Below are 144,179 nucleotides of genomic sequence, written 5' to 3'. Positions count from 1 at the left end.
ACATAAAAACACTGGGCTCAGTGGAGAACTGGTTGATTTCAGAATTAGAGCATGAAAAATACAGGATGGTCTTACAGCATCTTGTGGTAACAGAATATAAGGAAGTAATTAAAAATGGAGGCATATTAACAGTGCCCCGACACTAATCATGCAAAACTCTCAATTGCCAAAGCTAGAACAATTTAAGCAACAAAATAAGTATAGCAATGCAGTATAAATCAAAGAATAAAATAAATATACATGACTTTATACAAGGTCTGTCTGGAAAATGTCCCGCCACTGTTAATATAACAAGAATAGTTTACGCAACATCGATGTAACCCAGCAGCCAAGGAGAGTGGGCTGGAATGCACATGCACAAACAGCGACTTCACTGTACTAGTCAGCAGGGATGGTAGGTGCTGTTGAGTGAGCATGTGTACTTGTGTGGCCATCACATTCAAAATGACTGAGCTAATAGAGCAAAAAATCTGCATCAAATTTTACGCTAAGCTTGAACGTTCCTCCACTGAAACTGTTGGGATGATTCAGAAGGCTGCAGCTATGGGCAACTGGTGATTGGCAGCTTCATAACAACACACCTGCTCATGTGTAAAGTCTTGTGAAGAGTTTTTTTGTGAAACATCAAATCACCCAGGTGACTTAGTCCCCATACAGCCCCGATTTGGCGTCCTGAGACTTCTGGCTTTTCTCAAAACTAAAATCACCTTGACCAAATGATCAAAATTAACACCCCCAATAATATATATCAATATCGTGTATCTCTTGATTTGATGCTCTGAGAAAGGCACATTTTCTCTGTGCTATCCTGCTAAAAATTGCAACATTTCATGAGAAAACGTCAGACAAACCCAAATGGGACATTTGGGACATTCTCCAAAGTAATGGCCCTGTGCTCTTTAAAAGTGTTAATAACATGAAAGGTTGAGGGACTGTTACAAGTTGGAAATTATGGAGACATGACAAGTAAGTGAAATGTGGGACCTTGGATTAGAAAAAGGATTTTAATAGAAAAAGTGTTGAAATCTTAATAAGTTCTATACTTTTATTAAGAGTATTCTACCAAGGTTAATTTATTAGTTTTGGTAATTGTACAATAGTGTTGCAATTTTTCTCCATATCTAAAACTCTCTCTCTCCACATAAACATGCATGCATGTGTACACACATGTGTACACATACGGCTCCTAGAGCCAAGATGATAAATGAGAATAACTGGGTCCAGAGAGAAAGAGGAGAGGTATTCAGTAGGTAGTATTATATTAGTAGCTAATGGCAGCTAACATTTCAGAGCACTTCACCAAACGCCAGGTGCTTTGAACACTTTTACTTCATTTAGCCCTCGTAACAACCTTGCGAGGTAGATACCATTCTTTTCCTGATCTAAAAATGGGAAACTAATGATGAGCAATTTAAAATTATTCCTCTAAGATCACATAACTGTATTCAGACTCACTTTATATGACTGGTTACCTGAATTAACAGCGACTTGGAAGCAATCCACAGAATTCCCCTTTTAGGGTTCATAGAGATGTCTTGGTCTGTGCATTCTCTCAAAGTGCGATTTCTGTAGATTATTTATCCCCATCAGCTGTTTTGATTCTTGTTAGCTACAACACCAATTCATAGCTTATTTATGTTTTATCTGTTGCATCAAAAGATGCTGAAACTCTTCATGAGATTTTTTTTATAGTGGTATGCTCAGCACAATATATAATATTATGGACCTATAATATTGATTGCGATCATCAAACACAGTTAATACAATTCCGCAATCAATATGCCAAATTTCAGAGGACTTCTAAAATACAGGGCATTATGAAGCAAAACATTGTAAACACTGCAGAACTTAGTCACTGAAGAACTATGTACGTCCTGCAGCCTTCTCTATAAAAGTAAATACGAAAGATAAAATTTGTGAAATCAGTACTTTTTTTTTCTTGGACATAATTTTTCTAAACCAAGCTTAAATAATATATTTTAATGTTTGTACTCTTTGAGGTTCTTTTTGGCTCTCCTAGATAGCTTAATGTGTGTTGTTTTTGCTTTGGGTCCTTATTAACCAGTCTCATTCCTTGTGTGAACATTTGCTCAGAGTACAGATTTTTAGATTTTTAGTATTGATTATTTTCCAAGTGATTTCTCTTAAAGCTTTTGCTTCCCTCCATTAACTATGTCCGCTGGCATTTTAACTCAGGATATTAGTTTTAATCATTAAATGTCCCCAAAGTAATGGGATACTTATGCTTTGCAAAATGTTTGTTGCAATTCTTGAAATAGCTTTTTCTTTTCATTTATTAAGTTATTAGGCATTAGGAAATGTCTTTAGATCACCTTGGCTTTGGTATGAAAAAGACAAAACTGCTTGTATGATTTAAAAAAAAGGGCTGATTTCTATTTTATTTCTCATACTACAGTAGTAATCTGACTTCTCAGTATTTCAGAACATAAATTTTTGTATTTAACTTGTCATACTAGATGTGTGTTCAGTTTACTCTAGCATGGTCTGGAGCAGCAATTGCAAATGAAGTTCCTCTATAGAATTACTATTAGCTGTTAGGAAGTGACAGCTTTGTCCAGGTTCAAGACAAAGAGTAGCAATATCATTGTGATGTATGTCATGGCCAGGAGGTCCAAGTGGCAACTTGCATGCATTAACTATTTATGAAAGCATCCAGAAAATTTACACATTCTTATTAACTCTCACGTCTATATTATTTAATAGGACTTGAATGCTATAGTCAAACTATGTCAATTTGATAATATTGTTTGAGATTTGAATTGTTTAATAACAACAGAAATTTCTACTGTGTTGGGGAAAATGTAAGTCAAAGAAATGCTGACTTTGTAGTCTGGGTCAGTCTTTGAAACTTGTTTGCTGCTGTTAATAGAAAGAAACTTTAGAAGAAATGAACTCTGCTGACACTGTGACCTCTGACTTTTAGCCTCCAGAGTTGTGAGAAGACAAATTTATGTTGTTTAAACTACTTGGTCCACATTACTTTGTTATGGCTTCCCTAGCAACCTAAATATATCTATTGGCAGGACAATCTATTAATTCATATTCATATTTATGACTGCTTCATTAGAATAAAAATCAAGTTATAACTGTAAAATATATTGAACATTTATATTTTACCAAAAAGAGAAAAGGACACATGTACTCACAACCTTTGGGGATTTTTGATTTTTAATCAGTTTATAGTGTGTTGGGTGTGACTAGGCAAAGTGAAAAAATACTGCTCCCTCAATTCCACTTTGTAATTTGAATGTCCTTTAATGAAGTACCCCTGAATATCAAACAACATTTAAAATTTACTTCCAAACAAAAAGCAATAATGTAAATAGCTTTCAGTGTTAGACTGATTGCAACTCTTTTGTGGTTATAGCATTTGGTTCCTAGTTTCAGGCAAAATTTAATATAATTATTATTCTGGGCATATATACATTGTAATAGAAGACTAAATTTCTGAAAGCTGTGACATTATTAGATCTTAAAAAGAAAGTAATTTTTAAACCAATAAGAATGTAGCTTCTGTATTTTATGCTCACAAGCTAGTCTGTATTACACATTGTAGGATCAAATAAAATGTAGGGAGGTATAGTCTCAATCTTTCTCAACCAATCACATTGAATATATACTAGATTGTAGTATTCTATTTCTCATTATTGAGTTAGGATAAATCTGACACCACTGGCTACTCTGCCATTGACCTTTAACTTTAGTGAATTTCTGAAGGCTTTCTATAATTTAGTAGCATTTATTCTGTCACAATTTGCTAACCTTGTTTCATTGAAAGCAAGAATGTAGAGAAATGAGCACTCTGTCTCTGATAGGAAAATTATGATATTATAGAGCAATTTAATAATATCCAATTTAGAAAAGCTGATCTTTTTGATATAACATTTCTAACACTAGTAAAAAGTTTCATGGAAAAGATCTATAATGATAAATATGTAAAATAAGCATGGTATTTACAGCATTGTTTGCAATAGTGAAATACTGAAAATAATTTTCATGTCCATTGATAAGGGAGGAGTTAAATATATATTGCCATTATGTAAGTAATTAAATACATAAGTGGATTATAATGGAGATAAAGTACATTTTTATGTACCATCATGAAAGGTTTTCACTGATAAAATATACTGTGTATCTCCATTAAATATAAGGGTAGTTTTTGTGGATATTTTTCTGTTAGTAGAAAGAGTGATATTTACATCCTTCTGCAACTTGCTTTTATTTAACATGTCTTAGAGAGACCTGTATTTCAACGTATATGTGCATTCTTTATTACTTAACTTCTCTATAGTTTTCCAAAACTTCTTCCACATGGAATTATTTGGAATTTGGCTTAGTTTCACTTATTCAATTTAGAATAATTTTTAAATATTACAATTGATGTATTTATAAGACAAGTATGTTTGCACATGTCTATTTATATATTTCCTTACTAGGTGCTATAGACTGAATATTTGACCCCCCCCCAAAAACATTCATATGTTGAAAATTAACTCCCAATGTGATGTTATTAGGATATGGAGTCTTTGGGAAATCATTAGGTCACTAATCATTAACTAATCATGAGTGGAATTAGTACCCTTATAAAAGATCCCAGAGAGCTCTTTTTTCCCTTCCTGCCATGTTGGGGATATAGTGAAAAGATGGTGAGCTGTCTGTGAACTAGAAAGCAGGCTCTCTCCAGAAACTGAATCTGCCAGCACCCTGATCTGAGACTTCCCAGCCTCTAGAACTGTGAGAAATGAATTTATGTTGTTTATAAGTCACCCAGTATAAGATATTCTGTTATAGCAGCCAGAATAAGTAAAACACTAAGAATCATTTATATGGTTTTGCGCCAGCTAAAAATGGAATTTTTGTAAAATAAAGCTCGATAGTATTATATTGGTATATATCTCAAGAGAAATATAAATATGGAGAAAAATGACCAAAGCCATTAGCAGTGGTTACTTTATTGGTGGATTGTAGAAATTTCACTTTCTATATGATATATATCTATATTATGTAGTATGTCAGTTATGTGTAATAATCATGACTTCTGCAATCATTAAAAACACAAGATAGAAGAGAGAGATTCTGACTTAACATAGATTTTAAAGGTTAGACTTACATTTTTAAAATGGTTCTTCCTGACTTTAGAGCTCATTCCCCACCCCCATTCTTTCTACAATTTCCAACTTGCCTAAGAATAGATTTAAATATTTAGAACCCCCAAATTCTTTATAAAATAAGAAGCTACTACTCTCCTCTATTATTTATTCTTCTCTTTATAATGTTTACCAATGAAATAAGTAGACTACTAGCTAGATGCATGATTACACATTACTGACTATATTTCTAAGTGTCCTGTAGCTAGTTCTGGCTGTTCAAAACATTCTGTACAATTTAAAATAAAGCAAATTCAATGTAAAGCAAAGGAAGTAAAGATGATGTGTCTCAGGTCATCGTCCGGAGTAATGATTCTTGCCTTGGACTTCCTTCATGACAACTGGGAATAATAACAATAGGAGTGGCCATCTTGGATAAAGGAAAAGAAGCTACTTCTTGGGTGTAGCAAACTTGATTTTCTAGCCTGGGTCTGGATGATATAATGGAGCACAATTTCCTATCTATCCTAGACTTCCCACCTACCACTGCATTTTAGATAATCTTTTGTTAAACCATTGTATATTGTCTTTTTTTAAAACAGCATCTCAGTTTCTACACTATACATTAATGAAGGAGAACCTACACAGGAGAGCATAGGAATATGCATTGACTTTTGGAAAAACTCTTAGTTGATTTTAATGGTTAGTCAAAAAGAATACTGCAGTTTTTAGGAGCATTCACCCATCACTGAATAAGTGCATAGCTATAGTAACAGTCAAGGGTAGCTTATTCTTTTCTTAATCATTATAATACTTCCAATTCTAAAGTAAGATATTTCAACAGCACACCAAGTTAAAGAATTAAATACACATGTATACATATACTGTAAAAATCTACTTTAATAATGAATTCAAAATTCACTTCTCTCCAGACTATTATGATCACTGTTAAGAAAACATCCAATCATAATATATTTCACTTTTTAAAAATGTGTAATTTAAATGATAAGACCATAATGAAATAACAGAAAAAGATGATGCATTATTTACTCAGATTCCTATATTTTAGGGACTCTAGCCTCTTGGAATAGGGTGCTAATTATAACAAAATGTTAAGCATTTGTTTCAACATCAATGCCAAGAACTGGTGAGCGTATGCCTGCTGCCCTCAAGCACGAGACACTATAGCTTACACTGCAAATGCATTTCTTATAGGAAAAAAGGTGGGACTGAATCCCCAATAGTACATTAATGCACTCAGCTGCCAAGAAGGCTGAAAAGTGTCCCCTGCAATATTATTTTGACATAATTATATAGTGGTAAACTATAGTGGATTAGAATAGAAGGGATGATAAAAGTGATATTAAGGGCTTCTATATGAGAAGGGCTTTGCTTTATATTTTCTATATTATTGCTTAATACATGTAATCGGCCCTGTGTGAAGGATTGCATCTCTATTTTTACATATGGAAATTTTGAGGCTTATCATGGGTATAAAAGTAGCCCTGAATATGTTAGGATAGGGATTCCAAGCCAGTGCTGTTTGATTCCATGTTTCATTTGCTTCCATGTTGAAAACAATTTATACACATAATACCAAGATATCAACTTTAAAAATTTACAATAAAGGGCAACATATTTTGCTATATTTAATCTGAGGTTTCTGAGAAACTTTAATGCCATTTCAGAAGCTATTTGCTAGTGATTTTTGTCCCATAGATGTCTGTTGGTACCACTACACTGAAGAGTAATGTTTATAAATAAGGGCATTATGTTTCTTTTTTTTTTAATTTTATTTTTTGTTTTTTTAATTACAGTTGTCCCATTTTTTCCCCATTGCTCCCCCCTTACCCAGCCCACCCATTCTCCCACAATCATATCCCTCCCCGTTGTCCATGTCCATGAGTCATTTATACACATTTCTTGACTAAACCCTTCCCTTACTTATCCCCTTTCCCTCCCTCCCTCCACCCCGCTATTGACTGTTATTCTGCTCCTTGTCCTATTTAGTTTGTTTGTTTTGCTTTAGTTTCCTGTATTAGGTGATATCATATGGTATTTTTCTCTCTTTGCCTGGCTTATTTCACTAAGCATAATTCTCTCTAGTTCCATCCATGTTGTTTCAAATGGCAGGAGTTCCTTCTTTCTCTCTGCTACATAGTATTCCACTGTGTAAATGTACCACAGTTTTTGATCCACTCATCTACAGATGAGCACTTAGGCTGTTTCCAGCACTTAGCTATTGGCATTACTTTTCAATTCTTAAAAGAAGAAAAATCACTAGAAACTAAAATTAAGCCAATATTTATCATGGATGTTAAGATAAAACAGAAACTGAGTAATGCATTTGCATGAAAATCATTCCAGAACAATCAACTCTTCCGAAAGCAATGAGAAACAGTGTGTCCAACTGTCAACCAGGGGTGACTAATAAATGTTTTCTAAGGATGATGAACCTTTTGGTCAATTTTTATTCAAATTTTTACCTCTGGACATGTTGTCAATAATTTAGTACTGTTGAGTTGTGTGGCTTATAATTTACTTGTTTATCAAGTTATGTAAAATCAACCACGAGTAGTTACTATGACACCTTGCTTCTCATAACAACATGGTTAGGTTGACCTGCCAAATGGCCCAAAAGCAACATTGTACTAATTACTGACTTGGTGATAGTAATCTCTATAGTTTGAAATCATGTGTGTGTGTATATATATATATATATATATATATATATATATATAGTATGGAAAAAGTCCAGCCATTGCTAATATAATGAGAATGTTTTGTGCAACCTTGATGTAACCTGGCAGCAAAGGAGAATGGACTGGAATGCGTGTGCATGAACAATGACTACTTCACTGTACTAGTCAGTAGGAGTGGTATATGCCGTTGAGTGAGCATGTGTATTGTGTGGCCATCGCATTCAAAATGAGTGAACAAGTAGAGCAACAAATCTGCATCAAATTTTTGCATTAAGCTTGAACATTCCTCCATGGAAACTATTTGGATGATTAAAGGCCACAGCTATGGGCAACTGGTAATTGGCAGCTTCATCACAACGATGTGCCCACTCATGCATCTCATCTCGTGAATATTTGTTTGGCAAAACAGCAAATAACCCAGGTGACTCAGCCCCCCTACAGCCCAGATTTCACACTCTGCAACTTCTGGCTTTTCCCAAAGCTAAAATCACCTTTGAAAGGGAAGAGATTTCAGATGGCCAGTGAGATTCAGGAAAATACAGCAAGGCAACTGATGGCAATTGGGAGAACTGTGTGAGGTCCCAAGGTGCCTGCTTTGAAGGAGACTCAGGAATCATTATCCTATGAACAGTGTTTCTTGTATCTTCTTCTATAAATGTCTCTATTTTTCATAATACACAGCTGGATACTTTCTGGACAGACCTCATATATATAACTTATATGATTATATAAATATATATGTATGTCATTATATGATATATAACTCATCAATATCAATTATATTTACTTCATTTTTTATATATATATATATATATAGTTATATATTATATATTCTAGTATTCTAGTATTTATTTCTTTCCAAATTTACAGAGTGGTTTGTGGTGAAGTCATGTTCATTTCCCTCAATAACTATTGTTATTATTAAACAGCAATTATTCTTCCCCATCCCAAATATATTATCTGCTTAAATCACCTTCCAAATTCCTAATTAAACTGATAATTACTCATCCAAACAAAACAACATAGCTTCCTCAAATTTCAAGTGACTGAAGCATGAAAGAGCTGTGTGTATGTGCTAATTTACACTTTCCACTATCAGAATTGGGTGACTTCTTGGCAGGTGTAGGAAATAATAATAACCCACATTTATTTTTATAATATATGCAAGAACTGTTAAACCCTGTATATGATATTTTAATTTAATCTTTATCACATACCATTACATTTTAATGATAAGGAAATAGAGGAATTTTCAGGCATCGTGTTTAAGGTCACATTAACACTGTGTGGCCTTGATGTAGGCACTATGGTAAATTCTACCTTCCAAAAATGGCCAAAGTGATATTTATGGTAGAACACAATCCTCTAAAACTTTGTTATTCCTCATCAAGAGGTAGAGTATCTACCCACCTACACCCATACTGGGAACATTGATGGGCTTGTGATTGCTCTGTACACTAGTGCGTGACCAACAGATATACTGTTTTGTAACCCCTGAGGTTAGAGTATACAAAAGGATTCTGTTTCTATTTTCTCTTTTTGTGTCAGGACCATCACCTTAGTATCTCAGCCTCCATGAGGAAATTCAGGCCACCTGGGGAGGCACAGGCGGGTGTTCTGGCTGAGAGCCACAGCTAAGCATTCAGCTGACAGCCAGTGTCTACCTCAAGAGTGAGCAAGTTTAGAGTGAATGAGCAAGGCTTCAAAGGATTCCAGTCTCTTTCCATTAAGTCATCTCTTATCTTTCAGTCTTCCCATAGGAAGCCCCATATTTGATGGATCAAAAATGAGCATCCTTGATATGTCATGTTTGATTTCCCTACTTAAGAACCTATGAACATAATAAATAGTTGATTATGTTTTGGAGTAATTTGTTTAGTAGTCCTAGTAAGTGGAATAATAGGCAATCTAATTTTAAGCTGGCATTTTAAAAAAAGGGAAACCAGTCGCTGTTGAGGAAAATGGCATCATCTATGTTATATCTCCATTTTTAAAAAATTCAGAATATTTCCTCAAGCATAAGAATTACATACATAATTCTAAGCTACAGAAATTGCAATGTTTGAGCATCCTGCTTTCTTCCATAGTCACTATATGAGTTCTAATTCTTCAGGATCAGGAAGGGGAGTAGAGAGGAAAGAAAATGAGGACCAAGACAAAATCATTTAACACAGCTGAATATTAATTTTTTTTTTTTTGCCTGTCACACCATCTAACTAGGAGATTTCCAAACACTAACTCTTTCTCATTAGAAGGTTTAATAAATTCTTTAGTGACCTCAATGCTCCTGACCCAAGCAATGGAATCTTTTGCATTATGCAATCATATCTGATGTAGGTGACGCATTTTCTGGCTGATTTCTTATAACCCCTTGAACTTTTCTTTGCCTGTTGACACAACACAGACTCTTCTGGAGTCACATTACCCCACCACATTTCATGGACAGATTTTTTTTTATAGATCACACATAAAGCATAACTTTATTTATAAGGGTAAAACCACAGAGTAGATTGAAAAATAACCCCCTGGAAATGGTGGAAATAAATGGCATGTGCCATGCACTGCTCAGAGGGAGTGCTATGACACATCTCAGTCATTGGGCAAGGAAAGGCTGAACAGGTAAGGTTCACAAGGGAATACCACTTGAGTTATCTGTGCTGATCCATTTAAAATATACTTTTTTTTTTTTTGGTCTCATTTCCCTTAAAGTTTAGGCTGCTCCAATTTTTTAAATTGATAAAATTAGGAACATTGAGTAGTCCTAGTCTCTGTATGACTTTTTATGTATCAATAATCATCCAGTCAGATGTTGAGGTGTCAACCTTCCTTCTTCAGACAATTCCCTCCCTGAGGCCACCCTTTCTCAAAGGAAGGTGGGAGGAGCATCCCCTCCTTTCATGAAAAACAGAATATATTTAGTCACAAGAGGGAAAGGGACAAATGCAGAACATTTTATACAGCAGGAGGCTGTGTTTAAAGAAACTTCCTAATGAAGCTCAAGCTTTTTCTCTTTTAGCCTACAGAAGGATTAACAGGCTGTGTTGAGATGCTGGGTTTTCCTACATCTGAGCAAGTCCTTTATTTGGAGCAGAAGAATGCTTTGAACTCAATCAGTTGACCTGATGATATAGGTATTATCCTGGTGGGTCTTACATAGCTGTGTGAGACTTTTAAAGTCAGAAGTCAGAGAGATATGGTAGAAGAGGAAATCAGATTCAAAGTGTAAAGGTTGCATGTACCATTGTGGGCCTGAAGCTGAGTCTTGACAAAGGAATGTAAGTGGCTTTAAAGAACTGAGTTTCCTAGCTGACAGGGAAAAGTGAGATCTCAGTCCTACAACTATGAGAAACTTGATATACTTTTCTATTATCTTTTTTTTTGAATAATTTTAGAAAAATCTATAAATGTTACTTCCCTGAGAATATGTCATTGGGTAATTCTTAAGAATAAGATTATTCCTTACATAAGAACATAGTTATCAAGTTAAGCAAATTCATCTTTGATATAATATCTTTATCAAATTTGTTATCCATATTTTAATTTTTGACCTATAATCATGTCTTTGGTTGCATATTTTTTTTATATCCGTAAAGACTGAGCCTCATTCAGATTTACATTTAGTTATCATATCTCTAAATCTAGAGTATATGCTAAGGCTTTTCTTGCGTTTTCTTAGATTATTATCTTTGAATAATATATTCACCTTTTAAAATAAAGTGTTCTTCATTTTGGGTTTGATGTTTCCTCATGGTTAGATTCAAATTTTGCATTATTGGCTAGAACAAAACAATGCATATAAATGATACTGTGCATATTTTAGGGTATCACACTGAAGATACACAATACCAATCTGCCCCTCAATGGTGATATTAATTATGATAGTCTTATCAAGGTGTTTTTCTTGACAAAGCATAATTACTCATTTTCCCTTGTAACTAATAAAAAATCTACCAGGAGATAATTTAGAACAATGCAAATATCCTGTTGACTTCCAAAATTTCCCTAGTTTTGTCATCTGTTGATGATGTGTATGTGATGATTACAAAGTGTTGATTTTCAACCTCAGCTCGTTCTCCATTGTTACTGAAAGGTGTAGCTATGTCTCCCTTCTACCCTAGTTATTTTGTATCTATTAATTTTGGTACAAACTTTTGTTTGTCTACCTTTTCTTCTATATTTTATAATTTATCATGCTCCTTATTTGGGGGGGACACAGTTGTCTCAGATTTGGACAGTGGGAGCCTTTTTGAGCTGGTTGCAATGTCTATGGGGCATGCCCCATCATTTTTTTTTTTGAGATGTTCTTTACTTTTTGACCTCATAAGGTAACCAGACTCATCTTGTGTATACCGTGGCTCAGCCTTTTCTCCAAGAATATTTTTGGAACCTTAGATATTTTAACTTGAGGAATTACACCAATGAAATGAGGTGTAATGACACCTAAGACTATGAGGGAGGACCCCCCCAAAGAAAAACAAACCCAGGAATTTATTTATAAAATATTGTGTACTTATTCTTACATGTGTAAACTTCATTCACCTTCAGCATGCTCTCCATCTGATGCCATACACTTATAGAAACCTTTTTTTTCCCCACTGCTAGGCTTTTGAACTCATCAATTTTGATGCCTTTTAGTGCTTCTGCTGTTTTTTGTTTCACCTCTTCCACACTGGCAAAATGGGGAAACAAAAAAAAGTTGCTTGAGGTGTCATTGATGAATAGGGAGGATGGGGCACAGGGGTCATACTGTTTTTGGTAAAAAAACTGCTGAACACTCAGCATGGTGTGGACAGGTGCACTCATAAATCACCCATCAACAATGCCAGCTGGTACACTGATACAGATGGGTTTCTAGAACACTCACCAAGCAGGGGAAGCCTGTACTACAAGGGGTCTACCTTCCAGAAGATAATTCTAGTTTTCTTTGGGTCCCCCTTGTATTAGTCTTGACATAGAGGATGGAATGGGAATACAGGTTAAGAGACTTTTATTACTATTTTTTTTTCCTGTTGGTCTTGGTAAAATGCAGAGGTGAATTTTATTTCAGAAGGTATGAACAAACTATTTCTCTCTTTTATTTCATCAAAGAAAGACCACTTGTGGATTTAGTGATTTCTTACAAAAAAAATTGATATCTGTACTTATCTTTGACATCCCTGTTTAGCTATACACATAGTCAAAATACAGATTCAAAAATGAATCTTCCTAAATAATCAGAGTTAACAGTTTTCCCAGAAGAGCTTTTTGAAAGCAGTAAGTTCCCACTAGATCAGAGGTGAAAAGGCAATAAAATATTGCATATTAAAAACCAGCAAGTTGCACTATATTCTGGAAACTGAAACATGGTTTCATATGGAAGTATTGGTGTTCATTCGGCAATATCAAAAATTTTATGCTATCCATTTTAAAGCAAAGCCATCAGGATTTGAGGTGTTTCTTTTACTTTGAAATTAGACCTTGAGGCTGGATTTGAGACATACTGGTACCATTTTAGGCCAACTTATGCTTTTGATGACTAATGTAAAGTTCTTGCCTCCCCTCCCCTCCCGCCCCACATTCATACTTTTAAAGATGATACCTATTTCTAAACTCTTAGGGCTTTTCCCACTGTTGGAAGGAAGGCTAATACAAAGTCTATAACGTAAGTATCACTTAGTATTGATTCTCAAGTCTAGAAGGGACTGGAGAAGAATAAATTGAGGGGTATCTAATCTATGAGCATGGAAGGAGTTATTTTACAGACATTGGAATTTACAGGCACCCTTTCCACAAAACAGACTAATATTGAATTAGGATTAAATGCAAATGCATGAAGTGAAAATCTTAAAAGATCCATGGGATTAGAGACCTGAATATAGTATCAAGTTTCAAGTCTTAGAAGCCACACATGGAAAATAGAATATTAATAATAGTTGTTATTACTAAATGGTTTAACTGTGTACAGAAAGAACACAAAACATTTAAATTCATATTAAACCATGTAATTCTTAATCTTATGAAGTAGGCACTGTTATTATCCCTACCTCATAGATAAGGAAACAGACCTGGACCGGGCAGGTACCTTCCTCAAGGTCCCATAGCTGAACGGTTGGAATAAAAGTGGAACTCTGGAAGTGTGACTTTGAACTACTCCATAATCTTAACTTATTAAAATATTATACATATTTTAAGCAATGGTTCCCCAGTGAGTCATTTTTTTACTGTAAATAAAGGGTTAAAAACTCAAGATTTAAAATGGATACAAATCTCTAAGACAAAATAAAAATGATAGTTTTGTAGAAGAAAACTGACAGTGGTGGACAGATTGCTTATGTCTTTCTATAGCTGGAAAAAACCAGACAATATACTTAAGTGCATAGCAGAAGGAAAATTCAGATACTAGATTGCTCTCTTTTCTGATTAGTGATAAATCATTCAATGTAGAAAATATAAAAATAGAACCAAAATAAATGGTGAGTGTTAGGAGGAGGATCCAATTCTCAAATGATTCAACAGAATTATGGGTTTGGAATCTGAGATAATACATAATGTGATAGAAACTAGTGTGTGTATGTTTAAAAAATTGGGGCAAGAATGTTCCCTGAAATAAAGAAAATCAGCATGCAAATGAATCTTAGTATCTGAACTTATACAGTGACTTTCTCTTAAGAAAACAAGAAGATGCAGACTCTACAAAATAGCAAATAATTCAAACTTTAGAAAATTATTTTTTCATATATTCATTTAAAAATAACAAGCAAATAAAACACAAAACTTGAGTTCATAGGCAAATCTAAATTATGAGTAACAGTTTAAAACTTCCCAAATTTTGTTTATATTCATATTTATGATTTTTTAAAGAATAAATATCTTTATTACATAAGCTAAGATAGGAGGGAAAGAGGTTTATTTGCCTTTCCAGGCCTTGCCCTCCAACACATAACCATCTGCTTGGTCACGCTGGCCTGATCTTGAAGGCTGCATGCAAGAAGCTTGCCTGCTGGAACTGCTTCTGTAGAAGACTGCTGATTGTGGCCTTCTTTTTCCTTTCATCATAGTTCTTCTAAATTTTGTTTGATCTTTTTTTGTTTAAAATCTCTTTCTGCTCAGGAGTCAGCTTAGCCCCTTCTTGTGGCCCAGGGACAGTGCCTAGTGGGACTCAGACCACTGTTGGTAAGGGGCTGTCAATGAGCACAATGAAGTTCTTACTAGGGGCTTGGTACAGATCGGTTTGTTGTTGGATGCATAACAGACAGCATCAATAATCCTTGTTTTGCACATATAACACTCTGAGCCCCAGAAGTTGCCCACGTCTGGCCTCAAGGCTCAGTGCTTCTTGTTGCCTCCCCGCATGCAGACTGTGTACACATGACCTATGTGTATGCAGTAGGGGCCCATCTTAGTGTTGGCAGAAGGGCGTTTCAGCTCATATTTTTGCTTCTTGTGGTAGATCTTTCTCTTGTCCCTGGTTTTGCGGCACTTGCGCCAGTTGTCCTGAGAGATGCCCATGGCTTGGTGCCAGCTGCAAAGGGCTAGAACTGTTTACTTGGGATTGTAATGCTTACTTCTGAATTGGAGCAAGTTCAGTAACTGGTAATGAGTGAATGTACTAATGATAACAACACCTATCATCTATTGAATATTTTCTCATGCCAAACACTATGCTTAGCGTTTGTGTACTTTATCTCATTAACAGGTCCTCTTCTTGGGAATTACAATTGTGTTATTAAAGCTGGTCTTGGATAAGCTACAAGTTCATGATAACACAGCTAGTTAAGGACAGAACCCAAGCCATACTCCCAACTCCAAAGATCACGTGTTTATCACTACATACTGTGTCACTCTTTTTAGAAGTAATTCATTTTCTAGAAAAAAAATATGTATGCATGTACTGTGTATATGCATAAATATGGGTAGGTAGGTAAGTGTGTGAGAAGGAAGAAAGGAAATAAGGAAGGTAGGAAGAAAGGAAGATAGAATGACCTCTGAAATATATGGATTTAGACATTCACGGGAAACATGTAAACTTTAAAAAGATTACATTTATATTGTCTGAGGTCATGACTAAATGTGTCATAAATAAACACAACTATTCAAACTTCATTTTATCTTGTGTGATAACTAGAGAGACTAAACCTATGCTACTACTTATTGAGAAAAAATATTTCTCTGATCTTGAATTATTTATTTTTTAATCAACCACTAGCAATAGCTCCAACTCAAGTGAGTATTTATCTAGGACTTTCTGAAACTGGGGTTTAATATTGGACACAAATGGATTGATTTTTAATTGCATGTAGTCTTTGAATTTAGTATTTTAAAACTCATTACATAGATTAATAGGAGGATTTATATTCATTTATGCAAGAAAGAATGTCCAGAGTTATCAAGAGCAGTACTATGAAAGGGTAGTCATAGACTGCTATGATTGGTGAACTGTTTGTCACTGGCCCAACAGGTAAGTTCAGATTTACTATACAAGGATAACTGTTTGCAAGATTGTACCCAGCCTTACATCTGCAAGAATTTCTTCTTTGTAATTGTAATCATTACATCTTTCTATAATTTAAAAGTTTTGTATGATGATCAAGTATTGCTTTTATAATAAAAACAATAAGCTTTATATAAAATAAATGAAAAATATAGTAACTGATGCCTAGAAGCTTAGAATGATGCCATAAATTAGTCAGCACTTCTCATCAACATGCCAAGATGCTATTGATTTTTCCATTCTGCCAACTCTCTAACTGAATGTGATATTGCCGGGTGCTTTATGTTCATGCTTTATTCATGAAGGGTGTTGGGGAGATTGATCAATGAAATATGTCCAGCATATCGGGTTAGTTGTGAGTTTTCAGAGCTTTTTCTTCTGTAATTAGGCCTTCTGTTTTTGCTAATTTTCACCCATTGACGTTAGGCTATGACCCTTCTACAGAGACTTGAGGAAGGGGCTCTGTATTCCTTGATGATTACATTCCAAATTATGGCCACCAGGTCCATAAGAAAGACATTACCGGGTTATAAAATTGACCAAAGGCTCTTCAAAAGTTTTATATACATTACAAAAGGGCAGAGAAAGAACTTATAAGTTTTCTTAAGTAAATGGTCTAAAAAAAGGGAGGTCAGAGACCTAGACAGACATAGGAAGAAGCCTGTCTAATGTTTAGTTAAGCAAAGAGCAACGTGAAGGTCATTTTGGTCAAAATTAAACATTCCTTGGATAGGCTTGTTAAACACTGCTCCTGTAAGACCTTGAAATGACATGCTGTACTCCTTTTTGATTTATAAATTTCAGGTAAGTTTTCTTAGCCATTGGTATTTCAACAATCACATAGGTGAGAGGCGATAACTTCTTTGGCCAGGGTAGTGGCAGTCATGGTGGTGGTAAAAAATTGTCAAATTAGGACTGGTGAGGAATTAGCAGCTCCTTGACTGCTTCAAGCATCATTCCTCAGGATGGCACCATCAACATAACACAGGACTTCCAGCCAAGATGGAGGCTTAGACTAACACGCTCAGTCTCCCTCTACAACTAGAAAGGAATACAACTACTTCAAAACAAAAGATAACTAGAAATTCCAGAAAATAAAACTACACGGAAGCCCAACATATGAAGTTATAAACCAGCAGTGCTCGTCAGACAGTTAGGAAGGGCAGAAATAGGGCAGTGCTGTTTGTAGTAGCATCAGGGACAGTGGCAGGGAGAGCAATACTGGCTACAGTTAAGCCCTGGCAGCTCGTGACCCAAACGCTGGGAAGGGCAGCCACCACATAGCCTCGGACGGTGAGGTCCAGAGGGTGGGGGGATGGATCCTAGTCTCCCAGAGGAGAATAATGGCAGGAATCCATCTTGGACCCCTGCCCCCATACAAAGCGCCACATCACGTGAAAAAGGTTGTGGATCGCCGCCGGTCGCCGGATAGTCATGACAAAGCACAACAGTGTGGCGAAAAAGATAGCGGATCGCTGCCGGCCGCCAGGTTGTGATGAGTACACGGGCTTAGCCCCCTATAGCCTGCCTAAGAAGCAAAGCAAAACACAAATCTGTCAAAATGAGGCAGACAGCTATAGAAATCCCGGTGATGCAGCTCACCCAGCAGCAGATGAAGAATCTGACAAACAAATAAGAAACCTTTCAGAGGCTCAATTCAGAGCTATAGTCATTAGGTGGCTTACAGAATTAACAAATATTTGGAACAAGATGAGAAAGGATTGAAAGCCACTCATACTGAAAAGAAAAAAAAAAAAACACATACGAGACAAGTGGTGAGGAAATAAAATTCAGAGATCAAATCAACAAGCCGGAACATAGGCAAGGAACAAACAGTCGACCAGTGTGGAAAGAGGAAACAGAAAACAAGGAAAGTTAGGAGAGGATCAGAAACCTCTGGGACAGCTATAAAAGATCAAACATACGGATTATAGGATTGCCAGAGAGAGGGTGAAGAAGAAGAACTAGAAATTGAAAAATTATGTGAAAAAGTAATGAACCAGAACTTCCCGAACTTGTGGAAGGAAATAGACTTACAGGTCCAGGAAGCATAGAGAGTTCCAGATAAACTGGCCCCAGGGAGAAACACTCCAAGACACAATATAATCAAATTGTCAAAAATTAAAGATAAAGAGAGAAGCTTAAAAGCAGCAAAAGAGAAGAAAAGAATCATTTACAAAGGGGTCCCAACTAGACTATCAGCTGACTTCTCAAGGGAGACCCCTGCAGAGAAGAAGGGACTGGCAAGAAATATTCAAAGTAATGAAAATCCAAAACCTACAGCCACAAATACTCTATCCAGCGAAATTGTCATTCAGAATAGAAGGGCAGAGAAAATGCTTCCAGGACAAAATAAAACTGAAAGAGTTCATTAGATCCAAACCACTATTATATGAGATGTTAAAGGGACTGGTTTAGAAAAAGGAGGATCAAAACTATGAATATTAAAATGAAAACTGCATCACAAGAACCAACAACAGAAGCTAGGGAATCGAAACAAAGGCAAGCTAAATAGGCAATGAGAGTGGAAAAAGAACTATAGGTATGGGGAACATACTGGGGGGAGGTCAGCAGGGAGGGGGAAGGGGGAGAGGGAGGGAGATGGTATAGGAATTAAGAAGCATAGTAGGAGGGAATGGAATAGACAGGAAGAGGTTGGGAAGAACTATATGCACAACCAATAGACATGGACTAAAAGCGGGGGACAACTGGAGGGAGGGGGGCCGCCAGGTGGAGGGGAGCAGAGTGAAGGGAAATTGAGACAACTGTAACAGTATAATCAATAAAACATATTTAAAAAGAAAAAAATTTCAAATTAAAATTTAAAAAAATTAATCAATTATTTTTTAAAAAGATAAGATAACATGATGATTGAACAAATGTGGGATATTGGAGAAAGACAGGCATCAATAATGACAACATTTTTTAAAATCTGTGTATGGGAAAAGTGGAGTTTTCATTAATTTTGCTTTTATAGAATTGGTCATCAATTAGCAATCAAACTATATAGACAGTTTCACATACTATCTATTAGGTTTTTTTTTTCTTCTCCATAGTATGTTGGTCCCTTGGAATATTCTCTTTTCACCATCATTTCATATCTAATGCTTAGCCTTTCTTCAAAAATCTGCTTTTATGGTATCTTTTTATGAAATCATTCCTTTTATGCCCAGCCTGATATATGATGGCAATACTATTACTGATGTTGCTACTGTTGATAAAATTTTTAGTGGTTATACTCTGTGATTGGTACCATACTAAGGCCTGTACATTAATTGCCTGATATAATCCTTTCAGCAACTCAGTGAAGTCTATTATTACTATTCATTTGTTTTTACAAATGAGAAGCCTAAGGCTTAGAGATGTTGTCACTCCTAGAGATGAGGACACAATGCCAGAAGTGGTGGCACCAGTATAATTATTCAGTTCTGTTTAACCCAGAGGAGCAATTTCTTAAACTTCTAGAATGACTAATTAAGTGCAATTATTGATGAATGACTGTTTGTTTTGTTGCCTGTGTTTAGTTTCCCGAGGTGAATGAATTTGTAATTTAATTAATCCTGTGCATCCATCCTTTCTTTCTCTCAGTTACCCCTGTGGTTACTGTTGCTATACACTTTATAGTTCTCTACTAATTTATTTTTGTTTTAAGTTCTCTACTTAATTATTTTTAAAAGTAACATTGTTTCTTTATTTCAAATAATGTAGCAAGATCCCCTGGCAAATTATTTATATAAAGCAAGTGGGTTTTATTAAAGTTCATATTTACCTAACTGACAATTTTTCTATCCACTCATATTGTTCATTACCTGATTATGTTTTCATAATGTGAATAATACATAGTGTATTGGGGAATTAGAGCTAGGAGGGACTTGAACATCACTGGGTGCATCTTTCTACTGAAAGAAAAATTGCATAGTTTCCCTGACAAAGTACTGTTCTTTTTCTGATTAATACGTCAGTGAAATGAATAATAGATGATCTCAATGCATTCAGTTTTATTGTTGAGTAAATACGTGTTTAACATTATCCACAAGAGTTAGCTGAAATCTTCCTCTTTGTAACTTTTCAACCATTGCTTCTAGTTCTGACCTCTCAAGAAATAAAAATAAATTTAAGATACACACTGGGTCACATGCTCAAAAACTTCAAGATGCCTTTCATGTACCTCCCAAGGATTCTTTCCCAAGACCAACTGTATAAAGTAACCTCAAATACTCTGTTGACACCCATCTTACACCTTCTCAATGGGCTTAATTATTTTATTTCCCAGCAAGAAGTATTCACTGCTTTTAGCTGCCATACTGATTATAAACAGGACAATTCACAAGTGCCACTAAGATAAGGAGCTACTTCCAATTCACTGATCCTTCTATGATTTTTTTCTATGAAAGTTGACATAGTTGAGATATTTTAATATAGAGCCAGAGCAGCCACCAGAGGAACTGCTTTGCACATCTTGCTCCTTGAAACTTTAGGCTGTTTGGATGTCACCAGACCTTTGGACTGGGTGAAACCAATGTTGTGTTACAAATAATTGTTTGTAAAAGCAGCAGGAGACTGCACATCTTGACCACAAAGATTGATGATTATGAAGTCCCTATCTGAAGATAGAATTAATGTCCAGTCATTTATAGCTAAAGGTTAACCCAGCTTGTCAACACCAATAGGAAACAGTAATTACTCCTTTCTTTTTCTTATAAAAACTTTTTGCCTTCCTCCTGTATTGGGACACTGGATTTTTGCCTGAGTCTGTGCTCCCAGATTCTGCAATTCTTTGATCACAAATAAACAACTGTTGCCTTTCATTTCAGATTTTTAATTTTAGGTCAACAATTCCAATTAGTAGCTTATGTATTCATGAACACTTAGTTTATTGACACAAATGACTGTACAGACAATATCACTGAACTACACAAATATTTGTTGACATCATAGGCCCTCTAGTCTATGATAGACAAGTTCTGTCCATCCCCTTCGATCTCTTTTTCTTCTTCACAACTGGCTTTAAATCTGACAGTATTTTCCTAAATTAGAGCTAGTAAAGATCTCTTCTACCCATCTAAATAGTCTTTATTTCTTTTGTTGTTTTTTAAAAAATATCATTAGCATGAGATGATAATCTTAGTCAAACTGGAAGGGGAACTGTATTGAAGTTTAGTTTGAGCTGGAATTTCTGCTACACATACATTTGATTCTTAATATTTGCCATGTTCTAGAAAGTTATCATTGACACTGAATTAGAGAATACTGAACATTTGTTCCTAAAGGAAATATGAGGTTAGGTTCTGGCAAGTCTCTGGTCACAATATTTTTATCAACTAATTCACCATTTATGTTATGTAGGCTTGCTTCCCAACAACATCCAAGTAAAACAAGCCAGTCTCTTTATCGTAGAAAATCTGCTCTTTCCTAAAACACGTTTTTTTTCTGAATAATATTGAACAAGTGTTTTTCTGATTCTTCCATATTCCCTTGGTTTGAATAACCTGCCTCACATGCAAGTTTTTCATTCTGTATTACTTTTTCAAATGTCCAAGCCAGCCAGCACTAGCTGAGAAGGGTTAACATTTCCCTGATTCTGGAAACATGACCATAAATTTTGGTGGCTTTCAGCCTTACAACAATGCCATCCACTATGCTTTTTTTTTTTTTTTTAAATGGGGCCATCACATAATGAATCCACAAATTGAACCAATCCACAAGTTGGGAAGAATTATTAAAAAATGACAATTTTCTCAACTCACAAATTTCTTAAGTCAATACTGAGGTATGAAATCTAAACATGGAGTCCAAAAAAAAAAAAATAGTATTTTCAATATCCTAGAATTGTTTCCTTCTTAACTTTAGAAATATATCTTCAGAAACTACCATATTTTTGTGAAAAAAATATTCAGAAAAGTTTTAATCTCCTTTGTTGTATTCAAATAATTAAATTTTAATACTTTAAAAACAGAAATGTTTATTTTGTGACTGTATTACATAAAAATGATTTAGATATCTATGTATGTGTAGAAAGAGGCCTAAAATGATGACTTCCCGAGGCAGTGAAGTTGTTCTTAATAATAGTTTTGCAGTGGCCTTTTTTTCTCTCTCTTGTTTTTGTATTTTTCAATAGGGTATTAAAAATGAATTCTCGTCGTCGGCAGCCGTCCGTCTCGAGAGACGATGGTGTAGCTTCTTAAGAGTCTATCTGCACCGCCGAGAATGGCTGTGCAGTCCGACTCGGGAGTGACATGGTATCTGTCTCCTCCCGTGTTGAATCGACATCTTGCGATGACGCTGGAGTGTCCTCTCCAGTGAAGCTGAAGCTACAGAGCCTGGGCAGGGTGATATGGAGGGTCTGCTGTTGCCCATGCAGCAGACCCCCCCTCTCTTCGCAGCTGAAGGGTCCAAGGGAAAGACGGAGTCGATACAGCTTGGGTTCAGGTGCGCCGCAGGAGTTGCCGGTGTTGACTACAACGTCAAACCGCCTTAGGGACTCCGGCTCCGGATTTTCTGTCGGGGTTTACTCCCTTAGCCTTTCCCCTGAAGAGGTATGCCGCAAGGCAGCGGAGGTTTTTTAGAGTCAGAGTTTTCCTTCTCTGATGTGCCCTGACTGGAAGATCGAACCAGCGACACTTAGCTCGCAGGCCGACGCTCAATCCACTGAGCTAAACCAGCCAGGGCGACTCTAAAAATGAATTAATATTTAATAAAGTTTGACATCTACCAAAACAACATAAAATTTTAAAGATTACTCTTTTAAATAAAACATAAATATCTGTGCTTGTGTATGTATGTACATACATATCTATATGTTTATTTACATGTTATATATAGAAAACTTTTAGCAGTAGCAGCCCCTTTTACAAGGATTAGAAAACTAAGAACTGCAAAACTTAATGAATTAAGTGGAGTAAGTGGAGGATAAGACTTCAAGTTCAATAGATCACACACACACACACACACACACACACTTCAATATTGGCATTTCCTCTGTGATATACCCAATTAATTTGCCTTCAATGTTTGCACATTGCAAACAGTCCATTGTTATAAAATGTCTAAAATTTCATTAATTTATAAAAATATTTACTTCTACAAAAGCACATGCTAGATATATATTTGCATATAGCATGTGCTTTTATATGTAGAATATATATTTGTGTATATATAATACTTTTAGTAGTAAAATGCTTAATGATATGGTTTTATGGTGTATTTGGTATACAGTATCTATTCAGTTAATATAAATTAAGGTATATCATGGATTAAAAAATGCACAATTTCAGTCACAAAATGTTGAGAAAAACAGAAAAGAGGATGAGGATGCTATTTACAGCTGGATGAGAAGTGAGCCGAGATCACAGCTGGAAATCAACTATCGTGTTTCTCGGATTATCTCCATTGTTTTCTTGTAAAATGCCTATACTTACATTGGACTTCTTGGTTAGATCACCTCTTTTATATTTATTGCTCTCATTTTCACATTTTTGTCAAAATTAATTTCTATCCCTTTTAAAATAATATTTATTTCAGCATTTCTGTAAGTTTTCAGGAGGTAGTTTTCTGTTCCCTTTTTATCAACATGCTATTCTTGTTCTATAGACTGACTATTTTTTTAAAATTTTGAAGATGCTTCCTAGAATTTCCCTCACAAATTCTCTGTTTGCTGGAAAAATCTGCTTGGGTACTTTCTGTTCTGGGTGTGGCTAGTCTCTAAACTGGATTCAATTTCATGTGATTAGTTGGGAACTAGGGGAGCTAGCCTCTGAGTATGTAGGTGGTTCTCAAAATCCAGAAAGAAGAAGTCTTTGCTTCGGATATAGTACTCTTTTGAGTAGAATCTCCTTTTCACGTTAGTTTGTCTCTGAAGAAATTATATAACTGCTGGGATTTTTGATTTTTTCCTATTTCTTTCTTGTTTTTCTTTTTCTTTTTTTGCATTCTGGATGGAGAGGAGAATGGAGCTGAGGTCAACTTTTCCATGAAATACATCTTCCTCAGGTCTCATCCCAAGCTTTCTGGTTTCTGGCAGACCATTTTTTTTCTTTTCCTTCCACATTATATATCTTCCATCTTACAAGCTCAACGACAATTTTTTTCTAAGGCCCATTTTTCTGGTTACTATAATTCCATCTTTTAAAAATAAATTTATTCATCTATTGATGGTCCTCTTCTCATGCATTTCCTAATTAGAAGTTTATACCTTTATGTGCTTTGTATTATCATTTTAGGGAAATTATAACAGAGAAGAAAAAAAGCACATATGTTCAAATTTCCATGTTTCACTGATAGCTCAGAGACTGAGAAGTTAATGTGCTTTGTCCTAGTAAGCAGAACATGGACAAACCTCTGGAAGTTGGATATGGGAGGGTAGTAATTGAAATGTATGTTTCAAGATGATCAGGTAAATCACCTGAGCTGAGGAAGAAATAACTGACATGCTTTATACTCTAGAGTGTAGGTTTGGAAAAGGTAGGTGAAAGGTTGTGAAGTATAGAAAGTGACTAACTGAATTTGACCCATCTGACAGAATCCTGAAAACACTTAAAAAAAAAAAAATAGGGCGATACAGTGTGAAATCACAATAAATTTTTTTAGTGAGAGACAATGTTTTTGTAAAATGAACCGCATATTTGTACTTGTTGAATTTTAAATGTTAAATTCTTTTACTATTAAAATCTATACATAATATAAACTCTAGATGAAAAAGACCTTCAAAATGTAAGAGCACCCAGCCTTATGATTTAATGCTGGCTGAAACGAGGACATAAATTATCTATTGTATCATTATTTTCCCACCAAGAAAAAATAGAATTAATGTTTTGTACTTTGTCAACTTGTCTCCTGGGTGATGAAAGAAGAGCTGAGCCTGAATAAATGTGAGGGGAGAAATACATTGATTTAGGTTCATACTGAGATGTGACTGTAAGAGAAATTTACACAATTAATATTCAGGAAAGTATGAAAGCCCCTAAAAGGGAAGCCTTAGATAAAATTAATGTCTTTAAAAATTCTGAAAGCAGAAAAAGCTATTATAACTATTATGCTTGAAAACAAAATGACCACCTGCTATAACCTTTCTTATGTTGGCGTGGCAGAATAAATAATGTACCAGGAAAAAAAACCCTGTAAAGGATACTATTTTATTTTTGCTAGAAATCAAACATCATGATTCGCCAAAGACTAATATGACACTTTTGGGAGAAGAAATTTTTAAACAGAACTTGACACTAAATCCATGTGTGTTGTTGAGTATTTAACCAATGAGGTTATGAGGTTTTCCTAAGATGTTACTTTTGTCCTGAATTTATGTGATCCTGGATCACATGGATTACTGACTCATGATATTGTCTCATACAGTAATTCAGCATGTATAATAACCTGCCTTCACAATTTACATATGTAAAATAGGTTGTAGGAAGTTAATAGATAGGTGACAGAAATATGTAGCAAAGAAAATTGTGCGTTAAAGGAGGTGATATGAGTAGTAGGTTTAGGAAGAGAGAAAATTACGAAGTCAAATTAATATTTAAGCAAAACAAAATCTAAAGAGACAAATATATACAAACTCAGGAATCTTAAGAATTTCAAAGAGAGTATGAGCAGAGTGCATAAATAAAGAAGAGTTTTTATTAAAATATGGGTTATACAAAAAGCAAAATAAATTATTTCCTAGTCGAATGAACAATATTACCTGTAGGCATTTCATAAAGAATTCATGCACATTTAAGGTTTTATTGAATGTGGACATTTTGGCTAATTCTTAATTAGGCAAACATTATATTGAGAATAGAGTATGGAAAGATGGTGGATGCTTCAGGTAAATGTGAAGCTAAAAGGAATGAGAGAGAGGAAATAGGGAAGAAGGGAGTAAGGGCGGGGGAGGGAGAGATAAGCAGACATGAGAGCATCCAGCAATCAGAAAAAGGTGTTTATGTTCCTGATTTTTCATTTCACCATCCCCATTAGCCCTTTAAGTCTTGATGATGACATTTCTCTCTCTCTTCAGTAGTCTCATTCCTCAATTACATCATAGATTTTTCCTTTGAAAAACAGAAGAGCAGTATTGCCAACCTCAAAATGTTGTCTTTAGGATTACATGTAATGTTAAAAGTGGAAGCATGAACAGAAGAATATAGTGTTAAATGATGTATCAAATTATACTTACTTGCTTGTAATATAATAAATTATTATGAAAAATGACTGATATTGAATTTGTGTTAATCTCTTCCTCAGTTTTGACAGGGCATCCACAGAGTCTATGAAATGAGGCAGCAGTATGGGGCTCACATGGACCTTCTGGGTCAAATTTTAGCCATTAGAACCATTCATCTTTTTTTACAGGCAGTTATAACTCTTCAAAATCTTTTGCATAACAACATTGACATGTGCAAGTCCTAACCAGTATTACAGATGCTCACACAGGGTGTTTATTCACCAGGGGGAGACAAAGAGTGAAAACTGTTTACACAGTGCAAACCTGGCTAAGGGGAAGGTAAAGATCAATCTTATGGGCTAGAGTGGTTCATTTGAAATGCATTCAGCCATGTAATACGCTCTTCCACCCTGATGAACAAGGTAGATGAGAACCCTTCTCTCAAGTGCTCACGTATTTTTGGAGCGAAAGAGACAATAAATAAGGAAATAAATAAATAATTTAGATATTACTAAGCTCTAAGAAGAAAATAAACCAGAGTAATGAGTAGTAATGGGAAACCCTCTACTTTGTTCAGAATGGTCTGGGAATGGGTGTGCAAGCTTAGCTATTCAGGGGAGGAATTTCTCAGGAGGCAGATACATTTGAGCTGAGACAGAATAACAAGAGGAGGCAGGCATACAAAGGTCTGGCAGAGAGTGCAGAGACCCGGAGACAGAAGGAAGTTGGCATAGCCCAGCGGAAACAAGAGGAAGTGGAAGTTGAGGGTATATTTCTCAGGTGCATGTTGCTAGATAATGGGTTGTAATCCAAAAGAAATTCTTAAATTTCTTGCCAAAGAGGACAAACTCAGGTGATAATTTAATAAAATTTATAGTTTTAAGATAACAATTTTGATTTTTCTCTAAAATGCATTGCTTTCCCATAGTTTTTTCCTGACATGTTTTGTCTTGGTTTTATGGTCACTGTGCATATTAAAATTCTTGTGGTATTGCATTGAAGGATATTATAATTATCTTGATCAACTGTAAAAAAAAAAACTATATTATATTCTTAATTGTTGTAATACATATCCAGGACTGATATCTTCTGGCAACTTATCATCTCAATTTTGAATAGTAATAGAATTGTGTTGGAAATTAGAAAGAAGTAGCACAAAAATCACAATGATAATTTTCTGAATGGATATTTAAATTTTTCTTTTGGCAGTGAGTGTGTGTGTGTGTGTGTGTGTGTGTGTGTGTGAGTAGATACTAGAAGACTTTTTTTTTTTTCAAAGGAAATTATTATTGTTTTGACTTTAAACTACCTTTTCTGGTCTTAGATTTTGCTGCCTTCTGCCTTCAGCAGACTTACGCCACTATTACAAACAGATATAGTGTCAAACCACAAATATATATATTTGTATGAGACACAGAAAATCAAGGAGCATCATTGAAAAGATTTTAATAGAAGTCTAATGGAAAAAATTGAATAAAGAAATATTTTATAAATATCACTTTCCAAATATTCCTTTCTCATGTGGTCAGCATTAGTTTTGTTTGTTTGTTTGTTTGTTTTTTGATTTGGGAATTGAGAAGCTCTCAGTTTCACATACATACAATAATGCACCCATGAGGTGATATTGATATTCAGCATACAAAGTCGCACATTAAAATTGTAGGTTTTAGCCCTGGTTGCTGTGGCTCAGTGGATTGAGCCTATGAACCAAGTGTCGCTGGTTTGATTCCCAGTCAGGGCACATGACTACGTTGCATGTCAGGTCCCCAGTTAGGGGCGCAAGTGAGAGGCAACCACACAGTGATGTTTCTCTCCCTTTCTTTCTCCTTTCCCCTCTCTCTAAAAATAAATAAGTAAACAAACAAATAACTAAATAAATTATTTTAAAAAATTGTATGTTTTAATTCCAAGCAGATGATAGCCCACAACATTTATATCTTTGATTAAATTTTATTTTTATTTATTTATGGACTCTAAAATTCTCTAATGAAGCATGTTCAGAAAAAACCAAAGCAGAAAAGATTATTAGCTGGGTTTATGTTGCTGAGGTCATAGATATTAACAACTAAATATAGAAAACATAACTCAAATTATTTATGCTTCTCTTTAGCATAAAGAGTTTTAAGGCTGCATATATATATATATATATATATATATATATATATATGTTTGGTAGCAGATGGAGTGAAAAAATTCAATTAGAAAATACAAAAACAGTTCTGCAAGTCACAGATAATTTAGCAATAAATAGTATATCAGGGTGTGCAGGGCAATAAGTATACAGTGTAGACTGTCACTCATAGTGTATTGAGCTGGGGAGAAACGTGGCTATTGGAATTTAGGAATAAGTGAAGATTTGGAGTAAGACCAAAGCTAAAGCTTACATGGTTACCACTTTCTGAAAGAAATAGAACTCACAGAAGTTTGGGGAAAAAAATCCAAGGAAAACAACAATAGGATTTACTAGTTTTAGATATTTTAAACTCCTGGCTTTAGGGTGCTATTTATGGCCTGGTAGAGAAGCTGAATCGATCAGCAACTCAGGTGAGGAAAGGAGATTCTGATCTAGCAGTTCCTCTAATACTTCTTGCAAGCAAAGGCTGGACCTAGTGTTGTGAGATTCCATGGGGCCTAAAAGTGTGAACTGTGTGAAAGAAGAAAGCCTTTTCTAAAAGCTGCAAGGCAGCCATGTGCTAATGTTGACAAGAGAAAAGATGGGAAAGAGGAGACCTGGAGCTACATACAGCTAAGTCTGACTAATAGGTCTGTTTCTCTCTTTCTCAAAAAAAAATAAAAGAAGAAAGAAAAAGGTTTCTATTACTTCCTCAGTTTCCTCCTCTTTTTTTTCCCAAGACAACTTGGTAGTCACAGAGATATAAAGTACAGCATAGAGACTATAGTCAATAATATTGTAATAACTATGTGTGTTGTCAGTTTGCCTCATCACCTCCCTAACTGAGCTTTAGGGCAAGGATGCTCTCTAAATTGACAGAGAGGAAAACCCTCTCAACATGCTTGATTTTTCTGCTCAGTACAGGTGGAGTCATCTCTTCTCTGGCTTGGGCAGTGTTTATTATATTTATTGCCTGTTTATGTACATCTTTGAGCTCTTATTTGATTAAAAGTTTGTTGTTGAGAGTGTAACTCATATTTGATTCATGCTTGTGTCCTTTCACCAGGCACATATGATTATGCCTTTTATGTAGTTGGTATGAGACATTTTTTAAATGGTCAAGCTTGCCTTAATCAATGTGAAGCAGCCTCATGATTTGTACTGAAACTATGAAAGCCTAGAATTCCATGGTGATAGTAGAACACTGAAGTGAATATGATCAGTTCAGTTCTGATGCACTAACAGCAACATATTGGTAGGTAATATTTAATTAAAAATAAACCCTTTCTCTTGGAAATTGCATTGTAGTGCTAAAGCAGTAGTAGGCATCTGAAATGATCCCATAGTCTTTGGATTATTTTAACTTATATGCTAACTACATTTTTTATGATAATAAATTTATACTAGATACCATAAAAGTGCTTTATATTAGTTAAACAATATTTAATCATGGTTTAGTTTAGCTGTCTTTCTTGGAAAGCTTCGTGTGTTTAGCACAGAGTTGAGATCATTCCTTTTTTTGTTCTTGTTTTTAGTTTATGTCCATTTTCTGAGCCTTATGAGAAAAAAAGGAGTTCTTTTCAGCATGAATGTGAATATTTCTTCGTCAATTTAAGGAGCATTAAAAATATACATCTAATTTTATATGTGATAAAGGTAAATACATGATCTATATTTAAGTACCTAAAATTAATATACATAAATATAATATATTTTCATACGTATATAACTAAATACAGGATGGTTATTAAATTTTTTTTGCACAGTAAATGTTTATGCTGCGATAATATCCATCAATATACCTATGTATCAAAATGGTGATATTTACTTTCCTTTTAAATTTAATAGTGAGTAAATAAATTTACATTATGACTCTCATTTTCTAATGTGATATGTATGTAGGAAACCGGTAAAATATTTGTGAATCACAAAATGTCATTAGACTTGAAAGGATCTTTTCAAGGAACAACTCCTTTGAGAATTTAAGTGTTCTTATATTAAAGTTAAGTTGATAATAAATCAGTGTAATATACTTATTTACTTTCATATACAGCTAAATATGCATATTAACCTGTAAAGATATATACTGTATTTATAATTTTAAAATTGATATAGTTATAAATATAATTTAAATGATTTATTCCAGTGTAGAAGAACATTTATCTATATAATTGAAAGATTTAAAAGCAGAATGAGGGAGATCCAAGATGGCGGAGGAGTAAGTGGAAGCTACACTAACCTCCTCCCAGGACCAGTCTGGATTTACAACTTAATTTTGGAGAAATCATCTGGAATAACCAACGGAACACTAGCTGGAAAGAAGTCTTATAACCACGGAGAGACAGAAAAGGCCGCTACATCACAACGTGACCGGTAGGGAGTGCGGAGACGCGGAAGGGCTGGCTGGGCTCACACGGGTGGCTGCTGAAGGGACTGAGAAACAGCTCAGCAGCCGGGGATTCCCCCTGAGAAGGGCAGGGTCTAAACCCCCAGCTGGGCTTCCCAGCCTACAGCGACAGAGTGGAAAGTAAAATAGTATCAGCTGTGAAAAGCGAAAAGCCACAGGCTTTCTTGCTAGCCGGAGAGAAACAGCAGGAGAAAAAGAGCTCTTAAGTGGATCACATACGAAAATATTTTGGCCACCACTTACCCTGGGCTCAAGCAGAGGGAAGGCAGAGAGGACTGGAGACACTTGGGGAGAATTTGGCACGGTGGCTTTGAGGGGAGAACTGGAGGAGCAGCTGACTGGGTCCCAGTGCTGACTCATCCCCAGTACTGCGGGTAGACCATTCCCCTCCAAGTGGCGTCAGCCTGAGGGGAAGCAAAAGCCCTGCCTACAGGAATTAAGCTGCCACACCCACAGTTCTTAAGCCTGACAGCTAATCACAGATTGAATAGATTAACAATCAAAGAAGACAGACAACAGCAGTAGATCCCTGGAAGTCTCCAACAGGCTGCCTAGGGCCAGACTGGTACATGATCTGACGCCACCAGAGGCAGATCCAGGAAGTGCAGATCATTCCAAGAAGCACCAACAAACAATAGGAGTCAAAAAAATGGGGAGACAGAGAAACAACCTCCCATCAAAAGGAAAGGTAGAATCCCCAGAAAGAGTGCTAAATGAAATAGAGGGGAGCGAACTATCAGATATGGAATTCAAAACATGGATTATGGAGAAGCTGAATGAGCTCAGCGGAAACTTCAAAGAACTCCAGAAAAACTACAAGGAACTCACAGAAAATTACGTGAGCATGAAAAAGGACATAGAAGCTATCAATAAGAGCCAGGAGGAAATGAAAAATACGATCTCTGAATTGAAGAACACAGTAGAAGGAATTAAAAGCAGGCTAGAGGAAGCAGAAGATCGGATCAGCGAGCTGGAGGACAACCTACACAAAAACTCCCAGACAATGCAACAAAATGAAAAAAGACTGAACAAGACTGAAGAGGTTCTAAGACAGCTGCAGGACAACATGAAACATAATAGTATCCGTATCATAGGAATTCCAGAAGGAGAAGAAGAAGAGCAAGGGATAGAAAACCTCTTTGAAAAACTAATGACAGAAAACTTTCCTAACATGACGAGAGAAAGAGTCACGCAAGTCCAGGAAGCACAGAGGGTCCCAATGAAGATGAACCCCAACAGGCCCACCTCAAGACACATCATAATTAAAATGGCAACATTCAAAGACAAAGAGAGGATCCTAAAAGCAGCAAGAGAAAAACAACTAATAACATACAAGGGTACTCCAATAAGGCTATCATCAGATTTCTCAGCAGAAACACTACAAGCCAGAAGGGAATGGCAAAAAGTATTCCAAGCAATGAAAAACAAAGGCCTACAACCTAGAATACTATACCCAGCAAAGCTCTCATTCAAAATGGAGGGTGAAATAAGGAGCTTCCAAGACAAAAGAAGGCTAAAAGAATACATCTCCACCAAACCAGCAATGCAAGAGATGCTAAAAGGTCTGCTCTAAGAAGATAAAGAAACAGAGAGAGACAGAGAAGAACACGAGTACAAAGGGGAAAAATGACAATGAATAAGTACTTATCGGTAATAACCTTAAATGTAAATGGATTAAATGCTCCAATTAAAAGACATAGGGTAGCTGAATGGATTAGAAAGAATGACCCACATATATGCTGTCTACAAGAGACCCACCTTAGAACAAAAGATCTACACAGACTGAAAGTAAAGGGATGGAAAAATGTATTCCAAGCAAATGGACATGAAAAAAAAGCCGGGGTAGCAATACTTATATCAGACAAAACAGATTTCACAGCAAAGTCCATAAAAAGAGACAAAGAAGGGCATTTCATAATACTTAAGGGAAAAATCCATCAAGAAGATATAACCCTTATAAATATATATGCACCAAACTTAGGAGCACCCAAATATGTAAGGAAACTTTTGAAAGACTCCAAGAAAGATATAGACAACAACACACTCATAGTAGGGGACTTTAACACCCCATTGTCAACAATGGACAGATCTTCGAAGCAAAGAAACACCAAAGATATGGAGGCACTGAACAACACTCTAGATCAAATGGACTTAGTCGATATATATAGAAGTTTTCACCCCAAAGAAGCAAAATATACATACTTCTCAAGTGCACATGGAACATTTTCAAAGATAGACCACATGGTAGGACACAAAACAAGCCTCAATAAATTCAAGAAAATTGAAATTATATCAAGCATCTTCTCAGATCACAATGGCTTAAAATTGGAAATCAACCTCAAGGAAAAAACTCAAAAACATTCAAACTCATGGAGAACGAATAACATGTTATTAAATAATGAATGGGTTAACAATGACATCAAGGAAGAAATCAAAAAGTTTCTGGAAACTAATGATAATGAACACACAACAACCCAAAACCTATGGGATACAGCGAAAGCAGTCCTAAGAGGAAAGTTCATAGCAATACAGGCCTACCTAAAAAAGCTAGAGGAATATCTAATAAAAAATTTAACCCTACAGCTACAAGATCTAGAGGAAGAACAACAAGCAAAGCCCAGATCAAGTAGAAGGAAGGAAATCATCAAGATCAGAGCAGAATTAAATGACATAGAGTCTAAACTAACAATTCAAAAGATCAACAAAAGTAGGAGCTGGTTCTTTGAAAAAATAAACAAAATTGACAAGCCTTTAAGCAGGCTCATCAAGAAAAAAAGAGAGAGGACCCAAATAAATAAAATCAGAAATGAAAGAGGAGAAATCACAACTGATACCACAGAAATACAAAGGATTATAAGAAATTATTATGAACAACTGTATGGCAAGAAATTTGACAACCTAGAGGAAATGGACAGATTCCTGGAAACCTATAGTCTTCCCAAACTGAATCAAGAAGAAGCAGAAAGTCTGAATAGACCAATAACAGCTAGTGAAATTGAAGCAGTAATCAAAAAACTCCCAGCACACAAAAGCCCTGGACCGGATGGCTTCACAAGTGAATTCTACAAAACATTTAGGAAAGAACTAACTCCTATCCTTCTCAGACTATTCCAAAAGATACAAGAAGAGGGAAGACTGCCAAACTCATTCTATGAAGCCAGTATAACCCTAATTCCAAAACCAGGTCAAGACACAACAAAGAAAGAAAACTACAGGCCAATATCGCTGATGAACATAGATGCTAAAATCCTCAACAAAATATTGGCAAACCGGATCCAGCAACACATTAGAAAGATCATACACCACGATCAAGTAGGATTCATCCCAGGGATGCAAGGATGGTTTAACATTCGTAAATCAATAAACGTAATACACCACATAAACAAAATGAAAGACAAAAACCACATGATAATATCAATAGATGCAGAAAAAGCATTTGATAAAATACAACACCCATTTATGATAAAAACTCTCAGCAAAATGGGAATAGAGGGAGCATACCTCAACATAATAAAGGCCATATATGAGAAACCTGAAGCCAACATCATACTCAATGGGCAAAAACTGAGAGCATTCCCCCTGAGATCAGGAACAAGACAAGGATGTCCGCTCTCCCCACTCCTATTCAACATAGTCTTGGAAGTTCTAGCCACTGCAATCAGACAAGAAAGAGAAATAAAAGGCATCCAAATTGGAAAAGAGGAAGTAAAACTGTCATTATTTGCAGATGACATGATAGTGTACATAGAAAACCCTATAGACTCCACAAAAAAACTACTCGACCTAATAAGTGAATTCGGCAAAATAGCAGGATACAAAGTCAATATTAAGAAATCAAAGGCATTTTTATACACCAACAATAAAAACTCAGAGATAGAAACTGAAAGAAAAATTCAATTTACCATAGCAACAAGAAAAATAAAATACCTAGGAATAAACTTAACCAAGGAGGTAAAAGACCTGTACTCAGAAAACTACATAACATTGAAGAAAGAAATTAAAGAAGATACAAATAAATGGAAGCATATACCATGCTCATGGATGGGAAGAATCAACATCATTAAAATGTCCATACTACCCAAAGCAATTTATAGATTCAATGCAATCCCTATTAAAATACCAGCAACATATTTCACAGACCTAGAACAAATACTTCAAAAATTTATATGGAACCAAAAAAGAGCCCGAATAGCCACAGCAATTTTGAGGAAGAAGAACACAGTAGGAGGAATCACAATACCTGATATCAAACTATACTACAAGGCCACGGTAATCAAAACAGTCTGGTACTGGCATAAAAACAGACATATAGATCAATGGAACAGAATAGAGAGCCCAGAAATAAACCCAGGTTCATATGGTCAACTAATATTTGACAAAGGGGGAAAGAACATCAAATGGAGTGAAAAGAGCCTCTTCAACAAATGGTGTTGGGAGAACTGGACAGGGACATGCAAAAAAATGAAACTAGACCACCAACTTACACCATACACCAGAATAAACTCAAAATGGATCAAAGACTTAAATGTAAGCCGTGATACCATAAAAGTCCTAGAGGAAAAAATAGGCAGGAAAATTTCAGATATCCCACGTAGCAACATTTTCACTGATATATCTCCTAAGGCAAGGGAAATAAAGGAAAGAATAAACAAATGGGACTACATCAAACTAAAAAGTTTCTGCTCAGCTAAAGAAAACATCAGCAAGATGAAAAGGAAACCAACCATATGGGAAAATATATTCGCCAATGACATCTCAGACAAGGGATTGATCTCCAAAATATATAAAGAACTCATACGACTCAACACCAAGAAGACAGACAACCCAATTAAAAAATGGGCAAAGGACCTGAACAAACACTTCTCCAAAGAAGACATACAGAGGGCCCATAGACATATGAAAATATGCTCAACATCACTAGCCATCAGAGAGATGCAAATAAAAACCACAATGAGATACCACCTCACACCAGTCAGAATGGCCATAATCAACAAATCAACAAACAACTTGTGCTGGAGAGGATGCGGAGAAACGGGAACCCTGGTGCATTGCTGGTGGGAATGCAGACTGGTGCAGCCACTATGGAAAACAGTTTGGAATTTCCTCAAAAAACTAAAAATGGAACTGCCTTTTGAACCAGCAATTCCATTACTGGGATTATATCCGAAAAATCCTGAAACACCAATTCAAAAGAACCTATGCACTCCAATGTTCATAGCAGCACTATTTACAATAGCCAAGTGCTGGAAACAACCTAAATGCCCATCTGTAGATGAGTGGATCAAAAAACTGTGGTACATTTACACAATGGAGTTCTATGTAGCAGAAAGAAAGAAGGAACTTCTACCATTTGCAACAACATGGATGGAACTAGAGAGAATTATGCTTAGCAAAATAAGCCAGGCAACGAAAGAAAAATACGTTATGCTGTCACCTATTACAGGAAACTAATGAACAACACAAACAAATGAGCAAAATTGAACCAGAGGGCATAAGCCTATGACCGCATTACCTGAGTGATTGTCTGTACGCATAAGCCTCACTTAATCCTCTCTGCAGCGCTGCCTCCGGAGACTCAACAGTTTGGCTGAACTAAATGGCTGAGTTGGTGAAGAATGGGGTGGTCTGTGGGCTTCACTTTAAAACTGAATTCTCTTTTCTATCCTAATGGCTTGGACAGAAAGGGCCCAGAGGTCTGAGAGGGGGGAAACATAAACTATTTCCCTCAGCCCAAACTAAATAAAATGGGCAAAAGGGTTTTGGACAGGAGAGATGTGCCTAGCACACCTTCCTCCAAAGAAGCCCTTTTTTTTTTTTTTTTCTCCTAATGTGGAACATTGAAAAATTAATCCCTGCCTTTTGCCACCTAGTAGTTATGGATTGAATGATGCTTTTTAACCCTTTTTGCCAAATCTGTTGCCCCCAGAACACAACAAGGATGCCAGCCTGCTAAACCAAGCACGCCGTTGTCCGGAGACAGCCAACTGACCTGGAGTCTGCATGATCCTTCCCCATGTGGGAAGGCCACCCTCCCCTCCACACCCCCACTCTTATTAGGGATTTCTGGACCCAAGGGTAGGTAGGACGATGACCATGTCCAGCTTGAAGCAGCTAGAGGAGCTTGAGACCTTCGCCCATTGTCCTTTACAAGATTACAAAGGGTCTTAATATCTGAGAGGGAGGGATAGTTATTTTTTACGAACCATGGGTATGGACTTGGGGGGGGATGCTGGGGGAGGGAGATACTGGGTGGAGGGGAGTAAAGGGGAAAAAATTGGAACTACTGTAACAGCATAATCAATAAAATATATTAAAAAAAAAAAAAGAATAAAAGCAGAATGAGTACATGAATGAATAATAACACATTTTTTATTTGGTTTGACCCCATGACCACATGTATAGATGGCTGTTGATAAGCCATAGAAAAACAGATAGATTACAAGTTTTAACCCAGTATCAGTCAATGAAATTATGATTAGTTTTACATTATATACTAAAATATTTCCAACTGCATTTTTAGATTTTTGCTTGTAAATAGAACAAGCCCATTTTGGAGCAGTTTAATTAAAATTTGAAATTTATTATGAGGACCTTGGTTGGCATATTAAACCCATAGACTGGAATGTGTCTGGGCTATAGAAACAGTTATACTGAAAGACTTGTCATCATTAGAAATGTCTCCATTTTTCCTCCATCCTCTGCATATTAGCTTCATATTTTTATCTTCTAAAATTCTGTCACTTTCAATTCTCAGTTTTGTATGATAGAATATATAGTAGCTGGTACATCCTAAGGCTAATATTTTATATAACATTAGCCACTAGGAAGTGAGTAACTATCTTATTACCCTTAGGGATGAATTGATTGGTCCAGCTAGGCCTGATACTCACCTTTAACCAATTTGTTATGGTCTGAAGTAGGATCATATTGAATGATGACTGTTTCAGCTGCCGTACAACAATGTTATGACTGTGGAGGGGACAGTTCCCAAATGAAGTAGGAATGCTGGTCAGATAATAAAACCAATTCCTTGGAATGTCAGCACACATGCATATCTTTAATTTAAAATAAAAAATATCACATAATACACCCATGTGTTGCTGGTTGAGATAGTGATTATTGCACAAAAGTTTTAACTGGAAATTCCCTTGAGGTAAAAATCAATAGAAGGAATGGGAGGAATAGAAGCAAGTTTGGTTTGAGATTTTGTTTTATCAATGGCTCTGCTGACCCTATGGGGTGTTCCATAGCTGGACTGGGTGAGAAGCTTGGACCTTTATAAACCTGCATGAATGAGTCAGTTTCTGCTAGTTGACCTAGGAAGGAAGCATGTCTTTGAGCTGAGCAGTTTGTTGTAACTGAGACAATTCCTGAAGCAGGTCCACAGCAGAAGTCTGACTGCTGGTAGCACTTTCAAAAACTGGGGGAATACATTGTTTATCCCTAGAAGTGGGATGTAGGCAGGCATATATTATACTTCTCCCTTGTGTTTCCAGGATACATTTTCTCAGGTAAATCCAGAGAATAGCTCCTCTGGCATTCCAGGGAGTTTTCATTCATGCATAAACTTAGTAAAGGGAGGGCAGTGGGATGAATGGTAGCCATCCCTGGTGAATATAGACTTGGGATTGCAATTAGTGCTCCTTTTCCTCCTCTACTATCGATTCATAAGTGCTCTTATTCTCAACTAGTATCTCTGCTGTTCTTAATGGCGTAAGTGGTACTGTGACCCAGACCTGATCCTCCAGGGGCTTGAGCCCCTAGTCAATATTTTCTTCTCAAGCTGTGGCCGCTGTGCTTGTTATTTACCAACAAAATTGGGTAGGGGCTACCAATAGGCACCGAAGTGGGTCATTTTGTATCAAAATATTCTCCCTTCCCCCATTATTGATGATCATGTTTATAAAACCTACCAAGATAACAACTCCTTACTTGCTTGGTTAGTACAAACAGCCAGAAAAGCCCAGGCAGAACTCATTTCTTACAGTTTGGTGAAACTTTTGCTGTGTATTCTGGTTTTGCGATACAAGCCCTCAAAGCTGCAGAGCTCACAAGTGTGAGGATGGGAAGCACATGTTTTCCTACTGGACAATGAAAATGACAATAAGCAAGACAACTTCTCCTTCCACCCCTTCCTTCCCAGACCCATGCATTCTTCCCATAGGATTTAACTATATATAAAAATCTTGACTAAGTGAAAATTGCATCCTAGAAGAAGGCACCCCAGCCTCACAATGTATCACCTCTGACCTGGCAACAAGCTGTGCCTACATCACTCTGTCCATTAGGCTGGCAGTTTCTGAGTGATGTGATATATGACATGACCATGTAATCTTATGGTTGGGTACCTACCCACTCCTGAACATCCTTTGCTAAATACAGTAAGTCTAATGTGATATTTTGTGGCATCCCATGCTCAAGAAATACAAACCACTGAAGCTTAACAATAGTAGGGCTTACTCTAGTCAAGTGGGCAGCAAAGCAAAGCTAGACCTCAGATTTATTTTTAATCTTATAAGAATGATTTGCTGTCCCTTCCAGGCTGCAGCACAAATCTGGCCTGGTTCCACTGTTACTTTAATCTTTGCGGTTATTTTAGTGTGTAGGAGAGTACGTAGAAGCAGATCCTGAAGGGGACACCTGTTGTCCTACGGGGTGTTGTTATGTCTACATAGTCTTCAAATAAATTCTTTTAGATCTCAGAGGGGTCACAGAAACCTGTGCATCAACCCAGATGTTTACAGCTTCTGTTTCAGGATCCTATTCTTTTCCAAGAATGACCTTGACCTTGGCATCTACCTCCTTTCATGGTTTGTTACTCTACTGATTAAGTCTTGTGGCTGGACCTGGACTTTTCTGCTCTCACATAGAAGGGGATAAGAACCTCTTCATATGCTGCTACTTAGGAGACTTTGAATTTCATATTTGGTTTTTAATTTGGGTTTCCAGTTTTTTTGTTTTCTTTTTCTAAGATGTCAGTTGTGCTTAACAACAGTTCTCCTTTTCACTGTCCTTATAGTTACTATTTTTTCTGAAACTTCCTAAATATTTGATACATTTTCCACAAGAATAGACAACAGTTTTACCCCTAATGAGTTTTAATAATTATGCTCTACCTTATGCCACGCTTGGTTGCAACTTAGTCTCATGGAAGGACTTAGCCAGCCACATGGCAATTGGGTACATATAATCCATTTTGATTTTTTATGAAACTAACATATCTGAAATTATTTTTACCATTTTGTATTTTCTATTTATTGTGCTTTTTCTTCATTTTTGTGTTTTGCTTTGATTTTCCCTTTTCTGTGCTTATTGAAATAATTACTTGTTATTGTGTGTATGTTGGCTCCTCTACTTGTTTCAAAGCTATATATTTTATTTACATTATTTTGGAAGTTACTTTTAAATCTTTAAATGTGTACTTTATTTAACACAATGTAAAATTAATCATTGTCTTTATCCTTTTCTAAGACAATACCTTTATTTTGAGTACCATATATTTATGGTGTTCAATCTCTTGGCCTTTATCTTTGTGTCTCTCATCTATCTATATATTATATGTATACCATATTACATATTTTGGAATACACACACACACACACACACACTAGATGTATACTATACACACAAACATATATAGGTCAATTTCCTTCCTTTTGAAAGAATATGTATTAGATATATGTATTAGCTTACTGTTGCTGCTGTAACAAATTACCATGAATTTAGTGGCTTAAAAGCAACTCAAATTGATTATCTTACAGTTCTGTAGGCAGGAGTCTGGAATGTGTTTCTGTGTGATAAAATCAAATTGTTGGCAGGGTTGTGCTCATTCTGGAGAGTTTAGGGTAGAACTTGTTTCTTCCCTTTTCTACCTTCTAGAGTTCACTTGCATTCCTTGCCTTGTGAATTCCCTTTCTATCTTTGAAGACACCAATGGAATCATTCTGACCTCTGCTACCATTGTCACGTTTTCTTCTTTGGCTCTTTTAAAGACTCTTGTGTTTACATGGGGCCCTTCAAATAACTCAGGATAATCTCTCCATCTCAAGATCCCTTAACTCAGTCACATCTCCTCAGTCCTTTTATTGTATAAGTGAACATATTCACAGGTTTGGGTGATTAGGGTGTGGATATCTTTGGGGGAACATTATTCTGCTTACTACCACAATATTCTTTCAGTGAAGGTCTGTGAGTGACACAGACTTTTAGTCATTTTCTAAAATTATTTTTCCTGAAGTCTTAAAATATACTAGTATGCTGGGACTCTATTGATTCTAGTGTTCTGGCAGCACTTCTGGTATCTGCTGCTGCAGAAGAGAAGTTCACTGTCAGACTAATTATTGTCCTTTATTGGAAATTTACCTTTTCTCTCTAGTTGAATCTAAGGGTTTCCCTTTTCTTCAATATTCAGCATTTTGCCACACTGTGTTCAGGGGTAGAATTATTTAACTATATGTTTTTGTCTTTTTTTGCTCTTTAAAATTTGGATTCATATTTTAGGTTAAAAAAGAATTTATTCACAATTTCTTCAAATATAGACTACCACTAATTCTCTACATTCTCTTTTTCTGGAGCTACTTTTAAGCATACATTGATCCTTTACATTCTATTCTTCACCACACCTCTGGCCCAAACACTTTCAACTCTCTTAGGGCTTTGAGTTTTTAAACTATCTTCAAATTTACTAATTTTCTTTCCAACTATGTTTAACCAGTCACTTGATTTATTATTGGAATTTTAAATTTTAATAGCTATGTTTTTAGAAATTTTGTCTCAAACTATTATTTTATATTTAAAAAGTTCTGTTGTTTTATGGTGTTTATTTCTTCTTCTCTTGCTTTAATTAGTTTTTCCTTTCTCATCTCCTTTTTTATAATTGCTGTAAAATGGTTTTAGTTTTTCTTTAGGTTCTTGTCAGTGATAATTCTAATTCTCTTCTTTGTTTTATCAGTTAACTATAATGTTAGGCTGCTTTGTTCATGCTGTATAATTATATGTTTTCAACATTTTAACATTTCTTCTCTACATGTTGCCCATTGACTCCCTACTAATGCTCTCTGAAATGTATATTCTTCACCATTCTGAGAAGTGCTATGTTTTATTCAAGAGCTCAAATCCATTCCCTTATCTGCTTCAGCCTAAGGCCACATCTGTTTCAGTCTTGGCTTTAACACTCACTCCTTAATCTTATTTTAGGTTCTACTGACCTGACAGATGACATGATTTTGGCTGCTACTTATTATTCTTACTTTCATTTTTCTTTTTGGTTCTGATGCTTTGAAATTATTTTTGAGGTTATTTCTTTTGAACAGGATGATGTATTTATTGTTGATAATTCATATTTTATTCAGTGCTTTTATTTACTAGCATGATTATCCTTTTTATACCAACTTATTCTGGCATATTGTTGGGCATGTGTTTCCTTGAGTATCTTGTGTAGCTTTTTTATAAGTGTATATATTTTCTTTGTTAATAACAAAGGAGCAGTGGGGCATAAGGGTGATTACTATGCACTTATGGTGATATCGTGACTATTGTCAAAGGCTATTATGTTTTGGATTTATCTGTTGGAGTGGCCATCCATTGTATGAAAAAAACAAAATATGTAAAAAATTAAATTTTAGTTGAAAATTTGTAAAATGGCTATGTAACTTAAAATGCTGAGTTCCTAGCTCTTGACTTTGTATATTGGGTATTTAATTCTATGACTAATAATGCAAAAATGACCCTAACTATACTTCATATTTTGTTAGCTAGGAGGGAGCTACAGTAAAAATTAGGAAGTGTCTATTACATTATAAATGGAAGGTATTGTGATGTTGTGTAACTTCTTTCATTCATTCAAATATGATTTAAAAATATTAATGAAATATCTTTTCCAATAACTTAGACCAGTTTCTAATTATTTTACTCTGCTCAGAAATTTTGATCAGATGCTTTTATGTCTTTATATCTCTTTTTTCCCCATTTGTCCTCAGTAGTTGAAATTCTTCTAAATGGACATTTGACAATGAAACAAGTCTGAATTTTATTTTCTAGCTAGGAGTTAATCAAAACAACTTGATGCTAAATTGGTAGTTTAATAGATTTGTAAAATATCCAGTTTTAAAAAGAGAGAAAATATTTTTCCGCTGATAAAGTTGAGCAAGACTAGGAGTTCAGTTTTCTCACATATATACAGACTTGTGAACTGATGTAACACCAAGCACATACAGTTTTGTAAAGACAAGCTAGATGTACTCTTCTTCTTAATTTGTCTGTTTTAGTTGGAAAAGTTGTTGCAGTTACATCTCATCTCTTCAGGTAATCAATGTATTTGAAAGATGTATTTGAGCAGGAGGAATACCACTCTGCATAAACTTGAGCTTGTGCAGAATTATCCTTTAATCTTCAAGCTGCATTGACTGCCTGAGCTGCTGAAAAATGTGAGGTGACTACAGGACTGAAACAACTTGGTAGGTCTTATCATTATGTATTGAGGTTATAGTTGTTTGTTACACATTGTATAGAAAGTGCCACTACTGATAGATTTTTATTTGTATAAGTAAAGTGTAATAATACAGCATTCTTGGTTGTGTACCCCTAAAGTCAAAACAAATACAAATAAAAAATTATCAACTTTATAAGTAATTTTGAACAATTCTGGACTGGCAGTTTGGGGGTATATATTAAATATGGATTTCTGGGCCTTAAACTCAGAGATTCTGATTCAGGTGTTATGGAATGATGTCTAAGCATTTATCGACATTGTTTAAAAGCTCCATCAACTACACAACTAAACACCAAATGTAACACTGTTTCTAATTCAAGACATAAATTTTGGATTAGCATGCAGGAATGAGGACTATTATTATTCACCACAATAGAGTGACCTCCAGAATATATTATGAACTGTAAAATAGTATGTTACCAGTTATCCGAAGGAATGTGTGTGTGTGTGCACAAATATATTTACCTATATTTTTGAAAATAGAAGAAAAAAACTAAAACTAAAAACAATGGTTACCATTAGTTATAGGAATAGAACAAGTTGGAAAAGATAGAGTAACTGCACATTTTAGAATATATCTTTTTTTCTAGCCTTGACTCTGGAACCAACATTTTTAAATAATATTATAGCAACACCTAAAATTGAAAGCAAGATGAAATGAATGATTTATGTTATCACATCAGACTGTTTATTACACAGGGAGAGATTACTTGCAATGATTTTAAACCCAATAATTTGTCTGTGCTTGCCTAGTGAAGTATTCATTGAGGACATAAGAAGACAAAAATAAACTGCTTCAGCAATTTAATGTTAGTTGAAGTGTTGCATTATTTTATTCTGAGACAGTTGTGTATGCATTTCCAATATATATATTATATACACTATGTGAGGGTGTCTGTGTAATAAGTCAAATATATACAAGTATGTTGATCTTGTTGAGAATAGGATTTTAAGCCTGGAAAAAAGATTATACACTTGTAAAATTGAGAGGATTATGTAGAAATATTGTAGTCCTTATTTTAACTGGGAGTATCAGTATGAACTCATGATGTATTTTATCAATTAAAATAAGTATTTATTCATCTCTGTTCACTTAAAAAAAACCTAGAAAAAAGTGACCAATTACTACAATCCTTAGCCAACTGTTATAGTATTTAAATAATCTTTTCCAAAAAAAGGAATAGGTCTCTGTGGATAAATGGCTTTTTCAATTCTAGGTTAGGACATAGAAAAGTAAATATGTTATCATATCAGATAGCAATAAAATTATCAAAGACATTTGCTAGGGTCATGGCAAATTATTCAGGGACAAACTTGAAGAAAATATCCCTTGTCAAAGAGAGGACAATTCAAGCATCAATAAGAATATAATTGTAATGATTTGGAACTTATTAAATTTATTCATAATGATTTTGTAGTGATACATAAACCAGCTATGGATCATGATAGAAAATTAATGTATTTTATTAAAAAAAAATTTAGCTTTATTGAGGTATAATTGACAAATAAACTTGTAACATATTTAAAGTGTACAATGTGGTTATTTGTGATCATTTGATTGGTACGTACACTGTGAAATGATTACCACAAACAAATGAACACATCCATCACCTTACATAGTTACCTTTTTTATTTTCTAGGTGAGAACACTTAATATCTACTCCCAGCAAATTTCAAGTGTATAATATAGTATTATTAACTAGTCACCATGCTCTACCTTAGATCTTTAGAACTTATTCATCTCTAACTCAGTCTTTTAAAAAATGGAAGATAAAGATGAAGAACCAAACATTTATTTTTCTTTTCTTGTAAAAACTGTACCTTACTCAAATAACTGACAAGTGAATTAGCTCTTTTTTTCTTTTCTTTCCTTTTTAAGTATATTTTATTGATTATATTGTTATGATAGTTCCAAATTTTTTCCTTTGCTCCCCTCCACCAAGCGCCCCCACTCCCCCAGCTATCCCCCCGCCCCAAGTCCATGCCCATGGGTTGTACATACAAGCTCTCCTGCTTCACCCTTTCATATATCTTCTTCTTATTTTTAAAAAATTAATTAATTAATTAATTGATTATTTTAGCAATAAAAAATAACAATCCCTCCCTCTTAGACTTAAGGCCCTTTATAATCTTATAAAGGACAATGGACGAAGGTCTCGAGCTCCTCTAGTTGCTTCAAGCTGTACATGGTCATCGTCCTACCTACCCTTGGGTCCAGAAATCCCTAATAAGAGTGGGGGTGTGGAGGGGAGGGTGGCCTTCCCACATGGGGAAGGATCGTGCCGACTCCAGGTCGGTTGGCTGTCCCCGGACAATGGCATGCTTGGTTTAACAGGCTGGCATCCTTGTTGTATTCTGGGGGCAACAGATTTGGCAACAGGGTTAAAAGGCATCATTCAATCCATAACCGCTAGATGAAAAAAGGCAGGTATTAATTTTTCAATGTCCTACATTAGGGAAAAGAAGGGCTTCTTTGGAGAAAGGTATGCCAGGCACATCTCACCTGTCCAGAACCCTTTTGCCCATTATACTTAGTTTGGGCTGAGGGAAATATTTTAGGTTTCCCCCCTCTCAGACCTCTGGGCTCTTTCTGTCCAAGCCATTAGGACAGAAAAGAGAAACCAGTATTAAACTGAAGCCTACAGACCACCCCATTCTTCACCAAACCAGCCACTTAGTTCAGCCAAACCATTGAGTCTCAGGAGACAACAATGCAGACAGGATTAAGTGAGGCCTATTATGTACAATATCTCAGGTAATGAGATCATTGGCTTATGCTCTATGAAAACAGAAAACACACATTAATTTATGTAACATAACCCACAAACAAGTCTCTAAATCTGTAGGACTGTCTTATTGGATAGACATCCAGTTGCAAGGCATTTGACATTCTTCTTGCCTGTAAATTAAACATCTTTGATGATACCACAGACATAGTCTAACTTTCAAATGAAAACAAATTTTAAATGGAAAGAAACTTTAAAGACAGTTAGCTGCACTACTTTATAGTCTACCACTGAGCATTGTGATTTTCCTTGAATCACAATTTTTCTCCCTAAGATTACTCTCCTTGTCATTAAAGGGACTGCATTAAGTCCATTTTTAATTTATCCTGTTCATTTGCATAAACACAACAAGAGCAGCAAATGATCACTTATGATCTTTAGTTATGCTTTGCTGGAACTTACACAAGGAACATTTAGGGTGACCTTCAATTTGCCCTTCAGGGCACAGAAGCTGGGCCACATACCTGGCATTCAGCCTTGCCTGTTCACACCTGTATTTTCCAAGTCTTTCTGGTTTTCCATTGTGCCTTAAGGTCCCTTCTAGGCATCTTTCAAGAAAACAACCTTCATTCCTTCCCTGGAAAGATTGCTGTGGACCGCACAACAAATCAAGGTACCAGGCCTTTTATCTTGTGGGCTTTTATTACCTTTGAAAGTCATTCCCAGTTCCTCAGGGCTTTTTGGTAACAACCAGAACCCAAGTATGTCTCCTTTAGGCATGACATTCCAGTCATAGTTTTGGTCAAAAAAACCTATTAATGACTGGTCTTATTAGTTTTATGCAAAGAAACTTATGTCATTACTTTCTTCTTTAGAATGCCAAACTCTGGAGGGATTGAATTAGCTCTTGATAAAAAGTATCTAGTTAATCATTAAAGGAGATACAGTAGAATTGGAATATTACTACTGTCCAGTCCGAATGACATAGTGGATCTTGGTGATGATATCAATGACAGTTAACTTTAGAAAAAAAATAGAGAATCAGAGCTTATGTGTATCCTTAGGGGAACTATACAATACATAGAATCTATGAAGTATTCCTGTGAAAAACTTGATCAAGTTTTTGGCTATAACTACAAATGTACAGGAAATACAGTGGCAGAGAAGCATTACAATGCTAGATATTCTCAGAAAAATCCATACTATGGAAAACTTTATAGGGAAAATTACTTGGTTCATCAGCAAATAAATTACAAAGAAAAGTATAACAAGGGAGATAATATAAGTTAGAATAGGTATAAAAGATACAACAATAAGTTAAAACCTATGGTACCATATTTGAGTTCTGATATAAGCAAACTTTTAAAAATGATACATTCAGATAAATTTGAACATGAACTGGTATTTGATGAAGTTAGGGGATTATTATTAATTTTACTTTAGGTGTGATAATAGAATTATATTTATGATTACAAAAGCATTATTATCTTTAAAAGTAAATACTGAAATATCTCTAAGTGGAATGATATGAGTTATATTTGTTTCAAAATAATCCACAGAGTAGAGAAAATGGTTTGGTTGGAGATATCAATGAAATAATATTAGTTTTGAATTGATAATTGTTGAAATTGCATAAAGCAACTTCTTCATATTTTTGAAGATTTCATAGTAAAAATTCAAAGTTTTTGATAATATTTTAAAGTCTTGGGAGGATGTAATTTTATAACAGAGAAACATGCGCAAATATACAGTATTAATGTATGATTTTATTATTTAGGCACTATATTTAAACAACACATATGTTGTTCTAGTGATAGCTTGGGAAAATAAATTCACATAGCACATACTTATATGACAATGCTCATACCTTGAAAATATTGAAACTGTAAATTCTGTTATTTAATGCCAATCTTATTGGACATAATCTCAATGTGACCTATTAAAGGGGTGTGATTTGTTTGTTTCTTCCAGTGTTTCAAAAAGGCAATTTATGAATCAGCACCAGATCTTATTATAATTATATTTGCATGAAGAGAAATAGAGCAGATGTATTTCTTCTTAGAAAAAAAGTGAATGAATTCAGCTGATATGGGAAATCTTGAAGTTTTATTATCTGAATTTTGGATACTTCTATAAGTAGACTGACTGCTTTAAGCCAGATGACAAAATTTACCATGTGGAAATCAGAAAACTGCTATCATAGTTCATTCTCTGCAGTGCTTAGAGACTTCTAATTTAGTCCTTTTCCAGCACTTTTGCTGTAGCAGGGCCCCTTGGTTTGGATTTAATATTGTTCATCATTATGCTTTTCTTTCAAGTACATAATACAGTGCTTGGAATGGAGTGTTTGATCAGGAATTATTTACCTGATTTTATCATTCCCTTGGTATTAATATCTCTATGTTTGTTAATGGGAAGTGATTGAATGAGTCATGGTACAGCAAGCTGATAAATTCAGGTATCAAACATTTTAGTGCAACTAATTAAAAATAACAAATGGCATATGTTGGAATTTGGCTAGTTGAGGGAAAATTTGGAAGGAGACTTTTGGTAATTTCCAGAAATCCTAAGATTATATGGATGGCTGTCCACATAGCATTCTTAATGTTAAAACCAATCTCTGGTAAAGAATCATCTAGATCCCTTGGATTACTGAGAAAATAATGAGGTAGGAGTCCTCTGGGTAGAGCTAACTTACTTGCATACATATCAAGGTATAAATATACATTCACAAGACTTCCCTCTGTACTCCATGTATGCTGTGGGGTAGATATACCTGAGAAGTAAAAGTTAGCTAGTTGAGGTAGTTTTTGAATATGATTTCTTCAAAATGGGTTAAGTAATTGTTTTCTTGATAATGGCATACACTATATTTATTAAAGCAATTGAAGTATACATTACCTATGGTTTTTATTAAGCATTAGACAGAAAGATCTTCTTAGTTTGAGTCACCAGAAAATTGCTTCAGAGACATTAACCAAAGACACTGCATTTCTTTATTTTTTTCCCTCTAGGCAATGAACTTGTGGGCAACACAAAGCAAGATGAATGACAGAGCTACAGAATATAGCTGAGGTAAGAATTACATAAATGCAATTCACATGGAAAACATTTTTCTGAACTGCCATTACCTCCCACAATTCATACCCACAATTTCTGAAATTACCCTACAGTTTTGTAGCATACCAATGAGTTATGATCAAATTCAGAGAAACGTATTGCTGAAAGTTGAAAAGATATTTTAAAAAATGAATCAGTTTTCCTTTGACTTGTAATTCTACCGTAGAAAGTCAATAATCTAACTAAGTCTCTGTCCCTCTATTCTCTATCACTGGCTATATTAATAAAGGGAAGTTTCAAAGAAATTGTTTTTATTACACAATATTCTTTCAAGACATATGAATAATATCAGGGTCTGGAGTCATGACACCTGGGAAAAGATGCTGGATGTGAATTATTAAACACTAGAAATATTGAGTTGGCTGCAACTTCCTTGAGCCACAGTTCCTTTTAAAAGGACACCTGAGCTTTTGACCATCTGCTGTTACGGAGATAGGAGACCCACAAGAGAAAAGCCAGGGAGGGGGTAAAACTTGGCTAATTCAGTCCAAGCAAGCTTCCAATCATAATTACCTACTTAATGATCTTAATAGGTAATTGACTGTTTATGAATAATTACATGTACTATTTTGTAGGTGGAAATAATAATCTTTCCATTGCCTATAGTAAATGTTCTTCTGTGCTATTGAAATCAATGACTCTAATCTTTTCTGTAAAGTGATTTAAAAACTAGTTCAATGGGGGACAATCCTTGGAAACTAATGCAAGATTTTATTTTTATTTACTTTTCTTTGAGAACTTTAGTGAGGTATTTACCTAAGACTTGATAAACATTATATTAATAATTTAAAAGAGTAATATTGTAATAGTCTTTTTCTTCCACTGTGTTCTCTTCCCTCCATTCTGCTCTTTTTTCTCTTCCCTCCTTCTCTCTTCCTTCTCTACATTTCCACTTCTCTCCTTTCTCTTCTCCCACTTGGTCTTCATCTCAGTCTCCTTCTCCCGCTCCCTCTCTTTTTTCTTTCCTAGCTCTTTCCTTCTTCCAGTAGTTTTTCTCCACACAAATATTTCATCTGGAAATTTTGATGATACTGATGAACTTTTTAAAAAAAAATTATTTCTTTAAAAATCATTAGAAAGTCTCAATTGCCATTCTTTCTGTATCTTCATTATGAGAATCAGTTTGATATACATTTTTAATGGATTATAATTTTTTATCATCAAGCTAGTAACATCTTTTCTCACTGGGAGTTTCAGTCATTCAAACACATTTTACAATTTGGAATAGTTAACTTTGAAAAATCATTGAGCAAAGCATGTTATGGGCTATCATACTTGGATTATGTTTTTAGTATAAAAATGAATATGCTTGCCAGATGCCAATCTTATTGAAAACTGTGGCTTCAGTACAGCTCATGAGTTGTGCATGTGCATGTCAGGTATTTTAGTTGTGAAGAATGAGTTATGGGGATACACTGATCTAAGAGATTTATTTATTATTTTGTACTGTTACCTCGTTTAGCTTGGTATGAGGTCCTGCTTAGTTTTTAAAACAAGTACATACTACTTGGTGAGTCTGTAACCATCACTTAGCAAACCCAAGGTTGGAGAGATTTAAATTAGTTTCTTGGTTGCTCAGATGGAATTATTTTTCTTATTTTTTTAATTTATAATATGTAGTCTTCAGGTTTCTAGTCTCCATCTTAGCCAGTGAGGTGTTTTACTTTTTCAGTCCCTCAATGGGAGAAAAAAACAAACTGCAAGAGAAAAATATTACCATTCATCCTGATTGCTTATCTTTTTAAAAGTTGTATTTAAAGTATTATTTGTACTTATTTAAATGTTTTTATTCAATGATATGAGGAAAGATTGTCATAAAATAAAAAGCAATGATTATAAGCATGCAGTTTGATGAGTTTGACAAATATACACAGACATGAAACTACCACCAAAGTCAAGATATGGAACATTTTCATCATCTCAAAATATTCCCTCAGGCTCCTTTGCAGCCACTCCCCCAGGCAACCACTGCTCTGGTTTCTGTTATAAAATTACCTCTGCCAAAATGAAATCAGTGTATACTCCTCATTCATAAAGTTGCATCAGTGTAAATTATTCTTTTAAATTTATAAATATTATTTTATTGCATGAATATAGTTTGTTGATTAACTTATGGATGAAAATTGGGGTGGGTTCCTTCCAACTTGCAACTATTAAAATTAAAACATCTATAAACATTCTTATAGACGTTTTTACATGGGCACATTTTTATTTCCCTTGTGTAGATGCCTAAAAGTAGAATTGTACAATTTTACACTTCCACCTACAATGAATGACAGTTGTGGAAGTTCCATATCACTGAGACATGGTCTGTTCTTCTAATTCTGGCTATTCTAGTGGTTTGTGGTGATAATTCATGGTTTTATTTTCCATTTACTTGATAATTGATATTGTTGAAATTTTCATATTCCACTTGTTAATTTGAACGTCTTTTATATAGTGCCTGCTCATACCTTTTATTAACAGATATAAAGTTATTTATATTTTCTATTTTATCTTATTTGTCAATTTTGGTAAGTTGTTTTCAAGAACTTGGTCAGTTTTATCTAACTTGTTTAATTTACTGGTATAAACATGTTCATAATAATCTCTTAACCTTTTTAATGTTGTTAAAATGCATAGTGATTTCTATCATTTCTGATAATAATTTGTTTCTTTTTTATTTTCATGACTATTATTATTTTTAGGAGTTCATTAATTTTGTTAGTATTTTATAGAACTAATATTTATTTATTTTTCTCTGTTTATGTTGTAAATCATTGATTTAATCTCTTATTTTTATTACTTGCTATTTGATACTTACCTTGCTTTGATTTGCTCTTCTTTAACTAAGCACATAATGAAAAAAGCTTAGATTACTACGACTTTTTTCTTTTTTTCTGTTATAAGCACTTAATACAATGAAGTCCCCTCTACACATTGCATCAGCTACAACCCATATATTTTGATATGTTGTGTTTTCATTATCATTATTTTTTTCACTTCAAATTAGTTCCACAGTTATTTTTTCTCTTTGTTTTGTGGTATTTGCAAATGCTGCTCACTTGAGAAATATTTGTTTTTTTTGGATATATTTTCAATTTGATTTGTAATTTAACTCCAAATGCACAGAAATAAGGCTTTTTTTTTGTATTTTATTGAGACTTCCTTTGTGCCTTGGACTATGGCTTATCACACACATGGTTCTACTGAAAGGAATTTTCATTAAACAATTATTGATACAGTGTTCTAGAATATCAACTAGGTCAATTTGGTTGATGCTGTTATTAAAATGCTTCCTATTCCCACTTATTTTTGCCTTTTTCATCAACTTCTAAGCACGAATTGCTAAATTATCCATCTATGATTGTAGATTTGTTATTTCTTCCTTTAGTTCTATGAATTTTTACTGCTATTCAATATGTAATCATTAAGGATTGATACATCTCATTGATGATTTGCTGCTTGATTTTAATTTGAAGTGACCTTTTATCTCTTTTAACATTCTTTTTCTTGGAACTTATTGATATTAACACAGTTAGGACAACTTTTTTCTGTTAATAATTTGCTTAGAATGTTTTTTCTTTCTATTCTTGATTTAGTTTTCTGGCATTTTACTTGTCTGTGTCTTTGTATTCAAAGTGTTTTTCTTGTAAATAATATATTGATGTAGTTGGATCTCTTTTTTTAAAATTGTCAGTGCCGCTTTTTAGCTGGACTTTTTGTGGCATTGAGAACAGACTGACAGCTGTCAGAGGGGAGGCAGGTTGAGGGACTCGGTGAAAAAGGTGAAGGGATTAAGTAAAAACGAAACAACTCATAGACACAGACAACAGTATGGCAATCCAGAGTGAAAGGGCATTGGGGGGGATATGGAGGATACATGGTGATGGAAGGAGACTGGAGTTGGGGTGTTAAACCCACAATACAATATTCAGATCATATATGAGTATTATGGAATTGTACACATGAAACCAATATAATTTTATTAATAAATGGCAAGTAAAAAATAAAATAAAATAAAAAATAATTAAAACAATAAGAGTAGTATAATTATTGATAGACCTGTTGTAAGTCTACCACTTTGCTCTTTGTTTCCTGTTTGTTTTATAATCCCATTTTTAACTTTAATTCCTTTTTCTATTGTTGTCATACATTTTACTTAGACATATGTTATAGATCTACAAACACATAATTATAACTCTTGCTTGAAATAATTGATTTTCTTTATAATATTTAAGAAAAGAAAGCAAAGTAGTCATTTATATTTATTCACATATTTAACATTTCATTATTCCTTCTTCTAGATGTAAATGTCCATCTGATATTATTTCCCTTTTCTCTGTAGATTGTCATTGGTGGCATGATTCTGCTGGAATTTTGTTTCTCAGTTTCAATGATCTTAGGAGTTTCTTAAATCTCTGTTTTGATTTTTCAGACTTCCAATTGCTTATTTCTGATGCACTAAGAATTCTGACAAAGGATTTAAGAAAAAATTCTATGTAAATCTTGGGGTTCTCCTACTATGGTTTTCTATTTACAGGGATTCTTTTTATTTTCCAGCTGTTCTGGTATCCCAAATTCTGACCTCTAGCTTCTTAAATAAGTAAGACTGCTGCTGTCTTAAAATGCATGCTTGTGCTCTCTAGGGTACTTTCTTTAGTAAGTGACTAACCATTTGAACTTTGGGGCCAGCTGGATGTAGCTTGAATCTCAAATCTGACACCTACTTGTTAGTAGGGCTGTCTCAGGCAAGTCACTTAAAACTTCTGAATCTTATTCTCTGTTTTGTTAATTAAACAGAATCTACCAGGATGAGTTTATTGCAGGACTCAAGATTTCTAGAAATGCATGTATATATTTACACAATGCATGCACATGCACTCACACACATCAATATATGTGTGTGTGTGCATATATAAATACACACATATTTAAAAGTATTTACATATATATTTACTTCTTTGCCCTAGGATATTCATTAATTGGTGTTCATAGTGACTAGAATATTACTACTGGGAATATCAGGACTCAACTGTATACTTAGAATTTATACTGGCTACTGTACTGGTTACTGACAGGATGTTAATATTATGTAAACTATGTTGCCATTAACAAAAGAAGAAATCTGTTGATGCTTCTTATTTTTAAGGGCATTTTTTGGTAGTAACACATTCTATTTTTCTATACATCTTATAGCCTGGTGCATAATCACATCATTTCACCTAACTGTGAGTGATGCTTGGAAATATATCCATTTACCTAGCTAAAAAAATGTAGGCTATTTGTTTTCATAAGGAAAAAGAGGAGACGGGATAATAAGAAGCAACATACAATCTATTCCTATAAGCAGTAATAAGAATAATTTAAAAGAAGTGGATGACATAGCACTTATCTTTATACAAGAACTCAAAGCTAATTTAGAGCTAAAGATTATCTGTAGAGATCAACCAGAATATTTAAAATATAACCTAATGATATGGATTTTGAGCAGCAAACAAACAAAATGAGAAAGGAGGCAGTTGGTCACAGTGAAGAAATAGAAACCAGGCACTGAATTAGTATTTATTGAGTAATGTAATAGAATAAATGTGTAATTAAATATTCAGTTCAAGTGATCATCAAAATGTCACTGCCAAAAGTAAGATATTTTTACAGCTGACATCATAAGATCAACAATGCCACCTAAATCTCTGACAAATCTGGGAAACACTGGATATCTTGATATGCAATCTTCATTGAATGATAGTCTATATTCTAAACTAATCAAAACCTTAATAGTTTATCTTGTCCTTTCATTTTAGCCTGATAAATAATTGCCATCCCCATTTCATACCAAGGCTTATTATTTTACCTATGGAAAATCTCTTAATAAGTCATCACTCAGAATCTAGAAAGAAGACTGCTTTCTTGCAGTGGGTAACTTCTCCATTTTACTGCTTATAAACATGTTTTAACACTTTTGGGGCTTTGGGTAATAATTTATGTATGGAAAAAAGCAAATTTTTAAAGTTTTTATTTTAGCCTTTCTCAAAAGGAATAAAGTGTTTCAAGCATTTCAGAGAATTCTCAGGCATAAATTAGTGAGTAATATCCCAAGTGCAATTACCTTTCTTTTCCCCAACAGTATTCTTCCTTACAGTTTGTAGGTATGGCATCTCTAGAAACAAGGCCAATCTTTCCCCATGTAAGAAGATAATAGAAGAGTCACTTTCAAAGCAGAATATTTAAATCTTCGTGCTCTGTCTATGAGGGAGGTAACTACTGGCATAGGTGGCAGACACTGTGAGAGCTTTGGGCAAAAAAAGGATATAAAAGGCAAAATTAGAACTTAATTTCTTTTTGTGTCTCTATTCTTTAGGAATAGGGGAAAACAGTAGACTAAGAGAAACTTGCAGATATTACACTTGATCTTAGCTTAAAGACTGAGAAGTGATGAGAGAGCAACTTGCAGAGAGGCAAAATGTTATATATTGGATCTAGTGTTTTTATTTTTGACAGTGTTCCCATTTGCTTATGAATTCCCCTGTGTAGTCAGGTCATTTATGAAAGTGTTCCTTTGTTCTGATGATATTATTTTTAAAAGGTGACTAATGATTGCAATCGAAGTGCCAAGAATTGGTTTATTGTCTGGACTTTCAAACAATTTAGTAGGAACAATTTCTTTTAAGTACAGAAAACAAAATTGCTTTTGCAAGGAGGTGAAAATTAGGCATACTGATAAATCTATTTGATATTACATTACTAGAGGGGAGGCTTTTTAGCTCACTACTTTGTGCTATTTGGCTAAGAGTTCTACAACAAATCCACTAGAGAGTTTCTACTGTGTTTTTCATTGCATTTTCTATGTAGCATTCTGAACTTACAAAGGAGAAGCTCTGGCAGAGTGGAAGGAAAATGAAGAATAACAGGCTTGTAAGTTGTTAGAGCCCAAGTATTTTCTTTTAAAGGTCATTGAACCACTTTCTTTCATTTTACAGTTGAAACTTCATCATCATCCAAAATCATGTGGCCAGGTGGAGGCAGAAGGTAGATTCAGGACTTCCAAGGTGTTTCATTTAAAGAGTGCCAAGGCCAAAAATCTATTCAAATGAAGAGAGTACTGACAACATTAAGGGCATTAGAAGCATTGCCCTCTCATTTTTAAGGAGCAAATTTTGATTGAGCTAGAAATAGATAGGTTTCTTTGTTGATTAAATTCTAAAATACTTTGCCTTTTTTTTTTTTCCCCCTCTTTGCTCTTTCAGCTTACTACTTTCCTTATTGGCTTTAGAGTACCTGAGAAACCTACATCTAAAGCAGAATTAGAGTGAGGATGAGATTATATGTAAAGTAATATGGATAATCAAAAACAATTAAAATTATAGAACCAACTGTATTTTCTCTTTGATTTTTCCACTTAGATTTTTAGCTTCTAATTTATATAGAACTCATTCATAATGGTCTTTTAAAATACCATAAATCTGAGTAGCACTTTTAAAAAATGTCTTTGGTATTATCATTTCAAGTTCTTGCCTACCTCCTGCCACTTGTTCTTAATGTTGTATTCTAATTTACATATAATATGTATTAAATCTTATTTTATTAAAATCTGCTTAAATATTTTGTTGAAAACTGCATAAAATATATGTAGCTATTAAGAATGTGAATTTCTTAAGCTCAAAGTATTTTTTAACATTCATCTTTGTATTCCTTGCAACTATTTTATGACAAATAGATGCTTAATAGATAGCTAGGTTTTCCTATATATTTGCATATTGTTTTTATGCTCTCATTTTAGATTCATATGCATTAAAAATATAGAGACTCATTTATAGTTCTATATAAACTATATAATTTAACATGTGATATCAGTTTCAAAAATTGATAAACACATAATTACATTAGTAAACAATTTAACTAGCTCTCATGAACTTTAATATATACACATTTTCTTCCAGGGATTAAACATATCTTCATCCTATTTCTTGATTCATATTGGGATAATGCATGCATTCATTTTTTAAAAAAATAGTTTATTTATTTTTTGTTTGTTTATTTTTAGAGAGAGGGGAAAGGAGAAAGAAAGGGAGAGAACATCACTGTGTGGTTGCTTCTCACTCGTGCCCCCAACTGGATACCTGACGTGCAACCTAGTCATGTGCCCTGACTGGGAATCGAACCAGCGACACTTGGCTCTCAGGCTAATGCTCAATCCACTAAGCCACAGCAGCCAGGGCCCATGCATTCATTTTTAAACCTAAATTGTTTTTTTCTGAAGAGATATATTAAATGCTTTACTCACTTAACTTTTAAATTTGCAATTTAGAACAAGCTTTATTATTTATAATTGCTATTTTGAGGAAGTAAGTGCCACACATGAATGCACACACCACATTTACACAAACATATACACTTGTATCCTCCTCTGTAAAACTGAATATTTCATTTAATTTTTTTGTAAAACAAGGTGATGGACAAAGTAGTGAAAAACTGTTAATGGAAATTATGGCCCTCCTGACCCAGTGCTAATACAAATGACTAGCTATTTTAATGTTCTTGTATATTTTATCTTTCCAGACAGAGCCGTAAGAAAAACATTCTATTTCTCTATAATGGGAAACTAAATTATGTGTATTCCCTAAGACCTAAAAAATGGCAATATAATGTTTATAGAAGAATCAAAAATCAAATTGCCAATTACTAAACAAATGAAAAATAATGTGATCTCTAGGAATTAGATAATGGTTGGTAACAATAATCCAAATGGATAAAGTATGGACTTAAAAATTGTAAACTACTTACTGTTTTTACTATTATAATTCAATAACAGAGATTATGATGTGCAAGTGGGGTCATTGATCTTAGATATATATGAATTGTACATATTGTGTTTATTTTGTCCACTTGCGTGGCTTGTGCCCACCTATTTATGCCGATTGCCATGGGATGCTTTCGAATGCAAATAGCATAATGTGAAAAAACTGAATATTTTTGTTCTTTTCTTTTTTTAATTTTGTTCCATGTAATTGATATGCTGACAATACCAACAGTATTTAACATTAAGGTTTTTACTATATCAGGTAGAGTGCTTATCAATTTATAGTCAACACTTCATTAGACCCTTACAATAATTCTATGAAATGGATAAAAAAAAATATTTTACTGTTTTTATAGAGAAAAAAACAATGCTTTGAGAATTCACTGCTAGAAGGAGCAGGGCCAATCAGAATATCCACATACAGTTGTACACATTTTGTGTTTAGTGCCTAAAAATATGATACAACTTGCGTAATTATATAGAAGTTTACTCCATAAAACACCAGAATTCAGGAACTCTAGGGACAAAGAAAAGAAATAGCACTAGATGATAAGATTTTGTACTCCAGGTAGAACTGAGTCTGACTTGATATTTAGAGCTTGAAATTTTAGCTTAGCTTAAAGCAGCAGAAATACAGAAGGAAAATGTGGCAGAAACAAAACTATGGGTAAGTACATCTTGGGTCTCAATTGAGAAGCTGCTGTTTTAGTTATGTTATGTTATGTTTTTCCTGAATCTTCATTGTCGGGGTAAGTATCTTTTAGTCCATTCATAAGAGGCAACATACTTCTACCACAGCCTGTATCATCCTACATGGAATTGCCTGCATATGTGTTGCCTCCAGTGGACTATAGTTTCTGTAAAGAGAGTAACCCATTCAGGCTTTATGCCCAGAGACTAGAGAGAGAAATTGACTACAGGGAAATACAATAACATATGAAAGATCATGGATAAATATTTCTGAACTTTAATATGAGTTGGAATGATATCATGAACACTAGAAAGAAATATTACCTCACACAGTAACAAAATTAGCTTGGTATTTCCTTTTTAGTCTTTATTTAGTAAAAAGCATTTAATTAATTTTGGAAGGGGTAAAGTAACTTTTTTTTTTTTTAATGTAAGACACTACTGAGTCTTTAGGACACATTACTAAAGTTTTATCTCTGTTTATAAAATACCTTAAATGATTGTTTCAGAAATGTCTTCCAGATTTGATGAAAGCAACTTAAAATAAGAATTATGTATTGGTGAGGGTACATGGGGGAGGACATCCAGCTGCAAAAAGTGGATTAATATCTACATTTTACAAAACACTAAAATGAAATTAAAGCTATAAACAAAGTTTAAGACTACAGTGAAAAAGAAAACAAGAATGGAGACAATAACTGAGGAGAAAGAGTTGGCAAAGCACGGATGGAAAATAAATAGAGCTGTAGTGCTGGCTTACCAGACTGGAGGAAACTGAAAACTAAATGCCTGGGTTGGGGAGAAACAAGGAAAAGCTAGCTGGTTTATGAAGAAATAGAAACTTTGGAATTGAAAGCATTAGGCAAATTTGAAGAATGTTAGCTCCCTCATCTTTAGAAATTCCCAGTGTCTGCAGCTAGGTATAATAACTGCCCTTCCCTGTACCCACAAAACTCAGAAGACTTACTCTCAGGAGATATTCTAGCTTCAGTGATATCAATAATAGCTGAGTTTTAAAATGAGAGACCAATCAACAAATAAGAGAATTATGTCAAAGTCAACAGCATCACCTGGGAACTTGTTGATAATTAAAATTATTAAGCCCTACCTAAGACCTACTGAATCAGACACTCTGAGGGTAGATGCCAGCAACTTGGGTTTTAAGAAACCTTCTATGTGAGTCCAATGTCCTTCAAAGTTTAACCACTAATTCAGAGCATATCATCACTAGTTTAGCTCAAATTATGAAAAAAAAAAAAAAGCCAAAACATATTCTACCAGTGGAAGATAGGAATGTGACATTTATTTTGAAAAGCTGAAATGCTAGTTCTCAGTGAATAAAGTAAAGAATCTTCTTTATTTAAAATGTTTGCATTTATCATTTTTGTTATAAATATAAAAATATTCCTGACAGCTATAGGAAATGCCAGTTATTAATGGATTTTCTTTTAGTTAAATCTACTTGAGAAAACTTTTAGTTCATTTTTTGATGGGAGTGATGGTTTCAAGGCTATATATATAACTATATACTCATGAAATTGTACATTTTAATATGTATGTTTTTTTGTGTGGCAGTTATCTCAGTGATGATGATTTTTAAAAAGTCAGATTGAATTTTTTAAAATCTTCACCTGTGTATATGTTTTATTGATTTGAGAGAGAGTGAGAGAAAGAGAGAGAGAGTGAGAGAGAAGCATGAAGTATTGATTTGTTGCCTCCCATATGTGCCCGAGCGGGGATTGAACCCACAACCTAGATATGTGCTTCAACCAGGAATTGAACCCTCAATCTTTTGGTGTATGGGGCAATGCTCAACCAACTGAGCAATCCTGCCAGGGCAGGATTTTTTTTTTTTTTAGGTTGAATAATGTTCCATTGTATGTATATATCACATTTTCTTTCTCCATTCTTCCATCAATAAATGTTTAGGTTGCTTCCACATCTTGACTAATGTGAATATGCTGCAATCAACACAGGAATGCAGATATCTCTTTAAGATTCTGATTTCACTTCTGTTGGATAAATATTGTGCCAATTTACATTTCTGCTAACAGTCTACAAGAGTTTCCAGTTTTCTTCACTTTCTTTTCCCTAATTGTTCATTTTTAAAAAAATAATGATAATCCTAGTAGGTATGAGGTAGTTTCTCACTGTGGTTTTGTTTTGTTTCTCTGATGATTAGTGATGTTAAATATCTTTTCATATGTGGGCTGGTCATTTGTAATCAACTTCGAGGCTATCATGCTAAGTGAAATAAGCCAGTGTAAGAACCTCCCATCTTGGCCAATGGGGAAGACTCCCAGTGCTCCCGACTGTCTAAGGTATCAGGGTCAGGGGGGAGAGTGGCACTGCAGAACCCACCATCAGGAGATGCTACAGCCCTCAGCTGGCTGGCAGGTGCTGAACATGGCACCCACACATACAGGGGAGCTTATTGGGGTCTGCAGGGCACCCCTGGGTCCTGGTGTGCCTGCATGCTCTGCACAGCCCTCATGGGGCCTGCCCCTTCAAAGTGGCCAGCGCCTGCTGCCTGGGCATAGACTGTTCCTGGTAACATTGTGAGTTTAATTTCTAAATTAGCAACCTAAATGGAAAGAAATTCATATTCACACACAGCATATATACATAAACTCTCCTATTTGCAATGCAGTTTATGTGTTATAGGGCATTTTAAATCCTTGTAAAATTTAATCAATGTTTGATGGGTATTGGGTAATGAATGCAACTTGTCTCAAATGCTCACAAAAATAATCACAGCTGAAAAACTTTATAGAGCAAACATAAAATAATTACTATGACAAATGAAACATTTAATTATATAATTTAATTAATTATAAAGAAAGTCATGGTCAGGCACATTGTGTTTTATAATTCCTTATAGCATAGATACAATTAATAAAAAATAAGGGATTATAATGTACAATGTTCATAATAATTACTTTTATTAAATATTGACTTTCATTACCTCTTTGGTTAAATAATTTGGGCATTAGTGCTAAATATTAACTGTCACTTTAATATTGTACCAAATGGGTCATATCCAATTTTCCTGGTACATTATAAGGAAGGTGAAGGAAATGAGTCTTTCCTGATAGGAATTCTATTGCAAAGGTTATAATTATTTAGCAAATTTTACTCATGGACTGGAGATTTGAAATTGCTTATTTAAGTTGATATTGACCATAATCAAAACATTGTAAAAATCGTAAAGGAATAAAATAATGTAATGTTTACTGTATAATTTTTCCTAACATACCTGTTACTTGGTACATATTACCTTATATTATCATTTCTATCTTAATGTATAATTCTATTGTGAAAATTACCAGCAATTCTCCATTGGGATAAAGAATATGTCAGTCATCAGGGCTTAGTCTAGTACCCTACTTTACTAATATAAAATAAAGTTTAAGGGTTTGTGATTGTTATGCATATTTTGTTTGTTTTTGTTATGGCAGACGTTATTAATAAATTTTAGGTAAAGCCATTTGAACATGATGTGACTTATAGCACAATTGAGCTACAGATTCTGCCCTAAATAGTTCTGTAAGAATTTTAGCTAATTTTAATGACTAGAATTTATTCATGTAGGTTTCTATTACAGCTTTCAAGGTATAGTATATATCTATTCACTTCTTCAAATACTCTTTTTAAAAAAGAATATTTTATTGATTATGTTGTTACCAGTAGTCTCACTTTTTTTCTTTTGCTCCCCTCTGCCCACTACCCCCCTGCCCTCCAGCAATCCCACTCCCCTTAGTTCATTTTCATGGATCGTGCATATGAGTTCTTTGGCTTCACCCTTTCCCATATTATTCTTAACTTACCCCTGTCTATTTTGTACCTACCAATTATGCTTCTTAATCCCTGCACCATTTCCCTATTTCTCCCTGTTCCCCCTCCCAGCTGATAACCCTCCAAATGATCCCCATACCTATGATTCTGTTCCTATTCTGGTTTGCTTAGTTGGATTTTGTTTTTACTTTTTAGATTCAGCTGTTGATAGTTGTGAGTTTGTTGTCATTTTAGTGTTCATAATTTTGATCTTCTTTTTCTTAAGTAAGTCCCTTTGACATTTCATATAATAATTGCTTGGTGGTGATGAACTCCTTCAGCTTTACCTTGTCTTGGAAGCACTTTATCTGCCCTTCCATTCCAAATGATAGTTTTGCTGGATAGAATAATCTTGGTTGTAAGTCCTTGCTTTTCATCACCTTGACAAATATTCCTTACTCTATTTTATATTAGTATCTATTGTGTACTAATTATTGTGCTGGACTCAGGTGATTAAAAATACAAATTATTCATGGCTTTTCCCTCAAGTTGTTGATGAGCACTTCATAAATGAGAACAGTGTGTTTCAATAAATGCTGTAATTGATGTGTGGTACAGAAGTTAAAGAGTCAGCGTGGGGGACATGTACATGGAATTGTCAGGATAACAGTAAATGCACCCCAAGATGCCAGGTTTTTAGTGGTCTTTGAGAGTAAATTAATACAAATTCATCAAAGAGAATGTTCTAGAAGGGACATCAATGATAAAATGGGGAACTAAAAAGGTACTTTTGCTGGAGGAAATAGGATTCTTTTATGGTGTGGCAGGAAATCCATTTCAGGGATACACACATAGCAGGACTTGAGGTACAGTGGCAATATTCATTGGAGTGAAAACAAAGGACTTCCCCCAGGTAAAAATTGTCTGATGTCTTATCCATGACCAGGTGGCTCAATTCCATCTTGCTGAAGAAGAAATCCAGCCTCTGGGGCCACAGGCCCGCACTTGTCCCCACCAAGTCCAGGAGGAAGGCCAGGCCCCAGACCTGTCATGCCATTAACCTGGCATCTGAGGCTCCAGTAGTCCAGCACAGTCTCTGTTCCCATCCAGCCTGCATTTTGTGCTGCAGTTCAGCTTGCAGAGCTGCTGAAGGGAGAGAGTGGGCATAGGTGCTACAGAGACAGGACTTTGTTAAATTTGATTGTATTTCCTTGGGCTTGGGGAGAGTAGGCTTCTTTCAAACTATCCAGTCCCTTTCCTGTATTTTTTCAGGACTATGATGATGCCTTCCCAATCCATGCCCTTTCCTGGATCTTCTGGGTTTTCTGCCCTTATTCCATCTGCTCTTTTCCTCCTCTTCATGGTTGCCATCTTGGCTCCTACTGTGCATGTGTTACAATAAAAGTACTTCTCTCTTGTCATTGTGGGTTCTACTGCTCATGCCTCAGCAGAGGATTTTCCCTTTTGCTGTTTATTCCTCCTCTATTAATCTGTTAATCCAGGTGAATGCACCAGTTGTTTCTCAGGGAGATTGGAAAGCTCAGTTTTCTGCATACTCAGGGATTGGTGTCACTTAGGCAGAGAATGAGACTGTGCCCTGGGGTATCTGAAGCTGTAGCTTCCCAAATGAATCAGGCTTAGCCAGTTTTATCCGTTCTCTTTTGTTAATAACTAACTACCTATGATAACATTATCATATCTGTTTGTACATATTGCAATAACATTTATAGCTCTGTCATGGAATTTTAGGGTTGAATTAAAAATGTGTGCATTGAAGACTTCTGGCCAAGATGGAGGCATAGACAGACACACTACATCTCCCTCCACAACTAAGAAGGAATACAACTACCTCAAAACTAGAAACAACAAGAAGTTTCAGAAAATCAAACTGCATGGAAGTCCAGCAAACAAAGATATAAAGAAGAAATACTCATCCAGACAGGGAGGAAGGGTGGACTGGGGCAGAGAGGGTGTGAAGGGGCGGTGGTGGCAGCAGTGGCAGCAGTAGCAGGCCAGCAGAAAGCGCAGTCACACATTTAAAAAAGTCAGGAGGGACACCTGGGAAGCATTCCCAGCTCCTCACCAGACCTAGCAGCTCATGATCTCAGCACCATGGAAAATCAAGCCTCATTGCTTCTGACTGTGCAGACCAGTGGGGGGTTGGGGTGGAGTCAGAAACAGCCAGCCTCAGCAGAGTACGCTTGTATAAAGGGCACCCATGGTCCTAGAACATCCGCAGACCCACCCACTCTGGGAATGACAGCCAGGGCAGCAGCTAGAGGGGCACCAGTCCAGTACAGAAGTTCGAGAGATGCCTGGGAAAGGGGCGAATGCTGGGCAGGTGGCATTGTTTTCTCTTGAACCCCTCCCCCACATACAGTGCCACAACATGGTGAAACAGGTTACCCTGTACTGACGAATTCCTAAGGCCCCATCTATTACAATGTAACAGGAGCAACAGCTCCACCTGGGATGTGGAGGCAAACAAACACAGGAGCCTGTCAGAATGAGAAGACAGAGAAGTATAGGCCAAAAGGAAAAATGGATCAAGGTTCCAGTGGGAGAACTAAGTGATGAGGAGATAGCCAATGTAACAGATGGGGAGACAGACAACCTAACAGACACAGAACTCAAAACACTGGTGATAAAGATGCTCACGGGCTTGACAGATATTCTTGAGTATGGCAAACACATAAGAAGTGAAGGCTATGCTAAGTGAAACAAAGAAAAATCCACACAAAACCAATGATTAAGGGAAGGAAACCAGGGTTCAAATTAATGGTTTGGAACATAAGGAAGAAAAAAACAGTCAAGTAGTGCAGAATGAGGAAGCAAGAATTGAAAAAAATGAGGAAACCTTCCCAGATTTTGTTAAGTAGATGGACATACAGGTCTGGGAAGCACAGAGGGTTCCTGTCAAGCTGGACCCAGAGGGGACCACACCAGAACGCATCATGATTGAGATGCCAAAGGTGAAAGATAAAGAGAGAGTCCTGGGGGCAGCAAGAGAGAGGCAGAGAGTTGCCTACAGGCGGGTGCCTATAGGACTATAAGCTGACTTCTCAGAGGACACTTTGCAGGCAGGAAGGGACTGGCAAGCAGTATTCAATGTGATGAAAGGCAACCTGCACTCAGGACTACTTTATCCAGCAAGGCTATCATTTGGAAAGGAAGGGCAGATGAAGTGCTTTCCAGATAAGGTAAAGCTAAAGGAGTTCATCATCACCAAGCCATTATTATATAAAATGTCAAAGGGATTTACTTAAGAAAAAGATCAAAACAATGAACACTAAAATGACAACAAACTCACAACTGACAACAAACTCACAACTATCAACAACTGAATCTAAAAATAAAAACAAAATCCAACTAAGCAAACCAGAATAGGAATGGAATCATAGGTATGAGGATCATTTGGAGGGTTATCAGCTGGGAGGGTGGAGTTGAAGAAATGGGAATGTGGTGCAGGGATTAAGAAGCATAATCGATTGGTATAAAATAGACAGGGTGAAGTTAAGAATAATATAGAAAAGGGTGAAGACAAAGAACTTATATGCACGACCCATGGACATGAACTAAGGGGGGTGGGATTGCTAGAGGAAGGGGGGGTACCAGGCCGAGGGGAGCAAAGGGGAAAAAAATTGGAACTACTGTAAAAACATGATCAATAAAATATACTTAAAAAGAAAAAAGACTATGTTGGACACCGTAGCTATGATTGGGTGATCACTTGGATAACTTTTTGATGGTTGACCCACCATGATCCAACTTATTTTTGTGAAAGCCATAGTAGTCAATTACACAATGATAGGATGGGACCACTATCCTTACATCCTTAAGTTGTTGAGAGTTGTTCTTTTTTTTTTTTCCTGAAGGTCAACTTTATTCATATTCTTTTTTTTTTTTTTTTTTTTTTGGTTTTTCAATTACAGTTGTCCCCTTTTCCCCTAATTTCTCTCCCCCACCCAACCCACCCCCTCTCCCGCAATCATATCCCTCCCGGTTGTCCATATCCATGAGTCCTTTATACGGGTTCTTTGACTAAACCCTTCCCTTACTTATCCCCCTTCTCTCCCTCTCCCCTCCCCCCTATTGACTGCTATTCTGCTCTTTGTTCTATTTAGTTCCTTTGTTTGTGTTGTTCTTTAGTTTCCTGTATTAGGTGATATCATATGGTATTTTTCTTTCTTTGCCTGGCTTATTTCACTAAGCATAATTCTCTCTAGTTCCATCCATGTTGTTGCAAATGGCAGGAGTTCCTTCTTTCTTTCTGCTACATAGTATTCCATTGTGTAAATGTACCACAGTTTTTTGATCCACTCATTACAGATGGGCACTTAGGTAGTTTCCAGCACTTAGCTATTGTAAACAGTGCTGCAATGAACATAGGGGTGCATAAGTTCTTTTGAACTGGTGTTCCAAGATTCTTCAGGTATAATCCTAGTAGTGGAGTCGCAGGTTCAAAAGGCAGTTCCATTTTTAATCTTTTGAGGTAATTCCATACTGTTCTCCATAGTGGCTGCACCAGTCTGCATTCCCACCAGCAATGCACCAGGGTTCCCTTCTCTCCACATCCTCTCCAGCACAAGTTGTTTGTTGATTTGTTGATGATGGCCATTCTGACTGGTGTAAAATGGTATCTCATTGTGGTTTTTATTTGCATCTCCCTGATGGCTAATGATGTTGAGCATTTTTTTCATGTGTCTATGGACCTTCTGAATGTCCTCTTTGAAGAAGTGTTTATTCAGGTCCTTTGCCCATTTTTTAATTGGGTTGTTTGTTTTCTTGATGTTGAGTCGTATCAGCTCTTTATATATTTTGGAAATCAATCCCCTGTCTGTGATGTCACTGGCAAATATGTTTTCCCATATGGTTGGTTTCCTTTTCATCTTGCTGATGTTTTCTTTTGCTGAGCAGAAGAGAGTTGTTCTTAATTGCTATTTCACAAGTGGTATGTATTGCTTTTGATTTTTTAAGTTTGTCTCAGGGTGATCAGATAGCAGTTAAAGGGCTTCTACTTGACCTTATTATGAAACCTCTTATTCCATTAGTCTTAGAGTTGTACCAGCACTTAAGAATATATGCTGTGATTATGCATGCAGGGATTGAGAAAATAACCACAAGGTGACCCACAAGACTCATTGTAAAAATGAAATGGGCCATCTGGTTATTTAGCATCTGGTTATTGTATGCCTCCTCTCTAACATGGGAATTATTGTGGTGCTCTGCATCACCTAGAGCAGGGTCGGCTCACAGACTATGTCAATAGATCAAAAGTTCTTAAATCATCTTGATATTAACCTTTTTGCAATATGTCTTATGATAAGGCCTGGTGAAATAGATGATATGTATTCTTTCTGTGGAGCTGTAAGTTACTACTTCAAGAGAATTTTTAATCTTTAGAAGACACCTTTTAATTCATTGTCATTGAGACTGATAACTGATTCACATTGTAAACTGGACCAGGGCTTTTGTCAGAATTCTGCTCATCTGCATTTCATTATCTAAAATCAAGCCACCATCTCATTTTGTGTGCCCAATTATCTCGCTTCATGTTCTAATACTCTTTAATACAGATTTCTACATGTTGGCATCCCTGTTGCTTATTATGGTAATTACTTCCTCTTTGCCTCTGATGGTTAATTACTGCCAACTGGCCCCTGCTATTCTGGAATCCCTACCATCTCCAAAAAACACTAAAGAATACAGTTCCATAGCAACATCTCCTATTATCAAGCCTAATTTATAAATGGCAACCGCGAGTGAGATTTCATTAATGCCATTTTCCCCTTTATTACTGTATTTGTTACCACTGTGACCATCTGAACTCAATCTTTTTAGGATGTCTGGGAAACAGAACACATTTCTGATTTTTCCCAACCAAGTGGGTAGGAGGCTTGGGTATTACTATTTCCATTAATTTGTGTTTAGTTTTGGTTAAGTGTCGAACACTGGTGTGCTGGTAAATATTTAACAATTAGCTCCTTGTACAGAGTCCTAATTTGTAGCATTTGTCAATTTCTGTGGTGGAACCACTTTACTGTGGCTAATTTCTGGCTCCAACATTACATCACCGAGTGTGGAGTTGGAAGGAGATGCACCACTGTACACCATTATGTAGCATCTCCATCCTTTAGACACATCTAAGACATAAAACCCTCAAAAGCATAGATAACCATAAAGCATAAAATGATGAGGAAGTGATGAGTTTTGAGCATATTTTACCATGGTTTTTAATATAATTTATTTAATTATAAGTTCATGCAATTTTACTTTCAATAATAGTTGTGTTTAAGAACCAGGTTCTGAAATTCCTGCAAATTTAATTACCAGCATTTGCACATGACACCCATGCACCACCACTTCTGAGGATGACAACATCCCAGCACATCTTTCTTGACCTGCACAAAAACCAAGCAGCTCCTTCAGTCAGAAAAAGAAAGGAGTCAGAGATTTGTAAGTGGTTGCAAGGAGAAACCAGAATGGTGCCTGGGAGTAATAAGTGCCAAGGGTCTGTGGGTCATTAAAAGCATCTGCTGCATTTCTTGTTCTCAAGAATTCATGAAAATGTGTATGTACAGGAATTAAAACATCTGTTTTATATAGAACTGAGGAGGGAGTTCTCATTCATTGCATGCCAATAATGTGTTGAATGGCCTTAACCTTTGCTAAACCTATGTGTATACTGAAATATTCACCATCCAAATGGCAAGCAATATTCTCAGGGTCTCAGACAAGTGACTAGATGAACAAAGCTTTTGTATGACCCTGAAGACTGAGCTATGTATTGCAGCTATTTATTATGAATAAATACAAATACTTATTTATATAAATATTTATTTATATATTTGCATTGTGTTATATCACACAGGTAGAATACATATAAAGTTTGTTTTTTGAAAATCCTGAGTACCATAACTTATGGATAAGAAAAATGTATCTTGCCTAGATTTCATGATAGAAAATCTTTATATTAGACAACTAGCCCAGTTGGTGACTGATAATATATTTAAAATGAATTTGGGCAGAAAGGAATCTTCTTTTCCATCTCAGCATTTTGCCCATCAAACCAGTTAAAGGAAAGATTCTCCAAGGAGGAATAGTCTTCATGAAATATCTACTATACGTGTGAGAAGCAGTGGTTTTGTCAAGGAACTCCCTGAAGGAAAAATTAAAATGAAATAAAATCTACTATTTCGAACAGCATTGCTCTAAGGAGTTTCCAACCTTAGGAACAAAGAATCCCTTGGGCCTTCCTCTTTATAAATCACTATCACCTCAGAAAAATGCCTGATTAAGTTAAAGGAAAAAAATGTTGAAGAGAAACATCTTGTAATTATGTGACTGGTTCTGAAGTTGAACAACTCACCCTGAGTTCTTTGTAATTATCTCTATTTCTCTTTTTCAAGAGTTAAAAAAAGTTTCTGTTGATACCAGCTTTGCTTTGAGGGGATTGAAAATATAGAAAGGCAATGATGTCAAAGAAAAAGGAAATATAAGAAATTAAGTCAGAACTTTATAGTTAGGCAAGGCTTGGCACATGTTTTCTATGAGGTGCCAGATGGTAAATGTTTTATGTTTTGTAGGCCATAAAGTCTCTTGGGATGGTCCAGGAGCAGCCAAAGACAATAGTCAGTGACTGAGCATGGATGTGTTCCAAAAAAATTTAAAAAAGAGGTTGAATGTGCCTTCTTGACATAGTTTGTAGACTCTGCGTCTAGGCTAATGAACCATATTGTGAAGTTCCTAATAATTTTGATTTTTTTAAAAAATTATACAATTTTTAATAAATTAAATGCTTGGATCTCCCCTCTTAAAAAAATTAAACAATGATGCCAACAATGGGTTTATAGTTTTAATTTTTTTCTTTTATTAAGTACCGATTTAGTGCTCAGTATGTGCCAGACACTGCTCTGGGCACAGTTGATGCAGTGGGACATCATAAATGTCCTTCTCTCAATGAACTGTTATTTGATTGAAAATGCTTTAAGTAAATAATTAAAACTAAAATTATAATGTTATGTCAGGTGTGGTTTATTTAAAAGCAAGACAGGTAAGTAGATAGGATTAAATAGGTTTTAAATTACATGATTGGTCTGGAAAACACAACTAATAAGGTGATGTTTGAATATAGACCCAAATAAAGTGAGGTGGAATGCCAAATAAATGGTTATAAGAATAGTCTTCTGAAAGGAAGAAAGCCTTGGGACCAAAGCCCCTAGAGTAGCGACTGCTGTTTCCATGGTCTAATAAAAAAGTCCATGCTGTTTAGAGCAGATGAAATAAGGAAGAGAGAAAGGTAGGATGTCTGAAGGGAAGACAATGCCCAGATCTTATGGGCTCTGTAGTTCATGGTGAGAAGACTGTATTTTATCCTGTGTCAGGAAACTATATAACAATGTTGAGCAAGAAAGTGAAATCAACATTGGAGTTATACTTTAAAAAATTATTATGTGTGCCATGCAGAGGAGAGCACTAGGAGGCCTGCGGCCTTCCAGGTGAGAGATAACAGAGGCTTGGGTTTCTGTGATATCAGTCAGGTGGAGAAAAACTGCCAGGTTACGAATGTATTTTGTGAGTACAGCTGACAGGACTTGCTTTTCCCAGATACCGGCATGCACATAAATGCATTAATGTTCTTTGGTGAACTGAGGGTCTGCTGTGACCCTAATTTCATCAAATTTACTTAACCAGGACCTTGATTTTCTTTCAGTACCTCCTATGACACAAAGTTGTATATCCAAAGTTATAAATATGACATGTTAAAAGAGCTGCCCAGAAGAAAGAGACAGTGAAATTTTCTATTGAGTGCCTGTCACAAGGAATAAGAATAGAGTTCCTGCAGCTTAGAAGAACATGAGGCATGGCTGCCAAGGCAGCTTATCTTGTCATATGCTGGAGACTCCCTAGACTCCCCATGAGAAGAGAAGAGTTGCTCACAGTGGAATTTGAGGGGTCTTCTCCTGATCTTAGTGCTCAAGACTAAGGAGTCTAGTGAGAATGCTAAGCCACAGCCATTTAGACACGGCTCTGTTAGGGAAGGGTGGGGCCAGCCCACACATCTGGATTAAGGCGCTTGCTCTCACTGACATATCACCTCAAGGGAGGCCTGCCACGACATAGGGCCCTGCCAAGATTCGCAAGATTGCAGAATCCCAGAATTTATGAGCTAGGAGTTGTCTTAAAGGTTATCTTACCTAATAGTCTAAAATTTTACCGCAGCCAAGGGAGGTAATTGCCTATCAATATAAATTGGATAGTGGAAGAGCTGACACTAAATTTGCAAAGATTTTTTTTTTTTTTCTGGCAGGAATTGGGGATGAAGAGCCATCGCTACTGTTTTCTTTCTATAATGGAAGAGGATATAATTTTTCTGCAGTTTGTTATTTCTAATGATGAATAGAGCAACCTCCATTTCTCAGATTTGAACAAATAAATGAAAATATAAGCAGGCTTTTCTCTCTATCTTATAACTGTTCTTTAAGCAGGGAGCTTTAGACAGGACTTACCATGAGTTGCAAAGGAGTAATTACAATGGTCAAGGACTGACCAGGGAGTCCCAATACCCTTATTCATGGAAGAACTCCAAGTCCCTAGCAAATCCTGCCCATTAACAAGTGGCTGTATGCACTTATCAATTTTTGTGAAGGATGGAAAGCAGATGGCGATGTGTACGTTTTTGGGATCATGCTTGTAATATTTTAGCTAGTCAAATTTCTTGCTGTCAACACAAGAAATGAAAGAAGTAATTATATTAGCATAATTTTTTCCAGTTTATTCTATATATTTCCACATTAGGATCCAGCTCAAGACATCCAATCACCAATAGAAACTTCTTTGGGAGATATGTTTTGAGAACTCAGTATGTAAAAATAGTATCTTACAGTACTCCTTCCTTTAGCATACAGTTTACTGTAACAGTCACATGCATTACAAAATTAGCCTTTCAAGTATTACTTTTTCCTTTTAATGTCCAGCTCATATTTGTAGACATCCAGAAAAGTTTTTATCTTGCTTTTGTAAGCTTGAACATTTTTTGACTTGAAATTTAACGAATACTTCCCAACTTAAAAATATGCTTTATTATTCTGTGTTATCTTTTGGGGGTTCAATTATATATATAATACATTATGCATAGTGAAGTAAATATAATTTATATTAATGAATTGTATATCATATAATGAAGTATATATGATATATAAATTCTATATATAATTATAAAGTCTTGTTGGGAAGAAATGATATGTTCTTTTATTCCTTTGAAATCCTCAGATTCAGTTGAAAGGGAACAAAAGGACATATCCTTTCTGTCCAAACCAAATTTTATAATACTTTTTAAAACCTGTTTATGTTTATAATTCAAGTGGCCTCATTTTGTTAAATAATTGATTAATAAAGTTTCCACAGGGACCCATTTGCTCCCTGAATTACAGGAAGATTTGTCCTTCCATTCCCTTCTTGTTTCTCATTGGCACTAATACAACCATAACAACCACTGTATAGCTTGCCACTTATGACTTTGATGTGACCTAAAAACAAAGGCTTAGCTTATTCGCTCATCCACCCTTTCTCCCACGATCCTGGTAAGAGAGGCTTGGGCCAGAAAAGCAGTGGTTGAAGTGGTGAGAAATAATCATGTTCTTAATATAGTTTGCAGGTAGAATAAACTGGGTATTTTGATAGGTTGGATGTCAACTATAAGACAAAGAGAGTAGTCAAGAGGGACTCCACATATTCTTTTGACATGAGCAATTGATAAGGTGGAGTTCTCAATACTGACAATATTGATATAAAAAAGTGTCAGATGAATATATCTAGGTAGAGATTAAATGTCCAGTTTTGGACTTCCCAGGATGTCAAGATGGTAGTTTATTTCATAAACCTGGAGTTTAGGGAAGAGGCTCAATTTGGAAATATAATGTGGGAGCATCCATCTATAGATAGTATTTAAACGGATGAGAATGGATAAGATTACCAAGGAAGAGAGTATAGGAAGAAAGGAAACAAAAGGCAGAGGCACATGGGCACTGCCATCACTTGAAAGTTGGAAGAGACATGAAAGAATCAGAAAAGCAGAAGAATGAAGAGTTGCTAGCGAATGAGTTAGTGGGGGAAAATATTCTATTCTTCAGACCCTAGAAAGTAAGTGCTTCAGGGAAGATGAATGGATCAAGTGTCAAATCCTTCAGAAAGGCTGTATAAATAACTGAGAAATAAATGCTATATTTTTTAACATGAAGATAAAGAGCACATTTGGTGGATGTTGGGATCAAAGTTTAAATGCATTCTACTCAAGAGAGAAAGGGAGGAGTAGAACAAGATAAAATAAAGATAAATAACTATAGGGGAAGCTTAATTTGAAAAGGAACAATAATACAACAAAAATAGGACTGGTTGGCAGGAAATGTAGAGTTAAGAACGGATATATATACAAGAGTTCTTGAACAAATAAGAAATGATATTTAGAGAATAGGGGAAGATATGTCCTTAGAAAGGGCACAGATAGCTGCTTGGTAGCATGGGATGGAAGGAAGACTATGCGGTCACAAGTGCAGAGAGGTAGAGAGACATTGCAGTGGGGACTTTATAAATGGCTAAAGTCTGGCTATTTCAAACAATTATACATGGGAAGATCTTATTTTATAAAGCATTGCATTCGTCAAGTAAAATACATCCTACTGAAACATTTCCCCTTTTTTAGAACTTGAAAGCCTGCAGACTTTTTTAAATGGGCTCATTTCTTAGCCCTTGACCATGAAAATTACATTAAAATATATTAAGAATAGAGTTCTTACTCTGTAATCCTCATGCATTAGAAAATTATGTGGACTTAACTTATAATGCAGTTATATCATGTACAAATCATGCACTTCTATAATTTTGCTTTTAGTTTTTGTTTTAATTTACAATTTATTCCAACATTTGCCTTTGCTATTATAATTTAAGAAATTCAAATTTATTCTATATTTGGAATAATACAATGTGCTTGAATTAATTTTTACATAAATTTTCATATATTCCATTTATCTTTTCAAAAATAATGAATCATATATTTGAGTGATCTAACCTTTTGGAGGCTTTATAATTGAGTATAAATGGTTCAGGCATTAATGTTTAATATTTTTGCAAATTTTGTTCTGTTTCTTGATATTATTAAGTGCTTGACAAATTTAGGAACACGAGTAATTATTAGTTAATACTGTGGATCTACTTCATGGCAAGAACAACTCTTATTGCCACATTTTTAAACCTTATAACAATATTTTGATGTAGGTTTTAACTCACACATTTAAAGAATAAATATTATGCTGGAAAATGTGTCACAATGGAGAGAGGGGGGAAGGGACATTTTGTTTTTCACTATGATAATAGGTTAAATTTCCATTAGACCCCACTATAACTAACATCCATTTAATTTGAATGTAGATAAGAAATTGCTTTAGAGAATCTCTTTAGAAAAAATACTGCAAGGTTTATGCATCATTAACAAGTTCACATAAAGAAACTGAAAATTCTCAGTGTAGAGGAGCATGGATTCTGCATAAAAAGTAGGAAAAGCTATTCGAAGTACTGAGAATTATTTTACTGAGAATATTAAATTTTTATTGTCAAACTTTTATTTCTCTAAGTCATAATTATTTTTATTTCTTAACTTTGCTTTTAGTTATTCCTATTGGCAGAGACATATGTTGTAACTTAAGTTTGATTTTCTTTCTCTTCTTTCAATATGAAGAAATAAAGATATTAGACATGAAATATTATTTTGGAGAATACCTTGAATTCTAGAATTTGGAAGAACTGTAGAGATCTGCTGTTTCTTTCCTTTGTATTTCAAAAGTCTATACCCACTAGATTTCATCATATGATATCCTACAGAATCTACATTTAATTGTACCTTTAACCGTAAACCTACTGCCCTTCACTTCGCCATTTTCAGAAACAAAGAAAGCAAGGGTTATTATGAGCTCTTCATTTGCTTTATTAAACTATGCCCAAAGATTAAACTGCCTTGATCTAATGTGTTTAGTGTATTGTGGAAAATTTGTTAATTTTTAAAAACTAAGTGATGTTCTTAATTTTACCTATTTGAATGTGAGGATGAGCATATGAGGGGGGACCAAATAAAAACTCAAATTATCTTCTGGAGGGCAGGCCCTTTGTAGTACAAGTTTTTCCCATTATCTGAATGTTCTAGGGATTCATTTGTATCAGTGTACCAGCTAGCATTGTTGTGAGAGTCTTTGTTTGGCTTCTGTGAATTGAAGACTCTTTCAAACCATTTGATATACAATTATGGGTCTGTCTGTTTCCAAAGACCACTTCCTAATCACTAACCATTTTTCTAAAGTTTGATCTTCAGCTGGCTTATGATGCTTGGTCAAAAAAGCAATCTGGAGGTTGAGTTTGGGTGATGGACCGGAACTTGAATTTTTACACAGCTAGCATAGGAATTCTTGCATGTCCAATATGAGAACCATTATAATAACCTTTACAAATGGCCCTACCTGTCCAATTGTTGGATGATTTGTTTTACCCCTTTGATAACCCACCTTCCTCTATGATCTAGACTCAATTGTTAGCAGAGGCACAAGAAATGATGATCTAAGACTCTGTGATGATTAGCACCAAGTCAACACTGAGTCTGCTCTCATGTATTTATCTTGCTAGACATAAAAAATGTATGTCCTATATTTTTTAAAGCATAGGGAATTGACCTCTCCACTTTTCTTGAGTTCAGCCTTTTGACTAGACATGACCAGAACTCATCTGCTTTCTGCTGGGCACTGATGATAGTATCCTAAGTGAATTGTGGCCATTTATTTCCAAATACCTTGCTGCCATATTCTGCCCATCTTTGGGATAGAGTTACCATCAACAATGGATAACAAAAGACTTTGCATGTTTATTATGTTATTTTGCTGGGGTAATGCTTCTTTCCATCAATTTCAACTGAATGTGAAGCATTTCATATTCTTCATGCCAGAGAGCTGGCTTGTTTTCTTGGCTATTCCAGGGACGGGGATGAGCCACATCCTGAAATATGTCATGCATCATTTTAAAACAAAATATAACAACTCTATCCTATAAGAATGTACCATATAACCCAATAATATTAGGAAGGGGATTTGGGAGATGCAACAATGCTAGATATAACCCCAGTAGACGAGACTTAGGAGCAGGGTTTTAATGACATAAATAATCTTTTTCTGGACCCCAGACCAAGTACAATATAACAGGAATTTTGCTCACTTACTATATTTTTAAGCAAAGATTATTTGATGTAAATATGACACATGTTTATTCTTAGCTACTATCTCAAATATTCAAAATATCTTACAGCCTCTGCTTTGGAGATTCTGTAATTGCACAATGTACATTAGAATATTTCTTTCCTTAGAACTTCATGAGACACTTATTAAAAAAGACATTAGGTGAAAAAGTTTTCTTTCTAGAACTTAATTTGAAAGGGGAAAATGCCTTGAAAACTAACATTTTAATCATAAAATGCAATGGAAAAACTTCAGCCTTACGGATTCTGAAATGAGCCTCCTTTTGCTGTTTAATGATTACTATTTTTAAATAACCAGAAATTTCATGGGTATCAATTGATCACCGTTTCCTTTGCAGCTCTTTCACCATCTGTTTCTATCATATATTCTTTCCCCTTTCACATCCTTTTATTCTGTATGTCATTTTTTTTTTGCTTCATTAACATCACTTCTCAGACCTTGTCAATAGAATGAATAAAACATATTTAGAAATCCCATAAGCTAGCTCAAGATTTTATTTCTGATATTCACTTAGGTTGAATTAATTAGCATGCTTGTTGTTAATAATTTATAAACCAAGAATGAATAGGATCATTAATTGGTATTAGTTACTGTAGGCTTATGAATCATTATTCATGACTGATAGTTATATCAGGAAAGGACTTTATACCTTACTGGTGCATTATCACATAATTTTTCAACATCAGTTGAAAAAGAGTACTTGAATGAATGACACTCTTTGGTACAGCAGCCAATAATCATAAAACTTGGGACAAATGCATAGAAAGAAATCTATTTCATTGTTACAGAGTTTCTAATGATGTTTGTACTGTTACCTCCAGTTTCGAGTTTAGGGTACAGCAAAACACAGAGAATAATGAAGGAAATTTAGGGCACAATCTCTTAACAAAGGAGTGACTACCTATATTTTATTTGATCTCCCATTGCCCCATATAGAAAACTTTCCTAGAAAATTGTGTAAGATGAACAGAAAGATGAAGATTGGAAAGCTGCCTATGTCTAGATTATCTATCATTCTTATGTAGTTGAGGCCACTTCGATTAAAAAGTCTTGCTGCTAAGTAAATCGGAATATATTATTTTTACTCTAGTAAATTATCTTTAAGGGGTTTATCACGGTAGATGGAACTAAAACCAATATAAAAATTGAATAATAGTATGTCAGGCTGAACAATGGCCTCCCCAACGATATCCATACGTAATTCTTGGAACCTGAGAGTAGGTTGCATTATAGGGTAAAAGGAACATTCCAGATGTAATTAAGGTTGCTGGCCCTTGAATAGAGGAATTATTCTGCATTATCTGAGTGAACCTAATCATGTGAATAGAAAGTGTTCTCTGGCTGGAGTCAGAGAAGGAGTGAGAAAATCCAAGCTTGAGAAGGAATTGAAGCACCTTTCATGGTTTTGAGAAATAGGGGCCATATGTAAGGACTGGAGAGAGGCCTCTTGGAGCTTATGGGAACCATGAAAGAGAATGAGGACAGTCTGTAGGAGACAGTCTGTTGGCTCATGGCCAACAAGAAAAAAGGGCCTTAATCCTATATTGTAAAGAACTGAATTAGGCTAATAATTGAATTGGCTTTGAGTTTGATTGTCTTCCTGAGCTTCCAATAAGGAGCAAAACCCTAATCACTTTGATTTTAGCCCACTTGATTTTAACACCTTTATTTTGAGACCCCTGTCAGACTTCTAACCCACAGAACTAGGAAGCATTGTTTTAAACTGTGGTAATTTGTTTTTTTTTTTTTTAATTTTATTTTTTATTTATTTTTATTTTTTGGTTTTTTAATTACAGTTGTCCCATTTTCCCCCCATTGTTCTCCCCCACCCAGCCCAGTCCTTCTCCCACAATCATATCCCTCCCCGTTGTCCGTATCCATGAGTCATTTATACAAGTTCCTTGACTAAACCCTTCCCTTACTTATCCCCCTTCTCTCTCTCCCCCCTACCCCCATTGACTGCTATTCTGCTCTTTGTCCTATTTAATTCGTTTGTTTATGTTGTTCTTTAGTTTCCTATATTAGGTGATATCATATGGTATTTTTCTTTCTTTGCCTGGCTGATTTCACTAAGCATAATTCTCTCTAGTTCCATCCATGTTGTTGCAAATGGCAGGAGTTCCTTCTTTCTTTCTGCTACATAGTATTCCATTGTGTAAATGTACCACAGTTTTTTGATCAGCTCATCTACAGATGGGCACTTAGGCTGTTTCCAGTACTTAGCTATTGTAAACAGTGCTGCAATGAACATAGGGGTGCATAAGTTTTTTTGAATTAGGGTTTTAGGATTTTTCGGGTATAATCCTAGCAGTGGAATCGCTGGTTCAAAAGACAGTTCCATTTTTAGTTTTTTAAAGTAATTCCATACTGTTTTCTATAGTGGCTGCACCAGTTTGCATTCCCACCAATAGTGCAGTGGGGTTCCCATTTCTCCACATCCTCGCCAGCACTTGTTGTTTGTTGATTTGTTGATGATGGCCATTCTGACTGGTGTAAAGTGGTTTCTCATTATGGCTTTTATTTGCATCTCTCTGATGGCTAATGATGTTGAGCATTTTTTTCATGTGTCTATGGACCTTCTGTATGTCCTCTTCAGAGAAGTGTTTGTTCAGGTCCTTTGCCCATTTTTTAATTGGGTTGTTTGTTTTCTTGATGTTGAGTCATATAAGCTCTTTATATATTTTGGAGATCAGGCCCCTGTCTGTGATATCATTGGCAAATATGTTTTCCCATATGGTTGGTTTCCTTTTCATCTTGCTGATGTTTTCTTTTGCTGAACAGAAACTCTTTAGTTTGATGTAGTCCCATTTGTTTATTTTTTCCTTTATTTCTCTTGCCTTAGGAGATGTATCCGTGAAGATATTGTTACGTGGGATATCTGAAATTTTCCTGCCTACGTTTTTCTCTAGGACTTTTATGCTGTCATGGCTTACATTTAAGTCTTTGATCCATCTTGAGTTTATTCTTGTGTGTGGTGTAAGTTGGTGGTCTAGTTTCATTTTTTTGCAAGTTACTGTCCAGTTCTCCCAGCACCATTTGTTAAAGAGGCTCCTCTCACTCCATTTTATGTTCTTTCCTCCTTTATCAAATATTAGTTGACCATAGAGGCCTGGGTTTATTTCTGGACTCTCTATTCTATTTCACTGATGTATATGACTGTTCTTATGTCAGTACCAGACTGTTTTGATCACAGTGGCTTTGTAGTATGGTTTGATGTCTGGTATTGTGATTTCTCCTGCTGTATTCTTCTGTCTCAAGATTGCTTTTGCTATTCGATGTCTTTTTTGACTACATATGAATTTTTGGAGTATTTGTTCTAGGTCTGTGAAATATGTCATTGGTATTTTAATAGGGATTGCATTGAATCTGCAAATTGCTTTGGGTAGTATGGCCATTTTGATGATGTTGAGTCTTCCCATCCAAGAACATAGTATTTGCTTCCATTTATTTGTATCTTCCTTAATTTCTTTCTTCAATGTTATGTAATTTTCAGAGTACAGGTCTTTTATCTCTTTGGTTAAGTTTACTCCTAAGTACTTTATTTTTCTTGTTGCTATAGTAAATGGTATTTTCTTTTTTGTCTCTGTCTCTGATATTATATTGTTGATGTACAGAAATGCCTTAGATTTCTGTATATTTATTTTGTACCCTTCTATTTTGCCAAATTCACTAATATATCGAGTAGTCTTTTTAGTGGAGTTTATAGGGTTTTCTAGGTATACTATCATGCCATCTGCATATAATGATAGTTTTACTTCTTCCTTCTCAATTTGGATGCCTTTTCTTTTTCTTCTCTGATTCCTGTGGCTAGGACTTCCAACACTATGTTGAATAGGAGTGGACAGCCTTGTCTAGTTCCTGATTTCAGGGGGAATGCTTTCAGTTTTTGTCCATTGAGTATGATGTTGGCTTCAGGCTTCTCAAATATAGCCTTAATTATGTTAAGGTGTGCTCCCTCTATTCCCACTTTGCTGAGAGTTTTCATCATAAATGGGTGTTGTACTTTATCAAATGCTTTTTCTGCATCTATTGATATGATCATGTGATTTTTGTCTTTCATTTTGTTTAGGTGATATATTTATTGATTTGCAAATATTAAACCATCCTTGTATCCCTGGGATGAATCCCACTTGATCGTGGTGTATGATCTTTTTGATGTATTACTGAATCCTGTTTGCCCATATTTTGTTGAGGATTTTAGCATCTATGTTCATCAGTGATATTGTCCTGTAATTTTTTTTTCTTTGTTGTGTCTTGACCTGGTTTTGGGATTAGGGTAATACTGACTTCATAGAAAGAGTTTGGGATTTTCCCCTCTTCTTGGATTTTTTTGGAATAGTTTGAGGAGAGTAGGAGTTAATTCTTCCCTAAATGTTTTGTAAAATTCACCTGTGAAGCCATCCGGTCCAGGGCTTTTGTGTGCAGGGAGATTTCTGATTACTCTTTCAATTTCCTTCTGTGTTATCGGTCTGTTGAGACTTTCTACTTCTTCTTGATTCAGTTTTGGAAGGTTATATGTTTCTAGAAATCTGTCCATTTCTTCTAGGTTGTCAAATTTCTTGCCATACAGTTGTTTGTAGTAATTTCTTACAATCATTTGTATTTCTCTGGTATCAGTCGTGATTTCTCCTCTTTCATTTCTGATTTTCTTCATTTGGGTCTTCTCTCTTTTTTTCTTGATGAGCCTGGCTAGAGGCTTGTCAATTTTGTTTATTTTTTGAAGAACAAGCTCCTAGTTTCATTGATCTTTTGGATTGTTTGTTTAGTCTCTATGTCATTTAATTCTGCTCTGATCTTGATGATTTCCTTCCTTCTTCTTGCCCTAGGCTTTGTTTGTTGTTGTTGTTCTAGTTCTTGTAGCTTTAGGGTTAGATTTTTTATTTGAGATTCTTCTATCCTTTTCAGATATGCCTGTATTGCTATGAACTTCCCTCTTAGGACTGGTTTTGCTGTGTCTCATAGGTTTTGGGCTGTTGTGTGTTCATTATCATTAGTTTCCCGAAATTTCTTGATTCCTTCTTTGATGTCATTGTTAACCCATTCATTATTTCATAGCATGTTATTCATCCTCCATGAGTTTGGGTGTCTTTGATTTTTTTCTCTGAGGTTGATTTTTAGTTTCAAGGCATTGTGGTCTGAAAAGATGCTTGATATGATTTCAATTTTCTTGAATTTGTTGAGGCTTGTTTTGTGTCATTTCATGTGGTCTATCTTTGAAAATGTCCCATGTGCATTTGAAAAGAATGTATATTTTACTTCTTTGGGGTGTAAAGTTCTATATATATCAGTTAAGTCCATGTGGTTTAGTGTGTTGTTCAATGCCTGTATATCCTTTGTGTTTCTTTGCTTTGATGATCTGTCTATTGTTGATAATGGAGTGTTGAAGTCCCCTACTATGAGTGTGTTGTTGTTAATATTTTTTCGTGGTCTTCTAGTATTTTATTTATGTATCTGGGTGCTCCTATGTTGGGTGCATATATGTTTATCAGTGTTATATCTTCTCGATGGATTGTTCCTTTAAGTATTATGAAATGTCCTTCTTTGTCTCTTTTTATTGCCCTTGCTTTAAAATCTTTTTTGTCTTATATGAGGACTGCTACCCCAGCTTATTTTTCAGGTCCGTTTGCTTGGAATTTTTTTTTTTATTATATCCCTTTACTTTCAGTCTATGTAAATCTTTTGTTTTGAGGTGTGTTTCTTGTAGACAGCAAATATGTGGGTCCTGTTTTCTTATCCATTCCATTACCCTATGTCTTTTAATTGGAGCGTTTAATCCATTTACATTTAAGGTTATTATCGACATGTATTTATTCATTTCCCTTTGTATCTCTATTCCTCTCCTCTTTTATTCTTCTTTTTTCTTAGAACATTCCCTTTAGCATCTCTTGCAATGCTGGTTTGGTGGAGATGTATTCTTTTACTCTTCCTTTGTCTGAGAAACTCCTTATTTCACCTTCCATTTTGAATGGGAACCTTGCTGGTTAGCGTATTCTTGGTTGTAGGCCTTTGTTTTTCATTGCTTGAAATATTTTATGCCATTCCCTTCTGGCTTGTAGTGTTTCTGTTGAGAAATCAGTTGATAGCCTTATTGGAGCTCCCTTGTATGTTATTAGCTGTTTTTCTCTTGCTGCTTTCAGTATTCTCTCTTTGTCTTTGAATGTTGCCATTTTAATTATGATGAGCCTTGGAGTGTTTTTTTTTTGGTTCCTCTTCATTGGAACTCTCTGTGCTTCCTACACTTGCATAACTTTCTCTCATCAGGTTGGGAAAATTTTCTGTCACTATTTCTCTTATCAGTTTTTCTATTCCTTGTTCCTCTTCTTCCTCTTTAATTCTAATGATTCTGATGTTGTTTTTCCTTATGCTATCCTGTAATTCCCTTACTTCTTCTTCATACTTTTTCAATCTTTTCATTTCGCTGTATTGTCTGGGAATTTTTTTCTACATTATCTTCTAGCTCACTAATCCGATCCTCTGCTTCATTTAGTCTGCTTTTGACTGATTCTAATGTGTTTTTCACTTCAGAGATTGAATTCTTAATTTCTTCCTGGTTCTTGTTAATAGTTTCTATGTCTTTTTTTACGCTGGTGTAGTTCTCTGCAAGTTCCCTGTAATTTTCTTGGAGCTGTTGGTAACTTCCTTGGAGGTTGTCATAGTTGTTTTTGAGGTTGTCAAGTATATTGAGCTTCTTCACCACTATTGTTTTGAATTCTGTGTCTGACATTTGGGCTATGTCTATATCATCTACCTCTCTTTCTGGGGATTCTTTTTTTTTTTCATTGAGAGGTTATTTCTGCCTCTTACCATGTTGGATTCTTCTTGTTTGTTTTTGTTTTTTGGATTTGTCTGCTTTGACTTCCCACCTTTGTGGTATGAGATTCTTTATAGAAGATCTGGGGGTTTCAGTGGTGCAGTCTCTTTGATCTCCTGAGCTTGATGTTCTTGGGTTACCCTTTATGTCGTTTGTTTATGCTGTCTGGTTATATTTCAGATGCTCTTTGATAGGATCTTCCTTCTGGCTAGTTGATTGAGAGTCACTCTATCCACTTTGTCTTGAGTTCTTTTGTGGAGATGCTGTTAAAAACATAAACACACAGCCCAGGCAATAGACCCACACCCTCAAAAATATCCCCCACCCTCTCTCCCACTATCATCAACCAATGAGCCAGTATTAATATAAATGTAGAGAGATTAGAGCTTTTATACTATAGGAAGAATAGATGAGTTGTTTTTAGGGAGGAAATATATAATTTTTGAGAGAGGGGATGATAGATTAATAATAGTTGAGACTATGCAAGTCAGTAGGTAATATTTACATTGTATGTTAATAACGATAGAAGGAAAGGAGGGAAGAATGCAGAATATAGTAAGAAAGTGGGATTGTATAGTATTGGATTTATATAGTAGTTATATTCTATTTATTTAGAGTGAAAGGGAGGCTAAACTAGACACACAAATAAACAAAAATTAAGGAGAGATTGTATGAAACAAATTAGAGATATAGTTTTCTTTTTAAGGAAAGAAAAAAGTAAGAATTATAATTAAAATTAAATTTAGAATTAAAAATAAGAAATTAAAAAAAATTTAAAGTAAATTAAAATACAAATAAAAAGCTAAGATAGAAATAGAAATTTAAAAAAGTATATAAAAGAAATGTTTTTTACTCAGTTCAGCCTTAGTGTGTCGTCTTCTTTTTCTGCGTCCACAGCTGGTCTAATGAGGAGGGCCTGAGGTTCCTGTTCCTTGCAGCAGTGGTGTGGGCCTGCGGTGGCCAGCACGGCGCGTCCCTGTGGTGCCTGTTGGAACCGGTGGAGGTGCATTTGCGCATGCGCCCCTGCACAGCGCTAGGTGGCCCGAGAGTTAGCCTTAGGCCTGCCGAGTTGCACTCTGGGAGTTGGTCTCTTGCCTCTTAGGGCGGGGCCCCAGACACTTGTGCTCAGTTGAACGGAGCATCTGTGAGTCGCTGCCACCTGCTGTTCCTGTGCCACAGCCGTCCACCTTTCCCGCACCCACCTGGGCAGGCATGGGCAGAGCCTGAGCAAGTGATCTGCGCTCCGGCCTGGTACCCACTGGAGCTGGCCAGGGGTGTCTGCGCATGGTCTTCTGCATGTCCAGTGGGCCCTCCCTGCACCTTTTGGGGCACTGATCTTATGTCTGTTGGGCGTGTCCAAGGGGCACCTGGACGCGCAGCCCCGGGCACCTGGGCCAGTTTATGAGGGCACTTCCCTATGCGCACCCGTGTGACCCAAGGAGAGGGTTGGGGAGTGGGTGAGCACACTTCTGCGCCTGCACTCCTCAAGAATATCCTATCACCCCCAAACTTTCCAACCCTCTCCGCAGTTCACAAGAGAAAAATATAAAGGAAAATTATGTTCTCCCATGCACAGAAGTACGCTGTTTCTTGTCTTTCAGCACCAATGCCAGCCATCTGGTCGAGTTCTGTCTCTGCCAGCGGGCAGAGATTCACTCTCCTCCCTATTCCTCTCTAGGGAAGAGTGTCATCACCAAAAAGCCTTTGTGTACTTCTAGCTGCAGCTCGGGTAGCCACCCCAGTCCGAAATCCCATCTCGTCCCTTTTTCCTCTGCTATCCTCACTAAACAGGTTGTACCCAGATGGTTTTTCTCTAATCCAGCAGTGCCAAGGCTCAACTCCTGCCAGTGTCCAGCTGCTCACTGAGATGTTCTGTCTGCAATTGGTCCAAACTACAGACGGGTCTCAGGAGCCTGAAAGCCCAGCCTCCCCTCACTCCTCCGCCATCTTCCTCTCTAAACTGTGGTAATTTGTTGTGGCAACAATAGAAAACTAATCCAAATAGTGACTTAATATAGGTTTGTTACTTGAACAAGTTATTTACTTTCTCTGTGCCTCCACTTTCCCATTAGTATAATGGGCTTAATAAAGCTACCCGACTCATTAGATGAGCTATATGATTGTTAGGTTTGTATCATCATTAACTCTAAAGGACGAGACATAATACCAAAGGGCTTGTCAGAGTAGAGTAAGATAAATGAAGGCAGTAAAAATATATGCTTCATAATGATCATATTTTATTAAACGTGACGTGTAGTTGTGACAATCTCTTAATGTTTGAAAGTAAATTTAAAAATAGATAAAATTTTGTGACCTCACTAGAGTTGTGCTACAAGCTTATGATCAGTCATCCAAGATTCTTCTATAGTATGCAGTTACCCACTTGTTGGGAGGGCCCTGGCTGGTTTAGCTCAGTGGATTGAGCGTCGGCCTGCGAGCTAAGTGTCGCTGGTTCGATCTTCCAGTCAGGGTACATCAGAGAAGGAAAACTCTGACTCCAAAAAACCTCCGCTGCCTTGCGGCATACCTCTTCAGGGGAAAGGCTAAGGGAGTAAACCCCGACAGAAAATCCGGAGCCGGAGTCCCTAAGGCGGTTTGACGTTGTAGTCAACACCGGCAACTCCTGCGGCGCACCTGAAGCCAAGCTGTATCGACTCCGTCTTTCCCTTGGACCCTTCAGCTGCGAAGAGAGGGGGGGTCTGCTGCATGGGCAACAGCAGACCCTCCATATTACCCTGCCCAGGCTCTGTAGCTTCAGCGTCATCGCATGATGTCGATTCAACACGGGAGGAGACAGATACCATGTCACTCCCGAGTCGGACTGCACAGCCATTCTCGGCGGTGCAGATAGACTCTTGAGAAGCTACACCATCGTCTCTCGAGACGGACGGCTGCCGACGACTTGTTGGGAGACATTTAAGATGTATTAAAAAATCACACATAAAGTAAATTTTAATAATATTATTTCAAAATGAAATAATTTGGCCCTGAATACAACTACACTGCTCAGATTGTTCTTTCCCTGTGGGTTCTTTCAGGGCCAGCTTGATCACAGGCAGCAGTCCATGAGTCCAAGTCAGTGTCAAAATAGTTATAAACCTTTCTATCTGAGCATTGAGCCCCACTACACAGTAGTCTTTAAAAAATACTTGACATAGTCCTGATTAATTAATAATATATATGAATTATTGCATAGTTCTTCAACTCAACATAAATTTATTGGGTAGATGGCATGATTAATGCAGCCATGAAAAGAGGACCTAAGGATGTTATCTCTAGGTGAATTGGCCTGGTCACTTTAAAAACCTTTAGATTTAAATGTTATCAATGTTTTATTTTCTGCGTACAACCACTAATAAGGATGATTACCCAAATAGACTGTCAAATATACTCACACACCACACACATACACAAATTTATAGTTAATAAAATATGGCCTTGGGGAGGAGTAGAGCTGTTCTCAACAGTTTATTAACAGATTCTCTAAAAAATATGAAGAAAGGAAACATAACACTAAATTACCAATGATCTTTGAGTGATGTTCCTAAGGTAGAAATATTTTAAAAATTCAAAGATATTATTATTTTTTTCCTCAAAATCCAGGCATTTGTGCTACTAAGTATAAAAAGATTGAGATGTTTACCATGACCCCAATCAAACAGTGACATGGAAGGATGGGCATTCCTCTTTTTCTGAACTTTCTTAGGATGGACCTTCTCTAAGGATTGAGTTCAAGGGTACCAAAAAGAAACTTTATATATAAGGTAGAAAATGTTATTAGGTTATGGGTCAAATCTCTTCCTAAGTTTTATATATAATTAAAACTTAAATGTAGGTTATTTAGGGTACCAGAAGTAGCTGAAAAACTTGAAGAAATATTCCATTTGGGTGAGGGTGGGACAAAGTCTCTCTCTACAGGGATACCAGGTAATATGTCCACACTATTCCATCTAAATTCTGGAAAAATTATTATAATGAAAGTTATAGTGCTATAATTCTGGTATACTTTAGTGTAAATTATTCTGGAATATAAGAAAATATGTTGGTGATGTGGAAGAAATTGAAAGAAGATGAAATAACAAGTAGGTAGGGAGTACTGAACCATAGAATTGTCCTTTACGGTGAGATATAAGTCAACCAAAACTCTGTAATAAAAAAGGTGTGAGGAATATAGGCTTGGTTTAGGAAGATGGTCCCATTTATATGTTATAATTAAAATCTATGCTGATGTCAGTAAGGATGAAAATAGCAGCTGCAACTTAGTGAATGCTCGATATGTGTCAGGCATTGTCATTAATTCAAATCAACTCTATGGAATAGCTACTATTGTTCCCAGTAAGCAATAAGAAAAAATTATATTTATATTGGTCAGGAAACATGTCTACAGCTACATACTTATAGAAAATTTCAATTGAATAATTGAAACATGTTACAGACCTAAAGATATTGTCTCTAGGCCAATTAGCTTTATATTGTCTGATAGATTACTAGTTAGTAGAGCTAACCAAAGTCTGCCATACTTCTTGATGAGAAGCCTTGATAGTGTGGTGAAGATAAAAATAAGATATTCATTCTATTTCTGCAATTAAGTTTTGGGTGGCTTTGGTGACTAGCTTGGTCAATAAAATGAGGCAGCATTCCATTTCCTATACTTTCCAAGCTAAGTTATTAGAAATCTTCCAGCTTTTATCTGGCTGTTTGGAATCCTCACTTTTGGAGATGTCAGCCTCCATGTAAGAAATATGGCTATCCTAAAGTATCAGACTCTGAGGAGCCCAAGCTAACCATGTGGGGAGGGAGTGGAGAGAACAAGATGCCAGAGCAGCCACAGCCAGCTCAGCCATTCCAGGCAAGGCACCAAGCTTGTGATTAAAGAAACCAGCATGGACACTCTAGACCACAGCAGACATGACCAAATATGTGGAGAACTGAGAAAACTAAGAAACAGACAAAAGTTTGGGACTAAGTCACATGGCACCAGTTTAGCTGCCTCAGTCATCTCCAGCTGTTTGAACCCACCTAACGGAAGCCATGGTCTTTCTGGTGCAGAGATGAGTTGTGTGCTGTGTCTTGCCTAAAGTATTTATTGACAAAATTGAGAACACAATTAAATGGTTGTTGCTTTATGCCACAAAATTTCAATGTGGCTTGTTTCACAGCCATTGATAGTTAGAACAGAGTACATACATATAAGAGTGGAGGACCTTTGAGGACCAGATTCCAATTGTAGCACAATAGTAGACTTGAAAGAAAAATATATTATAATGTTTATCAAATGCATTAGAATCCATGGCAAAAAAATTCTGCAACACTTGGGAAATCTGAATTTTAGATGCAGAAACTGAGGCACATATCCAGTTAATGATTAAATAATAAAAACAGTAGCCATAATTTGTAAAACTATTATGTGTCCAGAACTATTGGAAAAATTGCATCCACAGTCTCTATTTTTCACAAAGAACTCACTATAGTTCATATAGCTAGTAACTATGTGAGCTGGGATTCAAACTTTGTCCACCTGACTTAAAATGCAGTTTAATTTCCATTATGTCATTTAGTTTCACTTATAGCAACTGGAATCATAGTAGAGGAGAAAAATAACTTCTTTTACCCTGCTTATATAATGGGTTTCAGGTTTTCTTTAAGTTCTTAAGGGGCCATATTTGTGGCAGTACCCTCACATCTTGATAGGCTAAGACTGTAAGAATAATTGCATCCTTATTCTAAGTTAACTCAGGGTCTGGTTTCAGCAGAGCCAGAGTCTGTCAGTGAAGGGCACCAGTGATACCAGCTGGCAAAAGCTATGGAAAGTGATTGCTACTCAGAATATTGTTTATTGCTTTGAGGTGATTACTTTCTTATTTTTCCAATACAAATATTCAAACCCTGGGTTTATACATAAATTTAGAAATGCTGAAGTAAGTCTTATGTTCTTCACTTTAAGTCACATACATAGTGAAATTCTTCCTCAACCAAGACTATGGGTGGTGAAATTTATCTTATGAATAATATTAATGGACTTCAATTTAAAAAGTTTTCTCTGGCTTTGCCACTTACTTGTACTGTGTCTTTTTCAGGATATAAAGTTATTGAGCCTCTGTTTCCTTATCTGTCAAAAGAATGTAAGCATACCAGATCACAAATTAATAGAGCTAATTCATGTAAAACTCTGATATTGTAATGTTCTTTTCATTCTTCTTTCTGTTTTGCTACTGATGGAATCATAATTCCAGAGAATAGAGCTGTAGGTCAAAGTCCATTGACTTCTGTAATTATTCCCTGAATGATCAAGTCTTTAATTTGTAGGCCAAAGATGGTCTCAGTTTTGAATATAATACTTTACTCATCACATGGTTTTAATTTTGATTTTATTGACTTACTGAAAGAAAAAATTGCAATAAGAAACTACCTGTCATATAAGTAAAATGTATTTATTATTTTTAACTAATTATAACAAGAATATAATATAAATCATATAGACAGTAACAAACTTTCATAACCTCAAAAGAATGTTGTGGTTTTTCTTAAAATTCATATGTTCTCTCAGCATGATCTAGTCCTTGATGGTGTGATATATATATATATCTCCAAGAAAATAAACCAGTGCTCCAAAGATGAGGGTCATAATAATATAGAGTATTTGTGTAAGTTTTTTGTGATTTTTGTACTCCTAGAAATCTACTATACAATAAAGCATTTTACTACTTATTTTCTGGTCATTAAAAACAGGGGATGTAGTTAAACCTGCAATTGCTGTTGAGACAGATCTGAAAGCTAACTCTCAGGGGGATGTCAGACAGCAGGGGATATTTGGTATTAACACTGACATACTTTCTACTTATCGTTAGCAGGCATAGTTTGCATTTAAAATTAGGATTAAATAGTCATCTCCCAAACAGGAGGTCTAGGAGATTGATGCATCTCTGTTCTTGGTCATTTGGGGCTTCTCATAATGCTGTTTTGGCCTGAGAACCAGTCTGCTTCCTGGCTACAAGTATTTAGTGACTAAGTCAGCAGGCAAGGAGAATGTATCATCCTAAACATTTATGATGACATGCCAAGTTCTTGTTCACATGTGTGTGGAGTAAACCTTTTATACAGGCCTCACAGATTGCAGCAAAGGACCTTTGCTTTCCCTCAACTCCAAGTGGTCTTACATATAATTATGCTATAACATTTAGTACTTTGATTACATTTTCCAGTATTTAGTTACATATCTTAAAAATTGCATAAAGTGGGGCACATAGACCATTATGTTAGCAACTGTTGGGATTTTAATTATGGGCCAGAATCTGTTCTAAGTATTTCACATATATTATTTATATTTTATTCAACCTCATTCTTCACCTGTCATTATATCCCCAGTTTAGATGAGGGAACTGAAATTTAGAGAGTTAGTTAATATGTTCAAAATTATACAGCAAGTTACTACTGAAGCCAATGTTTCCATTCTTGTCTATTTGGTTTCCAAACCTATATTATAAATTACTATGCTATGCAGCTTTGAATCACTCTGCTTAATAAAATTTTGCCAATTATTTGTTGATGTATTACTAAGAGATTTTTGTATTTTCATCACCAGTGGAAATTTGAAGCAAAAACTACATTTTTATGTGATTTAATGATGCATATGCTTATCAGATCACCTTGTTCTAATCAGCTTTCAGACATTGTTACATCTTTAAGAAATTTATTTTGAATATTCATGACTTTTTCCCATAAAATCTCATTTTATTTGAAATATTTCTTTATGCCATGTGTTTTGGTGGGTAAACACATTAAATTACAGGTTATCATCTGGAAATTCCAACTCGAGATTATGGTTCTGAAAAGAAGGAGTATTTGAATAGGGACAATGAACAAACTTATTCTTAACATGTGTGAGGTAGCTTATTTGAACGCAAGCTGAAATAAATATCTTGTATTATTTGCCATTTGTGTGCAGCACAAATTTTAATTATACTGTAAGACCAAAGTGTGAATAGAAGTAGCAGAATATGAAACTATAGGCACTGCCCAATATTTATTACTGAATTTGTACATTGTATATGGAAGTTCTGCAATAGTATACTTTGTCACAGTGATATAGTAAATATTTATTAGATGGCTTAAAGTATTAGGGCTTGCGAAAGTATTAGGACAGAACCTCAAAGAATATCAAAGGTCACTATGGGAACTTTTTATAGAATAGAGTTTAAAACCTTAAACTGATATATAAAAAAAATGTATCACAACATTTTTATCCTCTTGTCTATTAATGATCATGTAGAGTGCTTCCATATCTTGGCTATTATATATAATGCTGCAATGAACACAGGGGTGCATACATTCTTTCAAATTAGTGTTTTGGATGTTTTCAAAATAGTTACAGAGAACAGACTGATGGTTGCCAGCGGCAAAGGGGAGGAGGGGCTGAGTAAATAAGGTGAGGGGATTAAGAAGTACAAATTGGTAGTTACAAAATTGCTACAGGCGTGTAAAGTATAGCATAGAAAATTTCATACTGTTTTCCACAGTGTCTGTGACAGTCTGCATTCCCACCAACAGTGCACTAGGGTTCCTTTTTCTCCACATCCCCACCAGCACTTGTTGTTTGTTGATTTGTAAATGATGGACATTCTGACTGGTATGATGTGGTATCTCATTGTAGTTTTAATTTGCATCTCTCTGATGGCTAGTGATGTTGAGCATCCTTTCAAATGCCTACAGGCCCTCTGTATGTCCTCCTTGGAGAAGTATCCAGTTCCTTTGCCCATTTTTTAATTAGATTGTTTGTCTTCCTGGTGTTGAGTCATATGAATTCTTTATATATTTTGGAGATTAAAACCTTGTCTGAGGTATCATTGGCAAATATCTTTTCCCATATGGTTGATTCCCTTTTCATTTTGATGATCGTTTCTTTATCTATTCAGAGGCTCTTTAATTTGATGTAATTCCATTTGTTTGTTCTTTCCTTTATTTCCCTTGCCCTAGAGGATACATCGGTGAAAATATTGCTGTATAGATTATCTAAAATTTTACGTCCTGCTTTCCTCCAGGACTTTTATGGGGTCACAGACTACATTTAAGTCTTTTATCCATCTTAAGTTTATTCTGGTGTATGGTGTAAGTTAGTGGTCTAGTTTCATTTTTTTGCATGTACCATTCTAGTTCTTCCAATAGCATTTGTTGAAGAGGATATTTTCACTCCATTTTATTCTCCTTCCCCTCTGTCAAATATTAATTGACCATAGAAACCTGGGTTTATTTCTGGGCTCTCTATTCTGTTCTATTGATCTATATGTCTGTTCTTATGCCAGTACTAGACTGTTTTTATTACAGTGACCTTGTAATATAGTTTGATATCAGGTATTGTGATTCCTCCTACTTTATTCTTTCTCAAGATTGCTGAGGCTATTCGGAGTCATTTTTGGTTCCATATACATTTTTGAAGTATTTGTTCTAGGGCTGTGAAATATGTCATTCATATTTTAACAGGGATTGCATTGAATCTATAAATTGCTTTGGGTAGTATGAACATTTTAATGATGTTAATTCTTCCCATCCATGAACATGGTGTATGCTTCCATTTATTTATAACTTCCTTATGTCTTTCTTCAATGTTCTGTAGTTTTCCAGGTACAGGTCTTTTACTTTCTTGGTTAAGTTTATTCCTGAGTACTTTATTTTTCTTGTTGCTTTAGTAAATGGGATTTTTTTTGAGTTTCTACCTCTATTTCACTGTTGGTATACAGAAATGCCTTCAATTTCTGAATATTGACTTTGTACCCTGTTATTTTGCCAAATTCACTTATTAGGTCGAGTAGTTTTTTTGTGGAGTCTATAGGGTTTTCTATGTACACTATAATGACAGTTTTATTTTCTCCTTTCCAGTTTGGATGCCTGTATTTATTATCCTTGTCTGACCACTGTGACAAGAACTCCCAATGCTATGTTGTATAAAGTGGTGAAAATAGGCACCCTTGTCTTGTTCCTGATTGTAGGGTGAAAGCCCTTAGTTTTTGTCCATTGAATATGATGTTGGCTGTAGGTTTCCTGTATATGGACTTTATTATGTTAAAATATGCTCCCTCTATTCCCACCTTGCTGAGCAATTTTATCATAATGCTTTTTTAAATGCTTACTTTATCAAATGCCTTTCAGCATCTATTGATATGATCATGTGATTTTTATCTTTATTTTGTTTATGTGGTGTATTACATTTATTGATTTGTGAATATTATACTAGCCTTGAATCCCTGGGATGAATTTTACTTGATCATGCTGTACGATATTTTTAATGTATTGTTTAATCCAGTTTGCCAATATTTTGTTGAGAATTTTAGCATCTATGTTCATCGGTAATATTGGTCTGTAGTTTTCTTTCTTTGTTGTCTCTTTACCTGGTTTTGGAATTAGCATAGTACTGGCCTCATAGAAAGAGTTTGGGTGCCTTCCCTCTTCTTGAATTTTTTGGAAGAGTTTGACAACGATAGGAATTATCTCTTCCATAAATATTTGTGAAATTCATCTGTGAAGCCATCCAGTCCAGGGCTTTTGTGTGCCAGGAGTTTTTTTTATTACTTCTTCAATTTCACTAGTTATTGGTCTCTGCAGGCTTTCTGCTTCTTGATTCAGTTTTGGAAGATTATATGTTTTTAGAAATTTGTCCATTTCACCCAGGTTGTCAATTTTTTTGGTATATTGTTGTTGTAGTAATTTCTTACAATCCTGTGTATTTCTGTAGTATCAGTTGTAATTTCTCCTCTTTCATTCCTGATTTTATTTATTTGGGTCCTCTATCCTTTATTCTTGATGAGTCTGGTTAAAGGCTTATCAATTTTGTTTATCTTTTCAAAGAGCCAGCTCCTGGATTTTTTGATCCTTTGAATATTTTCTTTTTTTTTTTTTAGTCCCTATGTCAGTTAATTCTGCTCTGATCTTCATTATTTCCTTCCTTGTACTCACTCTGGGCTTTGTTTGTTGTTGTTCCTCTAGTTCTTGTAGGGTTAGATTGTTTATCTTTTTAAGGTAGGTCTGTACTGCTATGAACTTCCCTCTCAGGACTGCCTTTGCTGTGTCCCATAGGTTTTGGATTGTTGTGTGTTAATTTTTATTTGTTCCCAGATATTTTTTGATTTCTTCCTTGATCGCATTGTTAACCCATTCATTATTTAATAGCATGTGATTCATTCTCCATGAATTTGAATGCTTTTGAGTTTTTTCCTTGAGGTTGGTTTCTAGTTTCAAGCCATTGTGACCCAAGAAGATGCTTGATATGATTTCAGTTTTCTTGAATTTGTGTACTACCATGTGGTTTATCTTTGAAAATGTTTCATATGCACTTGAAAAGAAGGTATATTTTGCTTCTTCGACAGTGCTTTTGAAAGTCTTCATATGTAGCACAATATGAGTTAAATCTCATACAGTTTTGATTTTATTGTTTTTTATATTTTGCAGATTCTTGTAGTCCTGACATAGATAATGGGATTTCAGATTTACCTAAAACCGAAGTTGGTGGCAGGGAGATACCCTACAAACTTAAATATAAATTTTCATCTTAAAGTTGTAATAAAATTAAGAAAAACAAAATAAATAATTTGTAGCAGTTTTACAGCAAAAGAGATTGTTTCTCTTACTTTTAAGTGTATTGTGATGGATATCTATGAGTACTACACCTAGTATCCAGATGCACCCTTGATGGTGGTGAGAATCTCACTTCAGGAAGGTTAATTTTAGCTGAATTTAAGCTAAGGTTTCTTGTTATCATATAATTCTCACAGCTGGATGACTGACTCTGTTTTGCAATTTATTTCAGAAAGAAATAATTTTTTTCTTCTCGCCTAAAGTCCCAATTCATTGAGCTCTGTTTTCCCTCTGAACAAGACTACTTATCTGTTTAGTTCTTGGTATACTTTCTGTATTTATCCAGCCATTTCATTTGAGACGTTTTTAGTTCTAATTTGCTGAATAAATTAAGGAGTAGGCTGTGTGTGTTTACTTTTTAAATGAACTATATATTGGGATTTCTGGAGATGGTGAGTTTTGATCATTGATAATACTATCCTGTGACTTTAGGTCTTAGAGGCTTGTGTTATAAGAACAATAAGATGAGTTCATAATAAGGAGTTAGGAGACCCATATTTGAGGTTTGACCTAGATTGTCTAACCTACTGGTATTTGGCAATTAACTTCTCCACCATTATTCTCTATCTATCACCACCACAGAGAACTATGTTTTCTCATCTATTAAAAGTGTTAGACAAGACACATCTAAAGACAATTCTACTTTGAACAGGAGTTAAATTACTCAAAACTGTCCTTGCAAATTGAGGGCAAGGACAATGTCATATATTTAATTTATGTTTTCTTCTTCAATGAATAATGTTGTGTAAGGTCCTACTGGGTGTCTAATGCATCGAGAGCCTCATACATTCTTGTCAACTTCTTAATGCAATACTGGAAACACTGGAGATAGACACAAAGGTTCAAATTCCAGTAGTTCTTGCTCTATTTTTCTCTCTTCTCATTTTCTTCTTTTTAAAATGAATTATATATCCTAAAACTAAGTGAACTATCAATTTTCCACTCTTTAACTGAAAAGAAGAGTGAATAGGTGACTAAAGACCCATTGTAGAGATAAAAATTCGTTTTTTTTTCTGATCTTGGGAAGACTATGGTTATTTATTTGAAAAGAAGTATAAATTCATACAAAGCAGGACTCTGCTATTGACTTCTCTGAAAGTCTACTATCCTCTTTTGCTCAGTACAGTTCTTTGCACATAAAAACTACCCAGTGATTTTTTAACCTTATTTTTTATTTGATTGATTGATAATTGAGATCATGTCAATGAAAGAAGATAATGAAATAATGCTTACACCAGGAATAAGTGCAATATCTCTCAGTATAAAACTATTTAAAAGTATTGGAAGCAGATTTCATCTATCAAGTTGACATTTTAATTTGTTGACTGTTGATTTTCCTTAGTCTAGTAGCAGGTGGTGTGTAATAATGCTAATCATGTAAGAGTTTTGAAAAATACAGTAAAGAATATGTTAAACATAAGAAAGAAGTACCAGAATTTTTTAGCATAGCTTTGAAGCAACAATTTTCCATATTTATAATGTACCAGGTAGCACTAACAATTACACTTAAGTGGATAACTACAATGATTGCCTACAGAGAAAAGAGAATACTAGGATATAAAAACTATTTTTCAAACAAAACATACACTATTACTTTCAACAGAAAACTCACGAAATAGTTAAATTTCATAACAACACAAATATTAAATTCATTGAATTTTACTTATCCAGAATGTGAAAAAGAAGATATTTTGCATAAGCAGTACTTTTATATACCAGTAATGAGTATTATTCTTTATATTGGTTGACCATAATTCTGAAAATTTGAACTTCTTTGAGAAACATAAAAAAGGGGGAGAAATATGTGAAATATACTTAGTTTAAGTGTATTTATTGAATATCAACATTATGGTAACAACTTCAGGATAGTGTTTAAATAGGAAATGGTTATTATGTTTTGTACAAAAGGCAAAGTGCTAGCAGTTTTGGAGCTACAAGATAAAACCCGATAATTTCACCTTTTACATTGCCTACATTGTATTAGAAATAGTAAATTAATTCACAATTCTTTCATATATATTTTAATTTTATTAATAATTTAAAAGAATATGAACTATTTTAATAAAAAATCATCAGATTAAACATGGGTAAATTACTATTTCTGATGATGAAAGAGATCTTTAAGAATAGTTTTAAAGTGAACTTTAATCATGTTTTAAAGTAATCAAAATTTTAAATGGCTCCCTAATGTTTTCAGAAGTCATTACAGACTTCATTATGTATACTGAGTCATTTTATACCATGATCACAAACTGCTTATTTTCTACCATTACCTCCTGAGACTTTCCATTGTATACTCCAGATACATTAGATTGTCACTTTTCTATTCCCTGAATACTGTCTTGCATTGGTTCCTTTGCTTATTCTGTTTCCAATTTCTGAGATGTCCCTATTTAGTAAAGAATCCAGGCAAATTCAAGAGTACATTATTATAGGTTTTTCTGACCTCACTCTCTTTCCTTCCTCAAAATTCTATTTTTTCACACCTTTTGCACTTTTATATGTAATATGCAAGGTATAAAGCAACTGCATCTTACAGTGTAATAAGTAAAAGCAAAGTCAGATCAGGCATCAAGGGCTCCTGAGTGAACAGTATCTTCATAACCTCCATATTTATCATGTTTGCTTTCTAGATGTAATTTAGTAAGATCATCAATTAGAAGAATGGTAATTGTAGCTTCTGTTGCAAATTTCAAACTCAGAAATTACAAGTTTACTCTAACATTCCAAATTCCGTAGCCTTTGAATCCCTTCATCTATATTAAACCAAGGAAGATCAGGCATTTTCATTCATGGTGGGCCATCTTTTGATACATATTTCAGCAAACCAACCAACCAAACTGTTAAAGCCCTTTCTGACCATTGGAGCTGCAATATTAAATATAGACTCTCTGCTTAGTGATTCCATATCAATAGTAACATGATTCATCCTGATCCAGCTTTTTGTTCCTTGCACCATTATCTTATATCCTTAGTAATTTTTGCCACACATGTTCCCCAGATTCCTGCTAGTATAAATTAGAACTCATGTAATTCTTTTGGGATGGAGCACACTCCCTTTAGGAATCTGCTGAGACATGAGTCTACTTACAGGTCTAGAAGAAAAGAGGAGTGGTACGTGTGGAGTCCGGAGAGGAATAAGCATTGTCTCGCAGGGCAGCTGCTTCAGAGGAGGCCATTTCCTGAGAGGCACAAGAAAAGGATGAGCTCAGGGATTCTAATTATATCTAGTTTTGTGCCAGTACCATATTGTTTTAATACTATAGCTTACTGGCAAGTTTGAAATTGGGAAGTATGAGTCCCCCAGTCTTGTTCCTTTTCAAGACTGTGTTGGCTACTCAAGGTCCCTTGCATTTTCATGTACATATTATTTCTGCAAAATAAGCAATTGGGATTTTGATAGAGATAGTATTGAATCTATAGATTAATTTGGGGAGTAGTACCATCTTAACATTATGAAATCTTCCAATCTATGAACAAGGGTGTCTTTCCATTTTTTTAGGTCTTTAATTTCTTTTAAAAATGATTCATAGTTTTCAGTGTACAAATCTTAAGTGTTGCTTATTAAATTTGTTTCTAACTAATTTATAGTTAAGTATTGAAATGTTACATTGAATGCATCTTAACTGTAAAATCTACTCTGGCAAAAAGATGAGATCTAAATTCTAGGGCTAAAATGGGAGACAGATTAGTCACTTAGACACGTAACAGAGAAATCTAGGCAGGAAATAATGAAGATGTGATTAGGCAGTGTGCATAGAGAGAATGCTAATGGTATAATCTTTATTTAAAAAAGTATAATCTTTAGATTTGTTTACTAGTTTGATGTAAGGTGATTAGAAGTAGAGAAGTAAAAATGATGACATGGATAAAGCTTTGATTTGGAAATCTGTGTCTTCTTATTCATGAAGAGAGTGAATTGATGAGAATAAGCAAAAGTGAAGAAAAGTATGGCAGGGGCTTTCAAAGACAAAAGATAAATGAAGAAATATGATGATAGTAATATTAAAAATTTGTAGAAACTAACTCAAGCTTTCTGGAACTTTATGCTCTCTTACATCCATACACCAATTCAAAAACTATTTAATGGAACTCATGCTTATTCCTAAGACTCCATGTGAACAATAGAGACATAGTCATCCCTGCCTTTATTGAAATTCTAATTGAGTGCCTCTATAAAATTTCCTCTTATACTTGTTCTTAAATGACAATGCAAATGCAATAATTTTATATTTATAATAGGGACTGGGGAATATTTTACAATTGTGTGTATGTACATGTGGTAAGTCCCAGCCCTAGATGGATAAATTAGGAAAAGATATCCTCCCTGTGGGTAGTCACAATTCAGTGCCAGAGTCAATGGCTCAGCACTACAGGCACAGGTTGGGTTATAGTTCTCACTGCCATCTCAATAGTGATATATTGTTCAGGGCACAATCTAGGTTCAGATCTGTGCATTCACCTTTTTTCCTAAACATCTCTATTCAAATATCCCACAGACACTCAATTCACTATGTCTCATGTTAAAAACCATACTTTTCTTGTCTATTGTTCACTATTGGATTCTTAGGAAAAAGCATATTTTTTGCATTAAATAGTTTTTGTATTTAGACAAGAACATATTCTCATTCTGATTACTTCTTACACTTGTCAGTTATTCAGGTATGTTACTATTGATCTGTTCTTTTATTAGTTATTTTACCAAAATTGCAATTATTTGGGGTCAAAAAGACATGGGTCATGTCTGTTAAAACATCATACTTATTTGAATTTAGAATTCAGTATAAATTAAGTTTTAATAAATTATTTTTCTTGGGGATTTTTTATCAATAGATATGTTCTTATGGTAGATATAACTTAAGTTGCCTTAATATTTGCTATGCATTCCAGTTTAGATATAGCATATACTGCCCCTAAATGTATGACATTATTATAGCTTTTATAGTTTTGAGAGAATATTTACCTATCTATAACCTAAGATCCTTGATAATTTCTATGCATATTGTGGGATAACAAAAGCAATTTAAAAAAATATATTACCAACACAATTATCTACTTTCTTAACTATTGGGATTATTTATAACCTACTTGATGCTTTTTTTCCCTTTAGTACACTTGATCTTTGAATGTTTAAAGTGATATATCCACTTTAATTTATACAGGATATTATTGGAGATTTGAAATTTCTATGTATAGATATTATGTATTAACTTAAACAAGATGAGGTACACTAGTTTTCCCTATTAAACAGTGAATCTTGAATTCATGGATTCATGTGGCATATAAATATACTCATATCTAGCAGTACCATGGTAATTTGATATGTACCTTCATTAAAACAAATACTCAAATTAAAAATTATTTATCATAATAACAGACATAATCAAATGAAGTTAATTATTCTAAGAGTACTATTTATACACAGAGTTTTGATACTCCAGAAAATTTAAATTTTAAGAGCAATTTATACATAGATATATATTCTGATTATGTATTTAAATCATTAGGTCAATTGAACCACAGGCTTGTAAACAAGGAGCAAACAGTGACTAGGGGAAGGGGGGAAGGAGAGATGGGGGAAGTAGGGAAAAAGTCTAGTCAGGGAACAAGTATAAAGGACCCATAGACATGGACAACAGGGTGAGGATTGACTGTGGGTTGGGTGGGTAGGGCAATAGAGAGCAATGGGAAAATTGGGACAATTGTAATTGAACAACAATAAAATAAAATAAAATAAAAAGAAATGGCCTCCAGCTATTATGAGCTTTAAAAATGTGAAGAAGAAAAAATATTATATCAGTAATCTAATTATTTAAAGAAGGATCATATTAGAAGCTAACAGTAATTCATTACATGCAATACATGGGACTAGATAATTATTCTTCTGACTGAAGTTTTTTTGTAAAATTATTATAGACAATTAAGTGGAAGAGGTACATCATCTACCATGAAGGCAGTGTGGCTTCAAATAGTCTCTTTTTTAATTCATAAAGATGATATCATTCCTACATATAATGGAGAAATTTCAGGAAGATATTTCTTCCTTCCAAATTCTGTTATTATTATTGAAATGTGTATCTTTTGTAGACTATTAAAACAACAATTAGTTGGAGAAGGAATTATGTATTGAATCAATGCAGACGGCTTTAGCTATTTTCTATAGACTTCAGAGAAACAACAACAACAACAGCATTAGCAAATTAATATTTTACGTAATCAAATACCAGAGGGTAGTAGTTGAATGCAGTGAAATAAACAGTGGACTTAGCTGTGAGACAGACATTTAGGTGTCCCAGAGTCAATACTCACTTATGTTACCTTGAGCATGTAAACTACTGTTTCTGGGTTATAATTTTTTCATTTAGCAGGGAAGTATAATAATACATACCTTATGAGGTGGTTGGAACATTAAGTAAAGAATTTAGGTAACAAATGAGCCTAACAATGTACTTTAAAACAATCCAAGAATCAGAGTTCCTTCTTATTTGGAGTCAAAATTGCTTCCCTATAACTTTTGTCTCAGCTTATTTCTGTGCCTGGAAGCACCCAGTAGTTAGTATTTGAAGGTAGTCATGATCCCACTGTCAGGCCTTCCCTCTCCTTAGTGATTTCCTAAAGAGATAAAACATTAGCTCTACAGTATTTCTCAGCATACATAGGAGTCCCTAGGGAAGTGAATTGGTGCAATATAAACAAAACAAAACAAGGACTGGGGAGTCTGGGAACTCCAGAGGTGGTCTCTAGGTTACTGGTGATATTGTTAGGCAGAATAAATAGCAAACCAAGACAGGGAGGGAAGGGAGACATGTCTCATCCATTAATTCAGCCTTTGCAACTGTATTTTAATCCCAAGGTTCGGAGAAAGGAGCATGAAGGGGAGCCTGGAGGCTGGCTGCAATCATATAACCTCTAAAACCCCAGTGGGCAAGGCACTCAGCTGAGAGGGTGCCCACTTGCAGATTCATGCTCAAGGGCATTTCATAAATAAAACTTGCTACCTCATTTCCACTATACTTTCTGTCTCTCGCCTGAATTCATTCTTGTGAGCATGGCTAGAACCAAGGAGGGGAAGCCCACTACTCAGATCATCCAGGTAACAATATCTATCATTAGGCAAACTGGCACTTGGAAGGACTGAATATAGGTCATAATTAATGTGATATTAAATGCAAGAAAAACTTTGCAAGTTTACATTTCTCCAATACATGCTGTTTTAGACTTTTTTTTCATAAAATCTTTGAAGACTTTCATTCTGGACATAATTACCCTTTGCTTTCGCTGCTATATATGGAGTCAATAGCTCTTAAGTCCTTTTCCTTTGTTACTTTATTACTACTTATAATAAATGAAAGTATTTTCTTTAGAATTACAAGAAGAGGAAGAAAAATATTTCCTTCTTTGTCTGACAGATGGATTTAACATGATGGTTTTTCCTTGGAATTCATTGGATGTTAAAGGGCAATTACATGTGCATGTACAATCATTGCGCAATTATTCTATAATTAGAATAGAGCTGCTGAACAAAAGACAGGTCTTGAGCAATTCATAGCAACTGGGTTCTTTTGCTAACAAAATACATTTTTGAAAAAAAATTTTCTATTCTTTGTAGCTGGAGTCATCTTTTTGAACATCTTGAAGTTTTAAGCATTCATATTGGAAAGCAAAGTGGATTTCTTTGACTTGAACAGCTTTCGAAAAAGTTAAACCACAAAACTCTGCTAAACATTTTAAATCTAGACTAGTCTTTCCGGTACTGTGGAAGCAAGTCAGATACTTAACTTCTTGTGATGTTAGGGCAGCAAAAGCATAACCATAAAAATCCTAAGAAATAAATATAGTCAAGTAAATTTTAAAAGGAAAGAGGGGAAAAATCAATGGTTTGAAGAAATTTATACATTAATGCATATTATAAATTTTTCTGAGGTGATATTGTATATAGCATATTTAATTTTTAGATAAGGACCTTTTTTTTTGAGAAACATCTATCTATCTGATTTCATGGAATAAAGTTTGGAATCTTCTCTGGGGAGGTGATATGGTGAAGTGAGGGAATCATGAACTTCAAGTTCAAAAAGATGAGTTGTATTCTCACTTTTTCCCCTTCAAGCTATGTGATAGAGGTGGATTATTTATTGATTGATTGATTGATTGATATATTGGAAGTCTTATTTTTTAATTTTAATTAGATTTATGTGGGGTAACATTGGTTAATAACATTATATAAATTTCAGCTGTACAACTTTATAGTAGTCCTTTGATGTGAGAATTTTTATTTAAGTCTATGTCCTCTTCTGTAAAAGGTGTGATTATAACTATCATTTGAATGGTTTATATAAAGCTTCTATCTAATATACAACAGATAACAACAAAGAGTAGCAATCTTTATTAATGATATTAAAAGATAATATATTCAAGGAAAGTTGCAAATACTCAGATATGTGTTTTGCTTGAGATAATACATAAATAAAATTTTTAAAATGAATAAATGCTAAACTATTCCTATGAAATATGTTAATAGATTTACATATAATTGCAATCTCTGATATGATATGGATAAAAAGTTAGTGATTAGAAACTTAAATAATATTGTACTATATTATTGCTGCAGTATAAAGATTATCTTCTTTCCAGAGAATATTCTTAATTAAATAATATAGGTGTTTTTAGTTCATTTAAGTACAAATACCACAACACAAATATGTTCCATGAATAAGAAGGCTACAGATAGTCATAATTATGATGAAAAGTCTGACCTTGAATAAAATTAGTCTGATAACTCATTCATGAATTGAATATTTGTTTAATATTTTATTGTTAAAGCTATTCACCCTCAACTACCCAATAAAGGCAATTACTGTTTTTACAATTCTTTATGAGAAAAAGAGTTCTAGATTTCACAAGTGCTTGAATTTCATATTATGCTTTTTCCAGTTGGAGGCAAATATTTTCCCTGATTACTAATTTAAATTGATGTTGCAATAAGTAATTTTGCCAGAGGAATAGAAACCTAAATTGAAATGTGAGGATCTTAATTGTTAAACTATTCCTAGCATTAGACTGTTTAAACATTTGTTAAAAAGCTATTTTCTACCTCCATTAAGGCTCATCAATATTCCCAGTGTTTTCTTAGCTACTAGAAGTGGCATAGTCCTCTTCTTTGTAAGGGGAGTGGAGAGCACTTTCTAAAGCAAAGTTCGCAAGTTGTATTAATGGAATCAGATATTTTGACTGAACCTTCTAGCAGTAATTTAGATAAGAACAATTCTTTTATAACAAAAAAACCTAAATAAATAATTTCTTTACCTTTGTTTGATGTTTTGTGTTAATAAATTGTACAATTATTTTAAAATATAGGATTATTTTTTCCAGTAAAATGCAATAGTGGAATATCCAATCAGTACAAAGTTAAGAATAATTCATTGTAATTATTTGTTTGAGAATTATAATGGAAGTTCCAAGAAAGAATAGGATTTTTTGCTAGTATTACTAATGTCTAAAATAAATTCTTTCTTATAAAAACGATACTTGCATACATTTAATTTCCAACCACAGTTCTAAAAATAATATACAGAAAGAAGAGGTTAATAAGAATTAACATAATACTGAGATTCTGCTTTTCAATATAAGCCATTCAAATGAAAGATGAGCAATTATGATTCATTTTATTGCATACAATTATCACATTATCATTCTGTTACAAATATTTACAGGCTGTATAAGAGCAGTGTTATATATTCAGGTAGAGAGGAAAAACACATATCTCATATATATCTATATATATCTCATTTATAGATCTCATATATATTCAAATGCATATATTTAAATCAAACTCCTATTTCATTAAATATGCATTTTCATGTCATACTAGTAAGATGACATCTGAAAATATTATATAATTTAAGGACTTAATTCTATAGTAAATGATTCTTAAAAATTATTACAAGGTTGATTTTAGAGTTAAGTGAGGAGAGTTAGAGAACTAAAATACTAATTCTTTAAGATCTTCAGCTGAATTAATTGTATCTCATGTTTTGAGATATTTCCTCAGATCATACCCTGGAGAATGGGAGGCTAACAGGAATCCATATTTTACTTAGAGTAAGCTTGAGTGAAGGTTTTCCATGTTGAGAAGGAAAGATTCCTCAACACTGTAATTATCATGTTAGAGAATATTATCCTGTTGAATAAGGGCAGAACAACTTCCTATCCAATAATAGCACTATGACAGCTCTGTCTACATCATGAAATCCAGCAAAGGTAGTTACTTAAGGTAATGCCATTTACAATATTTGCTTTCTTCCTTTTGTTTATTAAAAATTAATCTATGACAATTTTTTGAAAAGAAAAAACTATTTACATTAGGAAGATCAGCTTTAACAGTATGGAGGCCATAAAATTTCAATTCTACCTATTGACATTTTTAAGAGAATAGTGTCTCTGGTTTCTCATATCAAAAAATCTTTGGTAATATAAATATTTTTAATATTATCTGAGGTATATAGTGGTGTCTCATTGTGGTTTTAATTTGCATTTCCCTAATAACTGATAAAATTTAGCATCTTTTCATATAACTTATCGCAGCCTCACTGTATTGCGGGATTTTAAAAAATATTGTATTTAATTATTTATCACGGATTTTTCTCTATACAGTATTTACTTGCCATATTCACATATCTTCTTTGGTGATACAGTTGCAGAGTTCTTTATATATTATGGGTCTAATTCCTTTTTTGAATACATTATTTGTAATTTTTGTTATAGTCCTTTGTTTGACTTTTCATTTTCTAAGTAGTCTCTTTCAAAGAAAAGTTTTTAATTGATGAATTTTAATTTGTCAGTATTTCCTTTTATTCATTGTGCTTCTGTTATTGTCCCTATGAAGCTTTGCCTAATCCAAGGTTACAAAGGTGGTATTTTTGTTATTATATTTTCCTGTAATGTTTTATTTGAGATTAATATTTGTATATGATACAATATATGAGTTAAATTTTTTTATTACAAGTTGACATATTTGTTTTGTTCCTGATCTTAGCGGGGAAGCATTTAATTAACCATGTGAACTATAGGTTCTTTATATATATCTTTTATCTGGTTAAGAAAATTCTCTAATATTCCTGATTTGCTGAAGGTTTTTTTTTTTTTAAATCAGGAATGAGCGACATTTTGTCAAATACATTCTTTGAGTCTACTGAAATGATCAAATATTTTATTTATTTTATTTTTAGTTTTAAACTTGATCATTTGCAAGAAAAATAGTGAATTGCATCGACTGGTTGTAAAGTAGCTTCGTATTTCTAGAATACACCTGACTTGGTAATTATATATTATCCTTTTACTATACTATTATTTTTTAATTGCCCAGTGTTTATTTAGACTATTTTTATCTGTGTTTCTCAGGAGTTTTGGTCTGTAATCTAAAAAAAATTATTTCCTTCTCAGGTTTTGCTATCAGTGATGTTGATCTCATTGAATGAAATAAGAAACATCTCTTCTTTCACAATTTTCTGCAAGAGTTTGTGTACAATTGATATTTTTCTTCTTTAAATAAATATAGGTGTATTTAGATAATGTATTTTTTTCCTGAGTGAATTTAGATGAGTTGTGTCTTTTTTTATGTCCATTTTCTTTAAATTGTTTACTGGCAAAGAGTTGTGCTGAGTATTACATTCTTCTTCTTATAATATCGCTACAACTTTTAGTGTTGTCATGCTTCTTGGGCTTGATTTTGATGTAATCAAGCTAGAAATTTTCATTTGTAATCATCTCAAAGAACTATCTTTTGGCTTCCTTAATCTTTCTTCATCATTTTCCTGCTTTGTGTTTCTGTGATTTCCAACTCTGATCTCTATTATTTTCTTCTACTTCCTTCTTTGGAATACACACACTCCTCATACAGTTTCTCAAATTGGAAGGTGAGATCACTGATATGGAACTTTTCTTCTTTTCAGAAATTGGCACTTGGTGATATAAATTTTCCTCATAATGCTGACTTAATAGTATTCAAAGTTTTTGACATATTACATTTTCATTGTCATAAAGTTCAAAATACTTTCTAATTCCCCTTTTGTTTGTTTCACTGACCATGAGCTATTTAGAAGTATTTGTTACTTTGCTTTCAAATATCTGGTTGTTTTCTAGACAGCTTTCTTTTATTTATTTCTTTTTTTATACGTATTTAGCTAACCTTAGATTGAATCAACTAGTAAGTTTTATAGATAAAAAAAGAACAATTAAATTAATGTAACAAATGCAAACTCAAGTAGTTTGATTATTGAGGTAGTAAATATTCCATCACTTGAAACCATAGTGATAAATATACATTAGACAAATTTTTGCTATTTGTTAAATATATACAGTATTCCCTCACTTGTTGTTATTACATTCTAGACCTCCCCCGCGAAGTAGGAACCTAACATTTATTCTACACTCTTAAACCTACATAACTTTAACAACATAACATATACAGTACTGCAAAATCCCGCAATATAGCAAAAAATCTGCGATAAATAATTAAATATAATATTTTTAAAAATCCCGCAATATAGTGAGGCCACAATAAGAGAACTGTGACATAGAGAGGGACTACTGTAGTTTCTGCAGAGGAATGTTCATGCTTAATGCAAAATTTGATGCAGATTAGTTGCTCTACCTACATAGTTACAGATAGGAATTTTTAACACAGGCTCACTAAGTTCCCGTTATGCTTTGGTGACACGTGCTTTGGTTTTACTTTCTCAGAATCCAAAGGAATCACCTGTGTAGTTTTTAAAGTATTTGCAAATGGCTAATTAACTTCCTTGACTTTATGAATATGTAAATATCAGAATTGACATAGTAAAAAATTATTGATTAGGCATTAGGTGAGTGAACGTTATCATATGCCAAAAATGACATCTGATATGTATAATACAGTAAAATTGTATTCGAATATAATTCAAAACATGAAGCACATGGTATATAAAATATGAGTAAAGGAGTCTAGCATAAAATATATTTCAGAAAAAAATTTTACATATTAGTGAACCATGTGGAACATTTATTCACAGTGATTGTTGAAGGTTGAAATTAATAGAGATAGAAGATTTAATTAATACAGATAAAATAATATTTGCAATAATTTAGATAGTTTACTTTTTTTTTTTCACTATTGCTTTCCTCTCAGTTATAAGTCAGGGAACAATGTTCATAAAATCAAGTAGAGTTACATACAATTAATGACCAAAAAGAAATATATACCATAAATATTTCACAGCTAGATACTTTTTAAAAAGTATATTTTACTGATTATGTTGTTATAGTTGTTACAGTTGTCCCAATTCCTTTTCCCTTTGCTCCCCCGCCCAGCACTCCCCTCCCCCAGCAATCTCTCCCTTCCCCAGTCCATGCCCATGGGTCATGCATGCAATCTCTCTGGTTTCTCCCTTTCCTATGTTATTATTATTTTAGAATTAATTCATTAATTGATTTCTTTTTATAACAATAAAAAAAGTAACATTCCCCCCCCTCAGACTTTAGATAGTGGGTGATGGTCTCCTCCTCTTCTAGATGCTTCAAGCTTGGCGTGGTCATCATCCTACCTACCTTGGGTCCAGTATTCCCTAATAAGAGTGGGGGGTGTGTGGAGGGGAGGGTGACCTTCCCATATGGGGAAGGTTCTTGCAGACTCCAGGTCAGTTGACTGTCCCCAGACAACGATGTTCTTGGTTTAACAGGCTGTCATCCTTGTTGTATTCCAGCCACTCAGTTCAGCCAAACCGTACAGTCTCAGGAGGCAGCAATGCAGACAGGATTAAGTGTGGCCTATACGTACAGACAATCACTCAGGTAATGAGATCCTAGGCTTATGCCCTTTGAAAACAGAAAACACATCTTAATTTATGTAATATAACCCACAAACCATTCTCTAAATCTACAAGCCTGTCTTAAGGGGAGGACATCCAGTTGCAAGGCATTGGACATTCTTCTTGCCTGTAAATTAAGCATCTTTGATGAAGTCACAGATCTAGTTTAACTTACAAATGAAAGGTAACTTTAAATGAAGAGACTTTAATGACCGTTAGCTGTATTACTTTATAATCTACCAATGGGCATTGTCATTTTCCTTGGGTCACAATTTTTCTCCCTAAGATTACCCTCCTTGTCATTAAAGGGACTGCATTAGGTCCATTTTTAAGTTATCCTGTTCATTTGCATGAACTCAACAAGAGCAGCAAATGATCACTTATGATCTTTAAGTCTTCTTTGCTGGAACTTACACAGGGAACATTTAGGGTGACCTTCAGTCTGCCCTTCAGGACGCAGAAGCTGAGCCATGCACCTGCCATTCAGTCTTGCCTGTAAACACCTGTCTTTTCCAAGTCCTTCAGGTTTTCCATTGTGCTTTAAGGTCCCTTTTAGCCATCTCTCAGGAAAGCAACCTTCATTCCTTCCCTGGAAAGATCACCATGGACTGCACATCCAACCTAGGTACCAGGCCTTTTTCCTCGTGGGCTTTTATTACCTTCTAAGGTCATCCTTGGTTCCTCAGGGCTTTTGGTAACAGCCAGAGCCCAAGCATGTCTCTTTTAGGCATGACATTTCAGTCAAAGTCTTGGTCGACTAGACCTCATTAACAACTGGTCTTATTATTTTCATGCAAAGAATCTTATGTCATTACTTACTTCTTCAGGGTGCCAATTTCTGGAGGGATCAGGTAAGGATAAAAATCAACAGCATGAAGGAAAATCTTTGTCCTTATAATATTCACTAGAATTGCATTTCCATTCTTTATATTTTCTCCTCCCCCCAACCCACTAAAAGAGAAAAGAAGAAAAAAAATTGTTTTCTTTTTTTCTATTACATTTGTTACACATTTTGTTTTTCATTTGTTCCCTGCTCCCTGCCCACCCTTTCTCCTTCAGTCAATCCCCACCCAGTTGTCCATGTCCCTGGGTCATTAATACATGTTCTTTGACTAGACCCTTCCCCTTCTTTTCCTCTTCCCTCCCTCCCCCCCTTGTCATTGTTAGTCTACACCTTGTTCACATACCTCTGTTTCAGTTTTGCTTATTTGTCTGTGTTGTTCATTAGTGTCCTGTAATAGATTATAGCATAAGGTATTTTTCTTTCATTGCCTGGCTTATTTCGCTAAGCATAATTTTGTCCAGTTCCACCCATGTTTTTGCAAATGGTAGGAGTTCCTTCTTTCTTTCTGCTACATAGTATTCCATTGTGTAAATGTACCACAGTTTTTTGATCCACTCATCTACAGATGGGCACTTAGGTTGTTTCCAGCACTTGTCTATTGTAAATTGTGCTGCTATGAACATAGGGATGCATAGACTCTTTTGGATTGGTGTTTCAGGATTTTTCGGATATAGTCCTAGCAATGGAATTGCTGGTTCAAAAGGCAGTTCCATTTTTAGCTTTTATAGGAAATTCCAAACTGTTTTCCATAGTGGCTGCACCAGTCTGCATTCCCACCAGCAGTGCACCAGGGTTCCCTTCTCTCCTCATCCTCGCCAGCACTTGTTGTTTGTTGATTTGTTGATGATGGCCATTCTGACTGGTGTGAGGTGGTATTTCATTGTGGTTTTTATTTTCATCTCTCTGATGGCTAGTGATGTTGAGCATCCTTTCATATGCCTATGAACCTTCTGTATGTCCTCTTTGGAGGAGTGTTTGTTCAGGTCCTTTGCCTATTTTTTAATGGGTTGTCTGTCTTCTTGGTGTTGAGTTGTATAAGTTCTTTATATATTTTGGAGATAAATCCCTGCCTGAGGTATCATTGGCAAATATGTTTTCCCATATGGTTGGTTCTCTTTTCATCCTGCTGATGTTTTCTTTTGCTGAACAGAAACTCTTTAGTTTGAGGTAGTCCCATTTGTTTATTTTTTTCTTTATTTCCCTTGCCTTAGGAGATATATCAGTGAAAATATTGCTACATGGGATATCTGAAATTTTCCTGCCTATGTTTTCCTCTAGGACTTTTATGGTGCCATGGCTTACATTTAAATCTTTGATCCATCTTGAGTTTATTCTCGTGTGTGGTGTAAGTTGGTGATATAGTTTCTTTTTTTTTTTTTTTTTGCATGTCCCTGTCCAGTTTTCTCAACAGCATTTGCTGAAGAGGCTCTTCTCACTCCATTTTATGTTCCTTCCCCCTTTGTCAAATATTAGTTGACCATATAGACCTGAGTTTATTTCTGGGCTTTCTATCCTGTTCTATTGGTCTGTATGTCTGTTCTTGTGCCAGTACCAGACTGTTTTGATTACAGTGGCCTTGTAGTATAGTTTGATATCAGGTATTGTGATCCCTCCTGCTGTGTTCTTCTTCCTCAAGATTACTGTGGCTATTCGGGCTCTTTTTTGGTTCCATATAAATTTTTGAAGTATTTGTTCTAGGTCTGAGAAATATGTTGTTGGTATTTTAGTACGGATTGCATTTAATCTATAAATTGCTTTGGATAGTATGGACATCTTAATGATGTTGATTCTTCCCATCCATGAACATGGTATATATCTTCCTTAATTTCTTTCTTCAGTGTTATGTGGTTTTGTGGGTAAAGGTCTTTTACCTCCTTGGTTAAGTTTATTCCTAGGTACTTTATTTTTCTTGTTGCCATGGTAAATGGGATTTTTTTTTTAGTTTCTATCTCTGATATTTTATTGTTGGTGTACAGAAATGCCTTCAATTTCTGAATATTGACTTTGTACCCTGCTATTTTGCCAAATTCACTTATTAGGTCAAGTAGATTTTTGTGGAGTCTATAGGGTTTTCTATGTACACTATCATGTCATCTGCAAATAATGACAGTTTTACTTCATCTTTTCCAATTTGGATGCCTTTTATTTCTCTTTCTTGTCTAATTGCTGTGGCTAGAACTTCTAAGACTATGTTGAATATGAGTGGAGAGAGTGGATATTCTTGTCTTGTTCCTAACCTCAGGGGGAATGCTTTCAGTTTTTGCCCATTGAGTATGATGTTGGCTTCAGGTTTCTATATATAGCCTTTATTATGTTAAGGTATGCTCCCTCTATTCCCATTTTGCTGAGAGTTTTCATCATAAATGGGTGTTGTACTTTATCAAATGTTTTTTATGCATCTATTGATATTACCATGTGTTTTTTTTCTTTCATTTTGTTTATGTAGTGTATTACATTTATTGATTTGTGAATATTAATCCATTCTTGCATCCCTGGGATGAATCCCACTTGATCGTGGTGTATAATCCTTTTAATGTGTTGTTGGATCTTGTTTACCAATATTTTGTTGAGGATTTTAGCATCTGTGTTCATCAGTGATATTGGCCTATAGTTTTCTTTCTTTGTTGTGTCTTGACCTGGTTTTGGAAATTGGGTAATACTGACTTCATAGAATGAGTTTGAGAGTTTTCCCTCTTTTTGGATTTTTTGGGAGAGTCTGAGAAGGATAGGAGTTATTTCTTTCCTAAATGTTATGTAAAATTCATCTGTGAAGCCATTTGATCCAGGACTTTTGTGTGCCAGGAGTTTTTTGATTACTGCTTCAATTTCGCTGGTTGTTATTGGTCTATTCAGGCTTTCTGCTTCTTCTTGATTCAGTTCCAGCAGATTATATGTTTCCAGAAATTTGTCTATATCATCTAGGTTGTCACATTTCTTGTGGTACAGTTGTTCATAATAGTTTCTTACAGTCGTTTTTATTCCTATGGTATTGGTTGTGATTTCTCCCCTTTCCTTTCTGATTTTATTTATTTGGGTCCTCTCTCTTTTTGCTGATGAGCCTGGTTAAAGGCTTGTTGATTTTGCTTATCTTTTCAAAGAACCAGCTTCTACTTTTGTTGATCTTTTGAATTGTTAGTTTAGTCTCTATGTCATTTAATTCTGCTCTAATCTTGATGATTTCCTTCCTTCTACTTGATCTGGGCTTTGCTTGTTGTTCTTCCTCTAGTTCTTGTAGCTGTAGGGTTAGATTTTTTATTAGAGATTCTTCTATCCTTTTTAGGTAGGCCTGTATTGCTATGAACTTTCCTCTCAGGACTGATTTCGCTGTATCCCATAGGTTTTGGGTTGTTGTATGTTCATTATCATTAGTTTCCAGAAACTTTTTGATTTCTTCCTTGATGTCATTGTTAACCCATTCATTATTTAATAGCATGTTATTCATTCTCCATGAGTTTGAATGTTTTTGAGTATTTTCCTTGAGGTTGATTTCCAGTTTTAAGCCGTTGTGATCTGAGAAGATGCTTAATATAATTTTAATTTTCTTGAATTTGTTGAGGTTTGTTTTGTGTCCTACCATGTGGTCTATCTTTGAAAATGTTCCATGTGCACTTGAGAAGAATGTATCTTTTGTTTCTTTGGGGTGAAAAGTTCTATATATATCAACTAAGTCCATTTGGTCTAGGGTGTTGTTTAATGACTGACTATCTCTGATGTTTCTTTGCTTCAAAGATCTGTCCATTGTTGACAATGGTGTGTTAAATTCTTCTACTATGAATGTGTTGTCTATATTCTTCCTAAAGTCTTTCAAAATTGTCCTTGCATATTTGAATGCTCCTATGTTGGGTACATATATGTTTACAAGGGTTATATCTTCTTGATGGATTGTTCCTTTAAGTATTATGTAATGGTCTTTTTGTCTCTTCTTATGGCCTTTGCTTTGAAGTCTGTTTGGTCTGATATAAGTATTGCTACCCCAGCTTTTTTTTTCATGTCCATTTGCTTGATATACTTTTTTTCATCTCTTCACTTTCAGTCTGTGTAAATCTTTGTTTTGAGGTCTGTCTCCTGTAGACAGCAGATATGTGAGTCCTTTTTTCATATCCATTCTGCTACCCTATGTCTTTTAATTGGAGCATTTAATCCATTTACATTTAAGGTTATTATTGACAGGTATTTATTCATTTCCCTTTGTACTTGTGTTCCTCTCCTCCTCTTGTTTTCTTCTTTTTCTTACCGCATTCCCTTTAGCATCTCTTGCAGTGCTGGTTTGGTGGATATGTATTCTTTTAGTCTTCCTTTGTCTAAGAAACTCCTTATTTCACCTTTCATTTTGAATGAGAGCCTTGCTAGGTAGGGTATTCTTGATTGTAGACCTTTGTTTTTCATTGCTTGAAATATTTTTTGATATTTCCTTCTGGCTTGTAGTGTTTCTGTTGAGAAGTCAGTCGCTAGCCTTATCGGAGCTCCCTTGTATGTTATTTGCTGCTTTTCTCTTGCTGCTTTCAGCATTCTCTCTTTTTTTTTTGAATGTTGCCATTTTTATTATGATGTGTCTTTGGGTGGACCTATTTGGGTTCATCTTCCTTGGGACCCTCTGTGCTTCCTGGATTTGCATTACTTTTCCTCTCATCAAGTTAGGAAAATTTTCTATTATTACTTTTTCAATCAGGTTTTCTATCCCTTTTTCCTCCCCTTCTCCCTCTTCTATCCCTATGATTATAATGTTTTGTCTCATGTTGTCCTGCAATTCTCTTAAACTCTCTTTGTCCTTTTTAATCTTTTTTCATTTTGTTGTATTGTCTGGGAATTTCTTTTCTACATTGTCCTCTAATTCACTGATCTGATCTTCTGCTTCATTTAGCCTGCTTTTGGTTGATTCTACTGTGTTCTTCAATTCTGAGATTGTATTTTTCATTTATTCCTGGTTTTTATTAATAGTTTCTATTTCCTTTTTTATGCTGGTGTAGTTCTCTGTAAGTTCCTTGTAGCTTCCCTGCAGTTCTTTGTAGTTTCCTTGGAGTTATTGGTAATTTTTCTGAAGTTTGTCATAGTTCTCTTTGAGGTTGTCAAGGTCATTAAGTTTCATAATAACCATTTTTTTGAATTCAGTGTCTGATAGTTGGCTTATGTCTGTTCTATCTATCTCTCTTTCTGGGGATTCCTATTTTCCTTTCATTGGGAGGTTGTTTCTGCGTCTCCCCATGTTGAATTCTTCTTGTTTGTTTTTGTTTATTAGATTTGTCTGCTTTGGTTTCCCCCTTTTGTGATATGAGATTCTTTATAGGAGACCTGGGGGATTCTGTGGTGCAGGTTCTTTGATCTTCTGAGCCTGATGTTCTTGTGTTGCCCTTTATGCTGTTTGTTTACTCTGTCTGGTTGCATTTCAGCTTATCTTTGGTGGGTGTCTTCCTATGGCTAGTTGATTAAGAGTCACTCTATCTATCTTGTCTTGAGTTCTTTTGTGGAGGTGCTGTTCAAACGTAATCACACAACCCAGACAAGAAACCCACACCCTCCAAAATCTCACCCAACCACAATTCCACTATCAGCTGCAAATGAGCCGTATTAATATAATTGTAGAGATATTAAGACTCGTATTTCATGGGAGAAATAGATAGGAGTTGTTTTACATGAAGGAAGGGTGATTTTTGAGAGGGAATGTGATAGAGTAACATATTAGCAATTGGGGTCAAGGCTATGCAAGACAGCAATTAACATTTACACTGTATGTTTGAAAAGGAGGAGAGGATTGCAGTATGGAGTGAGAAAGTGGAAGTGTATAGTATTAGGTTTATGTAGTAGTTATATGCTATATGTTTAGTGTGAAAGGGAGGATAGACACAACAGAAATCCAAGCAGACAGACAACCAAAAGTTAAAGCAGAGGGATATGAGGGTTAGAAGGTAGGAAACGGATTAGAGAAAGAGTTTTTCAAGAGTAAAAATACAGAATATAAAATAGAAAGAAAGGAAGAGAGAGAGGAAAGAGAGAGAAAGTTCAGAAGGGGAAGGTAGGAAAGAGAAAGAGAGAAGAAGGGGAGGGTAAAAAATTTAAATTAAAATTAAAAAATTAAAAAATAATATACAATAGAGAGAAATAAAGAGAAAACAGAGAGAGAGAGGAATATGAGAAAGGAAAAGGAAGAAAAAAATGAATAGAAAGGGAGAGGAGAGTGAAATAAAGAAAAAATTTTAATAAAATTAAGAGTACTTATAAAGAAAGAAGGAAAGAAAGAGAAAGAAGAGGGAGGGAGGAAGAAAAGAAGGGGGAGGCAAGGAAATAAAAAGCAAGGAAGAGGAGGGAGTAGAGAGGGAGAAAAATTAAAATTAAAAAAAGAATGGATGGAGAGAAATGCAAAAAAGAGAGAAAGGAGAGAAGGGGAGGGGAGGAAAGAGAAAAAGAGAAAGGGGAGGGAGAAGAGAGAGGTAAATAAATTAAAATTAAAATTAAAAAATTAAAAAATTAAAAAATAAAGTAGAATAGAGAGAAAGAAAGAGGGAATAGAGAGAGAGGAAGAAAAGAAGGAAAGGGAAGAAAAAAGAAATGAATGGAGAGGGAGAGGGGGCGAAATAAAGAAAAAATTAATAAAATTAAAAGTACTTAACAAGAAAGAAGGAAATAAAGAGAAAGGAAAGGGGGGATGAAGAGAATAAGGGGGAGGGAAGGAAATAAGAAAGGAAGAGGAATGAGTAGAGAGGGAAAAAATTGAAATTAATTAACAAAGAATAGAATGAAGGAGAGACATGCAAAAGAGGGAGAAAGGAGGGAAGGGGAGGAGAGAAAAGAAAAAGAGAGAAAAAGAGAGAAAGGGAGGGGCAGTAAGAGAGAGAGTGAGAAATAAAAGAATGAAAGGACTTTAACTCCATTCAACTTTTAGGCACAGTCTCTATTTTTTTTTTTCCTTCCTGTGTCCGCCCCTAGTCAAAATTCCATGGGTTTCAAATCTTTTCTGGTTGGTTGGCTGGCTGTGGGCAGATCCTGCTTGATTCTTGGGTTGCTAGTCTTTTATTCGTGGGCCTACCGCCACTCTGCTGTGAGCTGCTTTTAGTTGTCCCCTCGTGCAGCACCCTCAGCCTTCCTCAGGCTTGTCTAGCAACGTTTTCCTATTGTTGGGCCAGCGTGCACTTGCCAGTAATCCTTGCCCTGCCCCCAGTCGTGTCTCTATTCCTAAGATACAGCTTCTGCTCACCTCCCTGTCTATATGCCTGCCTGTGCTACCTCCCTCCCTGCCCCAAAACTGTCCCTTTGTTCTGCAGGACTCTGGCATGATCGGCCAAAGTGCCAGGGCAAGCGGTGCTCTCCTTGCTAGGCATTCTCCCCACATCTGGAGTTCTGCAGCGGCCCTACCCCGCAGGCCCCTCTCCCCACCCCAAAACCATCTCCACTTCTGAGCCACAGCCTCTGCTCACCTCCCCGCCCACATGCCCACACGTGCTACCTCTCTCTCTGGCCCAAAACCATCCCTTTGTTCCATAGAACTCTAGCAAGATCGCTCAAAGCGCTGGGGGTGAGCGGTGCTCCCCCGCCCAGGAGTTCTCCCCCAGTCCAGAGCTCTGCAGTGGCTTTTCCACGTGAGCCCTTCTCCTTGCCCAAAAACTTTCCCTTTGTTCTATAGGGCCCTAGTGCAAGCACTGTGTGCGCCCTGAATCCCGAGCTTTTGATCGGGGGGGGGGTGTGCGGGGGGGGGTGCAGCCAAGGAGGCTTCCACCTAGACTCAGATCACGCAGTTTCTCCCAATCCTGGTTGTTCACTGTTCTCCCATGCCTCTGCCTTTTTCAGCCAAATCCTCTCACTAACTCCCTGTGAGACTTCACTGGTTGGTGTGCCCCTGGCAGGGGGAGCCTCCAAGAAGCTCCTAGCTAACGAGCCCTCAGGCACGGTATGGCAGATGTGCGGGGTCTGGGAGCGACTCAGCCTGTAGTGCACGATAAACCCCTCCACCCCCTCCATGCTGCTCGCTCCCATGCTCATCTCCCTGCTCACGCTATCCAAAATCCACACTCACTCAGTCACTCCTCTCCGCATTCGCTCCTGAAGTCCCTCCATAGTAGGAGCGAGCAGACAACACCACCCCTACTCCACTGCCATCTTCTCATCTGATCCAGTTTGTTTTTGTTTTTATTTTTTAGATTCAGTTGTTGATATTTGTGAGTTGTCATTTTAATGTTCATAGTTTTGATCTTCTTTGTCTTAAGTAAGTTCCTTTAACATTTCATATAATAGTGGCTTGGTGATGATGAACTCTTTTAGCTTTACTTTTGGAAGCACTTCATCTGCCCTTCCATTCTAAATGATAGCTTTGCTGGATAGAGTAATTTTGGTTGTAGGTCCTTGCTTTCATCACACTGAATACTTGTTGCCAGTCCCTTCTTGCCTACAAAGCTTCTTTTGAGAAGTCAGCTGATAATCTTATAGGCATCCTTTTGTAGTTAACTCTGCTTTTCTCTTGTTGCTTTTAAGATCCTCTCTTTATCTTGAACTTTGGCATTTTAATTATGATGTGTCTTGGTGTGGTCCTCTTTGAGTCTAGCTTGTTTGGGACTCTCTGTGCTTCCTGGATTTGTATGTCTATTTTCTTCACCAAATTTGAGAATTACTTTTTTCATTATTTTTCACATAAGTTTTCAATTTCTTGCTCTTCCTCTTCTCCTGGCACCCATATGATATGGATGTTGGCATGTTTGAAGTTGTCCCAGAGGTTTCTAAGCCTCTTCTCATTTTTTTCAATTCTTATTTCCTCATTCTGAACTGGTTGACTGTTTTTTTCTTCCTTATGTTCCAAGTCATTAATTTGAACCCCAGTTTCCTTCCATTCACCATTGGTTTTGTGTGAATTTTTCTTTGTTTGATTTGGCATAGCTTTCACTTCTTCCTTTCTGTGTTTGCCATACTTAAGCATGCCTGTCAAGTCTGTGAGCATCTTTAATACCAGTGTTTTGAACTCTACATCTGTTAGGTTGGCTCTCTCCTTGTCACTTAGTTTTCCCACTGGAACCTTGATCTGTTCCCTCTTTTGGGCCATACTTCTCTGTCTCCTCATCTTGACAGGCTCTTATGTCTGTTTGCCTCTGTATCTTAAGTAGAGCTGTTGTACCTGTTACGTGGTAAAGGGCAGAGCCTTAGGTATTTGTCAGTACAAGGTGACCTATTTCACTACATTGTGGCACTATATTTGGTGGAGGAATCTGAAAGGGAACAATGCTGCTTGCTGAGCACTTGCCCTTTTTCCAGTCACTTCTCCCTTCCTGCTTTCTGTATGGAACTGGTGCCCCTCTAGCTGTTGCCCTGGCCATCATTCTCAGAATAGGTGAGTCTGTGGATATTCTAGGACTCTGGGGGCCCTCTAAAAATAGACTCTGCTGAGAGACCAGCAATTTCTTTCTCCACCCCAACCCCCACTGGTTTGTCCAGTCAGAAGCAATGAGGCTTTATTTTCCCTGGTGCTGGAACCATGAACTGTGTGGTCTGGTCTGGTGCTGGGAGTGCTGCCTAGGTGTCCCTCCCTACTTTTTAAAATGTGTGATTGAGCTTTCCACCAGCCTGCTGCTTCCACCACTACAGTGCATCCTCTCTGTCCTGGCTCCACCCCTCCTACCTGTCTGGAAGAGTATTTCTTCATTATATCTTTCTTTGTTGGACTTACATGCAGCTCGATTTTCTGGAACTTCTGGTTGTCTCTAGTTTTCAGATAGTTGTATTCCTTCTTAGTTGTGGAGGGAGACACAGCATGTCTATCTAGACCTCCATCTTGGCCAGAAGTCTCAGATACTTTCTTATGCATACCATATATGCTGACTTTCACAATTTTTAAAATGAAGAAACCAAGTGCTAAGTGCATATACATATATATGTACATGTAAATATACATACATGTCATACCTAGGAAAGACATTGCCTTATGCCATGCTCATATAACAATTAGATGTATATGGTGATTACACAATGAACTGAATATGGAAAATTCTTTTTTTTTATTTCCTGGCACTTTGAGGAAGAGGGGGAAAAAAAGATGCCAGCCTTAAGCAATGTGACATTAAATTTCATCCAAAGTTATTCTGATATGATGATATGAAAATAATTTTTTTCATTCATCATGGGTGCTTTATCATGGTTGTTCATTTGGGAACTTACACATGATGCGTACTAGAACTGTTCAGTAATGTAAGCAAGGTTCTGAAAATAAAATTCTGAAGAGCAAAAAGTTATTATGAGATTTAAAAAAGAAGGGAGAATAGCACAAAATGTCAATTGGATTTTGAGATTTGTATAAAAAGCTATCAAGCAGTGGGTGTCCATGCATACTTGCCATTTGTGCTTATGTTGATTAATTGCAAGATAAGTAAAATATGAGCATTTTAAATATGGAAAGGAAAATGCAGTTAACCTTCTACAGGCTGAACTTTATAAAGCTGTTTTTAAATGTGCAAATCTTGCTGAATTTAAAGGACAGAAAGTGTACTTTGCACATTTTCTTTTAAGAGATAATGATTCTAGTCTGACTCAAATCCATTTAATGACTTGGGAAAGATTTAGCGATGCTTATGTGGACCTATCGGCTAAGTGATGAAAAGTGATGGGTGGGTGGCCATGGCACTTCCCAAATGAAAGAAGGGTTACTGTACCTTAAACAAGTAAAAGAATTGAATGGGGTGCTGCTTTCTAAAATGAGCCATCCAGGGAATTACTTTATGAATAATGTTAAATGTCCAATCTGCATCTTTTTATAATGCAACAAACTAAAATATGTCCTACACTTTCCTATTTCTGTTATCTTTGTAAAAAGTACATTTGTCATTGTGAACAAGAACTAAAAAAAAAAAAAATTTCCTATACAGAAATAAATACACGTTTGGGTAGAGGGCATGAAGAATCAAACAAAAGGCCAAAACACAGAGCAAAATACTAACAATAACCACATAGGGTACCCTAAGCAAACAATTGAAGGAAATTGGAGGGATATGTTAAGATACCAGGAAGAATATCTATGGGGGATGTACAGGAAGGCTCTTTATACTAGAGCCTACCTTATTAAAATTGAATAGATAGAGACCTTCCTGTGATACATAGTTATGAGTCTTTAGAAATAAATATGCCTTTTAAGGATCAGGTTGATTTTCATTAGATGTCATATAATCAGAAGTTGAAAAATATATTGTTTCAGTGGTGAGATTGTGGCCAGAATGAGGAAAAACAATCTAGAAAATCAAAAGCTGTGTATAAATTCCATTTAAAATATGTTAATTTATTTATATTAGAATATGATTTGCAAGGCAAACTGGAACACACAACTAGCCTTTGCAGCAGAGTTTCATTATGCCATATGCTGAGAGATCTACTATATTTTCTAATGAAGCCCAACGTCTTGGTAGAGTTACTCTCTAATAAATCTAATAAGAACATATTTATCAGGTCTAAGTGCAGAAAACTCTTTCATGCTAAACAATTACATAAACCCATGTGGCTGCATTTTTTCTACCTTCTGTGCAGAATGTACATATGATGTCAGAAAATAATACTGTTCTTGGAGTCCTAGTTCATGTACTATCCTATCAGGGAATATTTCTAATAGCCTCATACAGGGATAATTGTATTCTGTGTTTCTGCAAGTCCCATTGTATTACCCCCTATTATAAAAATCTCCACATAGAATTCAATATCTATATTGTCTTTCTGTTTCATTAAGCTGTATGTACCATGAAAAAAAGTATTATTCATTTTTCATTCTTATTCTTTATGCTTGACATATAATGAAAGTTCAAAAAATGCAGATGAAAAAGCTGAATGTAGTTCCTGACCTGACAATTTTGAGTTTGAAGTAGATTACTGCTTACTTATTCTTTCTTCCCTGTTCTTCCTTTCATAATTGATGTAATGCATGAAAAATGTTTAATACAGGATCTGGCACAGAGGAAACAAAACTATGGAGACAGTAGAATGTTAATGGTTGGAAGGTGAATAGGTGGAGCACAGAGAATTTTTAGGGCAGTGAAAATACTCTGATACTATAGTGGTGGATTCATAAGATTATACATTTGTCCCAACCCATAACATGTGCAATAACAAGGGTGAACAATAATATAAAGTATGGACTGTACGTGGTTATGATGTGTCAATGTAGGTTCATCAATGTAGGTACAAATATACCACTCTGGTGGGAGATATTGATAATGGAGGAGGCTATACATGATGGGGGCAGGAGGTATATGGGAAATCTCTGTACCTTCTTCTTAATTTTGCTGTGAACCTAATTCATCTAAAAACAAACAACAACAGTAAATAACATTAAAAAAATCAATACTGGTTGCATGCCTTATATAAAAAATACTTTGCTTTATGTAGCTTTGATTGTTAATCTAGGATCCCATATATAACTTTTTAATTTTGTAAATGTTATTAATGAAATAACTTCTGAGATTTCCTCTGATGTGTAATATGGGTATAATCAATGACTTTCCAGTCTGATTTTCATTCTGTATGTTATTGTTAGTTGTTGGCAAGTGAATAAAATCATTTTGCTATTCCCTTTCCTGTGTCTTTCATACAATAGAATGATTTAGGTGATACCACTCAAGTCAACGGCAAAGGGTTACTTAGCCCATCCTAATATGGACATGCAGACCAACCTGGACCATTTATTAATCTGGGAAAATGATAGAATAAATGGTTAACTGTACTAATTTGTTTCCTCTTACCATTATTTATGATTAATATTAACTATTTATGTGGAGCTGCATGTAAGACTATAAAATCTCCATCTGGAACCTAGAATATTAGATCCAAAAGGGACTTAAGAAGAGATCTAGTTCAACTCTGTTCCTTTATAAATGAGAGAATAGAGACCCAGAATAAGAAAATAACTTAACTAAGCTTAAAAAGATTATAATAGGCAGAGCTGAACTACCAAGGACTAGTTACCTGGTTTCCTATAAAATGTTGTGGTTTATTTCTTTTCCCTTCAAAATTTAATTAGTTTTTCTTCATCAGCCTTATGTGAAATATTAGAAACCTAACCATATTATCATTACCATCTATTGTATAAATTTAGGATAATCTTTGTTCAAAATCAAAGTCTACTTATCTAAAACTAACGGCAAATTTGTGTATCATTAGTTTATTTAAATTCACCATGGCTATATTTCTAGAAAATAATCTCTCATGTTGTAAAGACAGTAATTTCATGGTTATTTTACACATAATCCCATGGAATCCTTAGAGATAAACTCTTTTGTTGTTTGACAGAATTCAGAACTAATTATGTCAGTTAGTTAATGAATTTTCTGTGTCTATGTGTTGAGAAACAAGAAAAGAGGTCATTAATTTAGGTAGTTTCTTTGTTTGATGAAAGTAGATAAAATTAATAAAATTGGCTAGAATTACTAAAATTCTCAGTGCTTAATAATTTCAGAGATAATCATAAAGAACATGTGGCCCTCTAACTTAACTTTATGACCACAGTCCCTGGTCAAGTGCCTAGGACATAGTAGAGTCTAATCAATTTTGTTTAATTAATTAATTATCTCCAGCATATATTTGATACTAGGTTTCAATTCAAGTACTATTTAAGAATATTCAATCTGTGATATACTGTGTATATATATTATCCATTTCTTATTTAAGATGTTATAACAACTCTTTGAGATATATTTGATTGATTTTTTTTTAAATCAGCGTTTTGAATTTCCAAGAGGTTAGGAATTTGGCCAGATTCATGAATGAATTAAAGGCTTACTGGTCAAAATTTGACTGTTGGAAAATATTTATTGGGCACTTGATATTATTTGTATAATCCTGGATAAAAGTCAATAAATAAATTGGTTCATGCATTTAGCAAACAGTATGAATACCCACTGCTTATATTCCCAATTCCCATTGCTCATTGCTGGTATATACAAAATAAATTGAGTTTTGCATATTAATCTTGTACTTTGCAATCTTACTATACTCGTTCATTAGTTACAGGTGTTTTCTCCTTCTCCTTTTGTTCCTGCTCTTTGTTTTCTACTTTCTTGCTCTTCTCCTCCTCCTCTACTTTCTTTTCTTTATTATAATGAATGTTGAGGTTTTCTAAAAATACAAACATGCCATCTTTGAATAACAACTTTTATTTTCTCCTTTCCAAACTGTTATGAGCATCTTATTTGTGATATAGTTTTCCTATAAGTTAGCCAGGCAACTGCTCAGGTAGCTGCCTGCTGAGCAGCCCAGCACCAAGGAATAGGCAAGGGTCACACACAATAACTATGCTATTCACTCAGCTTTTATTGAATGCAGGTTCACTCAAAGTAGAACATCAACATGCATTAATATCCTCTCCACACTTCAACAATCTAAGAGAGTTATAACACATACACAGAAGTCAGTGGGGGATAATGAACCCGAGTCCCAGAGTCTCAGCCTGCAGGTCTGAGAGACAGCTCTGAGGGCAGAGGAGTTGTCAGAGTCTTTTAAGGAAGGATCTCTGGAGCCAGTTGGGCAGCAGGGCAAGTGAAGGCCTCAGTCCAGGAGGGCAGAGCCTCCAGCAGCCAATAACAAGGGAGATCAGTGTGGCATGAAGCAGAACTCTGGTGTGTGGAGCTTGGCTGTCTCAGCAGTGGTCTGGAACCTGCCTCAGTTGTACCTGAAAAGCGATGTACTCCGCCATTCTGGGTCCTTTTGATAAATGTCTTGGCACCCCTGATGCCAAGTTTGGAATTTTTCCAAACACCTATGGGTGGTAGATGGTTTTTTTGCTTGACACCCATGCTAACAAGAGTGGAATGTCCCCATGAGCCTCTCTGTGGGTGGTCCCGCTCTGCAGACATGGCCACTCTGATCACATGGGCAGTGAGCTTAGCTGTGTCTACTTTCCAAATGTGTCTGTTCTGACCACATGAGTAGATGTCTTAAGTATGCCCCTTGCCAGACATGTCTTTAAGAAATTTTTCTCTTGAACCAAAGTGTCATGGCTTACTGAAAGCCATTTTAGTTGACATGAGTGACTTCACTTTGTTTTATATATTTTATGCTATTTTGATGAGACCAATGTCGTTTTATTGGTCCTGCTCTCCACACAAACTGTACACATTTTATTTCCTTTTCTCACTTACCGCAAAAGCTAGGATTTACAGGATGACATTGAATGGGATGTGTAAGAGAGGATATACTTGCCTTATTCTTGATTTAGAGAGAAAGCAACTAGTTTCTTATGATTATGTTGGTTGAAAGCTTTTGTATATGTTCTTTATCAAGTTCAGGAAGCAATATTTTGCTAATAGTTTTTATCATGAGTGGGTGTTAAACTATGTCAAACGTTTTCCAGTGTCAATTGACATGATTTCATAGTTTTTCTTAACTTTTGATGTAATGGATTATATTGATTGATTTATGAATGAAATGAATATTTGCCTACCTGGAATAAATCCCACTTGGTAAGGATGTATATAGGTTTTATGCATTGGATTTGATTTACTAATAATTTCTTGAAGATTTTTGAATTTTTCTTTATAAAATATATTAAATTCCTCCAATGTCCTCTTTTTGGTCTCCTTTGTTGATCTTGAGCATCTCTTAGTACTCCTCCTCAGAGACAGCCTGTATCTTGCAGCTATTTCAGTTGCAATTACACTACTTTTATTGTGAAATTGTGTTTGTGTGGTGGTACAATGGGGGAGAGGAGAAGCACTCTATAATTTTATGATTAAATGTGGCTCTATGACTCTTGAATGTGATATTTACCTGTGTTACTGTAGTGGGTTAGCTTTTTTTTCTTCATTAGGTAAAATAGAAAGGCTAAATGAGGCTGGAACGATGAGAAATCCCTTCTCCATTTCGGATAAAGTCCTGGTTAAGTATTTTCCCTAGGAATGTAAGCTGTTTCTATGAAGAATGATCTGGGCATATTTTGTAATGAATATTCTCCTACTTCTGCTAGAGCTATAAGTTGATCATTCTTGGATCTTTACAGTAATAACCCAGTAGTCCGTTTGAAGGTAAAGCTCATGAAAATATGGGGAACTTCCTGAGACTGTAACGCCCAGCAGTTTCTCACCTTCACACTAGTCCACAACCAGCCTCCAGCTACTGATCAATTTTACCACTTAAGTGTGCTTACTAGTTTAGACTTCCAGTGACTTTTGCTTCAGGTGAGATATTGGTTGAGATTATTTAAATACATATGTCTTTCCAGGTTTTAATGTGGCAGTTTTCACTGCAACTTCAGTTTTTTAATGGGTCAAAGAAAAGTTGTGAGATGTGTAAGACGAAATAAAGGAACTTAAGGTTACTTTTTTGTTTGCGAATTGAAGGGGATGAAACTTTTACTGCAATGAGGGAATCTAGGATTGACAATCATTAGCAGGAAGAGCAGATTATCAGGGAGTGTGTTATAAACATGTTAATTTGCAAAGTTAGACATCCAGATGAAGATGTTGAATATGCAGTAGGTATGTAAGTGAAATTCAGAAAAGAGGACAGGGCTGGAAATATTAATTTAGTAACCAAAGTGTAGAGACAGCTTCAGAAAAAAATCCAAAGAGTCTTGTTTGATGAATACAGAAGTAATGTTAAAATAAATTGTGTCCTTTTCTTGAACATACACAGACACATACACACACACAAAAGAATCTCATAAAAGTAACACAAAGCATTTGGTGTGCGAGATTCTGCAGTGCAAAACAAATGGGAAATTATAAAATACAAAGTATAGCTCAATGCTGGATAAAAGGTTTTAGGAAGAATTTTCCTCCTTCTAGTGAATATATGCTATCTACCTTCTTCCACAAAGAACATATTCCAAGGAACATCATTTTCACTCAATTATATTCAAATAGAAGAAAGGGAACACATGGAATTGAAATGTATGCACTTTAGAAAAGACACAAAACGGAACAATTTTTTACTTTAAAAGAGCAATTCTCATCTGTGGCACTAATGTTTATTCAGTAATTTGCATTTTTACTACCTATAAGACTAAGGTCACCTTATTTTAAAACTTTAGGAAACAAAAGATAATCCAATATCAAGAGACTAAGTATTTCACTGAAACCAGAAGAGGAAGCACAGGGAAAGGTAAACAGAACCTTTAAAAGTCATTTTCTTTCTATCTGTATTTTTTTTTAATGGCATTCATTAAAAAATTTTTTTTCTTTTATTGATTCTAGAGAGAAAGGAAGGGAGGGAAAAAAAGAGAGAGAAAAGGTTGATGGGAGAGAGAAACATAGATCAGTTGCCTCTTGCACGATCCCTGATTGCGGACCAAAACCACAACCCAGGCATGTGCCCTGACTGGGAATCAAACTGGTGACCTTTTCCTTTGCAGGATGATGCCCAACCAACTGAGCCACACCAGCCAGAGCTAGGATTCATTCTTTACAAGGGTACAGAAGTTTGGCTTACATATCTGAATGGTATGTAAATTATTCCTAATTTCTAGGAGGTTCACGTGGACATGATTTCTGACTTGGTTCTTTGATTTTTCTGTCGTATCTGGAATTATTTTGATGCTCCAGACCAATTACTTTTTGCCTGTATGTTTGTGCTATAATTCACAGTTGGTCTAGGCCAACTTAAGTGAGTTCAAGAATAGAGGAAATGATTTTGACTAGAAGGAGCAGTCATAGGCAATGAGATATCCAAGAGGTATAATATTATTTTGTTTCATTTTAAATTATGTGAAATAATGAGAACCTTTTCACATGGGTCAATACCCTTGTGCTGTCCAACCCTGAAGTATTACAGAGAGAATCAGCCCCAGGTGTTCACCAGCCCTCTCAGTATTTCTGCTACTTCTCTACATAACCTCTGTCAACTACATACCAGTCAGAAGGGGTGAAGGAGGAAATCGCAAAGACATGTGCTTAGTTTGCCTCTCTACAGTCTAACTGGAAAACTATGAGAATAATTTTTGAGAATAATTAGAATAGACTTAGGACTCCTAGGGTTGTGGTTTGGAGCCATGCTCTTTATGGATCCAGAATCTGCTTTATTCCTTGGTCTCTATAAGACTTTGTAAATTTTCATCAGTTTAGGGTTTTTGTTTTCTTGTAGGTTGCTGCTGGTAAATTTTTAGCTGACTTTACTATTATTGTTTTTATTTTAGATATTCAACAAGGTAGATTCTGCGATTTTATATTACTCTGTCATATTTATCTGTCCCCGCCCATTTCCTGTGAAGATAACACTTGCTGTAAACAATTGTTAGAAAATAAAAGCCCCTTAAACTGTGCAGTAAATTGAGAAGTAAGGTGCTATGAAGGCTAGATTTGAATGTTAGGCTTTTTCAAGTGATGACTGTGTGATTTTGACAAGTAATTTAACCTCTCTGAGCACAAATTTATCATTACAAAAAAGAACCACGTAAACTAGGTGTGACATCTAGCGCAGCAGTTGACACCTTAAGTTTTAAGAAACTATAAATACTATATAATCGCTATATAAATATATTACATTTAGCTTTGCCATCACTCTATCATTGTCTTATCATGTGACTATCAAGATGGGATATTTGACTTACTTTAAAGGTTTTAAAAGAATTTCCAACTAATACCAAACTAGAAATTGTCGTTTGTTTTAGTAGCAATCAACTTTCTATTCTTATGAGATACTTTTGCTGAACTGCCTCACCTGAACTTAACCTCATCTGTAATTGTAACTGCAGTTTCAGGGGACAATGTTATCTATACTTTGACTAATATAGTAACTATGACACTTGGTATAGTTATTAAGGAGAATTAATGCAATTCCTTTTTAAGTAAGAAGGACAACATAAACACTTACTATCTTACCCCAGATTAACTATCATGATTTTGGTCACAATTATGTCTACAAGATCTTAGTCTCTTGACTTTGTGAAGAAATCATGCTACTTCATTATATGATAATATTACATTAATTGACTACTATCAGGCAATTAGATGTAGGATAGACTCATGGCAGAGTGTGAAAGTAAATATTACAGAGATTAAAGTCCTGCATCATCCTCAACATATTACTAAGTGATTCAATGTTTTGAAGCATTATCTGGACATTCACTTAAATGTAAAGAGCAAGGTTTTGCACTTGAGCCTCTACTAAGGAAGCATAGCACTTAGTAGATTTCTTTGGTTTCGGGGGATACTATATAGGTTGTATTCTGTTATACTGCTAAAAGCTATTAGATAATGCAGAAAGATACTGGTTTTGAGTAGCACCTAGAAGACTATGGGTTCTGTATCAGGACCAGAATACAATTTAAGTTGTTCTGGACTGAAAACATATTACTCAGAATATCTTAAGTATGCTTAATCTCTCATTACAAGTATCCATTGTGGGTACAGGAACTTTGTGGAGTCACTGTCATACCACAAAAGGACTGCAGAGCAAGGTCATGGAATTTGTAGCAGAAAAATGCTTAGTTTGCAGAAGAGTTCCCTTAATGAACTATTTGCCTGGACTAACATTCTGAAGTCTTGATCATGTTACATTCAATCACACTGTCTATAAAATGTTAGGAAACATAAGATCCTTTAAGATTTATGGACATTCAGTTACAATTACAATCTTTTGTGTAGAAACTGCTCATTTTGTATTAGGTTGAGCAGGTAACATGTTGACAAAGATGTTACATGAACAGTTAGTCCAGGTTCTCATGTAACCTGACTCTTTTGCACTTATGCCTCTCCCTTATCCACATCTATGTCCTTATAGAAAATTCTTTATACCACCTAACAGAAGTGGAAAATATCCAGGACCTAGATAATAGGTGGGTTTGCCTGTTATGTTGATATGAAAGGCTATGCAGTACATACCCCCTCAGAAATCATGATAACACATGGAATGGGTCTTCACAATGAGCATTTCTGTGAGTAGTTTGCTTGGTCTTTCACAGTGTCTATATTCATGGACTCTGGCAGTGGTGGGTGGCTTGATTAGTCAGTCATGAGTGTACAATGGGCAAGATTGAAAAATCAGTAATAAGAAAGTCTAAGGAGAGGAATATCAGTAGCCCTATGAAAGGGATCACAAAGCATGTACATCTGGTGATTTGGAAATGCCGACCACAGAATATCTACTGTGTAGAAGTCACCTAAATAGGTGGGCATACTGTCAGCCAGACTGTCTCCTCAGTTGCTCCTGTATAAAAGTCTCATGAATGTAGGGGACATGGTATCGAGCAAAGTTATATAATGCATGGCCTAGGCAGCATAAACAACTTCTCAGGAAGAATGAATGATCAAGGTAATGCCATTACTAATTATTCTATATGCCAAGAGCAACTACCAGTGTTGACCATTCAGTAAGGTGGCATAACTCAAGGAAACTGCCAGCCGCATATTGAGAAGTTAGTTGCATCATACCTGTTTCACCCTGGAGGCAACAAACTCTCATCTTTCGGGGGAAGGGTTCCTTAACTTCTGTACCTCTGCTTGTACTACTTTCTAAGGGCTTACAGATATTCTTATTTTTCAGCAAAGAATACCACATAACACCTTTTAAACCTAAGAGATAATTTTATGGTTAATGAGGTATGACAATGAGTGAGCGGTCATAGGCTCTACCTATTATTCCATATATGGTGTCATCAGGAGGAAAAATGGCCTAATAGAACAAGGTAATGACTTATTAAGAGCTCTGTTAAATTTCTATCTTGGAAACAGCACCCACTGTATGTTATACTAAATATGTCAAGGGAGTAGTCATCATATGGGTCTGTTTTCTCAGTACGTACCTAGAACAGGTAAAAGAACCAAAGCCTAGAGGTAACTTTTGTCCTTTATAACATCACCTCCAGAAACCTCCTTGAGGATCTGTGCTTCTTACATTGCGAATTGAGACTCTGCTGGATTAGGGGTTATTCCCAGCAGGTGAGAGATTCTTACAACAGGAGACATAGTGGATTTTCACTAGACCTGGAGTTAGGATAACTGCCTGGTTATTTTTAACTCCTCATGTCAGTGGGACTATGCCTTTGTGGGCCAAACCAAGCCAGGCATACTTTTACTTTTTATAGTGTCAAAATATGTGTTTTTAAAAATGTTTATATTTCATGAAGGCTCACATATGTCAAATTCCATTAAAATTTGTTGCACTTTCCAAAATCAGAGATTAAATATTCACACAATAATTCTTTTGAAGTTATCATGCACTTAATAAAAGAATAAGAAATTATAACCAATAAAATTGAAGTACAGGTTTTACTTTCTTTAATCACTGATAAAGGATAACACTAGATGTAAGTCATAGACTTAATCTAACACTAATTAATTGAGACAATTTTTATTTTACTAAGATGGTGTTAGGTTTTATCATTCACAGTTCTATGGGGTAATATGTCTTGCTATCCTAAGAATTTAAACCTAAATTAGTGACTTTTCAATGCTTTGACTATAAGGTACTGCGGAAAACACATTTTACATTTTCAGAACACACAGATGATAAATTTCTTTGAACAGTCCCTACCTTTTCTACCTTACAACTAGTAGCAGAAACCAGGAACAGACTGTGAGATGAAATTCAGCTGTCCAGTCAGTGACTTCATTTTCAGTTTTGAATATAAAATTGCAGAGCAGAATGCTTTCCCACTATGAGAAGGAACTTCATGTTAATCAGAAGATATAAGAGAATCATTCTGGTGACATAAGGCCTTCACTTTAAAAGACATATGTAACTTATTTATGGAAAAATTAAGTAACTTACCCCAAAACCTGTTTAATTATTTAACACCTTTAAGCTAATATTTATAGATAGATAAAGATACAGATATATATATATATATATATAATCCTATTGATTCTGTTTTTCCTGAGAACCCTGGTGAACACAGATAAAGATATAGAGATATAGAGATGTAGATACAGATATATATATATAGATTTAGATATATTTACATCTATATATCTATATCTATATATAAATAGGAGTTCGTTTACATGACTATGGAGGTTGAGAAGTCCTACAATTTGTCTGTGAGCTGGAGAACTAGGGAAGTTGGTGATGTAAGTCATTCTGTGTCTGAAGGCCTAAGAATACACACATACATAACCCCATACACCTGGAGGCCAGAGAGTTTGTGAAGTCTGAGGACAGGAGAAGATGAATGTCCAAGCTAAGCAAAAGCACAGATTTGCCCTTCCTCTGCCTTTGCGTTCTATTCAGGCCTTCAGTGGATCGATTAATGGTCACCGGCTTTGGTGAGAGTGATCTTCTTTACTCAGTCTGCAGATTCAAATACTAGACTAATCTAGATATGCCCTTACAGAAACGCCAAGAAAGAACATTTTACCAGCTATTTGGGCATCACTTACCCAGTGAAGCTGACACATGAAATTAACCAACACACCTTCTAACTTTGAATATGAATGAGAACCTCCTGTACCACAGTGCTTAAGTTTTTTTTTGTTGTTGTTGTTGTTTCTTTGTTTGTTTTTGTAATGAAAACAGTAACAGATAAACAATTTGGGATGAATGTTTTCCCTTTGTTTCTCCAAAACTTGTTATACCTGTATCTGAATATCCGTATTTAAATTTCTCTTGAAGTGATACCACTGTGTCCAATGTGGTATCTCTGGTGTATAACATGTCTTCTTTTTCTACCTTCTACCATGCCTTGTATAGAAAAAAGCAAGTAACTCTTGCATAAAATGAATCTGTGACAGAAAAGGGAACCCTTATGAGCTGTGGGTGGGAATGCAGACTGGTACAGACACTGTGGAAAACAGTATGGAATTTCCTCAAAAATTTAAAAATGGAACTGCTTTTTGACCCAGCAATTCCACTTCTTGGAATATATCCTTTGAAATCTGAAACACTAATTCAAAAGAATACAAGTCTGTCCAGAAGGTATCCAGCCATATAATATGAAAAATAGAGACATTTATTGAAGAAGATACAAGATACAAGAAACACTGTATGTAGGACAATGACATCTCAGTCCCCTTCAAAGTAGGCACCTTGGGACTTCACAAAGTTTTCCCAATCACCGTCAGCTGCCCCATTGTATTTTCCTGATCTCATCGATGGTCTGAAACTTCTTCCCTTTCAAAGGTGATTTTAATTTTGGGAAAAGACAGGAGCCTCAGGGCACCAAATCTGGACTGTAGGGGGCTGAGTCACCTGGGTGATTTGATGTTTCAACAAACAACTCTGCACAAGATGTGAAGCATGAGCAGACTCATTGTCATGATGAAGCTGCCAGTCACCAATTGCCCATAGCTTCTGCTTTATGAATTATCCAAATAGTTCCTGCAGCAGAATATTCAAGCTTAACACAAAATTTGATACAGATTTGTTGCTTTCCTAATTCAGTCATTTTGAATGTGGTGGCTGCAACAGTACACATGCTCACGCAACGCCATTTACAGCCCCCACTGACTAATACAGTGAAGTCGTCATTGTTCATGGATGCACATTCCAGTCCACTCTCCTTGGCTGCCAGTTTACATCAATACTGCACAAACCATTCTTGTTATATTAACAATGAATTAACTTTTCCCAGACTGACCTTATATGTATACCCCTATGTTCATAGAGTGCTATTTGCAATAGCCAAGATCTGGAAACAGCCCAAGTGTCCATCAGTAGATGAGTGGATAAAAAAGCTATGGTACTTTTACACAATGGATTACTACTTGACTGTAAAAAACAAACAAAAAAGAAAGTAATAAATAAATAAATAAATAAATAAATAAATAAATAAATAAATCTACTTTTTGTGACAGCATGGATGGACCTGGAGAGTATTGGGCTAAGTGAAATAAGTCAATCAAAGGAAGACAAATACCATATGATCTCACTTATATGTGGAATCTAATGAACAAAATAAACTGACAAACAAAATGGAAACAGGCATAAATACGTGGAAGAGATTGACAGCTGTCAGTGGTGGGGGTTAGAGGTCTGGATAAAAGAAGGTGAAGAAATTTGCAAAAAATCATATATATAAATAAAACCAGCACAGGCAACAGTGTGATGATAGCTGGAAGGGAAGGTCGGCAAAGAGGGGGAAATGGGGACATAAAAAGACTGTTAGGGGTGATGGGTATTTGATGCAGTGTGCAGATGATGTTTTATTGAGTTATATATTTGAAACATGTAGCCCGATAAATAAATAAATAAATATGTAACAGTCATGTGACACATATTTCTTCATCTACAATTATGAAAGTTCATTTGCAAATCAACCAATGGATTCTAGTCTGGTAATAGATAAAACAATATGCTCTTCTCCATTGCTTTTCTCTTTTCTAAATTTTATATTTAATTATAAATTTATTGAGCATTTTATTCCATTTAAAAGGCAGTAGATACATGCCATGAATCCTAACCAAATTAAAATTATGTTATGTAAGTAAACCAATTTGAAAATGGTTGCTTTTAGAAGCTATTTTTGTGTAATGGGAGCAGTAATAAGGAGCCTATTCTCTGAATATGAACACCCCAAAATAGATCAATTTCAAGTATTTTGACAAAGCATTCTTTATTTTTAATAGGGTCCTCATTAGTCACCTAGCAAACAATGTTGTTGACAATTTAATAAAAAAATATTTAACAGATATTTTGGTAGAGATTATTAAATCATTTGTATGTTTCTTTTGTGTATATATGGTAATTTCACAAGATAGATGCATGTCTATGAAAATAATGTCTCTGTAATTTAAAATTCTGGCAGCTACTTTTATTATAAGCCTTTCAGTAGTGACCCATTTGTAGTGTACATGTATCAAATGTCACTTTTAGTTAGTTTCAGGACAAATGAGTGATTGAATTTCTTGTTTAGCCACATCTTCTCCAGAAAAAGTGCATGTTCATTTTGGGTAACCTCTTGAAAATTCCTCTCTTTAACCTACCACTCATAAGTACACACAAGTATATGTAGATTTCTCCTATAGCTTTTTTAAATTTAATTTTCTACTTTGTAATTATTTTTTGCATTTCTATTTCTCCCTGTAAATTGGAGCTCACTGAATATATTTGTGATTCATTAATTTTGGTATGGTTATTTGTATACTAACTGGTAGCTATTATGTATTAGATACTCAATAAATATATATTGAATGAATTGTTCAGGGAGTATATGTGAAAGACTGGATTATTTTACTTATTTAATCCCCAAATTCACAGAAGGTAGTTTAAAAATTTCTTCCCCAATTCAGCTGCCAAAAAACAAATACAAGATAATTGACAAATTTATCAACTCTGAATCAATATTTAATTATTTTATATTTAATCTTCAAGCATTAACCCAAATCATGTGTTCAAAAATTGCTTGGATAAAGCCCTCTCTCCTAATTTTGGTTAATTTTATGCATCCTCTTTTGAGTATATAGATAGTTAATTTGGGTTTAAAAGATTAAAAAATAGAGTTGTAGCACAATGTGTACTCTGAGAAGTGTCACACCCTCATCCCCTTATTTTTTCTCTGTTTGCTTCCACCCTTCCGTCTTCTACGCCACTTCCACCCAATCATCCCTCTGAGCAATAAATCTCATTAACATCTTGTTTATTCTTCCTGTCTTTGTATGTATGTATGTATGTATGTATGTGGGGGGGGTATGTATGTATTTATTTTCTTGTTTACATAAAAGAGTACAGTATAGATATTCTTTTGCACTTTCTGTATTTTATTTAATAATATAACCTGGAAATCACTCCATGTCAACTCATAAAGATATTCTTTTCTATTTTATAGCAGGACAGTATTTCATTATGTGAATGTAGCAAATCTTTTCCAACTTCTCATACATTTATGCATTTGAATTCTTACAACATGTAAAAATTATAAATTTTCCTGCTATGAATAACTCTGTAAATATGTTCTTACATTATCAGGGATGCATCTTCATGGTAAATTTCTAGATATAGGTCAAAAGCTAATCCCATATATATTTCTTAGATATTGTAAAATGTCCCTTTATAAGCATTTTCTGATTTATATTACCACCAGACATGTATGATAGTTCTTTTTTCTCTCAGCCTCAAAAACAGTTTTTAATCAATTTTTACTCAGGTTTAGAGATGAGAAATGATATCTCTGTGTAACTGAAATTTGCATTTTTCTACTTGTGTTATTTAATATCTCTTTATATGTTTAGGACCATACTTATGTATTTTTTTGTGAATTGTCTGTTAAATCTTCTAACCTCTTTTGCTATCATGAATGCATTTATTTTTTAAAAATAACAACTTAATTGAGATATAAATTGCATGTCATACAAATCACTCATTTTAAGTGTACAATTCAGTAATTTTTAGTATCTTCACAGGGCTGTGTAACCATCACCACAATCAATTTTAGAGCAATTTTATTCCCTTAAAAAGAAACTCTGTACCTACTGTAATCATTCCACATTTACCCTCATACCCCCATTTCTCATCAGCCCTAGGTGACCACTAATATATTCTGTATGTCAGTGGATTTGCCTGTCCTAGATATTTCATATAATTGGAATCATATAATGTGGGTTTTTTGTTACTTGTTTCTTTCACTTAACATAATGTTTCAAGTTTCTTCTATGTTGTAGCAAGTATAGACACTTCTTTTTATTGCAAATGATATTCCATTGTATCAATATAGCACATTTATTTATCCATTCATCAGTTGATGAATGCTTGGACTATTGCACTTTTTTTTTTGATATTATGAAGTGTGGATATATGAGGTCTGTCCAGAAAGTATCTAGCCATGTACTAGGTGTTTGTTAAAAATATAGTAATACATTACACGTATGTTATTAAGGATAAGCATTTACTAATTTAGAATATTTTTAATTAAAATATTTTTATTGATTATTTTTAGAGAGACAGAGAGGAAGGGAAAGAGAAATAGAGAGAGAAAAAAAAACATTGATCTGCTTTCCCTTGCATCCATGCCTTCATTGGTTGATTCTTGCATGTGCTCCCACTGGGAACTGAACCCACAACCTTGGTGTATTGGGAAGACACTCCAACCAACTTAGCTACCCAACCAGGGCTGATTTAGAAATCTTGTTTGCATTTTAAAAAAAGACAAATTCCTTATAGAGCAATGCCTAAAACCTATAAACGACACTGAGGATCTTGATGTTACAATGACAATAATAGTCACATCCATTTATTTCTTACGTGTCCATCATACTAAAAACATCTAAATAATGTTTTCAAAAACTCTATGAAGTTTGTGATAATATTTTTTAGCTAACAAATAAAGAAAATGAAATGTTTGTTTTCCCTAAAGAATCTTATGTCTTAAATTCCACTCTTTAGAAACTATAATTGTGGTTAAAATAATGAAATTGATTAATCAAAGTTAATGCTCACACAACCATAGTTAAATACCTAAAAAAAAGTCTAACTTAAGGAATCTTATTAAACTGCTGCTAAGCAAGAGGTCCCTAGCAGCAGAATTACAAGTCACTCAGTCCTAAAAATTTAAAAATTCATTAACCTTTCCTTGAAGCTCAACCATCAATAACAACCAATGGTTATAAAACAAAACTGCCTTTTTCAAAAGGAAAAGTAACATTCTATTATATAGCTAGGGAAAGAACGAGCCAAATCTTTGTCTAATTATAAGGAATATATGTATGTTTATCCTCTGTAAGTATTATTTGCTCAAGTCTGGAGGCAACGCTGACATTTGTCTTTGTAACTAGCGCCAGTATTTCAAATACTTCAATTCTGGGGAAAATGCATTTACATATCTTTATTAATGGAAATACCAGAAGTTTCCAGGCATAAGTCATACATTTTTTAATTTTGTCTTTTCAAGGTAGTAAATAGAAAATCAGCTTAGGATATCATATGGGAAAATATATTTTCTTAGATTAATAGAAAAAATTCATTTTATTAGTGGTAAGTAGATAAGGAAAAATAGACGATTAGAGATTATGATACTAATAAGAATGTTAAGCTGTGAATCATAGTCTAAACAGCATAGTTCAAAAGATTAATTGGACCTTCTAATCACATTCTGAATTTCATTTATATAATACAACTGAAACTCTCTAACATGCATACAATTGCTCAAATTTCACGTTAATATATTTATACCTATTAATTCAGATGCAGAGTTGCTAGAACATGGATGTCACTGCCCATTTAAAAGAGATAATGCTTAGTCTCCCCAAAGAATATTTGCTTGTGACATGAATATTTCATATTTGGGAAAGCTCTAAAAATTTAAATATAGATTGATTTATAATGTGCTCTTTGACTCTACTCAGTAGTGCAAATGACACTGAGTAATTCACACAGCTTCTGAGCAACTCTACAAACCTAGCCTTGTTCTGATTACCACATTAGATACGTTGGCAAATTAGCTGTAAGTGACACTCAGTTTTAGAAAACAAATATCCACAGGAAGCCATTTGGATAATTAATATTTTATTCTTTAAAAATTAATGGATGCTGGCAAGGATGTGGAGCAACAGGAACTCTCCATTGCTGTAGGAAATGCAAAACAGCAAAGCCACTTTGGAAGACAGTTTGGCAATTTCTTACAAAATTAAACACACTCTTACAGTACTATATAGCGATTTAACTCCTTTGATTTAACTTAAGAAGTTGAAAACATGTTCAAATAAACTGCATACAATTGTTTATAACAGATTTATTCATAATTGCCAAAACTTGGGAGCAAACAAAATGTCCTTTGGTGGATGACTGAATAAAGTATGGCATCCAGACATTGGGATATTATTCAGTGTTTAAAAAAAGGACTATAAAGACATGGAAAAAAACCTAAATACATATTCCTAAGTGAAAGAAGCTGATATGAAAAGGCTACATACTATTTGTTACCAACATTCTGGAAAAGCCAAAACTATGGGGATAGTAAAAAAGATCAGAGGTTGCCAGAGGTTACTAGGGAAGGTGGGATGAAGAGGCAGGGCATACAGGATATTTAGGGCAGTGAAACAACTACATATAATACTACAATTATGGGTTCCTGTCATTATACATTTCTCCAAACCCATTGAATGAACACCACCAACAGTGAACCATAATGTAAACTATGGGCTTTGTATGATGCAAATGTATAAATATAGGTTCATAGATTTTAACAAATATACTACTATGCTAGCCCTGGCTGGTTTGGCTCAGTGGATTGAGCGTCGGCCTGCGAGCTAAGTGTCGCTGGTTCGATCTTCCAGTCAGGGCACATCAGAGAAGGAAAACTCTGACTCCAAAAAACCTCCGCTGCCTTGAGGCATACCTCTTCAGGGGAAAGGCTAAGGGAGTAAACCCCGACAGAAAATCCGGAGCCGGAGTCCCTAAGGCGGTTTGACATTGTAGTCAACACCGGCAACTCCTGCGGCGCACCTGAAGCCAAGCTGTATTGACTCCGTCTTTCCCTTGGATCCTTCAGCTGCGAAGAGAGGGGGGGTCTGCTGCATGGGCAACAGCAGACCCTCCATATCACCCTGCCCAGGCTCTGTAGCTTCAGCTTCACTGGAGAGGACACTCCAGCGTCATCGCAAGATGTCGATTCAACACGGGAGGAGACAGATACTGTGTCACTCCCGAGTCGGACTGCACAGCCATTCTCGGCGGTACAGATAGACTCTTAAGAAGCTACACCATCGTCTCTCGAGACGGACGGCTGCCGACGATGACGACTACTATGCTGGGGGATATTGATTTTAGAGGAGATGATGCATATGTGGAAGCAGGGAATAGATGGGAAATCTACTTCATCTCAATTTTGGTATGAACCTAACTGTTCTAAAAAGTGAAATTATTAATTTTTTTAATGGGAAAATGATCTGAAAGACAGTTACTCTAAAGAAGATATACAAATACCAATATGAAAACATGGTCAACAGCATTGACAATCAGAGAAATGCAAATATAATCCACAGTGAGAAACCATTTCAAACTCATGAGGATGGCTATAACAAGTGGTGGTGAGAATGTGGAGAAATTGAAATCCTTGTGCACTGCTGGTAGGAATCTACAATGGTGCAGCCACTTTGGAAAATAGCTTGGCAGTTCCTCAAAAATTTAGAATTATGTATGATCCAGCAATTCTATTCCTAGGCATATAAGCCCCCCAAATGTAAATATATGTATACTCTTAGTGTATATATAGAGATATAGAAGCTGCCTATTTTCACTCTATAGTGAATAATTTTAAAGACATCTGTTTTGGTGGAACAGAATAATGGCTGTAAATAATGGACATGTGTAGAAGTATAGCTATAAATAAATAATTAAATGGGCCTTATTTATAGCTCACAGGCAGCTTTTGAGTCCTCATCCCAAATGCCATAACGTTTGTTTTTTCAAATTTCAAAAGATTAACAAAAAAAGATATTTATTTATTTTTAGAGAGGAGGAGAGGGAGAAAGGAAGGAAGAGAAATGACCCAGGCAAGTGCCCTAACGAGGAATCCAACCAGCAACCTTTTGCTGTGTGTGACAACACCCAACCAACTAAACTACACTGGTCATGAATGTTTTTCAAATTTTGAGGATCAGATGTCCTGCTGCAGAGTTTAGCTTATGAGGAAGCAGAGAACTTCCAAATGTGTTCCTGTGGTATGCTTAGGGCAGGTAAGTATCAACTTACTTCTCTCAGGAAGTAAGTAGAGAGGCAAGTTTAATCAGAAAATCTGTTGGTGGCCAAGAAGCCTGGGCTTTCAGTAGTGCTGCAGATGACTTTCTCCATGAGCTGTCCTGGGGGTGGGACGGGGAAGAACAGCACTTATTCCTCTCTCCTGCTCTGAGGCATAGGACAGGCTTAAATCTGCTCTCAAAATTATTAAGGGACAGGGAAACCCTGAGAAAAATTGTAAAGTAATTTGTTCAATTCTATCTACCTCTCTTCTCTATCCTCATCTTTCCGATTTGGGTGCATGAGTCTTTCCACCCAGGCGTGTGTTCTCTGTGATAGCAGGACCCTAGACACCCTGAGACATTCTGCCAACATCTGGGAAGCACCCCTTTCTCTAGTCCCTTTCTGTGTTGTAAAACTTTCATTTACAACATCAATTTGTTGAAGTGAATTTTCCAACAGGCAAGTTTGCTGTAATTACATAACTTATTTGCATTTTAATAAGGGATTCCTTAAGTTTCAGTGCTTGATTGAAGAAATTAGCCTCTGTTCATTGACTTTTTTAGTACCACAAAAAGAAGGATCTGAAGGTGATTCTTTACAAACCACTTGATTTTGCTGGTCTCCTATTTTGTTTACATTTTATGACAGTCTTATTAAGGTGATTGCTTGAAATCAAACCAATTCTTAAGGCTCCCCACTGCCATTCCAGTGCACAAATAGAGAAGAATGTAGGATACTTGTCCGTCTAAAAGCACTTTATTTCATATTGTATTTTATTACCATTTTATAAATGTATAAGCTATTGGTCATTTTCATGGACTCTGTCAGCATTCCAGTTTGGTATACTTTAATTCCCTGAGAGTACTCTCTTTTTTCATCAGGATGTTACTGAAAGAACATTTGAATTTTGAAGCAAGAAAAGAGGCAAAGGATAGTTTCCGTTCTCAGACCTTCCAGGAAACCCGAAGGGAGACCAGCAGGACAGGGCGCTGCCATCGGTTCCTGTGCCACTTAGGCTCGTGTTTAATATTCAGGAACAGTAAACAGAAATTTGAGCAATTGCCAGTAGAGAGAATGAGATGTTAGCATTTTGGGTGTCTATCTACTTTTATATCAGAAAGACTGACCCAATATAAGACTGAGAATCTCAGCACAGTCCGGAGACTCAACACAGTGACAATGATAAATGGATATGGACTGGTCCTAAGCAGGAGCCACTCCTCTAGTTACCTCAGGTGAAGGGCTGAACAGCTGCTCCCTGGTGAGAGAGGATTTGTATCTCACTATTGTTCTAATTCCATGTTATCTAACTCCTAGAACCAGCAAAATTCTTAATGTATGTATGGCATCATATTACTTAATTTACATATATTGATGATTCTTAAGTAGCCACTGACCACTTAAATCAAAATTGCTGCGGTTTGTATTTAAAATGCATATTCTCGTGCACAATCAAGACATTCTGAATTAGAATCTATGTGGTTGTAGCCTGTACAAGCTGCACATTCACATGCATGTTGGGTGATTCTTGTGCATACTAAAGTAGGCAAAACACTAGCATATCATCTCATTACATCCTTAGAATAGCTGTAAGATATAAGCCATTATTCCCATTTTATAAATGAAAATTGAAGGCTGAGAGAAGATAATTACTGTCATTCCATCAGTGAGAACCAGTGTCAGTATTTGAACACAGGCTTGCCTATGAAAACAACAAAAACCACTGTAACATAATGGATGCTATGCAAATTAAATGCTACTTCGATGGCAAATTACAAAAACACACACTTATTTGATTGTAAAAATAAAGACCATGAATTTCAAAAGCTAATTTTAACATAATTGTTTTCATGTTTTCAATTTACGTTTCATGTCACTATGTTTGCATTATAATCCCTTTGTTGACCTACTGAAATTCAAGTTAAATCTTTCCAATTAGGTACAATTAAACAGAGATTCTTAAAGGGGTCCAAATGACAAGGCACTCCTGACCCACTAAAACACATTTCTTAATGCTCATAAAAAGCAGGTCAGAAGTCGATCCTTTGATGCATATAAATTTACAGAGAACACCACTTCCCATCTACTTCTACCTTTATAAAAATTTGTCAGATAGAGAAAGAAGACTAATAATGCTTTGGAAAGACATGGAGTTAGTCTTGGAGCCAGCTGCTTGAGGCAGCTGCCAGAATGGAACCACGCAGGGAAAATAATGTTGGTGGCAACAGGTACTTCCTTGTCATGCTTGGATAGAATGCCAAGTGGCAATTACAATTCTTGGCTAGAAAATGAATAGGCTCTCCCATTTCTGATCTGTTTATCTTGATACTGGGCAAGTGACACTGGGCAAGAGATTCAGCATTCCAGGCAATGCACAAGATATCAGAACGAAAGAGCTGCTATTTCTACATGTGGATTTAGGATCCGAAAATATAGCATTGGAGGCATTGAACTGCCATATCATTGGAAGCTATGGAATAGAAGACATATTTTCATACCCCTAAATCTCTACCTCCCACATTGCAGTGGTATCAAACAAGGGAATGATTTCCTTTTTATTTGGCCCTGTGACTGGTTCACAGATAAATCATAATTATGAAAGACTGCAGTTTTCAGAATATGCTGTTGTTTTTTTGTAACTCTCTTAGCTGAAATGGAATAGTAATGATGCTTTTGCTTGTGATAAGTAAAATAATCTTTGATGAAGTCTTCTGGATGGCTTGCACCCATTTTTCTCGCTTTGTTTCCAGTTGTGGGGGTAAGGGACTGCCAAGTAAATACTCTGTTTATTTGCAACATCACTTTCTTGCTGACAAGATATAGAATTAAGATATAGAATTAAACAGGTAAAAATAGTTCTTTGGTTAAACCTAATAATCATGGAAGGCAACATAAATTCAAATTTAAAAGATGTAGCAAAGAAGGGAAACAGCCCTTCAATATCAGTAACCTTCAGACTTGCAGAGTTGTACTCATATGAATACTGATTATAGAAGGAGCTTTTCTATAATAACTTAAAGGGAAGATAGTTGGGATAAATCATTCTGATACAGTAGATATTTGGAAACTAAACCATTGGCTCCTCTTCTTTTCTTAATACATAATTGCATGCTTTATTAAAATATTGACTATATAATATCTAATGTATAAGCTATATATAAAAAAATCTGTATCTAAAACTGTTAGTGAGTGCTTTTGCTAAGACATCTACCCACCACTCTGATCTAAATACAGAGCACTTATAAACTATATATGAATAGATTACATTTAAAAGATAGATGTGAACAAAACAAGATAAGTATCTCCATGGACCAGAAACTAAAAGATATAAAATGCTAAAGCCACAGCCTTTTCTTTAATCTATAATATGGACAGGCCACCTTCTCAAAAGTTGAATATTATATAAATACAAGCAGTAATCTCTGATATTTAAGGCCTTTATTCACAAATAAGCGAGACTTCTGTAAGGTCCTGTAGAATAAAAGTGCTTTATTCTACACAGTAGACTGACCTGGCTCACTTCCTGTAATGGAATTCAGACTCACAATTTGAAACAGCAGCCAGTGTAGCTTCCAAACAATGGTGCCCATTTGCTCAAATATTGGCTTTTTCCTTGACTCAGTATTCAGAGATGGCTATATAATTTGCAGGGCCTAAGTAAAATGAAAATCTGGGCCCCTAGTTCAAAAGATATGAAAAATGTACTAAATTATAATTAATGTACTAAAATATAAACTTTTTCCTTTCACATGTGG

This window comes from Furipterus horrens, unplaced genomic scaffold (genome assembly GCF_987537825.1).
Source record: "Furipterus horrens unplaced genomic scaffold, mFurHor1.1.pri manual_scaffold_5, whole genome shotgun sequence".
Taxonomy (NCBI): domain Eukaryota; kingdom Metazoa; phylum Chordata; class Mammalia; order Chiroptera; family Furipteridae; genus Furipterus; species Furipterus horrens.
This window is presented reverse-complemented; position numbering follows the sequence as displayed.